Below are 144,179 nucleotides of genomic sequence, written 5' to 3'. Positions count from 1 at the left end.
CCGAAAACGAAATAAGGTTCGTTGTTCCGAAGGTTCGTTAATCCGAAAACGAAATAAGGTTCGTTAATAATTTTGTTTTCGGACTAACGAACCTTCGGAATTACGAACCTTATTTCGTTTTCGCACTAACGAACCTTCGGAATTACGAACCTCACTTCGTTTTCGGACTAACGAACCTTCGGAATTACGTACCTCATTTCGTTTTCGGACTAACGAACCGTCGGAATTACGAACCTTCGGAAATACGAACCTTCGGAATAACGAACCCTCGGAATATCCGAACCTTCGGAATAACGAATCTTCGGAATATCCGAACCTTTGGAATAACGAAGCTTCGAAATTACGAATGTATGCGATCTTTTCGGTGTGTTTTACAAAAATTTTACAAAATAAATGTGCCGTAATATAAATTATTACGCCACATTGTGGTGGACATCTACTCCACCGACAATTGCTAATCCGATATATGTTCTATCGACAATGGTTCCGCTGAAAATTGCTCTGATGAGATTCGCTCAGCTGGCAACTGCTCCGATTGTATAGCTCCGCGACAAATGTTCCACCGACAATAAAACAGTTTGTAAGTAATAACTAAGGAGCAAAGATGTAAATTTCAACCAATCAGAGAGATTTTAGTAAAAAGATAAATAAAAGTCTTGCAGATGTTTAATCAATTTTTTTACATTTTGTTTCATATTACTCACATTGTATTATCCCTTGCATTGATTTGTATGGTTATTATTTTTATATATGTGTAATATGTTGAGTCGAAATGAAATAAAGGAAAGTTGCCTTTATTTTATTAGAACGAAAAGGAGCTTTATTAATAATCCTTATAACTATCTTTCGCAGAATAATTATATTTTCAGTGAGATTTTTGTAGAAACTACTCCATGACAGTATTCCATTATTGAAATACGGAAGTATTAGTGTAAAATAAAGTAAAATGTGTTGATTTTTGAAAAAAAAATGCGTCTTAGTTTATTCAATATACCAATATTTCGCGAATGAAGAAATCTTCAATTTCAATTTATCGTACATCATGAGCCCTTAGAATTCGGTTAAAGTGACTCTGTTGAGAGGCGTATCGTCCAAAAGGATATCAAATGGCAGATTTTGCGAAGTGTTCCTAAATGACTTAAAATTTGATTTAAGAATGTTCAATACAATTTGTTGACTTTAACCCACTGCACTACACGTCTCAGTTCAAGATTTGTAGCGTAACCGGGTTAGAATGAGAATAAAATTCGTCTGTAAATAAGATCTATCTAAACTATGGTTTAAATGGTCAAGTAATGTATCAGGACAAGCTACAAGGACAGTCAGTGGTCTGGTATGTTTAAGAAAAAAATCCAAGGTGTAACATAACAAACTGTATTACTCATTTTAATCCTAAAACAAAATGTCATGGTAAGTACCAAGTACTAGACTACAAAACAATCACATCTATTAAATACAAAGAGACAAAAACGTAAATAAAATCAGATCATTAACAATAATAAAGTAAATGTTACTTGAATAATAATGAACAAGGATTGTTACCATGAGATAAAAACAGAGTCAATTAGGAAAATCCTAGTCCATTATATGCAGACGAAAAAGAATCGAGTCCTGGTTACAAGGCTTGATAAGAGTCCAAAGTTTATCCCTCATCGAATGTAGAAATATTAGGGATCAGATTCCAGAAAATCAATTGTGGGACGCGGTGAGCCGGTGACAGTCTGGTGGCGTCCAGGACTGGGTCCCAATCTACCTTTTTTCTGTCTTAAAGTCAATATACTAAAGAAAATTCAGCTCGCGCTTCGCTCTCGCGGCGTTAATTTGTTGGTGAGATACGTGTCTCATCTGTATGTCATGAGTCATATAAATACATATATGAATATATATATGTGTGTGTGTGTGTGTGTGTGTAAGTTTATACATGTACAACAGCTTTTGGCAACTTTTTTAAATTTAAATATTGTAAAGAAATGAAGAGAACAATGGTAGGCGTAGCTTAAATCAAGGTTCCTCAGAGCTATCTACCCTTTGGAAAAATTGGTGATGCCGAATAAATGTCTCTGCCGGGAATCGAACCCGGGCCCCAAGCTTTGAACGCCGGTGCCTTAACCACTAGACCACAGAGACGGGTTAGTGGCTAGGCCGAAACCAATCCGATTGACCGTCAGATAGACAGATTTTCGACACTATACCAATTATAATTTCCTTTGTCGGGTGAAGGTGGGTTTAGAACAATGACAAGCCGCCATGCCTCAGCTGGATCAAAGCTATTGCTTCGATACAGTACATGTATGGCAGAAGAAATACAAATGTGTAAAGTTATACATGTACAACAGCTTTTGGCAACTCTTTTTTATTTAAATATTGTAAAGAAATGGATAAGGAGAACAATGGTAGGCGTAGCTTAAATTAAGGTTCCCCAGAGCTATCTACCCTTTGGAAAAATTGGTGATGCCGAAAAAATGTACACATATATGTGTCTGCGTGTGTGGGTGGATGGGTGAGGTTGTTGTACGATCGAGCGCCATTGGAACGTTCATTCATAATTTTGCGCCCCTTCCCCCAACTGAAAATGGATCGTTTGGTTGTCCCTGTTTGTAAGCACAAGCTGTGTCTCTCCGACGACTTTATAGTAAAGGCAGGTATCATCAACGTAACACATAGTTGGGGATATGTCCAAGATATCTGCACCAAAATTCAAAGCAGTTGAGTAATAAATTAAATTCTGCATGACCCACTAACCAATATAACCCGAACACTCTCTTGACTATGATAATGGTAAATATACGGTAGTAATTTGGCCTGATTAGGCACCAGAGAAGGGTCAGCCACTGGATACTGTGGCGGTGAACGGGAACTAGTTGTAACTCATCTGACCATGCTGACTCCGACGAGCAACCATCAACTCGGATGAGAGCATCTCCAAGATCTCTCGGTGACTTGTTTGACTTCGACAAGTCAGCGAGGCAACCAAGAGGACTGTTATAGTCCAGGATAGCCCCCATAGGATATTGACTAAATCCTGTTTTTTCATATGTAAAATAGTTTTTGATGGGGGTTTTGGTGTGCCAATTCGAGGGTGCTGATTACGAATCTGAATGATGCCACTCGTGTAACGTTGAGCATATTCCGCAAACTGGCAAACTCCAATACGGCCGCCAAATATGTAAAGTACCAATGAAAATCACAAAATTACCGGCACATTAGCTCTAAAAATGCATGAAATTGTGTGGCAGGAGTGAAATACTCTCTGAAAGAATAATTTTCGACAAAATATTTATTTTCTGAGTATTCAAAATGGCCGCCATAGGCCTCTGTATACTTTATTATGTACAAAATGAGCACTAAACTGCAAGAAATCGTTATACAGTGCGTATCCAAAAAAAGGTTACACATAGAAAAAATCCTGTAAATTATACATTTGTAATATCCTGAAGATTTTTCCACATTTAAACATTGTTACAGATCCATTTAAGCAAATGACGATATAACTGTCGAAAAATATTTCCGCTTGAGTGAGCACCACTTACTTTTGAAAAGTTAGTGAAAAATGATTTGCGCAAAACTTTGAAATAGTTATGCGAAAAAGGGAGACCTTAATCATGACGAAGATGTGGAATTAAGCTATTAAAATTGATTTGAAGTTATCTTTTACCTTTTTAAATATGTTTCCTTGCCCAAAATACTTTGAAGAGTGCATTGCGCCCAACCCCACTCCCCCACACACCGAGGCCATCATGACGATATTTGCTTTACACTGAGCTGTGATTTACATGAAATGGCTTAGGCTTAATTTTTATTTTGTTAATCATTGTCAAGCTTGGAAAAAGTGTGGAGAAACAATTATTAAATGAAAAACGAAATGTAAACCCACTTTAAATGATAAAATCTTAGTGAAAAAAAATGCTGGAAATGTCTGATATAAACATTTGTTCTGATTCAGTTATGTCCTCACATCCAGCTGGCACAAAAAAGGGTAAAGTTTGTGCTGACTAAGTGTCGAAATTTCAATTTGGGTGGCAAAATTGTAACAAAATGCTTGAATGCCTCCGTTTTATTTCAATTGACTAAAAGTGCAAGTGAAATGTATGAGAAATGTTTCGCAGGGTAAGTTTGATTTCGCCCTTTCCCCTTGACACAGCGTGAAAATGAGCATTTCTGCGAGCTTTACAAAATTGACAGTGCTCACTCAAGTGTAACATTCTGTCAAAACTTTTACTTTCATTGGATAGATAAGACCAAACCCAAGAATATACGTGAAAAAAATTACCTACGTGTTGTATATTTTTCAATTTCCAGGGCTTTTTCAAAGTGTAAACTTTTTTTTGATACGCACTGTATATGAACGAAGTACTGTATGCAAATCACCATCACTAACGAGATGTATAATTTATGTCATGTACTGGAAAATTGCTGTATTTTGATATTTTAATTAGCCACCACTGGCCAAAACAATATTATGTACAATGGCAAGGTGGGACAAAAAGATCACAAGAGTGAGCACTAAATGCTTTTTATTAATATAAAAGAGTGGAATACTGACTAATAATCGTTTACATTATTGTTAACGAAATATATTATTCAATGTGCCATGTATGTGATAAATGTTGTATTTTGAAATTAAGGCCCTATATTAATTACAATGCGAATTTAGAAATTAATTTCAACAAGAGTAAGAAACACAAGATCCATGTAATTGTGATCTACGAGTATTGTCTGAAAACATGTTTTCTAGCGAGACATATCATTTCTTTTGCCATGCATGAGATAAATGCTGCATTGTGAACTTCAAAATGGCCCATATATATAGGCCCTAACAGCATTATCTACAATGTAAATGGGGACATATAATTTTGTAAGAATTTGGATTTTCTTGACTATGACATCCATATAATCCTGTTGTAAGACTAAAATATTACTTCAAAACATATTTTTTATGAATTATAGCATAGCATTATTTTCTTCTGCCATGTACATGTAGGTGATAAATTTTGTATTTTGACATTCAAAATAGCCGCTGCAAGGCCTAACTAAATTGTGTATGCATATAGGAAACTAATTATCAAAAGAGTGAGAATCATAAAATGCATGTAACTGTGATATGCGTGTATAAATATTGTCTTAACATGATTTCTAACTACTGTACATACATGTACATCAATATTTGTCATAGATGTAATAAATGATGTACTTTGAAATCCAAAATTGCTGCCATAGGTCCTAAAAGTATTATGTACATTTTAACTTTGGACATATGATTTTGACAGAATTTGCCTTTTTATATTGCACATAATTGCGATGTAAGGGTGAAATAGTGTCTAAAAACCATGATATATATCATATCTTGTATAATTAAGTTGATAGATGATATATTTTGAAACTGGAAAGGGCACCATTCGCCCTTATCGTATAAATTTTAAATGGGGACAGAAAATTTTCACAAAAGGACAAATGGCGGCCTTTTTAAATGTTTGAATACAGTATTTATCATTACCATTTAGTCAAGCAAAGCCAAAATCTTTTGAAATCATTGTTCCCATTCACATGGTATTCACATAATACCGTAAGGGCCTCTAGTGGCCATTTTTTACTTTTACAATACAGTATTTGTCACCTATAACTGGCAGAATAGTTAACATATCATGTTAGAAATTATGCTTTTAGACAATATGTGACTAATGGATAACTATTACGTACATTTATGGTGCTCACACCTGTTAATATTGGTTTCCTAGTTCGTATAATACATAAGACAGTCAATGTTTTTGGCGGCCATTTTGAAAGTCAAACTACAGTATTTAATACAAACTTGAAAACTGAATGATATATTTCGTTAAAAATCATGGTTTTTTTTTAGACAGTATCCCATTAATTTTTCACATATATAATAGCATTTTAGTGCTCACTAATTTCTTTGGTCCTCTTTCTCATTGTATAAAAGTGTAAGGGTCTTTGGCAGTCATTTTGAATATCAAAATACAACATTTATTAAATACATGGCATATTAAAGATGTATGGACCGCTCTGAGAGGCATGGTTTTTCTAGAGGCTCAAGGAGACCGCAACGAGACTAAGCCCAGAGGGCATGGTCTGGCCGATGCGGTACCCGCGAGCCGAAAGAAACAACCGTGTCTCGAATATAAAAGCAGTCCCTATATATTTTATGAACCGAATTAAACGTTAGATCTAACTTTAGGGCCTAGTCTAGATCTCGGTCTAGATTTTAAACAAGTTAGGCCTTAAAAGCCTTAGGTCCCAGGCTGACGTTAGGCCCTAAAGCCCTAACTTAGCCCTGTCCATGAAGTTTCTTAGGTATTGGAATCGAATATCAAAGCAGTCTATACCGGTAGGCCCTAATAGGCCTAGGCTTAGATATTTTTAGGAACCAAATTAGGGTCTGAATAGGGTCTAGATCTAACGTTAACAGTCCTAAATTTCCATTAGAGTCTAGAGTTCTAGATCTAACGTTAGATCTTTAGACTATGTCAGATCTAAGATTAGACGGAACAGGCCTAACGTTAGACCTAGTTAGAACTAGATCTAGAGTCTACTCTTAACTTCTAGATCTAAGCTACTTTATATCTAACGACAATTACCTAAATTACCTAAGCATTACCTAACGTTGTCGTTTGTCATATCTAACGAGTAGACCAAACTTTATTCCATAGAAATTGCAGTGACCGTCTAATCTTTTTACACGACTCACCTTTTGCGAGCATGCATTTCAGCAAACAACTGCAACAGAACTTGATGATTGATACATTCGTTATAATCATAATAATAATAATATAGGATATTTATATTGCGCACATTTCCACCTTGTTAGGTGCTCAAGGCGCTCCTATATTACCCGGCTAAGCTAGGCGTTCATAGCGCACACAGCTTCTTAAGGAATTACTTCCTACCGGTACCCATTTACCTCACCTGGGTCGAGTGCAGCACATCGTGGATCAGTTTCTTGCTGAAGGAAATTACGCCATGGCTGGGATTCGAACCCACGACCCTCTGTTTCAAAGTCCGAAGACTAATCCACTGGGCCACAACGCTCCACATATGTCCTTAACAAATTAGTCTTCTTTTTAATAATGCCGTATATTTTTAACAGAATTAACAAGCAAAAGTCAAAAGTCGGCAGCGTTCCATCGATATGTCATATCTGTTTGGCACACTTGCGTAATAAGCGCGTAAATGCGCTAATTGTCACGCGCAGATATTTATGGTATCCGCAATCACCGCATAAAGCAACATTTTGCATGCAATCAAATTGTCATCTCAGACAAATTTTGCTATGCCCTAAGGGGCGGGTCTGGGGGCAACGGGCAGAATCTTGTTAACTATGCCCGTTGCCCTTGGTTACCACCTCAGTTTGTTGTTTTGCAGGCATGTACGTTTACATGACCTCAATGAGAGGAACGGATTATTCGACATTCTTAAAGAGATGTTTATGATAAATGATATACATGTATCTCGTGAGTATTGACGATTTGCATACCGTACTTCGTTCACATATAACGATTTCTTGCAGTTTAGTGCTCATTTTTGTGAAAATTAGTTTTCCCGATTCATTTTGTACATAATAAATTATACAGAGGCCTATTGCGGCCATTTTGAATACTCAGAAAATAAATATATTGTCGAAAATTATCATTTCAGAGAGTATTTCACTCCTGCCACACAATTTCATGCATTTTTATAGCCAATGTGCCGGCAATTTTGTGATTTTCGTGGGTTTGGCGGCCGTATTGGATTTTGCCAGTTTGCGGAATATGCTCAACGTTACACGAGTGGCATCATTCAGATTCGTTATCAGCACCCTCGAATTGACACACCAAAACCTCCATCAAAAACTATTATATATGAAAAAACAGGATTTATGGGGGCTATCCTGGACTACATGTATGACAGTCCTCTTGGTTGCTTCGCTGACTTGTCGAAGTCAAACAAGTCACCGAGGGATATTGGAGATGCTCTCATCCGAGTCGATGGTTGCTCGTCGGAGTCAGCATGGTCAGATGAGTTACAACATGGTTCCCGTTCACCGCCACAGTATCCAGTGGCTGACCCTTCTCTGGTGCCTAATCAGGCCAAATTACTTCCGTATATTGACCGTTATCATAGTCAAGAGAGTGTTCGGGTTACATTGGTTAGAGGGTCATGCAGAATTTCATTGATTACTCAACTGCTTTGAATATTTTTCGAAAAATATAAGAATTTATGCCAAAATTTTGATGTTTTCTGTCAAAAATGTGCATGTGCGTTGATATATTTCTGTTTTATCATTAGCATAAACAATTAATGCAAAATATCAGCATTCGACAGGAAAGGGGATATATCAACGAGAAAATTGATATGCTTCATGACAGTATTGATGTCTTGACTTTCTTAGATTAAGGGCAAATACATCCGAATGTATTACTTGATATTGCAATTACTGACACCAAAATCCAACATCTGTGTCTTTAGTCACACTTTTGATATCGACTACAACGCAATCACTGGCATGCCTTTAAAGAGATAACAATAGATTAAATCGGTCTTGCCTCGCCTTTGTTGGTGTGACTAACACGCATAAATACCAGTGTGCGTATAGCGATAGAAAGGTGTATAAATTGATATGTGGGCAAAGGGCTTTTTCTACATATCAAAGCCACTTTTATGTTAATGAAATCTCGTGGAAAAGTTAGAGGTGCTGCTTGCAATTACGTTCAAGAACATTAAAACATAGTCCCTTAATCATGTTTATAGCCTGTCAAATGTATTCCTCTTATCCGTAGATTAAAATATCGTGCTTTTGGAGCCCCCATTCTGACAAATTGGTGTTTTGCTACAAAGACAAACAACTTTTATCGTCTTTAAATCACTTGGAGGCAAAAGTGTGCTATCAGTTACATATAAAGAAGTGATGACACAGCAAATCCTACTCCCTCAGCGGTCTGCAGAAGTCACCAACCCCTTTTTGTATTTTGCCCATTTCTTGGAAAATTCGCCTTTTTTAGCCCCATTGAGGCAAAAGGCGTTTCCCCTTTGCAATAAACCACTTTTATCGTTTTGTAAGCAATTGGGGATGAAAAACTAGATTTTCCTCTATCAGCTAAATATAAAGAAGTGCTGGCACAGCAAAGCCTATCCCCTACGGGCTTTGTCAAACTCACTCACCCCTTTTTTTCATATTTTGCCAATTTATGGAAAATCTATAAATCCAGAGCCCTCATTGATACAAAAAGATGTTTCTGCTATAGTGTAAGCCACTTTTATTGTTTTAAAACCACTTAGAAACGAAAGAGTAGCCTTTCCACTATCTGCTTCGTTTAAAGAAGTAGTGGCATATCAAAGCATACAGCCTTCAGGGGGCTGCCGAAATCACCCCACCCCTTATGATTTTTTGCCAATTTCTTGGAGAATCGTGATTTTGAAGACCCAAAGAGGCAAAAGGCGGTTTCCCCTTTGCAGTAGACCATTTTTATCGTTTTAAATCACTCAGAGATTGCAAAGTTTGATTTTCCTCTATCAGCTGCATACAAAGAAGTGCTGGCACCCCAGACCCTACCTCTAAAGGTTTTGCCAAAGTCACCCACCCTTTTTCCATATTTTGCCTATATCTTTGGGAAAATCTAACAATTCAGAGCCCTCATTGATGCAAAAAATGCTACATAATAAAAAGTGCTGGCTCAGCAAAGCCTGACCCTCAGCGGTTCCCGAAGTCTGCCCACCCTTTTGGTCTACTTCCCTCTTTATTAATTTATAATTTATGGAGAAAATCTGCAAACTTTGAGCCCCTATTGAGGCAAAACGTTGTTTCTGCTCTATAGTAAACCTCTTTTATTGTTTCTTAACCACTTGGATATAAAAAAGTAGATTTTCCTCTTATCAGCTACAAATGAAGAAGTGGCTCTAAATTGACAGATTTCCCCATAAATTGGCAAAATACGAAAAAGGGGTGAGTGACTTTTATTCCGGGGGCTGGGAGAGGTTATTCAGCTGATCGGGTACAAAAGGTTTGATGGTCCCAAGATGTTGGCATGATATCAGTGGTCAAGAAAATGTGTTGCTGCCGGGTCATATCCTGTACGGAAGGCACAGAGGACCCCATTTTTGTCGGCAATCTTGATTTTTTTTCATGAAAATCAATCATTTTCATATTTTGCACAAAAAATTGAAAAATATTAAATAAATACTCATTTCACATTGATTTAGACAGTAGAAATCGATTGCAAGTGTTTTCAGGACAGTCCGGTTAATATTTTTTGCAAAATATAAGAATTAATGCCAAAATTTTCATGTTTTTATGCAAAAATTTGCATGTGCATTGATATCTTTCTTTTTTTTCATTAATATCAGCTATCAATGCAAAATATCAGCATTCAACACGAAAGAGAATATATTTACGAGAACATTGATATGCTTCATGACAGTATTAATGTCTTAACTTGCTTTAGATATAGGGAAAATACCTACAAATGCATTTCCCGATATTGCGATAAAATGGCACCAAAAAGCAACCTCCGTCACTAGTCACACTAGTGATACCGACTCAATGCGCTCGCTAGCTTGCCTTTCAAAAGAGTACAATAGACTCAATCGGTCTTGCCTCGCCTTGTCAGTGTGACTTGCACGCATTAATGCATGTAATGATCGTCGCGATAGAAAAGTGTATGTTACATATAATGGTATGAGGGCAAAAAGCGTTTTTTTTTTACATATTTAAGCAACTTTTATGTTCATGAAACCTCTTGGAAAAGATAGAGGAGGAATTGCTCTGCATGTCGCAAGCAATTACATTCGCACACCTTCAAAGATAGTCCCACAAGAACCTGTCGAAGGTACCCCACCCTTATCCGAAGCCTGACTACTAAAATATCTTGCCTTTTGGAGCCCTCACTGTTGCAAAATGATGCTTCGGTTAGGTAAAATAACAACTTTTATTTTCTTGAAATCACTTGGAGACGAAAGAGTAGGCTTTTCTCTATCAGCTACATTTAAATAAGTGAGGGTAGAACAAAGCATGCCCTCTCAGGGGGCTGCCCCAAGTCACCCATTCCCTTTTTCGTATTTTGCACATTTCTTGGAAAATTCGTCATTTTGGAGCCACATTGAAAAAAAAATTGTTTCTACCATGAAGTGAAACCATTTTAATTGCTTTAAACCACTTAAAGACAAAAGAGTAGACTTTTTCTATCTGTTACATATAAAGAATTACTGGAAAATGGAAACCACCCCCGCCAGTGGGATGCCGAAAACACTATCCCCTTTTTCCGTATTTTGCAAAAATATTGAAAAAATCTGCAAATTTGGAGCCCCCACTGAGGCTAAAGGGTGTTTCTGCTAAGAAGCAATCCATTTTCATTGTCTTAAGACCACATGGAAACGAAAGAGTTGCCTTTCTTCTATTAGTTACATAAACAGAGGTGCTGTTACAGCAAAGCCTACCCCCGCCAGGGGCTCCTGAAATTACCCACCCCTTTTCTGTATTTTACCTGTTTTATTAGAAAATCTTCGAATTTGGAGCCCATATTGAGGCAAAAAGATGTTTGTCCTATATTTCAAACCACTTTCATTGTCATTAACCACTTGGAGACAAAATAATAGCATTTATTCTATCAGTTGCATAAAAAGAGGTGCTGGCGCATAGAAGCCTACCCCCTTAGGGGCTCCTGAATTCACCTGCCCCCCTCCCGTATCCTGCCAATTTATGGGAAAAATATGCCAATTTGGAGAAACTGAAGAGGGTAGGCGTCGTTGTGCCAGCTTCTTTTTAAATGAAGCTGATATTGCAAAAAAAATCTTTTTAATTTCCAGGTGGTTTGAAAAAATAAAGTGACCTTTTTATTATATCAGAAACGCCCTTTGCCTCAATGGCGACTCCAAAATGACGAATTTTCTAATAATTAGACTAAATGGACAAACAGGATGGGGTGACTTGATATTCGGCATCCCTGAAGACGGTAGGCGTCGATGTGCCAGCACTTCTATATACATATAAAAACCCCACTCTTTCCTCCCCAAGCCCAGGGGAGTTGAAAAAGTTAAAAGTGGTTTTTATTTTATAGCATAAATACCTTTTTGCATCAATGGGGCTAAACCCCGCGAATTTTCCAATAAAGAGGGAAAATAGGCAAAAAGGTGGGGTGACTTCAGCAGCCCTTGAATTGAGTAGCTTCTGTGCGCCAGCACGTTTTTATGCATGTAGCTGTAGAAGAAAGCCTATTCTTTCATATTTAAGTTGCTTCAAAAAATAAATTTGGCTTTATAGCAGGAATGCTAATTTACCCGAACAAGGGGGTCAAACTGCGAATTATTCAATAAAGTGGGAAAATAGGCAAAAGGGTTGGGGGGATTCGGCAGCCTCTGTTGGGGGTAGGCTTTTGTGTGCGAGTACGTCTTCAAATGAAGCTGATGGAGAAAATCCTACCTTTTTGTCTCCTACAAGTTACAAAACAATAAAAGTGACTTTCTGCAAAGCGGAAACGCCGTTGGTCTAAATTGGGGCTCCAAAATGGCGAATTTTCCTAGAAAAATACGAAATAGGGGTTGGGTGACTTCAGCTGCACCCTGAGGGGGTAGGTTTCGATGTGACAGCACTCCATTTTAATGTAGCAGATAGAGAAAATACGACTTTTTTACATCCAAGTGGTTTTAAGACAATGAAAGTGTTTTGCTGTTTAGGAGAAACAATTTTGTGCTGGACTGTCCTGAAAACACTTGCAATCGACTTCTACTGTCTAAATCAGTGTGAAATGCGTATTTATTTAATATTTTTCAATTTTTTTCAAAAATATGAAAATAATTGATTTTCATGAAAAATTCAAAATGGCCGACAAAAATGGGATCCTCTGGGCCTTCCGTACAGGATACGACCCGGCAGCAACACATTTTCTTGACCACTGATATCATGCCAAAATCTTAGGACCATCAAACCTTTTGTACCCGATCAGCTGAATAAACTCTCCCAGCCCCCGGACTATTTGGTAGTATAATAGTCATGATAGTAGTATAATAGGATGTGGCAGGTCTAATAGCTACGTTTCCTTTTTCTTTTGAACTCTGAGATCGAGCAGGTATTTGGTGTACAACGGTATGTGACGAGCATATGATAGTTTCCGTGCCTAGACCCTTTCATGTTAAACAATTAATACAGTCCAGTCATAATCGAATTTATGCATTTAATGTTAATAGTAACATTGTTCTTCTAGTATAATTCTTTGATTACTGATATTTATAAAATGGCTATAGTTTGAGGAGGCCAATGTTTATAGTAGTATCGAGTCTGGAATTGATATAATTTGCAATAGGGTCTGAGTACAAATTATACACTGGCGTCGTCTGCTACGTAAACTAAATGAGCGAATATGACCAAAACTAACCATTATGTTTATGCAACTTAGAACACTTTCCCTTATTCGGATTTTCTGGGACTTTTAGTATGGTCTTCTTTGGACCTAAAAGAAATTTTCTGCATTGGAATAAATTCTGTTGCAATTTGTTCCAAATGAAAAGTTAAAATAAGTGGACTACACGGACATGAGGTTTACTTTAATCGGTTCTCTTGTGAAAGACAGCTAAGTATTATGTCTTAAAAACTAGCGTGATCGAAATCTGTTCTAGATTACATTTTGAATCTTACATATTAAATTTTCTCACTGCAAGAATGTTGGCATTTCTTCTTTCAAAACCATGTCACGCACGCAGGACTTCCCCAAAATATTTTTTTTTGCTGTTTCTGGAATGGTGGTTGTCAATTACGATCCGATGTCGGGTGCTCTTTACTTCTTTCGAGATCAGATCATGCACGAATAGTTAAGTCCTCACTTATCGTTTTCCCTTTTCGGTATTGAAAAGTTAATAATGGTATTACTCGTGCATGTACACATATGTATGTTGATCCATGGGGCGTGAACAGAAAAATGGAAAAGGGGAAGGGAGAGGGAAAAAAAACAAAAGAGGAAAAGTATGGTGAATAAATTAAAGAACGGAAAACTTGGAAAATACACAATCCCCTCAAGGACATATTGTTTTATCTCGCTCTTTGCACGCGCAATGCTTGTTCAATTGAATACATATACACAACAAAAAGGCAAGTCCTCCCTTGAACAAACATCCATTATTTCGGAACCACTGGGGCGATTCCATGCAAGAAAAATTAGCCATTTTCACAACATTTTTCAATCTACTGTCAAAACGAACGAAGAACTCAAATTTGCTTTGTGGTAATATTAAAGTACTACTGGGTAGACTTGCAAAACACTGACAACCAACAAAGATATGTTGTCCATATAGACAAGACCTATTCTGGAAAAAGATGCCTATATAAACTTTAAGAAGCATTTTGGGGTAAAAGCTGGGAACCGGACTATTTCACACAATTCAAATATGCTGAATCTGATAAGATCGGTTCCAAGCTAATTTCTTATGTTTTGACCACCTAATTTGCATAAACAAAATGGCTGCCAAATTTACAATTCAGAATGTTATTTTGACAATGTTCTTTAATTATATTTGCTTTCACAGACATAAGTACTGCAAAATCCTGCATATAGCCCAGTCATTTTAGCCCAAATTTTGACCAAACTTTGAACAAATTGCAACAGATTTTTTTATCACAATGCATTTCTGTGAGGTCCCTAGTACAACATACTAAAAGTCCCAAACTTTGCGAATAGGGGAAAGGCATCTAATTTGCATAAATCCAAGATGGCTGCCAAAATTAATTTATATGCCTTATCCTTAAAATTTTTTGTACAGATAAAGGAAAAATCTTGAAATAAATACGCAATTCACTATGATTAAGATATCATAAATCGAATGCAATCGTTTCCGGGACTGTCCGGTTCATATTTTTCGAAAAATGTGAGAAATTACGCCAAAATTTCCGTTTTTTCGGTCAAAAATTTGCATGTGCGTTGAAATCTTTCTGTTTTATCATCAGCATCAACAACTAATGTAAAATATCAGCATTCGACAAGAAAGGGGATATATCAACGAAAAAATTGATATGCTTCATAACAGTATTAATGTCTTAACTTGCTTAGAATAAGGGCAAATACATCCGAATGTATTATGCGATATTGCGATAAAGTGACACCAAAAACAAACCTCCGTGTCCCAGTCGTTCTTTTATATCGACTGCAACGCGATCGCTTGGATGCCTTTGAAAATAGTACAATATATTAAATCGGTCCTGCCTCGCCTTTGTTGGTGTGACTAACACGCGTAATGACGTATAGCGATACAAACGTGTTACTTAAATTGATATGTGGGCAAAGGGTTTTTTCTTCATATGAAAGTAACTTTTATGTTAATGAAATCTATAAGAAAAAGTTAGAGGATGCATTTCTCTACATGCTGCATGCAATTACGTTCAAGAACATCACAGCATAGTCCCGCAATAGCTTGTAAAAGTTACCCCCCTCATCCGTAGCTCAACTATTAAAAATATCGTGCTTTTTTGGTGCCCCCAATGTGACAAAGTGGTGTTTTGCTACAACGAAAAAAAAATTATTGTCTAGAAATCACTTGGAGGCAAAAGAGCAGGCTTTTCTCTATGCGTTGCATATAAAGAAGTGACGACAAAGCAAATCCTACCCTTTCAGGGGTCTTCCGAAGTCACCAACCCCTTTTTGTATTTTGCTCATTTCTTTGAAAATTCGCACAATTTTTAGCCCCATTTAGGCAATAGGCGTTTCCCCTTTGCAGTAAACCGATTTAATTGTTTTGTAAGCACTTGGGGATGAAACAATAGATTTGCTTCTATCAGCTAAATTTAAAGAAGTGCTAGCACAGAAAAGTCTATCCCCTTCGAGGTTCGCTAAAGTCAATCACCCCTTTTCCATATTTATGGAAAAAGCTATAAATCCGGAGCCCTCATTGAGGCAAAAACATGTTTCTGCTACAGTGTGTACCACTTTTATTCATATTTGCTTTAAAACCACTTGGAAACAAAAGAGTAGCCTTTCTTCTATGTGCTACGTATAGAGAAGTCCTGGCACATCAAAGCCTACATCCTTTAGGGAGCTGCTGAAATCCCCCACCCCTTTTGCGTATTTTGTCCCTTGTAAAATTTTGGTAAAAGGCGTTTCCCCTTCGCAGTAGACCACTTTGGAACCACTTGGAGATAACAAAATTAGATTTTCCTCCATCGGCTACATACAAAGAAGTGCTGGCACAGCAAACCCTACCTCTGAGGGGTTTGCCGAATCACCCATCCTTTTTGCCTATTTTCCCCTCCTTATTTTATTTATAATTTATGGGGAAAATCTGCCAATTTGGAACCTCTATTGAGGCAAACGTTGTTTCTGCTCTATAGCAAACCTCTTTCAGTGTTTCGTTTCCACTTGAAGATAAAAAAGTAGATTTTCCTCTATCAACTACAAGAAAGAAGTGCTGGCTCAGCAAAGCCTACCTCCCTTAGGGGTTCCCGAAGCCTCTCCACCCTTTTTGCTTATTTTTGCTCTGTCTAAAAACAAAATCGCAGATTTTGACCATCTCCTTATTCAGACCAAAGGCATTTCTGCTATATGGTTAAGTCGCTTTTATTATTTGAAACTTAAAGATGAGTAGGTTTATAATCTATCAGCGCATCGACCCTTCCCTCTTCAGGGACTCCAAATTGACAGATTTTCCCACGAATTGGCAAAGTACGGCGCATCGACCCCTTCCCTCTTCAGGGGCTCCAAATTGACAGATTTTTCCCACAAATTGGCAAAATACGGAAAAAAGTGTGACTTCGGTATATAGTTAAATAGTAGTACAATATGATGTGGCAGGTCTAATAGCTACATCTTGTTTTTCTCATGAACTCTAAGATCGAGCAAGCAGAAAATGTCATTATTTTGATGTACAATGTCACATGACTAGCATATGATAGTTTCCGTGCCTAGACCCTTTTCTGTTAAAAAATTAATACAGTCCAAAAATAATCGAATTTATGTATTTAATGTTAATAATAACAATGTTCTTGTGGTATAACTCTTTGCTTACTGATATTTATGATATAGCGATATTTTGAGGAAGTCAATGTTTATAGTATATCGAGGCCGGAATTGATATGATTTGTAATCGGGTCTGAGTACATACTATACACTAGCGTCGTCTGCTACGTAAACTTAATGAGCGAATATGACCAAAATTAACCATTATGTTTATGCAAATTAGAACACTTTCCCCTATTCGGATTTTCTGGGACTTTTAGTATGGTCTTCTATGGACCTCAAAGAAATGTTCTGCATTGGTATAAATTCTGTTGCAATTTGTTCCAAGTGAAAAGTTAAAATGACTGGACTAATTCATACGTGTACCTTTCTGGAAAATTTGTTATTTTTGCTTGCGGCTAATCGATTATGCAAATTTATGCATATTCATTCATTCATTATGCTATAATTTGTCAATTTCAGCTCAAATGTTTATATTTTTGGTACAAATAGCATTTGCATCATTACAAATAATTGTACGGCCCTTAGAAGATTATATCACAGTGAATAATAATGTATTTTATTGTTTTTGAATTTCTTATGTATTTCTTTTTATCTTGTACCTTTTGATGTACATGTTTGTTATGGGATCTGTCAAGGTATTGATTATCACTGGCAGAAAATAATCAGCTTCAATTATTTAATCATGTAATCACTTTTTTTTACATTTGTTATTCGTATATATATATCCATTTGCATAAGCAGATGCACCCACTCCCACACCCACATCTGCATACAAATGTATATTCCTGCAGGGAGTGCCTTCCCATTTAAAAGTACACTGGTGGAGATCCAACGAATTTCAGGAACCTATCTGTATTCAAGCGAGTGTCACTATTAATTGCTTGAATTTTTATTATAAATGGTATGATATCAATTATTCATATTTACAATTTTGGATGATGAATTATCAAATTCGAATCATGAGAGTACTGTAATTCTCAACTCACAATAGTCAATCAGTTGCATAGTAATATCCTTTGGAGTAGTTATATCCCCCGACCAACAGAATCTGATCACACATACATGGATATATATATATTAAATGTGTTTTTCTTTAGCAAAATGAAGTGAAAAAGTCTGCTGAAATGAGATGTCCTGTGTGTTTCCCCATTATGCTTGTCAAATATTCCTAAATTTGAAAACAAATTCTCAGAACTGAACCCGCTTATAAACCGATTTTTCATTTTACCTCTCAATTAGACCGTTTTCCCTGTTTTAAAAGCCAGGCTGTAATGTTCTATTAAAAGTTCCACAACGAATAAGTCACTGCATATCCTTTTAATAACAAATTTTGATCATAGGACTTCATTAAGAGATTACATCTGCATCTCCATAATGTATCTTTTCCAATGCAGTACTGCACCTGTCCTATCAAGGTTTGCCGCTTCATCCAACTTGGAGGCATCCAGTCCCCCCCCCCCCCCCTGCTTGATATACACCTTTACCTTCGTGGTGTTGAATGATCAATGTCAGCTCGATTTGGTGTTCCATTGGATATTATAAAAGTCATCTCTAATTGTTGAAATCAAACTAATTTAGTACAAGTATTCTGCGGAGGCAGTTCGTATTGAAGTCATCATGTTTTTGTTCTTGAGATATGTCCAATTATCATGTCACAGATCGGAGAAAACCTGAACTTTTGTCTTGAGAGAATCTGCTGTCTGACCAGATCTTGTTTCAGGTGTTAAAATGCTCGGAGTGCACCTTTTTAATACAAGGTGAATCTTGTAATGCCCCTTTGGCCATTTATCATACTTCTAATATTCACACATCTTCATATCTTCATAAGATTTCTAATTGATAACGAAGATATCTTTCAGAGGATGGAGGGTTCCTGACACGTTTGGCGTTCCTGTAGGTGATTATTGATCCACTTGATCGGTATTAAACCGAACAGCATCCAAGAGCTTACCCAGCTCTGATAGGCATGCGAGTCTGATATATCACCATCAAAGTCTAGGTCGAGAATTTTCGATGTTGGATGAACATGATGAAGGTCAACTTCCTGGAGCTTAACGATGAAAAACGAAGTATCTTGTTATGTCATCTCCATATATGCGTATTAGGACTACAACTCTAGTCTTAATAGGTGAGGAAGCTATATATCTCCAGTATGCAAGGCTAGAACTCTTGGCGTAGTCTTTGATAGAACAATGTGCATGAAGAAATGCACATCAGATGTCTGCCAATCTGCATATTACCAGCTCCACAGAATTGCTGAGAATAGACATTGTTTTACATGAGTTGATTAACCTCTAGACTGGACTTCTGCAACTGTCTACATGCTGGTTTACCTCCATCAGGCATCCCTAGAATTTTTTTAACTATAGGACGCAGTATGAAAATCTGTTCTGCATTTGGCAGTGACTTGGCTCGAAACCTCCCCGTTATGCCCATGTTTTTACTATGGAGCTAATCTGTGTTTAGCCCTATGTTTTAAATTTGCTCTTCTGTATTCAGTATCGTTCGTCAAGGAATCGTCCGAGGCAAGGATTGGATAGAAGTTTTGGTTTTCAGTTTGATGGTTGACTTGGGGAAAATGTATCGTTGCCAAATAAATAAATATATCGGTAATGACCAAACAATTAATAAGTGATCCAGTAATCATGGTAATACAGACCCTTTGCATTTATTACAAATTGTTCTTTGGTTATCTGCCATGATTGCAATTCTGATGGAGTTCAACAAAAGGATATAATTTTGCTACTTTGCTACAAGGATGTTAACAATGTATTGATACTTATTTCAGATTGATAGACTACACTGCCTAGGTCATACATTTATTTGATCATTAGATCTGTTATAAAACATTATAATATTTCTATTTCAAGAAATTTAATTTCAGCATGATTACAGGTTTTTCAAATTCTTAACTTTTCTTTTCGTACGGGTTCATTGAATTCGGTAAGAAAGATGATTATAGGATTGGCATCAATGTGTTTTTATATTGGATCTACTATACCTTGCAAGTCTATTACCTTCTATATACAAGTGTGGGTGTGGGACCGTGGATGTTTGAGCATGTGTGTGTATTTGTTCCTGAATACAATTAACCGTTGTGGCAAAAGAAGTTTATCAAATGATTCAATCATTGAAGCTTAATATTTGTCTGCCATTGATATTAGTTTTTTAAAGATCTCATATCAAACGCATCCAAAGCAAATGGTAGAAAATACAGGAACATAGAGAAATATCAAAGAACGATAAAATACATAGAAAAAATGACCTAAATATTATTTAAGGGCCAAACACTTATCATAATGATACAAATGCTATTTGTACCCAAAGGTGTTTAAGGTGTAATTATCAAATTATAGCATAATATTGCAAAATATGCATAAATTTGCATAATTAATTAGCCGCAAACAGAAATAACAAATTTTCCCAAATGGTACATGTTATGTATGTAGGATTTTGCATTATCCATGTCGGTGAAAGCGAGTATTATAAAATAATATTGGAGAAATAAGATTATAAATGGTCAATTTGGCAGCCATTTTGTTTATGCAAATTAGGTGGTCAAGACATGAAAAATTGGCTTGGGAACCGGTCTCATCAGATTCAGCACATTCAAATTAGGTGAAATAGACCGGTTCGCAACTATTACCCCAAAATGCTCATTGAATTCGAATTCTCCCCATATTCGTCTTGTCTAATAGGTGAATTAGAGCATAAAATGTTGCGTGTCGTACGGAATTTCTGCATCCCGTACGACACACAACATTTTCACCTATGATTTACCCATAATCATTTTTTTTAGTTGGCTATTAGTTTTTCACATGACTACCCACTATAGGTTTATCATTGACAAAAAACAATATTTAATTGCTCAAGCATTCGGCTAGGAAACTAGAAATTGATGTCAAAATGTTCCGTACGACACGTATGGAATTGCCCACTGGGGGTTTTGAATATATTTTCACATGAGCGTGTAGGTTATTTGATAAGGCAAAGCTACTCTTTGACGTATTTTATGTCATGCTTTAGAGCGCACCGTCGGAAGGCAAAATGGTTACTTTTTTAAAAGTCACAAGCCCAATATCATGACTTTGATCGCATTTTGTTGGAACGAATTCAATATTCTCATCATGAAAAATCGACAGAAGGCTTGTGAAAGCCGCTTTCTAAAAGACGATACAACCTTTTTGGAGAAAATTTCACGTTGAATAAAGACAAGTCAAAATCTGCTAAAATTGGCTAATCGTACACATTTCTATTGATATAATGATCGAATATGATGACATTTATCGTGGGGAAGAGTAACTTTAATAATGTTCATCATTTCATGGTTCAATGAACATTTTATGAAAACAAAAAATACGATTTTTAAATATCAGAGGCAAAGTATCGTTTCATTTTGGGAACTGAAATTATCTTACCAACGTTTTTTTCGTTATATTCATGACCAATTAACATGCTTCAATGATTCAAAGACGTTAAATTAAACATTCACGCTTGAATGAACATGTGGAATGTGAATAGCTCTTTTTTACGTTATTGGAAAAAATGCAAATGCTAACTATAGATATCAGTTACAAACCTTCTTGCATATTTCATTTTGATTTATTTTTATGAAAATCCCGATGTCTAATGTTTCAGTGAGCACATAATATAAAATTATGCAAATAAGACGAAAAATCAAGGCCCTGGCCCCCTTTTTGTGCCGTATCAAATGATTATTTTGGTGTGCGCAACTTTTGGATAGTGTCACTCTGAAGCCATGTGCGAAGTTTCATGACAAAAACTGATGGCAGAAGTAGCAAAAACCGTCCGTGAAACAAATCCTTTTTTTTTCACTTTTGTTAAAATTTTGATTTCCGCTCCCATGTATACATTGTGTACACTATGGGTGCATATGTCTAAGAATAAGTAGCCTTTTTAATATTCAAAATGGAACATTTTTTTCAAAACTGTCTTTAGCATTATCATTTGGCAGTAAGTTGATTAACCTATGGGAAGAATTCTGTGCAAAAATGAAATCGATATTTTATTTATGGATGAGTGAGCACGCATCAATGTGGGGGGGGGGTGGCATTTTCAATGTCACAGACTCATATCGATGTGTTATGAAGCGAATAGTGGGGGGCAATTTCAGTTTCAATTGTGACTTAATTGCAGTTGTTTTTATCATCCATCATCTTTATCACCACACACTTTCCGAACCTTTTTACACTTCCATGGTTGAGCACTTGAATACATAAGAATGAATGCTCTTTATATTGCATAATGCATTCTTTTTCCTAACAAAGTTCTAAGGATCCGGGGGGGGGGGGGCGTTTCATCAATATTTTCGTCCGACAAGTTGTCAGATCTGACAACTTTCCTGGATTCTGATCGGTTGAGAAGCACTGTTACTATAGTAACTGTCGGATAAAACAGGACTTGTCGGATAAAACGTCTGACAAGTCCTTTCATGAAACGCTCCCCAGTTGAATTTATGGACTAGTGTGTGGTGAATCCACCATTTGAAAATGGGGAAGGGGTATAGCAGTTGAGGGAGGGGAGCCACTAACATTTTTCAATTTTAACGTGCTTTTTTAAAGTTATACTACCATAAACCCCATATATGATATTACATGATAATGCGTCACACAAAAAAAATGTGGAACACACGTTAACTTATCAAAAAAAATATGTGGAGTGTCTAAATGATGGATAATAAATAAAGCATTAGCACCATGAAATTCACAAAAAAACGTCCTTCGCCAAACTTTGTATTTACACAATCTGAAAAACGACTCTTGTGACTTTCAAAAATAGTCATATTTAATTCAATCTTTGATTACTCATGCATGACTCAACCCATCACTTTAATTTTTTTCCAAGAGTTGCGTAATGAATGTAAATAAACACCTACAAAATATTACGCGTCAAAATTATTCTGTTAAACGGTTACAGCATTTTGATTTAGGGGGACTTATTTTCTTTTGTTGTGTAAATGTTGTATGGAAGTATCGCGCTTTTAAAGTCCATATTAAATAAATATTTCAGCTGGAGTATCGAACTTATTACTTTAAGTCACTATTTTTTCTCGTTTACTGCAATTAATTAAAACGTTTCGACATAGATACTTTTTCGATATCATATCACGAACAAACGCCAACTCTGAGGCATTGACAATTTTTTCCAGTGCTCATTTATCATTTTCTGATGATCGTCGATTACGATCTGACGCCCCGACGTGTTGTGTGAAGACGTCGGTCACGCACGAGGTCGGCTCATGCCAAATTTTACTTTTTTTTTCTTTTTTCTAACACTTATATATATATATAAGTATTTGCCCATGAACAGACGTGTTTTTCACGACTGTTACAGAAATGGATTTTGAAAAGTCGTCAATCCACTCTTCTTCTACAGGCAGTATCATTTCAATGTGTATCTTAGTTTATGTCAAGTATGTGCAACTTTAATTGTGCGAGTATAAAGTGTATTATCAATCTTGTTTTTTTCAACGAGACAAATATGTACTATTTGGGCATGGTGCCAGAATCAACTCACATTCGGGCTATTTTTCTGGTTTTCCCTATTATCATGTAAACTATGATATTTAGTTATACTTATTATGCTGTAATTGTTTTTTTTGGGGGGGTGATAATCCTCAAGTTCAGTTCATTTGAACTGAAATCAGAAAAATGAACTTTAATTGTGCGAGTACAAAGTGTATTATTAATCTTATTTTTTCAACGAGACAAAAATGTTCTATTTGGGCATGGTGCCAAATGCGACTCACATTCGGGCTATTTTTCTGGTTTTCCCCTATTATCATGTAAACTGTGATATTTAGTTATACTTATTATGCTGTAATGTGTTTTTTTTTTTGGGGGGGGGTAATAATTCTTAAGTTCAGTTCATTTGAAATAAGGTCAGAAAAATGAAACACAGGATATGTGATTAAAATCGGTCAAGGTAGAGCAAAGTTGTGATATTTCAAAGTCTTGTATTGTTTCGGTTAAACAGTTCTTTAATGTATATGCATATCTTAATGAATATGCAATGTTGAAGCTGCCGATGTCATGTCCCTATTTATTATTTTGTAATTCATTCTATGAAATTATATCTTTCAAAATTTTGTCCACCAAGAATAAAAAAAATGGATTGACAACCGATTTAATGCATGAGGTATTATTGCTGCAACTTATTTCGTTACGAGGGAGACATGCCATACAAACCTGTTGTTTGAAAATATGAAATAATTGTGATTTAACGTAATGGAGTGTATAGGATTCTTTCTGTATCTTTGTTAGCAAATGCATTTCTCCATACGTACCCATCCCCCACCCTTCAGCGTGAACTATACTCCTACAATCTCATCTCCGTATGATTAGTGTAAGAGCTTTCTAGATAACATATCAAAATAGTCTTTGTTAAGTTTTAACGGGACCGGGACTCAGGATGGAAAGAAGAAAAGCATACCAACAATATAAAACAAAACATTAAGCAGACTTGATTTTTTTAATCAAATTTGACAAGTTATTAACATAAGTCCGCACATTTCCAACTACATTTCATATCAATAGAGAAAGCAATAAATATGACGAACCTAAAATAAAACACAATTATGAACATTATCGATTATTTGCATTTGCGAATTCCCATTATGTCAAAACGTGCAATCAATTGGGATCATCAATTCTTTGATAATAAATCAGTTATTTAATGCAAAACTGGCTGTGCTCATCGTTTTTTTTTTTTTTTTTGGGGGGGGGTCTTTTGTTATTGTTAACAATCCGGGACAGTCTTGCTCCTCGTCCGCCCACCCCTCTCCTTTGATCACATCCGCCTTCCAAATCATGACAGGATGTTCTTAGAAATGGAGGGGGGGGGGTCATTAATTTGTTGATGGGTCAACAGCATTGAATACGGATATTCTTTTCATTACAGTTAAAACCTTCAAAAAGAAAAATGGAATTGAGGGGAGAGAGAATTAAGAGAAATAAAAGAAAGGGATTATGAAATATGGAGAAGGAAAAGAAAAGGAAGAATAGAAAGGGAAGAAGGGAAATGAAGAGGGATAAAGAAAGGATGGGTAGAAATGAGAGAGAAAATGGGGAACGGGAGAAATGAAGGATAGGAGGGACAAATTATACAATTTCTCATCCAATAGATCCGAAGAATCATCAAGAAAGGAAGAAAATTATTGAAACCTTGGTGGTCTGTGTATGACTAAAATCTCGAAATTAGTAGTGCCATTAGATGCCATATATGTAACTGATATAGATTCAAAAGATGTTCAGACATTTGGTGAATTAATGACACCAGAGAGATTATCTCTGTATAAGAGCCAAACACCTCCTCCACGCCCGGGGACTCTCGGCTGATGCTGAAAGGACAAGTCCACCCAACAACAACTTGATTTGAATAAAAAGAGAAAAATTCAACAAGCATATCACTGAAAAATTCATCAAATCAGATGTAAAGTATGAAAGGTATGACATTTTAAAGTTTCGCTTTATTTCACAAAACAGTTAAATGCACATCTCGGTCAATATGCAAATAAGGGAACTAATGACATCACTCACTCACTATTTCTTTTGTATTTTATCATCTCGTCATTGTCATGTGAAATGAAGTTTCATTCCTCCCTGAACACGTGAAATTCCATTATTTTAACATTTCGTGGTTCAGGCAAGGAGGTCCTAATCGTCAAATTCGTAAAAATTGAAATATTGTATAATTCAAACAATAAAAAACAAAAGAAGTAGTGAGTGAGTGACATCATCGACTATCTCAATCGGATGTAACTGGATCGTTCATATAACTATTTTGTTAAAAATAAGCAAAACTTTGAAATGTCATAACTTTCTTATTTTACATCCGATTTTGATGAGATTTTCAGCATTGTGCTTGTCTGTTTTTTCTCTATTGATTCAAATCAACATTTTTCTAAATTGACTTGACCTTTAAAGGCGCCCATATTTTTGACCCGGAAACTGGACATTCTAATCACTTTTTGTAAGAACAGCATGGTACATGTATCTCACCAAACAGTCGATGAGAGCTGACAATTTTTGATTTAATACAGACCTGAAAACTGGGCATTCTTGTTTTAGTAAAAATTGAACTGGATACTATCTCACTAAATAGCCTATGCGAGAGGGCGCTGTTTGTACAATGTCTTCCGAGATGTAATTTTGGTGTCCCTTGCTTTGAAGCAAAATTTCACCGTGTTGATTTGTGATGGAATCTCCTGGATTTACATAATGTTCTCTTTAAATGATATACACTATCCTTATATAACAATGGATCCTTCAAAGAGTACACATCAGCTGAAAAACACCCCAAACAAATCGTCCCCGCTCTCCAAGAAGCCGAAAATTGTTGACTCTAGTCCCACCGCTCCCCAAAGCCGTATGGAAACGAACGCAGACGCTGTTCCCAAAGGTCAGTACAGAAATGATTCGGCTACGCATTTGGCTTCGTGTAACACTAGCACCAGGCGTTCTCTTGATTTAGAATCCACAGATGGTCCTCCTACTTGGTTTGTCACATTTTTTAATGACTTTGAATCAAGATTTGACTCGCGCATTGAAGCTTTGTTGGATAAAAAAAATTGAGTGACATTTCTTTAAAGGTGTCTGATCATGATGAAAGAGTCAAGAGCATTGAGTTTGATATGGGGTCCCTGAAGGATTCTGTCAAGCAGTTAGAGAAGGAGAAGGAGGTGCTCATTGCCAAATTGGATGACCTAGAGAATAGGGGAAGGAGAAAGAACATTGTTCTGTTTGGGATTCCTGAACATCCAAACCAAGATCATGAAGATTGTTTGAAAACTGTCACCGATTTCTTACAACATGCCGATGTCTCGGAGGATGATTGTTCGCAGATAGAAAGGTGTCACCGTACCCCCACGTTGCTTTTTCTTCCTTCACAACCAAAGAACGGGTGAGGAAAGCGTGTGTGAAGAAGCTGAAGGAGTCCAATTCCAAATATCGGGATCGAAAGGTCTTCGTTGCTGAGGATCTATCAAAGAGAGTCCTTCAATTACGCCAGAAGAAGCAGGAGAAGTTCAAGCATCTACGATCAGAAGGAAAAAAGCCTTTTTTCGCATACCCAGACAAAATTCGGTACAGAGACCCAACCACTGGGAAAGTCTTTTCAGCAGATTGATCCTATTGTATTACAGAATGTCTTTTTAAAATGAAAACATCTACTCATGGATCTCATGAACACTCTACTCTTCCACGTAGTTCTACATGCTTAAAGGTTGAACTAAATATACATGCGTTATGTTTTTAAGTGATATTTATGGACTCTGAAATTGTTTAATCTTATATGATATTTAATATTTTTTTACCTTTTAACAAGTAGAGTGAGGACAGCAGTTGTTATGGCTCGTCTTTTTTGTTTATGACTTTGACTACAGGCTGTTTAACTGACTTATTTTCCATACTGATTATCTCTCATCTACATGTACGCAGGAGTGAATTTTATTGTTGTACTGATATATTTTTAGAAGTTTACCTGTAGGGGAAGGCGGGGTAAGTTGTGACAGTTTTTGCTTTTTGCATGTTAGAATTGATATGATTAATAATCTTGTCGAAATAAGTACCTTGCTTTGAAATTTCATTCTGAAATATTTTCCACCTATATATAACTTTCTACCCCAACACTGAAAATCACCGTGACCTTTGAAAAAACCGATGTCACATGGCTCAACTTGCCCCATATATGGGGTAAGTTTGAGCCACCTTCTGGGGTAAGTTGAGCCACAAAAACTATGTACAAAATGTATGGGGGAGAACCAGCATGTCAATTTTTTGTTTAAAGTCTTTTCACTTGCTAATTCTCTATAAATACTAACATCCTGTAAAAGGAAAAGAGCAGTCATGTATATTTGCTCCTTTCAGCCTGCATTTCAATCTATTTTTATGGTTTGTTTGTTTTTTAAGATACATTACCATAGGAATTACCATGGCTCAACTTGCCCCATGCTGTTTGGCTCAACTTACCCCAGTCCGAACTTAGTGCGATAATTTTGTATCCACAAATTTATTATGCATCCATCATAAAAGACTATGACAAGAATGAAGATCCATACCTGGACTAATAATATTGTTATCATGTCTTTATTATATTCAAAGACGTGTGTGTTTATAAAGCACTTATCTATTTCACACTCTTTTTTACTTTTTTGGCTGAAATTCATATTTTTCCCTCTAAAAAAATACTTTCTGTTTCAAAGTTGGAAACAATGTGGTGGGGTTAGGGGTTATGCTATGGGTCATCAATACATGACACCACCACTATGTCTGACTCATTCATTATTGGCCTGGGGCTGGTGGCTCAACTTGCCCCTATGCTCAACTTACCCCGCCTTCCCCTACAGATACTTCTTTATCCCATGTGTAGATACTACGTGTATCAGTGAAGCTTAATGCTATTTTTTTAATCTCCCTGCCATAGTGACATTTTTATTACATTATTTATAAGGTAATGTCTTTTTTTTATATCTTTTGAAAATAATGTGCACATGTTTTAATGTGCACTTTGATAGATTTTTTTCAAGTTACTACACCTTGGTTTTTACTCTCCTTTGTGATGGGGAACTGGGGAGTTTTCTTTTTTTGTTTGTTTACAGTGTGTTCCCAAGAGATGCTTTTTCCCCATTAAGCTACTCTAGGCATTTGTGAGCATTTTTTTTATATTGACTTTGTTATTCTGATTTACTTGTAAACCATACATGTACGAGTGTTTTAATTTCTGTATTGGGCTACTGACTTTTGCCGATAATATATTGTGTGTTTCTTATTATGCCCCTTTGTAGATCATGATTTGTTTTTTTTTTGTGGTTACACGGTGTATTTTGCTCAAGGCTGTTACATATTTCTCGTTGTATGCACCTTTAATTTGGACCAGGGCTGAGATTGATTTGAAGTCACTGGCCACTATTCTTGGTGCCATCATTTGCACCCTCCCATCGATTTTACGTAATTAGTTGTTGTTGTCCCCCTTACCTATTTGTAATATGTTTAAATTCAAAGCAGTCAATTACTCACTTTGTTTGTATACAAGCTCTTATTTGCTAGATATGGTATCGTGTGATTTTACATCATGTACTTGTTTTCTAGCTGAGCTCCTTTATTCCATGTAATACTGCTTTGTTCTGATTCATCATGATAAGGTCATTGTTTTTGTTCTGTTCTTTATTTCAATTATATTTTGATATTTATGTAATCATTTTATCGATCAATAAAAACTTAATGAAAAAATTTATAGCCTATGCGAACACGAAGCACGACCTCAAAACAGGATTATTTGAAGCACTTGTAGAACCGGATACTAAACAATTTTTTGATGCGAGTGCGAAGCGCGAGCTGAAATTGATTAAAATTTCGACCTGCAAACTGGACATTCTAAGCACTTTTCGTTACCCTGAACTGGATTATGAGTATCAACCAAAACATTTGTGCGAGCGTGAGCTGAAATTTTGAGTTACACTTCGTAATTCCGAAGGTTCGTAATTCTGAAACACGTAAATTGCCTATACCTCGATGTTCGTTAATCCGAAAACGTAAAAGGGTTCGTGAATCCGAACATTTGTGGCGTTATTCCGAAGGTTCGTTATTCTGAAGGTTCGATAATCCGAAAACGAAAAAAGGCTCGATGTTCTGAAGGTTCTTTAGTCCGAAAACGAAATAAGGTTCGTTGTTCCGAAGGTTCGTTAGTCCGAAAACGAAATAAAGTTCGTTAATCATTACGTTTTCGGACTAACGAACCTTCGGAATTACGAACCTCACTTTGTTTTCAGACTAACGAACCTTCAGAAAAACGAACCTTCGTAATAACGAATCTTCGGAATAATGAAGCTTCGGAATAACGAAGCTTCGGAATTACGAATGTATGCGGAAATTTTGATATTCCAACATTTAAGCTGCACATCCCAAGCACCTTTGTAACCATGAATTGGATAGTATCTCCAAAAAAAAAAATGATGCGAGGGCGAAGCGCGAGATAAAAAAAAATATTTTCCGACATGAAAACTATTCAATTTGAGCTCATTTGTAATGAAAGTACAATATGATCTTCATTAAACAAAAAGCGCGAGTGCAAAGCGAAAGCTTATATTGGTTAGGCTTATAGTTTAGACCTAAAAGAGGGAATGTCCATGAACTTTTAAAATAAAAAGATGGGCATTTCCCTTATTAAAATATGCGAGCGTGAAGCGCTTGCTGATACTTTTACATATTTTGATCTGGCACGTTTTGAAATAAATAAAGTTCAAGTTGTGTATGTCAATGACCAATTAATTCAAGCTGATTATTATTTTCTTTCACTGGCTCTGAAGCGACCATGTGAAGAACTGTCGAACATTTTCTTTAACAAATTTGCCAATTCTCCACTCATTTTCTTCTTCTTTCATTTCTCTTCTCCTGTTCTTCGTATTTTCGTTTTCTCTCTCCCTCTTCCCCTCTTTTTTATTATAGTATATCTTTATTAGGGGGACCAAGAAAATGCCAGGATCTGTACAGTATTTTGTTATTAATTGATATGATTACCCGGGCACTGATTTGCACAGTCTCCAAACAACAACCGATATGCCATTACAATTATGAATAGGAATACATAAAGGGAGGAATTTTTACGGTTACACCCTTCTTTGTGTGTAGAAGAAAGGAGATAGATCGTAAAAATAGAATCATGAGTTTGGCGTGCCAAAAAAAATCTTATTGTTTACAGACATCTATGAGCGGCGAACGCGGCGCTCATAGTCTGTAAACAATAGGATTTTTAAAATATCCTTATAAGTGTCATTTTTTATTGAACAGAATATTACTGCCCATATCTCGTTCTAGCAAATGTCCATTCTGCCTTCTGACTCCATAGCATGACAAGTGCTTCCTTTCAGCTCTGACATTCGTAAAATGATCTCCAGGGGCCTGTTGCATAAAAGAAAAAATCTGGTAGTTCTTTTGCCAGATTTTTTATTTTTTTACTGTAGATTTCAATGTTATAATTTTGTTTGCCATAGTTTTTTTTATGGCAAAGGTTTTATGTAAAGGGCCCCAGTGCGCTTGAGGCGTACCAACACTCACAGAGCACGCGAAGAGCGAAGTTTTTCGACGTCTCTTCAAATTCAAATAAAAACGAGGCGTATTTCTCGCGCCTCTAGTATCTGATCAATTGACTTGCTGTTACTTAGAAAGTTGTTTCGAACGAAAATAAGACCAATAAAAAAGATTTTGGAAAATTAAATAACTTATTTTCCTGCGCGAAGCGCTAAAAGTAGTATGCTTTATCACATTTCGAGAAATGACAAAGTTTAATGTAAGTGCACTGGAACCAAAAATGTTTTTTGCCTTTAATACTCATAGCCAACTTCTGATTCTGTACGGATGTGATGACGTAGATAAAAGCATCGAAATATACATCATTGAAATCATTTCATTGTCCTGTCTGACAATCAATCAATCTTTATTAATTGGAGAACCACAAAAGACAATTTCGCGCAGTCATAATTGCGCCCATTACCCACGCACTGATTGACACCATTCCCGAATTAAAAGATCTGCAAATATGATAATTCTATCAATGGAAGGAATTTTTACTGTTACACCCTTCTTTGTGTGTCGACAAAAAGGGGGAAAGATCGTTGAGAAATATCAAGTTGACAGACCTGGCTCTTAATTAATGTGTGCACAAACAACCACTTCTTTCTTTGTTTGTATTAAACGGTCGTCTACCCAGGGCCCTGGGATCTTTTTTTTTTGACTGGGGTTACTGATGTTAATCCGAAAAGCCAAAAAAAGAAGTTTTCACGTCAAACTAGAGATCAAATAGTTCTCGAAAAATTTGATTAAAAAAAAGGTTTTACTACAAAATGGAGGTGAATTGGTCCCGAGAAATTTGGGGGAAAAAAGGTTTTTCTGCATAATGAAGGTCAAATCGGTCCCGATAAATTTAAAAAGCTTGAAAGGGGGTCACTAAAAATGAAGGTCATTTTTATTATATATATATATATATTTTTTTTCATTTTTTTACATATCTTTCAGAATACTTGTTGGGGAGTCAAGATGAGTAGATTGGCGCTGATTAGAGGTTGGGAGACATGTGCCCTCTATGTTAGCTTTTGGGAAAGGGCACTTCCAAACAACAAGGTCCAATCTGGAATAGCTATAACCGAACTTCTTCTTCTTCAGCTGTTTTGAATACACATTCTGTTTTGTAACAGTGGTGAATTTCAGTCCATTCCAAGTTTGCTGCATTGATGCACTGTCTCAAGCATGTTAAGGGTCTGAGCAGGGGCAATTCCTTGATCTGACCAGGCTCATCAAATCACAAACATGAGCATGTTCAGAAGGGACACAATATCCATCATGGAAGATTTTATTATGATTGATAGGGGGAATCGATGTACCGACCTGAAAGAAAACTTGACTATAATAAGTTCCCTGCAGTACTTATAAATGGTCGGGTCGAACGAATATCTTTTGCCTTTTTGTTATAATTAGGCTCATGGCACCTGTACCGGACATTATTTTGGATAGGTCCTTCTTATATGTTGCGTCCAAGCTGTGGAATCAGCTTCCTCAGCCACTTAGTTGCATTAAAGTACGTCTATGAGTACATCTTATGACATCATTTTTTAAAATAATATTTGTTTGTATATATGTAAAGTACACTTTGTTGTCATCACTCACTGGTCTGAGTTTCTTCCCATAGGGACTGGTGCCTTTATTAGCAACACAGCAAAAAATGTGGTGTTAACCGGTGTACATAGAGGACCACACAAGTTATTTTACACCGGTGTTAAATTGGTGGTGTTAGTTTTACACCTACCGGTGTTATTACAACACCTTTGGTTGTTACATTTACACTCTTTGGTGTTATGTTCAATCTCTAGGGTGTAATTTTAACACCTCAGGCTGTGGTCCTATATTAAGACCAATTGGTGTCAGTTTTAACACCACAGTTTTTTAGAGCTCCCGTGAGTACTGAACGGATCCGCAAGCACGATAGTAGACTTGTTATTGTTAAGAGGTTGAACGCTGCATTTTTTAGTACAAATGTCCCACTTGGCACAAATGTTCCTTGAGTCAAAAGAAAAAGATTCATCCAAAGAGACACGCTGTATCTATGCAAATAAGCAAGCAATTTGCATAAATTTGCATATTATGTCGATATGTAAAAACAAGTAATTCAGACTATATATTTCACCAGAACTGCCCTAAAATTGGAAATAAAGACTTATACATGTATAGGGTAAGACAGGGAAGAAAATTGTCATAAAATAAATGGGATATCCTTGTTTATTATTACCTAATTTACATAAATTATGCAAATTATAATTTAAAAAGAGTATTTTTTCAAGAATCCTGAACTGTTTTATAAATAACAGCAACTAATACAAAATGTCAACATTCTACATGAAAGAGAATATATGAGCGAAAACATCAATATGCTTCATGACAGCATTAGTGTCTTAATTTGCTTAGAAAGAGGGCAAATATGTCAAAATGTATGGCGTGATATTGCACTAAAACGAGACCAAAACAACCTCTATGTCACAGTCACACTCACGAATCGGACAATAAAGCGATCAATGGTATGTCATTCGAGATAACACAATCTCAACATAATAGCTTCCATCGGCTTCTCGTATCGCTTTTGTTGGTGTGTCTGCCACACCGTAATCTATATGATACATACGGGCAAAATGCATTTCGGTATCGGTAAAACACTATTAATTTTGTTTTATTTGTTTCTAATTTGTTTCTCTTGGAAAATTTACAGGAGACATTGCTTTGCAGGTTACTGCTTTAATGAAGAATTGGCACATGAATCATGACGAATGTACCCCACCTCAATCCATATATTAACTTTGTTAAAATATATATCTTTTGGAGACCCCAAAGTGGCAAAACTGCATCTCCCCGGCATTCCCGCTACCTTCATGACCTTACAAAACCAGTTTGACTTGTATTATTAACTTGGAAAACTCAGATGTATGGGATATCAGACAACATGATTCCTGAAAAAAAGTTTTTTTTTTAATTTTTGTTTATTTATGCCCACGGGAGCACTCCGAATTTACCCCATCCCCTCTCCGTATTTCGACTTTAAATTAAAAAATATTATGTTTTAAAGCCATCGGCAAGGCAAATTGTGGGTTTTTTTTGGTATAATAAAGCAACTTTTATATCTATATTTTTTCATTTACATTCATTATTATTGATATTATTATAATTATTATTAATATTATTATTATTATTACTATTATTATTATTATTACTATTATTATTATTGTTCTGCCGTTTGTAATAGTGCTCTAGCACAGTAAAGCCTATAACCCAACAGGAGCATGCCTAGGATGCCCTTTCCCTTTTTGGTTTTGTGTATTAAAAAATAGTGTATTGTCTTTAGAACTCTTAAAAGATTACTTTTGTTTGTATTGATACCTTGGAATAGATTGAGAAGAAAATACTCTTCAACTGACATGTAGAGGAGCTGTGGTAAATTGGAGAACAGCCACACGGCCCTTTATTGATTACACTCTATGTTGAATTCAAATATTTTGAGATCCCAATCGGAAGAAAGATACATTTCTACTACACACAGTAAAGCCTCTTTGCGTTCTCCTCTTGAAAAAAAAACAAAAAACATAGAAGGCACTGTTTTATATCTCATAAAATAAGTTCGTGTACGTGACGTTGGCCTGTCGAAGTTGCCAAAACCGTTTATTTTGTTTTGACAATATATATTTAGAATATCGTCTATAAAATGAAGCCCTCATCTGGAAAAGGGCACTTATTAAAGGCAGAATCTACATTATTTAGAGGAGGCCTTGGCACTGGGAAGAGGGGGCTGAAACTTGTTTGATTTCTTTGGACCAAAATTTTACATTGAAGCTTTTTTTTTTTTCAAATTTACATCAATAAATTTTACAGGCAAATAAACAAAAAGGATTGCACTACAAAATAATTTTTTTGGGGGTAACGTCTCTTTTTTTTCACATCTACCGGAATTCCAGGGGGTGCTATCTATCGAGAATAATACACGCAGCACCCCCCCCCCCCTTCAGGAAAATCTTGCGGGTGCTTCAGCCCCCGCTTTCAAGTACCAGGGCCTCCTCTATATAATGTATAGATGCTGCCTTTAATAAGTGCCCTTTTCCAGATGAGGGCTTCATTTAGACGATATTGTAAATATATCTTGTCAAAACAAAATAAAGTGTTAGGCAACTTCGACAGTCCACCGTCATGTACACGAACTTATTTTATGCGATATAAAACAATGCCTTCTATGTTTTTTTTTTCAAGAGTAGAAAGTAAAGAGGCTTTACTGTGTGTAGTAGAAATGTATCTTTCTGCCGAATGGGCTCTGAAAATATTTAAATTTAACATAGAGTGGAAGCAATAACGGGGTTTGAGTATTATAGAGCTTACGTGTGGCTTCTTTTTTCAATGTACTACAGCTCTTCTACATGTCAATTGTAGAGTATTTTCTCCTCAATCTATTCCAAGATATCAATACAAACAAAAGTAATCTTTTAAGAGTTCTAAAGACAATAAACTATTTTTGAATACATAAAACCAAAAGGGAAAAGGGTATCCTAGGCATGCTCCTGTTGGGTTATAGCCTTTAGTGTGCTAGAGCATTATTACAAACTGCAGAACAATAATAATAATAATAATAACATTAATGATAAAATTGATATAGATAAATATGAAATATAGATATAAAGTTGCTTTATTATACCAAAAACGCAATTTGCCTTGCCGGTGGCTTTTAAACACGATATTGTTTTTAGTTAGTGTCGAAATACAGAAGGGGGATGGAGTAAATTCGGAGGGCTCCCGTGGACGTAGGCTTGAACAAAAAAAAACTATCTTCAGGAAACATGTTAAATGATGTCTCATACATCTGTCTTTTCCAAGTCGATAATACAAGTCAAACTGCATTGTAAAGTAGCGGGAATGCCGAGGGGAATGCAGTTTTGCCACTTCGGGGTCTCCAAAAGACATATATTTCAACAAAGTTAAAATATGGATTGAGGTGGGGTACATTCGTCATGATTCATGTGCCAGAGCTTCATTTAAGCAGTAACCTGCAAAGCAATGTCTCCTGTAAATTTTCCAAGAGAAACAAATTAGAAACAAATAAAAAAAAATAATAGTGTTTTACCGATGCCGAAATGCATTTTGCCCGTATGTATCATAGATTACGGTGTAGCAGACACACCAACAAAAGCGATACGAGAAGCCGATGGAAGCTATTGTGTTGAGATTGTGTTATCTCGAATGACATACCATTGATCGCTTTATTGTCCGATTCGTGAGTGTGACTGTGACATAGAGGTTGTTTTGGTCTCGTTTTAGTGCAATATCACGCCATACATTTTGACATATTTGCCCTCTTTCTAAGCAAATTAAGACACTAATGCTGTCATGAAGCATATTGATGTTTTCGCTAATATATTCTCTTTCAAGTAGAATGTTGACATTTTGTATTAAGTGCTGTTGTTTATAAAACAGTTCAGGATTCTTGAAAAAATACTCTTCAAATTATAATTTGCATTATTTATGTAAATTAGGTAATAATAAACAAGGATATCCCAATTATTTTATGACAATTTTCTTCCCTGTCTTACCCTATACATGTATAAGTCTTTATTTCCAATTTTAGGGCAGTTCTGAAAATGTATGCAAATTACTTGCTTATTTGCATAGATACAGCGTGTCTCTCTGAATGAATCTTTTTCTTTTGACTCAAGGAACATTTGTGCCAAGTGGGACATTTGTACTCAAAAATGCAGCGTTCACCCCTTTTTTTGCAGTTAACAAGTCTACTACGAGGGCATTACGCCCCACCAGGTCGTCGCTGGGAATTCAAGTGGGTGACGATGCAAGACTGTACTTGTTTGTGATTTAAAATGTCCTTTTTGACTTCATTTACGTCTATATTTTGTAGTTGTTATATGTAAATCATGTATAAAGTATATATTTGGATTTATTTATATCCAAAGGAAACGTTGCTGCGCTAGCGCCATGAGAGTCTCTGGACGGCGTGTGCGCTCAATAAGACACCATTATTATTATTTATTATTATTATTATTATTATCATTATTAGTATAAGTATTGTTATTATTATTTTTATTATTACTTTCTTTTTTATTCATTATTATTATCATTATTATTATTATAGCTGTATTTATAAAGCGCCTTTTGCCTGATGATACAATGCGCTGCTATTATTACTCCGGCTTTAGCTCGAGCTACCATCCCCGGCGCTCAGTGCATGCAAAGAATTAATCCTGCCGGGTACCCATTCACCTCACCTGGGTCGAGTGCAGCACAATGCGGATAAATTTCTTGCTGAGGGAAAACACGCCATGGTTAGGATTCAAACCCATGACCCTCTGTTTGATAGGCGAGAGTCAGAACCACTAGACCACGACATATTGTATATACATTTTTACACACGATTTACATTTTCCCCATAAAAGAGATAGTTTGAACATGTTTTGTATGATTATATCATAAACCTGATCAATAGAAAAAAGAATATTGAAAATTGATACATTAATTATATCCAAATCTTTAGTGGGCGTGTCACCGTTGTGGCCGCTTTTCATAAAGATCTACAATCAAACGCAACTAAAAAAATCAATTGTAATTTGATTTTCAATCAATGATGAAATGCACGTTTTATAGGGATTTGCGATTATTATCATTATTTTTTTTAAATGCGTTCCAACGCAACTCTTTGTGCAACAGTCCCATATGGCTTGACATTTGGCCAGCTATTCTGACGTATAGGCTTCGGGATGGCAAGCATGACTGTTTCCCTCAATACTTCTAGAATTGCCTTTTGTCAATAGTTTGTTACGTCCAGTAACGTCGGTACGCTTTGGGAAGAACTTCCCATGGGGCAGAGCACATAATTGTTATTAACCGTTATCCACGTGGCTTTGTATATATATTTTTATGTTTTTATTATACCGAATGAAATACTACTAACAATGAATTAGACAAATGGTTTGGGGTATATTCAGTTTACATTGAATAATAGGCCAAACTACTGACTTAACAAGTAGGGCAGACCCACCCACTTGCACGACAATGAAACACATTGTCCTTTATAATTTCTAACCTCCCTGATAATTATCGAGGAAGCAATCGTTACGTCATCACTGGAAAAAAAATATTGGGTAAAATTTCTACCACTACGATTATGTGTCCAACCAATTTGGGGCCGTATTTTACGAAGTGCGGGAAGCATGTTTAAGAACAGATTATAAAACCGTCCTAGAATTATGATGTCTGCCGGGGGGGGGGGGTATTAAGTGCATGGGAGGTAACGAGGAAAACATGTTTCCTGGATTTTTGTCTGTGATTTTGGTGTGTGCTTGTTCGAGCTAGCCCAGGTCACATGTTACGGATGGTGACGTTAAAGGTCGGTCCAAGACGTAAATCTGATTGATCTGTAAAAAAAAACGCGATCATACACACACACCCTAACACACACACACACTACGCATCCCTCGCCAAAGGTGGAAGAACATAATATATACCCCATTACGAGCATGTATCAATTGTTATCAAGATGAATATTTTGCGTTGAGTAATATAGATTTTCGATGATTTAGTGTAACTTTTTTAACTGTAAAAATCAAAGGGATATTTCTTACAGGCCATTCAAGCTATTCGAAAAGTGTACGTGTGTGTGGATGTGTGTTTATGAGAGGATGCGGGTGTGTGTGTGTGTGTTTGTAATTGTGTACGCTCACTTGTTTGATATTAGAACGACGAGTATCGATTTAACCGATATACGATATACTTGTGACCAGTCTTTCCAAAACAAGCAATAACAAGTTTCTCTGTTAACAGCCAAAAGAGAAATTTGGTCTCCAAAAAGAAGAAAATTAATGTGAAAATAAAATTCAATTGGTTAATTCTTCTTCTTCAAACTTCCAAAATTTGATGTTGTAAACGGAATAAGAGACTAGATACAAGACTTTCTTTAACGTCATTTTTTTTCTTGGAATTTTCACCGAGATTGCAGAGTAATAGTGTGCACAACCCATGCTTTAATAAGCCCCAGAGCTCTCATTGAATTTCTCGCATACATTCGTAATTCTGACGCCTCGTTATTCCGAAGGTTCGAGTATTCCGAAGGTTCGTAATTCCGAAGGTTCGTAATTTCGAAGGTTCGTTAATCCGAACACGAAATAAAGTTCATTATTTCGAAGGTTCGTTAGTCCGACAACGAAATAAGGTTGGTAATTCCGAAGGTTCGTTAGTCCGAAAACGAAATGAGGTTCGTAATTCCGAAGGTTCGTTAGTCCGAAAACGAAATGAGGTTCGTTTATCCGAAAATGAAATAATGTTCGTTTGAAGTACTTATTTTATTCATGTATTTCATGAAGTTCTCAAAAGTAATATTCATTTTCAGGTCTGATCGTAAAAACTTATCAGCTGGCGCTGCGTGCTCGCATTTTCATTAGTCTGTATAAGCCTACGTCTATATTAATTTTAACAAACTACTTAAACCCCTCTTTATGACAGTTCATCAAAAACTTTCGATAAAATTTAGCTACCTTCTCGCATTCCCATTATTCAATCAGGGATTCAATTGCAATTACAGATACAATTATCTTGCTTATAAGAATAAAGCTAATAAGTCACTATTCGGGCTAACCCTTCAAAGAAACAAAAAAATCAGCATTGAGCAGCGGATCGGGTAAATGTGTATAAAATCCCCCCCCCCCCCTTATTGGCGAAACCTCGATGCACATATGCATAAACATATAAATTTAATATAAAATAGGTGTGCCCCCCTCATTCCGAAAAGCTGGCTACGATGGCTGCAGATTTTTTTTTTGGCCCCGCCCCAGCCAAAAAGGGGTCATTATCACCCCTATTATGGTCCAAACAATCACCCCCCCCCTCCTACCCGCGCGCGCAGAGCGATTGTGTTTAATTGGGTTTATAAGTGGTAAACATTTAAAGGACAAGCCCACCCCAACAAAAAATTGATTTGAATAAAAAGAGAAAAATCGAACAAGCATAACACTGAAAATTTCATGAAAATCAGATGTAAAGTAAGAAAGTTGTGACATTTTAAAGTTTCGGTTAATTTCACGAAACAGTTATATGCAAATCCTGGTCGATATGCAAATGAGAAGACTGATGACATCATTTACTCACTATTTCGTTTGTATTTTATTATATGCAATATGAAATATTCTAATTTTCTCCTCATTTTCCTGTGAAACAAAGTTTTATTTCTCCATGAACATGGTGAATTACCATTGCTTATCATTCTATGTTTCATTCCGGTTGGTCCTTTTGTCAATTCTGCAGAAATTGAAATCAGTGAGTAAGGGACATCATCGATTCTCTCGTTTGCATGTGACTAAATTGTGCATATAACTATTTTGTGAAAAATAAGCGAAACTTCAAAATGTCATAACTTTATTTTACATACGATTTCGATGAAATTTGCAGCATAATACGTGTCTGATTTTTCTCTATTGATACAAATCAACATTTTTGTCTGAGATGGACTTGACCTTTAATCAAGAATGGATCTTCTAGTAGACAAAATAATTTTGAACCAATAATTTCGAAATGCATAACGCACCCCTATCGATATTTGATTTGATAACTCCTGTCTGCTCTTATACTGGTTTTCGTAAATAGGTTAATAGTAGTTTTCTCGATGAATGCATTTCTGTTTTATTTGTTTGATGTTCTGTAGTCTGTGTTTAATTTGCACTTATCGTAAACATGTCCAGTTTGGTCCTTGTGTCTTTGTATCATGTACATTTATTTACGTTTTAACCGAATAAATAAAATGAATAATAAAAAAAATGCAGGTCTAGCGATGAGAGAAATACATGAACTGGCCTGTAAGCCTGTGATCATCCCTTTGAGGGAATTCTGCGTACGTAAACGCCCCTTCCCACAGGGGCCGTGAAAGCGGATGGGGCAGGGGGCAATATCACCCCCCCCCAAAAAAAAGTGAATAAATAAATAAATGAAATAAAAACAGAATAATAGATAAAATAAATAAATAAATAATAATAAAATAATAATGAAAACTTGTTGAATATTGTTATCATTAATTGTTTAGTAAGGTAATCACCGTTTACGGTTATTAAAATGCTTAGAATGTCCCGTTTTCAGACTGGAATATCTTTTTAGCTCGCGCTTCGCACTCGCATTATTCGATGTATCCTATTCATGAGTCACTAAACGCAGTCATTAATACCTTCCTTTTCTGGTCAGTATAAATCAGCTCGCATTTCGCGCTCGTATTAATTATTCAAAAGCTGCTCAGAATGTTTTAATTTAATTCTTATTAAAATGTTCAAAAGTTTGAGCTTGCGATTCACGCTCGCAACACCTTTCGAGGATCCCCTATTGACAGTTGACCAAAAAACGAGTTATACAACATCAGCTTTGAAAATTGTTCCAAGCTGCTCGCTCGTTACACTCTCTTGCAAAAAATAAAATAAAGCCTATATATATATATATATATATATATATATATATATATATATATATATCTTACCATAATCAGAAATCACTTCAAAAAGGCTTTGCTCTATCTAATTACTCTACTTTACTTTTTGCCTCCCCATCCTCATAAAAATTGAACAGCAACGGTGTTTCTCCCCCCCCACGCTTACCATTCCAGTTTTCCCGGCTTCGCCACCGATTATTTCATTTTTCGGATTAAACAACATTCGAAATAACGAACCTTATTTTGTTTTCGGATTATCGAACCTTCGGAATAACGAATCTCCGGAATAACGCCACAAATGTTCGGATTAACGAACCTTTTTTCGTTTTCGGTAGAAAGAATCTTCGGAATTACGAAGTGTAGCCGAATTTCGTCTGCATTCAACCTTGTAGTACATATGTGGGTTACTGTAGAACTGTTGAAAAAAGTCACTTTGGAGTTTAAAGACCATGATGTCATTTTCAAGCTAAATGAAAATAATCAAATTAATGTTGGGTGACTTATTGTTCGTTTTGGTTTGCAAATTACATTTAGAAGCACCCCTGTTCGTTTTCTGAAATACCTGCATACCTGTGTCTAATATTTTATCACATCAATTTTCTCCTTCTGATAATCATGCCCTTTCCTTAACGAAAATTCATGTGATATTTTCATTTCGAATGTTCTTGAATCTTGCAGATCTCTACATCGTGCGGGGTGCAAACTCCAGGTAAGCCAGTATTTTATTTCTTCTCTGTTAAAAAAATAATCATATTGCGTTCGATTGACCTCGGAGTTATTGGCAGTCGCGAACCAATTGGTTTGTGGAAAATGGTCTCAGCCATAAATTGGAATCAAAATTAAGTGCGTCAAAACTCTGCAATTCGTATTTTGTTATGAAATCAGTGGACAGTAAAGATCTTATCACACAATCAAATGATTTTGTTTGAAAACTGACTATCAGCAGGTTTACAACTGGGTGGGGAATGTGCAGGCGCTTTCCGTAATATTTGAAAATATAATGGTACAGCATTCAGAATGCATTAATTGTGCACCTCGTAAAATGAGCGATCATAACTTCTTTTTTTATTTTTTTTTTTTTGGGGGGGTGGGGGGCTTGTCCATCTTTCCAGGCAAATTCGTAACCTGTTAAAGTCCGAGTCTGGTTCCGCACCTGCTCATTTGATTTTGAAGCAATATCAGTACTGCCGAATGATTGATTTGTGACAAAAATCATTGCCGCCGATTTATTTTGTCAATTTTCCGGGCTACAGAAATGTTTACAGATATTGTAGCCTAGAGTGTGCAACTCCCTGGCCCCGTTGCATAAAAGTTACTATCGTGGTATCTATGTTATCAAATTGTAACTACTATGGTATACAACGCTAGTCAGCCAATCAAATCAAGGATTTCATTGAGGTTATACCATATAGTAAATTTTATGTGGCCCTGATTATCATTATCCTTGGTGCTGTCATTAAAATTTCTTCTTTATTAGTTAAAGTATTTGTTTGGGTTGCTTTCATAGGCGGCGGAAGCGGGGTGGACGGGGGGGACGTGCCCCCTCCTAAATTATAGGTGGGGGACGGTCCCCCCCAAAAAAAAATTGCTTGATAACTTTTTTTTTTTTTTTTTTTTGCTCGTCAAAAATTTTGTTTAACAATTCATAAAAACCTTTTTTGGGGGCGCTTGTCCTATTTTTTAACTGTGTCCATCCCAAAATTTCAGGTGGACACCCCCTAAATTTTTTGTCTTCAGCCGCCAATGGTTACTTTGGATCAATTTTGACATTTTACATATAATTTTAACGCTAGTTCAATGTGCGGTGTTAATTTAAGCACTATTTCAAGCACTGTGTAAGAAAATTGTGAAGTGGATATATGGATCGCACTTAATCATGCGAGCGCGAAGATCGAGCTGATAATCTTTTATTATTATCATTTTGACATAGAACCGGGGAACTCTAAAAATATTTTGTCATCATATGAAAATAACTATCTTCCTATTCCTCTTCTTAAAGAGAAATTCCAGTAGTTGCAGTTAACACTGATTTCATGAGAAAGTCTGTAAAACAAGGCTCAATTGCCAGTATATCATCGAGGATCTAGATCTGGTACAGTTACATTAATTGGACTTTGTGAAATCTTGAAATCTACGCTGAAAAATGTTCACACCGAAAATCACTAACACAGATAAGCGCACGTGGGACAATGTATTATTATTGCTTAGGGCGTCGGGCCCGACGCCCTACCCGAATCCCTAGATTATTTGCTGATTTCTCAGCAATTACACAATTTCTTCCAGAATCCTTTGGCACATGCGTTTTATTTATACAAACAGACACTTTAGTGGTCATTTCATTGGATTCTGTACGAACTCATTTTGATATCGTTACCACCCTTATAAAAAAAATTGAATGGTATACCATTGACTACCATTTATCATACACCATTGATATACCATTGGAATACCATTCGCACAGCACCCACCATACACCAATGGTATACCATTCAAGCCTCAATGGTATACCATTCAAACTAATTTAAATAATTGGGACGTTACTATTACCATATTCATGAGCACCATTTACCATTCATATACCATTGATCAAACACCATTCACCATTGATCTACCATATGGCCACTATAGACAGGTTTACCATTGACCACCATTCACCATTCAGCCACCATTCACTGGCCTACCATTTACCATTCAGCCACCATTCACTGGACACCATTGGCCTACCAATTGCCTTTCACCATACACCATTCGCCTACCACTGACCATACACCATTCATGTACCATCCACCATCCGCGCACCATTCATCGTACACCATTCGCGTACTATTCACTGTACACCATTCACCGTACACCATTCGCGTACCATTCAACGTACACCATTCGTGTACCATTCGACACTCACCATTCAACCACCATACACCGTTCACCATTGATTGACCATTCACTTTACACCATTCTACCATACACCATTGACCTACCATTTACAGTACACCATTGGCCTACCATACACCATTGAACTACTATTCACCGTACACCGTAGGCTTACCATACACCATACACCATTGGCTTACCATACACTGTACACCATTGACCTACCATTTACCATACAATACTGTCATACCATACACTCTATACTATTAGTCAACCATTCAAATAACACCATTGGTCATACACTATAGTGACCACAAGCGTACATTCAATGGTAGACTAATGGTAGACAGAACAAAGATGTGCAATGTATAGTAAGCCAATAAAGTACAGTGAATGGTAGACCAATGGTGTACAGCATATCTCTGGGGTTAATGGTAGGCTTGATAATGGAATAAGTATACACAAGAAAAATAAATGAAAGCAGTTATTTCAAGAACGTCATTAAATTGTTTTTACTATAAGAAGTTTAAGTACAGCATAAATGGCACAGAGTATTCACAAGTATAGACTTTATAATTAAAGCACATAAGTTATTAATATATATGACTTAGTCTTAGCTACTCGTTGATATCTCTGTCAATCTTGTTATGAAAAAAATAAACATGTATCAAGACAGATCGAGTTTGATTGAAAAACACAACAAATGAAGACTAACATTTCCAAGAATAAACCTGTTCTCTCTTATTGCTTTTTACATGGATTGAGTACTTGGCAAAACCACTGTTCTGCGTACAAACCTGATACTTGATGTTAAATCTGTGTGTAATTGCTTTCAACAATATTAATAAACATTTTTTTACTGATAAGTTCAAGTACAAAAGAGTATTGACAGGTATGGCAAAAAAGCACCATATTATGAATACATGTGACTGCGCGACACGACAAGAGATCAATGATTACACTCCACATAGGTATTATGTTAATCTTCCTATAAACAAATTTACATGCAAGACAGAATTTGGACAACAAACTAATGAACACCAAATTTTGAAGATTAAACTCAAAATGTGCGATAGCCTTCACATGGCCAAATGAATAAAGGGTACCACACCTAGAAGAAATGAAATATCCCCAAAAGGGGGGAAAATAGTACCCCCGTCCCCCAAATTGTTCCCTTTTTTCTTTTCACCTAAAAAGATATATCAATGGCGTGTTTCTACAAAGAATTGTTAAAAAGTATTACCCGCCTAAGTATCCAGAATCCTGGATAAGTTTCCTGTAGAAACAAACGCGATGCAGTTAATTGATAAATTGCATCGCGCAAAATACGGTTTCTCATAACCATCTTTGAGAGGTGGTTATTGCCATGTAAATCTGTTTAACTTTTCTGTAAACATGGGGCAAAATAGCATTCATGTCTGGCTTAAGTGCTTGAACCCAGAAGTGCGATCTCACAGTATACATATATTCTGGCCTGTTTAATCTCGCCAGCTGATCGCGAAACATGTATACCTGCTACAATGAGTGAGATCTACCATGAATTTTGAAAATTTTCCTGACGAGATGCAATTTTTGACATACCAAAATGCAATGTTGATGTTATAGGTTGAATTTTCCGATTTCTGCCGTATTTGCGAAGCGAAATGCAAGTTAATCAGATTATTTGGTCTGTAGAAACAGCTTGGTTTAAGAGCGATAAGGTTATTCGAGTCTGGAAAAGATAAACTGTTTTTAATGATTTACTGTAGAAACATGCCAAAAGTTTATCATAAATACAATAAAGATACATTAAGAAATAAATAATATATCACACATAGAAAGAAAATATAATGAAAATAGGGAAAGAAAATTATTCAATTTGGAACACTAAAAAACATAAAAAAATAGAGACCTCTTTTTGCAAAATATATAGAAAATAATATATACAAGATACCCACTTATTTCTTTTCTGTCTATTTTTGCTGTGCTGAATCAGATGAATAACTCAAGTATGTGTGAGAAATAATATGATTATTGTCTTACACAGAATCAGTAGTCAATTGTAATTTTTTACAACCTAGCTTGGACAAAATTTGAATTCATATAATACAAAAAATATATAAATTGTGATTTTGTATATTCATGAGGACTTGAAGAGAACAGTTTTACAAAAAAATAACAACTTTAATTCGTCATAACTTCGTTAATCCTCAACAAATTTTGATGAAATTTTAAGTGCTTTTTGTTTGTCTGATGTACACTTTGAATTGTATCACATAACTTTCAGTCTCGAGTACCTCTAGCCCTTCAATCGAATGGGTTGGACGACTGGTTACATTTTACACATAAAATAGTTATAAGGAGAATGAAGGGGACCATAGAAAGAAAGCATGAGAAAAGGGGAGATTTTGGTAGGGAGAGAATGAATCAGAAAAGCATCATGCTGAAAATTTCATTAACATCTAATAATAACAAAGTTATTGAATTTGAAATTTTAACAATATTTTGGTAAAAAAATAACCTAATGTACACATGATCGTCAGGAATATTTGCTAGGCTTATTGTATAAAATGAAATCATAATTATTTAATATTTTCATACATGTGTGTATGATATGTCCCAAGTATCATATCATTATTTCCAGCAATGAATATCTTCACATTAAAGGTCAAGTCCACCACAGAAAAGGTTGTTTTGAATCAACAGAGAAAAATCAGGCAAGCATCATGCAAAATATTTCATCAAAATCGGATGCAAAGTAAGAAAGTTATGACATTTTGAAATTTCGCTTATATTTCACAAAATAGTTATATGCACAATTTACCCACATGCATATGAGAGAATCGATGATGTCCCTAACTTTTTGGTTTGTTTTTCATTGTTTGAATTCTACAATATTTCAAATTTTACAGATTTGACAATAAGGACCAACTGGACTGAACCAAATAATGTTAAGCAATGGTAACTCCACATGTTCAGTGAGAAATAAAACTTTATTTCATAGGTCAATGGGGAGAAAATTATATTTCATATTCAAAAAAACAAAAGAGAGTGAATGAGTGATATCATCAGTTCCCTCATTTGCATACCGACCAGGATATGCATATAACTATTAAGTGAAATTGAGTGAAACTTAAAAATGTCATACCTTTCTTATTTTTCATCCGATTTTTATGTTTGATTTTTCTCTTTTTAATCAAATCAACATTTTGTTAGGGTGGACATGTCTTTGAAATAAATTTTCACTCCATTTTTTATAGTTCTCGGAGGACAAAGTGTAAATAAGCACGACTTCTTGTAATAAAATACAAAAGAACAAGTGGGGATATGACATCAGCTTGGGTACGTCATGGTCTAGTGGTTCTGACTCTCACCTTACAAACAGAGGGTCATGAATTTGAGTCCTAGCCATGGTGTGTTTTCCTTCAGCCCGAAATTTATCCACACTGTGCTGCACTAGACCCAGGTGAAGTGAATGGGTACCCGGCAGGATTAATTCCTTGAAGCTGTAATAAGAAATATTGGATGAAAACAATGCAAAGGACAGTATATTAGCTAAGGGTTCAAAACATCAATGCTTGTCGTGTGTGTAAGCTTTCTTTAGAAGTTCATATATTTTTTTAAATATCGAGCAATTTGCAGTATACACTACCATTCAATTGAATGGTGCCAATTAACAAATACCAACAAAACATTTTGTAAAATATGATAAATAAATTTTTGTTTAACCATAGATGGGATGAAAATGGTAGCCAACCTATTATCTAATGGGAGGCCCCAATGATGACAAATACCACAACAAATGAATACCTGAGGACAAAGCGTCCACCCCTCCCCCTCAGCCAACATACTGATTTTTTTTTCAGCTATGCCACTGCAGGAATACAATCTGTTTTATCTCATGAAGCTTTGCAATATTTCCTACTGAAGAAAATTCTTACACACATACCTTTCATAACTCCATTTTTTCTTGTACACGGCATGTTTTCTGTGTTCAACACCCGTCGTGTCATTCCCAGATAAGGCTGGACCATTAACCTTATCATCCAGTGTATCCGTCGTCCAAACTTTGAAAATGAAATAAAATCAATTTGAGTGTTGTAAAATCTGCATGTATGTGCAGATACAAACAAAAATAGAATACTAATATAGTAATAGAAAAAGAATGATCTTAGAACTTTAATTTTAGAGATATTTTTCATGGATCTCTGATTACCAGCCCAGAATTCAAGAAAACAATAAGGAAATGTGATATTGTTCAGCTTAGTTCAGACAAGGCTGTATTATAACTGTGCATGATTTATACTAGTAATAGCTATGTCATCTGAAATCAAATTTCCAGAGCAGCAATTTTCAAAAGGAGGGTAATCGATGACATAAATTCCATTTCCCTGGTATTGACAATCGCAGAAGCGGATCCAAGTGGGCACGTTTGACCTGGGGTCCGTTGTATATTTAGAGTTGCAATAAATCACAACTCTAAATATCATGCGCAACTTGATTTTCAACCAATCAACAACGCGCATTTGGGACTTGCGATTGATTTTTTTACCTGCGTTTAAACGCAACTCTTTCTGCAATGGACCCCTGTGCCCCCACCTTGAGAGCAAGATAAGAATGTGGCTTTCTTACACAAGTGTTCCCCCCCCCCCTTCGAAAGTTACAGCAAATATTTATATCGAAAATATTGTCTCATACAAGAGGATCTCTTTTTTGGTTTGCTTGTTATTCAAAGTTTCCTTGGGAAAATCTGCCCCACTACCCCCTTTGAGAAATCATGGATCCGTTCATGGACAATCATATGTCAGTGGATGAATTCCAGACATTGTTTTAGGCAAGTTTTGATCAGTAAATAAATAAAAACAGATAAAATGTGATCACAGGACAAACTTAAAAAAAAGGATAAAATTTACTTTAAAAATTGATATGCCTAGCCCCATGAAAAAATCTAATAATACCCTCCCGCATTAATGCTTCACAAGTTTCACACCAGCCAACTTCGAGCAAAACTCCCCACCAGAAATTCTCTACACACATTTTGAGGTCAATACACAATATGCCCACCACTTTTCAAAATATTGCGGATTGCTTGGACTTGCCGTCATGTTGATATGGACCGAAGTTATGCGACCAAAAGATTCGCATGTGGCATGTTGGCTGTTTGTTCGCCACATGTAAGCATGATTTGTTCGCTAACTTCAGTCCCAATAAACATTACAGCGAATCCAAGCAATCCGCGAAGTGATGTCTACGGATTAGATCAACTCATCGAGATCGAAGACTAAATACAGCCGTTCCAGATATTTTGAAAAGCGGTGGTATTAACATCGAAATGTGACTGAGAGACCTGTCATGACATTTGGGAACAAATTTTGGTGACGAGGTATGCTGGTAATCAGCTGGTGCAAAACTGCATTAGCGCCATTTTTCTCTGCATAATTATTGCAGCCTCTGTAGAAAAATTGAATAGGAATCGTATGTCACTCTGTCTAGTCACAGTTCCACACACAAAGTGCACATTTCACCATACGTGCCATGAGTGGTAGAGTGTAACTTTATACTAATTATAGGGGCTGCGTAGCCTTTATCATTTTTTAAACTTTTTTAAGTTTAGGACCCCTTCCATGTTTCACCTCCATTTTATCTCATTTACCAACATCCATCAACAACAACAAATTTATAGGCCTAATTCCAAAACATTATTTGTCGCGGCAAGTTTTCAATTTCAGTGAATTAACGTTGTGCAGTATAGGCCCTACGTGTTTCACAATTAACGTTTTGACAGTCTTGACTACTCTTGACATTAGATTAACAAATCATTCATTCATGAATTCAACGTATTCAGAGACGGTTATTGTAAAACATTGACAATAAACATCAGGCAATATGAGCGAATTACTAATCTATTCAATGCTCCCCGAGCTAAACTCAGCCAACACAAAGCATAAGCACTCCCTATCGTCATAGCCACGTCCCGGCCGCGTAGAGCAGCGGCCAGCGCCAACGGGGCAATGGCGGTGGCAGTAGTGGTCGTGGCAGTACACCGACATCTAACATTTTGAGACAATTTGAGAAATAAATCAAAGAAAATTGTTATAGAACTTACTGTTTAGACTTCTACAAATGACTTTGAAGTCGCTGTCCGAATCTGAGCCATGTTCCTTTAGTTTTTGATGAATTATCGACGGACTTATCAACAGCAAAACGGCGGTCCCGGTAGATGGAGTTTTCTTTTTCAAATATTGTAATTGGCGGTTAGACGCACGTACGTGCGCGCGCGTGCAATAGAGCTAGCTAGCGCTAGCAAGCAGCCAATTAAGCGGCCCGGCCCTGCTTGCCAACGCATATGGGGGGGGGGGGGGGAGGGGTGGATTAAAACCAAATCAGGGGTGTCTTCTTTTTCCTCTCGATTGCTTCTGGGTTGGAAACCATGATGGCGTGAGTGCCACTGTTTTCCTTGGATCTTGGAATCTATGAAAAAAGTTTTCGATCCCTTCACTTTTTTTTCCTGTTCTCTCTCTTATTTTCTTTTTTATTTTCGTTGTCTTTTTTTCTGTTAATCTTTCTTTTCTTCTTTGCCTTTTTTCTTTTCTTGTTTTTTCCCCTTTATATATATATTTTTTACTCACTCCTCTTAGTTTTAATTTGCTTTTGTAATGATTGAAATTGAGATTTCATTCAGTAGATTTCTTTTCTGTTACATTGTACTATACCCTGTATGGCGGCAGGGAATTTTGATAAGGGTGAGGGAGCAAGACCATGTGGATAAATCATTTCAATCAAGTAATGCCGGCCTATAGAATAGCTCTCCTCTTTATAAACGCCGTCCACAAGTGGGAAAGAATATTTAGGGTCTAAAAATAGAATTTTGAAAATATCATTTGTAAAAAAAGGGTGAAATAATTCATGATTGGAAGCAGCTATAATAGCGTACAAATGGGTTCAGCCTGGGGCTTTTGACGTTGCAGACAGACCAAATCAGGGTTTGCGGATGGGAATTTGATAGAGGTTGGGGGACCAAGACAACCAACAGTGAATTCATTTTGAGCAAAATATGGGGCATTGCAAGAAACTTGCAATCGAAGCAATCGAACGCAAATCAATTTCAGACTCCAAAATCATGAGTCATACTTTTCATTGCAAACTTGCAACTGATCCATAAAAAAATCCAAATTGATATGTTCTAGATAAACTTAATGTATCATCACCTGTAAATTTGCATCTGATCAAATTTTGGGATTGATTGCAAATATCTTCTTGAAACACTCAATATATAGTTCTTTTTACAAAAAGCGGCCATAAACAAGCAAAATGATTATAAAAATAGAATAAAACTTATTAATTAAAAATTAAAACCCTTTTTATCAAAAAAGATTTCATTGACCGATTGATTTTATTTTTGCACCCATTGCATCAGATTTAAATTTAGACGGTAATATGTACAATTGTAAAATATAACAAATTTATAATATTGTATCATAACCACTGGATCAATAATATTTAAACACATATAGACCTTTTACTTAATAAGGACAAAGACAATTTAAAAGAATGAAAGAGACCATGTTTACAATCATGAGCGATTACACTTGATTTGGGGAAGCTGCTCGCATAAAAGTCACAGGTCAAATATTTAATTAACTCTAAATACCTTTTAATCTTTGATATATTTTCTTTAAATCTTCGGAATTATGTTAATGGGTAATGCAATTGGGCATATCATTCAGCATTAACATAAATGGCATTCATTAGGCAAACACCACTAAGCCACTATAGCTTTACAATTATCCAACATGATTATATATACCACTAGGCACATACTACTAAGACACCATATTGATACCAATCATACCATTATAGAGGCACATACTACTGAGACACCATTGAATACCACTGAGACACCATTGTATACCACTGAGACACCATTGGGTATATAATGGTATACCATGCAGTCATACCATTAGAGGCACATACTACTCAGACACCATTTGACACCACTGAGACACCATTGGGTATAAGGTATACAATTCATCATACCAGTCATACCATCATAGAGACACATACTACTGAGACACTATTGAATACCACTGAGATACCATTGTATACCACTGAGACACCATTGGATGTATGGTATACTATTCATCATACCAATCATACCATTACAAGCACATACCACTGAGACACAATTGAATACCACTGAGACACCATTGTATACCACAGAGACACCATTGGGTATATTATGGTATACCATGCAGTCATACCATTAGAGACACATACTACTGAGACACCATTGAATACCATTCATTATACCAGTCATACCATTAGAGGCATATACTACTGAGACACTATTGAATACCAGTGAGACACCATTGTATACCACTGAGACACCATTGGTGTATGGTATACCATTGATCATACCAATCATACTATTACAGGCACATACTACTGAGCACCATTGAATACCACTGAGACACCATTGTATACCACTGAGACACCATTGGATGTATGGTATACTATTCATCATACCAATCATACCATTACAAGCACATACCACTGAGACACCATTGAATACCACTGAGACACCACTGGGTAAATGGTATACCATTCATCATACCAATCATATCATTAGTCACATACCACTGAAACACCATTCGGTATATGGTATACCATTTACCATTAAATAAACTACCAATTACCATTAAGAACTTACCATTGAAACACCACTTAAATACCATTCGCGTACCATTTACCATTCAGATCACCATTCAACTACCATTCGGCACCATTCAAATACCATTGGCGATTTTTATAAGGGCAAATCTAGCATTTACCTTTAAGCGCGAGACGAGACTTGTCGATATTTCATTTTGAAAAAAAGACAATTTAATTGTTGCGAATTCATGAAAAGTTATTATCTTATTTATTGCTTTTAATAAGTCTAATTAGAGCGCAAAATTTGTTGATATTAAGGCCTGAAAAATTAAATTTTTAAGCCCATTTCGATTATGAATGGGATGCATGGGTTGAAATATTTTAAACAACTAATGCGAGCGCAAAGCCCGAGTCGAATATTTTTATTAACTGTCACGGAAATGGATTTTTAAGTAGTTTGTTCTTGAATTATTATCCATAACTCAACAATCAATATGTGCGCGCGCAGCGCTATTTGGTAAGTTTCGATGATTAGACCTGAAACGCAATTTTTTTAGAACTTTATGGAATACACGAATACAATAGGTACTTGACAAATCAATAATGCGAGCGCGAAACGCATGCTGAAAATATTTGATATTCCTACCTGGTAAAGGGTTAGTCATCATCATTTTTGCAAATTTAGAACTAAACACAGGTCGTTCGAAGCAATGTAATCATGAAGAGGGTAGGCATAGAAGTAAGCAATTGATGCGACCGCGAAGCGCGAGCTGAAATTTGGACATTCAAAATACTTGTAATTATGATATGCGGAACGGCGTAACGGAAAATATGCGAAGCTTTGGAGCGGATTTCTTTCTTCATTTTTCTCGATAAGAAGAAAATGCTATGCTTTGGAGCTGCTTTATTTGTTCTTTTTCTCAATAAGACAAAAATGCTATGCCTTGGAACGGGAATTTGAGTGTAAAAATGGGGGTCCCCTCCACGGCACATACCCACTAAGCATTATATACCGAGTGCCCTCCCCCACCCCGGATTCGTACCTGCTTTATTTACTTTTATTCTTTACTTTCTTTCATTCTTTCTTTCTTCATTCCTTTCGTTCGTTTTTTTTCTTTCTTTTTATATAGCCAACATGAAAGGGTTTATTTTTCCCCAAGTCTTCCCCCATCTTATTTTATTCACTCGTCTTCCTCCTCTTCCTTTTCCTCTTTCTTTTCCCTCCTTATTCCTTAGTCTTCCCCTTTTTTTCTTTTTTTTTTGCTCCACCGATAGGGGGGATGGGCCCTTCGCCCCCCCCCCCCCCGATTCGCCAAAATAAACGACTGAAACAACTTTTCAAGGTTCTCGCATGTTTGCTCGCCGCGATTCTCTTATTCCACATCCCTTGAAAGTCGGTTTTTTAATCCCAACTACTGTGACGAAATAGGCCTAAAGAGGGCGCTTGCAAGAAATAGTGGCAGAGCTAGAGCCAGACCCAGAGCCCGGGTAGTCTGCAGGCACAGACCCTCATTGGAACTTTGATCAACAAGTTTGCCTCCACGTAAAGACTAGCACATACAAAACTTGCTGTTCCAATACAGGGTTTGCATAATCTTCCAAAAATCATTTCTCACGCTCCAAATCTGGCCCCACCTCCTTCTTTCAGAGTCACTTTCCATTGGCTAGTAAACATTGTCAATCAGCCTCCCAGGGGAACTGCTACCAGTGGCCAGTGAGAAGATAATTGATAACTCAGATAAGATTTAGCCAGTAGTTAATCCAACATAAACAATGTCCCATGCCCAGAAAACCCTCCAGGGATCTTGTGGTCTACAGTAAATGTATCCAAATGCAGAAATGAAACTGTCATTATAGGGCCTACTGTATAGTCACATATCCCTGCTAGAACAAAATCTTCCAGTCCTAAGCAGGGAAGTACACGTAAGCTATAGAAATCTCCATTTCTTGTAATTGGCCCATTATAGTTCGTTCCATTATCAATATTCTTCAAACTAAGATTACATTTCCTGCAAACAGTTTCTTTATATCTTTTTGTTGTGTCATTTTTTCACTTTATATAGGTTGGAATTTCCTTCAGGTATTTTATTAGCCCTATAATAGATTATTAATATAATTAATGATCAAGGACAAGTTCACCCAACAAAAATGTTGATTTGAATAAAATGAGGAAAATCCAAAAACACTGAAAATGTCCTCAAAATCCAATGTTAAATAAAAAAGTTTAATCACATTTTAAAGTTTCGGTTAATTTCACATACAGTTTTCCACAACCTGGTCCGATTTGCAAATGAGGAGACTATCCATTTTTTGCATTTGATTATGTGAAATATTCTAATTTTCTCCTCATGTCAAATGAAACAACAACAAATTCCTCCCTGAACATGTTGAATTATTTTTTTTTACTGTGGTTCAGTTAACTGGGTCCTCATTGTAAACTTTGTAAAAATGAATTATTGCACAATTCAAACAATAACAAGCAAATGAAATAGTGAGTTAGTAGGGTTGTAAACTCGTTTGCATGTCACATCACTGTTTTGTGAAAAATTAGCGAAACTTTAAATTATCATACATTCCTTATTTTACGTCCGATTTTGATGAAATTTTCAGCCTAGCTAGTTTGATTTTCGTCTATTTATTCAAATAAAAAATTATTGGGTGGACTTGACCTTTAATATTTCATATAATTTGCATGAAGTCCATTTCTCTTTGGCTTTCTATGTCTCATTTTCTTCCCTATTCTCCACATTTATTTGATTCTATCTCATTACTCCTTAATACTCTTTTTTTATTTCTTCTAGTTAAATATTTTTCCAATCTATCATTACAGCCAGGGCTGTTGGCAACAGAAAACTGTGTGCATGTTATAAATAGTAAAATTAAATTCAAATACTAAAAGAAAAAACAGTAAATACTTTATATTCACAACTTATAATGGCATGTAAAATGAGAAAGACAATGATGTCCCTCATTTTATACTTTTCTTTCTTCTTCTTTCATAAAAATAATAGTTTTAACGATATTTCAATTTTTACAGAATTGACATAAAAGACCAACTTGACTGAACATATTAAATGTTAGTACCATGGCAATGCCACATGTTTAGAAGAGAAAACTTTGCTTCGCGTGACGATGAGGAGAAATTTGAAACATCAATATTCAATATACCCTAAACACGTTTGGCTAGTCTAAAAAAAAATTGAAAAAACATACCCTCAATAGACTATACGTTAGACCCCGCGATTGACCATTGACCAGTCTTTCAAAACCACTTTTTTTAATTGGTATTTATGATACCCTAAACAAGTGCATGTACTTAAACGTCCGCAAAACTAAAAAAATGCACCCCTTTGACCTATTTTCTTTTTTTTTGGTTACGCATGTGTACACCAATATATTTCACTGCACCCCCCATACCCCCCCGCCACCTTGGCACTACGCGCTCGCGATGCATGCCCAATAATTATCATGCTTTGTATAAAGTAGACTATAGGTCAAATCTACAATTGCTGTATTTCCCTGTAACGATAATTATGTGGATCCAGAGAGCCGGAGCGGCTCCGCACCCCCCCCCCCTTCTGCCGAAAGTAGGGGGAAAGGGTAAATAAAAAGGGAAGGACAGAGAAAAATACGAAGAAAGAAATGAAGAGGTAAAAGTGTGAAGATGATTAAAGGAGGGGAATAATTGGAAACAGAAAAATTGTCAGATCATTAAAAGACAAGTCCACCCCAACAAGAACTTGATTTGAATAAAAAGAGAAAAATCCAACAAGCATAATGCTGAAAACGTCATCAAAATCAAATGTAAGATAAAAAAGTTATGACATTTTAAAGTTTCGCTTCATTTCACAAAACAGTTATATGCACATCCTTTTCGGTATGCAAATTGGCAGAATGATGACGTCACTCAATCACTATTTCTTTTGTATTTTATTATATGAAATATAAAATGTTCTAATTTTCTCCTCCTTGTCAAGTGAAACAATTTTTTTATTTCTCCCTGAACATGTGGAATTACCATTATTTAAACAGTTTATGGTTTAATAAGTTAAGTTGGTCCTTAATGTCAAATCTATTAAAATTGATATATTGTATTATTCAAGCAATAAAATTATTTATTTCGAGTGAATTAGGGAGCGAGAGAGCCTTCAGTACACAAGGCATGAGTAGGCTCCGCATTCAGACCCTTATTTCGAGTGAAGGGTTTGCCCAGCAGACTAGAGCCCGGGAGGCCAGAGATAGGGCCAGAGGAGGTATAACTCGGAGAATGTCTGACTGACTGTGTGTGGACTCTGTTGTACATTTGTATTTTCAGTGGTCAGTGTAGATCAATTGAATGTGGCAGTAGTCAGTTGAGGACAGTTCAGTGTCAGAGTGCATTGGATTCAGTTTCAGTTCAGAAATTACTAGAGTTACACGTCTGGCTCTAAGGGTACAATCACTTCAGTACAATTTGTAAGTTGCAGACCTCAGTTATTTCAGAGAGGATATGTAAGGTATGAATTATTGAGTCGAATTCTATATCTTTGTGTTTAAATGTCTATTGATATGTACTTGTTATTGATGATGCTGTAGTATCATGTAGACCCTAGTGTAAAATTTCGTAAACTGTATATGTATTTGAAAAATTAACAGAGACCAGGCGAGCGAGCAATGAGTGAGAGTAGTAAACCGTGGTCATCGTCGTGATCGTGTAAGGCAAAATGCCATATGCTTTGGTGAGAAACGTATCATGTGTGTCAGTTATGCTCTCAATCTGTTTACCACTCAGGAGCGCGAGCCAGAGAGGAGCGAGAGCGAGGGAACCCCCCTCCCCCTGAAACGCTAGCTACACTTCTGAAAATTTGCTCGCTCCTATTACTAGATATTTACTGAAATTTAGTAGTTTTTATCACTACAAATAGCCATCAAAAAAGAAAAAAAAGGAAATATGCTTCTAACTGTCATCGCCAAAAGAGATCAATGCTTAGTGCTTTGTACAAGGTATATATATATATATATGTATATATATATATATGTATGTATATATATATATATATATATAATTTACATATATAAGCATCTTGGTTTCCCACGTATTGGCAATAATAATATCAAGACATCAGAAATGCGAAACAAATTCACGAGTAATGCAGTTTTTGCAATGCCAACAATTAAGTTCTTTAATCGCTAGAGGGTATTCATTTGTCTCGCAATCTACTATGGTCAACAAGGAAATTCGTGATCACACTCGCAAAAAGTGTACCTTTTTATGTCTCAAACTATAACTTGTATCACCAGTTACTTAAATACTATGTAAACAGATCTATGTAGTTATGTACTCAAATACAAGATACAAATTGAAACGAGTTGTCATTTTACTTGAAACATTATCCTCCTTTTTTCATCGAGAGTGAATAAAAGAACTAAATTGTTGGCATTGCAAAAACTGCATTACTCGTTACTTTGTTTTGCATTTCTGATGTCGTGTATATATATATATATATATATACATATATATATAGGCGTAAATAATTCAAGCATTAACGCTAGACGTAGCTTCAAAGTATCTCTTTTATTGCGAGATTTCGGCCAGTGGGGCCTTCATCAGGTCTATAATGCATTGAAACAATCAAAACAGAACAAAACCAAACAAATAAAATCGTAATAACAACAAAGTGTTACAAAGGGTACAGAACAGAAGGATTACACTAAGATAACAAAAAATAACAAAAGTAACAACAGAGGGGGTAATGGCTTAAACGAAATGGTGTAATATCATAATAGTATCCCTAAATTAGACCTCAAAATAGCCAATCTGGAATAAAATTATTGGAAATGGTTTTTCAACTGATTTGAGTAGGTATGGGTGTCAACATTTACCAAAAAAAAGTTAGGAGGAATACGGGTTGGGGAAAGTGTTTTTTTCAAGGTCAAAGGTCAATGACCTTTTCATATATACCGTATAATGATATCTCTGAGATGGAAAGGCGCAGGTTGGTGATAATGGTGTCAAAATGCACAAATTTTTACCAGAATATCAAATAAAATAAAATTAAGTATCTAGCATGCACATTCACCTATGAAATTCAAGGTCAAAGCCTTTCAAAGGTCAATGACCTTTTTTTACATTATATACCATACTGCATAATGGTATCTCTGAGATGATAAGGTACAGGCTAGTGATCATGGTGTCAAAATGTACAGATTCTTACATAGAATGAATGTGAGTACCTAGAATGGACATTCACCAATAAAATTCAAGGTCAAAGCTTTCAATAGGTCAATGACCTTTTTACCTATATATATCATACTGTATAATGGTATCTCTGAGATGAAAAGGCACAGGTTGGTGATCATGGTGTCAAAATGCACAGATTCTGCTCAGAAGATCAAATACAATAAAATTAAGGACATAGAATGCATATTCACCCATAAAATTTAAGGCCAAAGGTCAATGACCTTTTATACATTATATACCATATTATATACTGGTATCTCGAACATAAAACGGCGGAGGTTGGTGTTCTTGGTGTCAGAATACACATATTCTTACAGGAAGATCAAATAAAATGAAATTAAGTATCGACAATGCACATTCACCCTTAAAATTCAAAGACAAAGGTCAATGTCCTTTTTGACATTCGATAATGATAATGGTATCTCTGAGATAAAACACCGCAGGTTAGTGATCTTGGTGCCAAAATGCAAAGATTTGTACAAGAATCTTCTGAAAATGGGTAGGATAGGTCTAACTCTCATGTCACAGCTAGCATCATCTGAGAGCATTTCCAAACAGCAGAGGGATGATGATGAAGTGAAGGCCATCATTAGAGCTGCATGTATATCAACTTCAACAAAGATGAATTCCCGTATTATTATTAATTACCTCTCATTGCGAGCTGCCAGAATCTCTTGAGATGCTAATGTTGCAGGACAAAACTTCATATTTGCTCTCTGCCGTACGTCACCCATGATGCTATTTCTACTAGGTGTCAGTTTGTACAAGGATCATTATTTGGTCCAAAATAACTGAGTGTTATCATGCACAAATTAGGCATATGATATGATAATGAAATTCAAAAGGAGATAATAGCTTAAAAGTACACATCCATTGACCTAACAAAACTCCTACAGCACCACGTCCAGTTCTTGAGAATCAAGCTATGCAACATATCAGCAATAATATAGACCCTGGTCTGATATCCCTTGACAGAACGTTATTAGGCTTTCATTGAATGGGCCAGATCAAAGTCCTGAAAATGTCAGAAGGTTTTCAAAAGTTTAATTACTCTTTGCTGAAGTTGAGACACTATGACAAAAGCTGCAGCTCTAATGATTGCCTTATTTTAATTCTTCATCATTGCCCCTGGCTATATGAAAATGTTCTTAGATGATGCATGCCATTAGGGTTAGGCCTATCCTTTCCATTTACAGATTAAGTTATAGTTTATAGTATTGATTGTAGCAATTGAGGTTAGTGACCTATTGCTACAGAAAAATTAGTACCTGGATTTAGATTTATAAAATGCACATGTAAATGCTGCTACTTTAGACAACTTCACCATTTTAGTTTATATCATACATGATTTTTTTTTACACTTTTGGCAATGCATGACTACAATATATATTAAAAAGTGCTATTTGATATCGATTTCACCTCGAACTTGTATTTTGACGTCATCATTGGTCAAGGAATCAACTATAAAATTTGTATTCATTTTCCATGCAGGTCAGTCTTTTCCCCATCAGAATCACTATTTACAATGAAGTTATCAAGTTATCGACCTATTTACTTAAATTCCCTGACGTTATTGATCTAGTTGATTGACTTCTAACCCTTAAATATATTTTCCATGGCCGCCATTATTTATCCTTATTTCAGAGTGAAATTATTAAACATCCAAGTTTTCATTACAAATAGGTATCTTTCTTTCTATAATTCACAAATAAAATGTGAGTATAATAACTATGAATTACTATCTTTTTTTTGGGGGGGGGGATCATGCATGGATGTATAAATATTTATTAACTTTTGACCTTTGACTCTGGATATCAAAGATGAAGGTTGATTTTTTATGATTATTTTGTGCCTTTTCATCTTCTTGCAAAAATTGTTTTTTGACACCAAATCACCAACCTGCGACTTTTCATCTCAGAGATACCATTATACCGTATATAATGTAAAAAGGTCATTGACCTTTGAAAGGCTTTGTTCTTGAATTTCATTGGTAAATGAGCATTGTAGGTACCTTATTTGATTTTATTTGATATTCTTGTAAGAATCTGAATTTTTGACAACAAGATCACCAACCTGCGCCTTTTCATCTCAGAGATACCATTGTGCCGTATATGGTATATAATGTAAAAGGGGCACTGACCTTTGAAAGGCTTTGGCCTTGAATTTCATTGGTGAATAAGCATTGTGGGTACTTGATTTGATCTTCGTGTAAATATCTGTGCATTTTGACACCAAGATCACCAACATGTGCCTTTTCATCTCAGATATACCATTATACCGTATATGGTATATATTTTTAAAAAGGTCGATGACCTTTGAAAGGCTTTGACCTTGAATGATTTTGGTTAATGTGCATTCTGGGGATTTAATTTTATTTCATTACATCTTCCTGTAAGAACCTCTGCATTTTGACACCAAGATCACCAACCTGTGATCTTTCATCTCAGAGATACCTCTATACCGTATATGGTATATAGTGTAAAAAAAGGTCATTGGCCTTTGAAAGGCTTTGACCTTGAATTTCATCGGTGAATGAGCATTGTAGGTACTTGATTTGATTTTATTTGATCTTCTTGTAAGAATCTGTGCATTTTGACACCATGATCACCAACTTGTTGTATTTTATCTAGGAGATACCATGATACAGTATATTTAAAAAGGTCATTGACCTTTGACCTTGAAAAAAAGCACTTTCCCCAACCTGTATTCTTCCTAACTTTTTTTTGGTAAATGTTGACACCCATACCTACTCAAATCAGTCAAAAAACCATTTCCAATAATTTTATTCCAGATGGTTACTAATTATGGGATACTATAGAAACGATTGGGAAACTTAAGTGTGTGGAAAGCCAAGGTATTTACCGACATTGAAATTAACTTTGGTTTCTGTATATCTGGAGGAGTAGTAAGTCTTGTGTAGATAATACTGTGAAAAAAGGAGGATAATGTTTCAAGTAAAATGACAATTCGTTTCAACATTGTATCTTGTATTTGAGTACATAACTATATAGATCTGTTTACATAGTATTTAACTAACTGGTGATTCAAGTTATAGTTTGAGACATAAAAAGGTACATTGCCATGCGCAGGGAAATATATACGTATAAGTTATATTGATGTTTGAGCGGTAAGCAACATAAAAAACATAATAAACAGAATAAACATACAGCCATACAAGGAGCAAATAAATCGTAATAATCAATCAAATAATCAGATATAATCAAGTGATCAAGATACTTAACATACCAAACTGTATAGGGGTAAAGAGACGTAACTATAAAACTATATGGAGTGGCCTGTGGGGGCGGGTGAGACTGTAATTTAAACAATGAAATAGGTCGAAAAGGTATGTAAAGGGTTCAATAATTACCAAACATATTATGCATATATATATAAATATGTATATATTACACAAGATTAGATATATTCAATACAAAAGTGGTTACCTATAATTCCAGTGTCAGGGAGAGTGTGTCGACTAGGTGTGCAGGTATGAGGTAAAGTGAGGTGAAGTGAATATGTGTGTGTGTGTGGATGCGTGTGTGTGTGTGTAGATGCGTGTGTGTCCGTGTGTGGGGGTATGCAATGGGTCAGTGGTTCTAATTGTCAACATTGATTCCGTTTGGGGCGAGGATGCGTAGAGTGGTGATCCAGTATGATTCTCGGTGTAAGATGATTGAACGGTATTCATTGTTTATCTGTTCTATTGCAATGATTGAAACATCGTTTATAGAATGATCAGGGAGGTTAAAGTGGAGGACATAGGAGATGATTTTAGTGTTGTGATTGGTGGTGCGGTTGTAGTTGCGAATTTCTGATCTGGTGTTACTGAATCTGGTGTATAGTGTGTTTTCTGTTTTCATGTACAAAAGCCTACATCTAGGCGGATGCTGCAGTTATTGTCTTTGCTGTTATGCTGAACGTAACTTCTTCTTCTTTCCTTGGTTCGCAACCAGTCAGGATTGACTATTTTTTGCCACAGCTTTTGTTCATTTTCAGTAGCTTACTATATATTTTTTCATTCCCTTTTTCCTTCTCTCTCTAATTCTTTTTTTTCTTTTTTTCTTCCTTTTCTTTTCTGTTATTTTCTTTTTCTTCTTTTTTCTTTTCTTTTCCATGTTATTTTCTTTTCTTTTTGTCTTCTCTTTTCTTTTTTTTCTTTTGTTTTTTTTCTTTCTTTTCTTTTTTTTCTTCTGTTTTCTTTGCTTTTCTGATATTTCTTTTTTTTTCTCTTTTTTTAGTTCTTTTCTCTTTTTTCCTTTTTATTTCTTTTTTGTTTCCCTTCCTTTTAAAAAAAAATAATTTATTTTTCTTTTGTATGCGTTCTGATTCTTGCAGCACGTTTGATTTTCTTCTGCTTTTCTTAGTACTACGTTTGATTTTCTGCTGATCGAACGTAACGCAGCCTCAATGCGTAGTCTTTGCCAGATCAGACGTATCTCTTGAGTTCAACATAACAGCAAAGACAATAACTGCAGCCTCCGCCTAGATTATAGGCTAGCATCGTCGAGAAAAATGTACATGACTTGGTGGCGCACATTTCTTCCATCTTTTTACTCATTTTCTATCCATACAGAAAATTGTAATCTAGAAGCGGTACCCAATTCAAATCAGACAATGAATGTTACCATCGAACACCATGCCACTGCCGTTGTAGCTTGTGACTCGGGCTACACTTCTGACTCGGGCATTACTACAGAACTCACTTGTGATAATGGGACCATCTCCCCTTCACCTCCAACATGTTCTGGTAAGATCCTGCCATTCTTGAATCAATTAAAGGGATGGTCCGGGCTGAAAATATTTATTTCTAAAAAATATTCTTTAAAAAATTCACAAAGTGAAATTCACAAAGCAAAATGCTGAAAATTTCATCAAAATCGGATAACAAAAACAAAGTTATTAAATTTTAAAATTTATCAATATTTTGTGAAAACAATAAATATGCACATCATCATGAATATTCATTAGGTGGGCTGATGATGTCACATCCCCACTGTCCTTTTTCTCATATTATTACATGAAATCATAAATGTTTCATTTTTTTCATACATGTGTAAATGGTGTGTCTCCATTATGATGAAATAAGTTGCGGCAATAGCTAATTAATGTACTTTAATCAGTTGTCAATCTAATTGATTTAGTTCTTGGTAGAAACATTTCGAATAAACCTAATTACATATAATAAAATACGAAAGAACAAGTGGGGATATGACATCATCAGCCCATTATATTCATAAAGACATGCCTAGAACTGTTTCACCAGAATAATGCAAATCTTTAAAATTCAATAACTTTGTTATTTGTCATCCGATTTTGATAAAATTTTCAGCATTTTGCTCTGTGAATTTTACTCTCTATATATTGAGATATAAATATTTCTAGCCTGGACCATCCCTTTAAGCTAGAATGTGGAGGGAATGATGTACATGCATACACATAAAGGCCACCGCACACCTTACGACTGTTCGCGGTCCGATTTTGGAATAATCGCATTTTGCTCATTTTCTGAAAATGTGAATGGAACATACCATTTTATGTGAGGCTAGAATTAATTGAAAGAATACTAATATAACCATTTTGAAAGATTGCAAGCATTTATTTTGGAGTAAAGGCCAAATTAGTTTGAAATCGTACGACTGCTATGACGTCATTACGACTAGATAACAAATTTGCTTTTATTCTAAGAAGGGTGATAGCATAGTCACAAATTTGAACATAGCTATTTGTACGATGATTTCGAACATTAAACAGTATTCCAAGTCTCAATATTAGCATCAAATTCTACTACGTTTTATTCTAAAATTGAGACGCAGACCAATCGTAAAGTGTGTGGTCGCCTTAAAGGGGAAGTTCACCCTGACAAAAAGTTTATTGTAAAAATAGCAGAAAAAATAATGAAAAATATTGCCGAAGGTTTGACAATAATTCATCAAATGATTAAAAAGTTATTAGAATTCTAATGATTTGATTTGTAACGTCATATGCGAGCAGCATTCCTACATAGTGAATGGTAAAAAATGAATGAAATGTCATTTTCTCAGAAAATTGAAAATGGTTTTCACTGTACCTTTTGTATATCAATAAACAAATCATTTCACACACGATCATGAATAGAAAACAAAATTAAGTCATCAGGAACCATACAGAATTTGAAATTCATACATTTTATATTACATAACAAATGGGGCAGCTGCTCGTTTATGACGTCACAAATCCAAAATTTTGAACTCTAACAACTTTCTTACTCTTTAACGGATTTTCCTCAAACCTTCACCAATACTTTTTACTATTTTTTCTGCTATTTTTACAACAAAGTTTTCTTTAGGGTGAACTTCCCCTTTAATACAAACAATACACAGAGTATTGTTTTTTTAGAATTCCAGTTTAAATTAAGATTAAACCTTGGTATAATTTTCAAAATGCCACCCCAAATTTCTGATGTATTTCTTAATCTAACAGTAATCTCCCTGAATGAATCAGAATCTGTGTCATTTTATATCTTGTATATTTTATAGCTATCTGTACCGTGGACAGCGATTGCTTGAATGGAGGAACATGTAACACCAGTGCATCAACCTGCAACTGTACATCAGATTTTACAGGCTTAAATTGCGAGACCGGTAAGTTATCATCATTCCTTCTGGTTTGATAGCATTTATTAAATTATTTTTCGCACATTCTAATTACAAATTACTACTTAATTGATTATTTAGATGGAATATTTCAGGTTCCTCCAAACTGCAACATGTATAGAGTATTGTTACGATACTGCAACAAATAACAATAATACAATTTGAGTGTTATATTTGAATTTCCTTTTTATTTTATTACAGGAAATTGATTATACATTAACAATCATAAATAAACATTAATAAATAAATATTGATCTTACGTCTCTTGAGATTGCGATAATAATCCAAAGTAAAATCCAAATAAAAGTCCAAGTTGGCTGGAGAAGATAGGTTCACAATGATGGCGATGATGAAACCGATGTTGAAGCACGATGAATAACAAGAGTCACTGTAATGAGTTGAAATGTCCGTGTAGACGATGTTGATGATTAACAGTCAATTTCAGCAATCCATGGGTTGAAAAGCGTTCATTAAAACAGGTTGATGATCTCGATAAAAACTGAAAATTCCTCTCTCAAAATAATTGCAAACAGTTCATTGATGACGGGTAAATAATTCCACAGAAGATAAATATTCCAGGTGGAAATAAAGTCTGCTCTGACATAAATTCTGGCGTGAAACTCTAAGTTCTGGTCTGATGTGATCTGATGTGATGAAGTGATCTGGTATGATATGATGATCCTTAAAAAAACTGCCGCCTTATATATACACATTTCAACTATTCTAGAACCTTCTAGTATTCACTATTCTATAGGCTTCTAGTATTCACTATTGTGGAAGGTTCTAGTATTGTCTACATTTTGTCATTAAGAACATTCTGCCCATTTCTAGAGCTGTCTACATCTGAAACACTCTTGAATGACCTCATTGAAATAAACAATGTCAACAGAAAAGATAAGCCTATTGTCCATTTACATTACCAATACAAGTTTATTGTAAAGCAATCTATTCAAAAATCCTTGGCCTTTAACTAGGCAGAGGTCTGCTTAACAAAAGCTTTTACAAAGACATTCTGGAATGTTCTTTATCTATGCTATGAATATCTTTAAAGAGACGATAAATAAATGAATGTAATTGCTCTTACAATTCTTTTTATATATAACAGTATTAAAATAAGACGTCATCGATTTACTTTTTGTGCATTTCAGCATTTTCATGATCAGTATTATCTAACTACCGTCCTATATCTGTTCTGTCTTGTTTTTCAAAGGTTTTGGAAAAGATTGTTTATAAACGCACTGTCAAGTTCCGAGAAAAATGTAATATTTTGGGTAGCTTTCAGTACGGCTTCCGAAAAAAATATCAACAAGTATGGTTCTTACCGTAAACAAGATTTTAGACGCGTTTGAACGTAATTCTTTTCTTGTTGGTGTTTTTGTTGATTTTTCAAAGGCCTATGACACTATAAGTCATGAGATCATGTTAGCTAAATTAAAGCACTACGGGATTCGAAGAATAGCATATAGTTGGTTTAGAAGCTACCTCTCCAATCAATTTCCATGTACTAAATATAATACCTGCTTGTCAGAACCTAAGAAAACAGTGTGTGGAGTTCCGCAAGGGTCCTAGTTAGGGCCTTTGTTATTTATATTGTACATAAATTATATTGCAAATGTGTCAAATATCCCATCATTCAAACTATATGCTGATGATACAAATATACTGTTTAGTGGAAAAGATATAACTTCCCTGCAAGGACAGGTAATGATCATCTCTCTAACCTGTGCATGTCGTTCCAGGCAAATAGACTATCTGTCAACCCCCGTAAGTGTAACTTCATTGTTTGCAGTAATTGTGACAAGCAATATGACACTGATTGTTTTAGATTACAAATTAATAGCATTGAGATACCTAAAGTTGAAAAAACAAAATTTCTTGGTGTAACCATTGATTCAAAATTAATTTGGAAATTTCACGCAAAATATAGAGAAGAAAATATCAAAGAATATTGGTATTATATCCAGATTAAGTTACTTTTTACCAGCTTATATATTGCGAATGTTGTATTCCACACTCATATTGCCATATTTTTCTTACTGTAACTTAGTTTGGGGTAGTAATTTTCCGTCTAACCAAAAGAAACTTGTTACAAAACAAAATAAACTGGTTAGAATCATAGCTGGAGCAAGTCCAAGAGCTAAAGTTGGTACATTATACTCTAAGTTTAAACTGCCTACTTTAGAAGAAATTACAGCCTACCAACAATGTATCTTTATTTATCAGTGTATCAATCGGCTTATGCCTGCTAATTTTTCTGAATTGTTTGATACAAATCACAATTTATATAAATACAATACACACTTCTCTTCTTTAATTCATTTGCCAAGACACAGGACTTGTTCTTATCAACATAATATTCGTTTTGTAGGTCAAAAGAGTGGAACAATAATACCTACAGACATCAGAAATGCATCAACTTTTAATAACTTTAAGACAAAACTTTTAAAAAAAAATTACGTCTGGTCCCTAAATTTTTGTGATTTGCCTTTTATATTTAGTTGTGGGATGATTGGTTTGACAATTTATTTTCTGTTTCAGATGACATACTAGTATTTCATATAAAGTTGCCATGCCCCCCCCCCCTTCCCCCTTGTTTTGTATTGTACTCTGTTTAGATAAGTTACTTTCATGTACTATGTATGTTTATTGTTTTTGTCAAGGTGCACTCATCACAAGCTGTGCTTGCTGAGTTGCTACCTCCATTGTTTTGTTCAAATTTATAAAATGTATTGTTGCTTTTATTATTGGAAATAAATGTACTTCGTTCATTCATTTTACCGTAAGTGGATGATAGATAGTCCAATACTATTTTACTTACGAAATGACCGAAAACGGATATTTTAAGGACTATATTATTCATAGAATCCATTAAGAGTATACATATCTCACCATAGTCATCCAATGCAAGTGCCAAGCGCTTGCTGATTTTTTTTTAAACTACATCTAAACACATGAAGCACCTTTTGCAGTCATTGTAATCATGATTATCATACGCATCTCACTGATGAAATGTTGCGAGCGCGAAGCGCGAGCTAAAAATTATATGGCTTGTTTGTAGGAATTCACTAAGAACATACATATTTCACTAACCAAATGATGCAAGCGCAAGTGCGAGCTGAAAATTTTTGAAATTCAGATGAGAAACAGGGATATTGTAAGGACTGATTTTGGGAATTCATGACTATCTCACCAATGCACTAATTCAAACGTAAGCACGGACAGGAAATGTGTTATATTAAGATTAAAATGGGGCAATCACTTTAAGTAGTCATGAAAAAGAAGCATATGTCACAGTTACAAAAAACAATAATAACTTGAAGTGCGAGGAAATATATTCGGTGTATATTCACTTGAAAACGGGAGGTTTTAGTGCAACAGGATTATATATCTCGTTAAACAGACAATGCGAGCACCAGGAACAATGAAGACATCGATCCTGAGCAAATTATGTTTCATACAGCCATGAAAAAATATTTCTTATGTAATACAACATAACATAATTATAATCATAATATAGCATTATAATAATGAACAATAATTTCTTCTTTCCCACTACGTTTCTCTTCCCTTTTTTTGGCTAGCCGATGGGGGGGCACGTGTGTTAAGGCCCTAAACCGGAAATTGCACCTAAACCGCAAATCGCCGCCTAAGCTTGTAGAAAAAAAGTTTAGTCTTGTTTACTCAATAGCAATGCACTCTTTGCACTCTTACATTTTCATCTTCTTCTCCAGAACGGCTGGTCCAATCTTGACCAAACTTAGTAGGAATCATCCCTATGCGTAGGGGATGCAAAGTTGTTCAAGGGATACCTGTAGCCCCCATGGGGGCCCTGGGGGAGGGCCCCCAAGGGAGAAAACACTGTAAATTTCAAAAATCTTCTCCAGATCCAGAAGTAGAACAGTCAAGTTGTTTGGTGTGTAGACACCTTAATAGGCGAAGAATAAAGTTGTTCATGCCAGTTCCTGGGGTGCCCCCTTGGGGCCCTGTTGGGGCTTAAAAGTCGGGGGTGGGGCACTTCAGGGAAAAAACATATGTTTTTCTTCTGTTTCAAAATGGATGGTCAGATATCATTCAAACCTGGTAGGAATTATGCTTAGGTGTAGGGGACACAAAGTTGTTCAAGGGATACCTGTAGCCCCCATGGGGGCCCAGGGGGAGGGCCCCCAAGGAGGAAACCCTGCAAATTTCAGAAATCTTCTTCTTCAGATCCAGAAGTAGAACAGTCAAGTTGTTTGGTGTGTAGACACCTTAATAGGTGAAGAACAAAAGTTGTTCATGCCAGTTCCAGGGGTGGCCCCCTTGGGGCCCTGTGGGGGCTTAAAATTTGGGGGTGGGGCACTTTAAGGAAAATCCTATTTTTTTTTCTTTTTCAAAATAGATGGTCAAATTTTATCCCATATTGATACTGGAATTGTGCTCATGAATAGGGGATGCACACAAGGGCGCCGGAAGCGGGGGGGGGGGGGGCAGGGGGGCACTTGCCCCCCCCCAAAGAAAATTTTTGGGGGGCAAAACGAGATTTTGCCCCACCCCCCCCCCCCCCAAATGTGCCCCCCTAAAAGTAGAAAAATTATATTATTTAAGGACAAAAGTAAACGATGAAGGCACTTTTCTGCCTAAGAATTGTCATTTCCATTGTCAAAAATGAAAAAATTTCGCCCCTGACGGGGCAATTACACATCATAGTAAGCCTTGCGTCTTTTGACGAATATGTCCCTCTGTGAAACATACCTTTGATAAGCCCCTTTTCCATCTTATTACAGTGTGATAACGTTTAACCTTTTAATGAATACATTTCAGACTAAAACCGAATGAAAGTGGTTCACCAATGCTGTGTCGGCTAACAAACGCGCGGTCGCACAGAAACGCTCGGACCGGGGTGGTGTTTCATCAATATTTTCGTCCGACAAGTTGTCAGATCTGACAACTTTCCTGTATTCTGATAGGTTGAGAAGCATTTTTACCATAGCAACTGTCGGATAAAACGTCCGACAAGTCCTTTTATGAAATGCTCCCCGGACCCGATATCACCAACGCGCGTGAACGCTAGCATGGCTAGTTACTCGAGCAACATATGGAATATGAAAATAGCTGTAAAACCGAAAAGTTTAAAGAGTTATAGAGGCTTGAGTAGTTGCTTATTGGATAAATGAGAAGATGCTAGCTTGAGTCGGCGAATGGAGTGCAGAGCAGGAGTACTCATCTATCAACTAATCAAGCCTCTTCAAGTCTTCAACCTTTTCTGGTTTACTGTCTTTATCAGGACTACGCTCATTTGAACAAAAAATTACTCGACTATCAACTGTCCACTTCCTCCTATCAATTTCACTTCTTCCTCTATCCACTTTTTCGAAAACTCCACATGGTGTACCGTCAACCACATCCGCTATTGGAATGTAATTGTTTTCTTCTAAATAATGTTACATAATGTACATTATGAACTGCCGTAGTTTGTTAATTCATGATTATTTACAAATTAATATTTCCTGGAATTTGATATTCATCATTTCCTAGTTATGGTCACATTTCCCCCTGAAAATATGTAAAGAAAAAGAAGATTTTGAAGGGGTCATCCAAAAGTGCTTCCCAGCCATCCAAAACATGCCAAAGGAAACACATAAATCGAGCAATGTTTTAAATTTCAGAAAGGTTTAAAACAATGATCAAGCAGGTCATAATTCTTTTTCCTCCAGTTACAAAATATGAAACGTTTTGCCTATGCATGGATAATCAGGGACTGACTATCTCCAATGCTGAGGTCAGAAATGATTTGCATAAAATGGGGATTTAAGTGCTTATCGACGTCTGCCACGTCAGAACAGTATGACATTTTGAATTTGAAAAGACATCCATTAGAATGTATGTTGTTTCTGTTGTTACGCTAAGTTATGCTTAATACACTCCTTGAAACTTATGATAATTGTGCTCTCTCGCGTCTTCCGTGTATGTAACTGTACATAAATAAGTATTTCTGAAAGGATAATGCATGAAAAATGTAATTTCTGGTATTTTGAGTCAATATAAGCGTATTACGTAATTTAATTGATCAGACGCAAAAACCACATTTTGCGCGTAGATTTTATAGGTTCTCATAAACTCTGAGTATAGTCTTTCGTAGTGAATTCTATGTTTAATTCTCAAGAAATTTATTTTTGAATTCTCTTAGAAACGCAACTTTTATACTCCATTTTTACACAATGTCCTTACGGGGTCCAACCTCCTCTCCCGCTCGATCGATTCGGTATCTCACGCTGTCAAATATATTGTGCCCTCTTCGGGATTTTGCCCCCCAAAACTGAAAGTGTTCCGGCGCGCCTGGGTGCACAGATAATATTCACATTGTAAATATGGCCCTCGCGGGGACCCTGGGGGGAGGGGTGGGAGAGCCCAAAGGGGCAAGACTCTGTAAATGTCTAACTTCTAATCCAGAAGTATAGGAGTAAGTTTATTGTGTCCAAATACCTTCATAAGTGAAGAATGGAAATTATTCCTGAAAATACCTGGGATGGCCCCCTCTGGGGTAAGGGGGTGGGGTGCTCCAACGGTAAATATAATTTGTTTTGTTCTTTGAAATGCATGTTCCAGTTTTATCCCAACTTTGTAGATATGATTCTTATATGTTTGCAATGCAAATATACATGTGCTTGTAAGCTGAGGAATAAAAATTGCTCATGGCACTTCAGAGGGTCTTGCCATTGGGCCCTGTGGACCCAAGTTCAATTTAGGTCCAGTAGGATTTCATAGTTCTAATTGATGCCATGCTCCTAGTTGCACCAAGGGAGCTTGCATCAGCTGAATATCCGTCAGCTCAGGTGAGGGTTAAGCCCCCTGGGGCTCTTGTTAATAATTTCAGGGTGAGAAAATCACTTGTCAGTATTGATGTTTGGATATTTATATTACAGTGGGTTTTGAAGAGTTTTAAAGCTACACGTTCGTCCTTTAAGCATTCGTGATTAAATCTTTTAACATGAATTCATTGTTCTTCTATCTTTGTTTTTCCTTTTCTTTTTAGTTGTGTGGAACATGTAATTCACGTAATGCCTATTATAATATGTCACCGAAGTTTGTTGTTTTCATGTTATAGTTGTCTGATACTTTGTCAAAATGATGGTGTGTGGGTGTGTACCTGTTTGTGTTTATGTATGTGTGATTGAATGTATGTGTTATAGGATGAGAATAGAGAGAAAGGGGTGGACAGGGAAATTGATATAAAAGAACAAGAACGCATCAATACCTATTCTTTTGCTACTTGCTTTTATTTCTCTGAACCTGAATACCATCAGCAAACTGTTCACATAAACGTAATTATAATGACAATATCACCACAGAATTTTTTTTTGGGGGTAATCTCCCGCTAAAAAGAAGTGAAATATGACAACTGGGACTATAGTCGTGACTTTCATCATGGAATATAGCTTTGAAGTACGAATCACTTATACAGTCAATCACTTCGGATGACATGCCCTTATCGCTTTCAAAGGACAGTCACTCAATTATGAAAATATTGTTCTCTCAAGGTAGGCCACCGATTGCTGTCATTTCAACAGAATGCTAAATTTAACATGTTTTTCTTGAATTGTGATAAAGGAACTTTGGTTTTCAAATTATTTAATTGCAATAATTTTTGGCTGTTGGAATCAGGGCTGCACAGAAGTTTAAAAAATGCACATGAATATAATAGTAAACCATGTTTTTGTATCTTGTTCAATACCAAAATCTCTTCAAAGAAATTAACTTTATATTGTTGGTTAATTGTAACTAAATAAACTATAAATTACTACTACTTCTACTACTACTACTACTACTACTACTACTACTACTACTACTACTACTACTACTACTAGAACTATACTACTACTGCTACTACTACTCTTGCTGCCAATAATGATAATTATTGTGACTATAATGATAATGATTATACCAATGATAACGAAGGACCTTGGATGAGTGGTTTCACTCCCCTGGTAACATTTAGTATTAAAGTTTGAAAAATTTTGAAAATAAGCTACTATTACTACTACTACTACCACTACTACTCCTACTACTACTACTACTACTACTACTACTACTACTACTCATACTCCTACTCCTACTACTACTACTAAAACTACTACTCTTACTGCTACTACTACTTCTACTACTGCTACTCCTACTACTACTACTATTTCGTACTGATTATGACTATAATGATATGGGTACATAGCTTCATTACCCTCGTAACATTTTGTATTAAAGTTTTAAAAAGATTATAATAAATATTAAAAAATTATTTATAGCGATTCTTTCTGTATTTTCCCCATTCATTTCTTCCCTTTTCCTTTTCCTTTGCTTAAACCTACAGGCGTTAGATTATACTAGGGGAGAATTAGGGATACACAAAAAAAACACAAAAAACACACAAAAAAACGGCACTATGTACAGCCCAAGTTGCCCAACTCCCGCCATAACCAAAAGTCCAAAACCAACAAACAAGAAGAACAATAATGATAGCCTTTTAGGGCCCCATGGGAGACCAACTTTATGTTGAATGAGCACCCTGGTAAAATATTTAAATAAATAAACAAATAAATAAATAAATACGTGTATCAACAACAACATTTCTCATAAAAATGAGATCAGCGCCCTAGTTCTAATTCCTCACTCTTCAACCTCTATCCTTCTGCGATTTATGTTTGCCGCCCTCTGTGTTCACGCCTCTTACGCGCGCACGGTCCTTGTTAATATTCTACATGCTTAGGCGGCAATTTGCGGTTTAGGTGCAATTTGCGGTTTAGGGCCTTAACAGACGTGCCCCCCCCCCCCCGTAGTTACGCCACTTTTCATGATTTCGGAAGGGCGTGACGAAGGACCCCGATACACTGATTTCAATATCAATTGGTTTATGGTAGCCTGGTCAATAAATAGGCCTACTTGAAAGGCAATACTAATCTTAGTGTCAATTGATCTGGTTCACGATATTGATTTCAAAGACCCAATTCAGTATTTCCACGGCCAGATCTTGGGCATTATGGAACAATTACCTCCAACTTTGGGTTGTGGTTGTTTTTCACAAGATGCTCCAAAAAGATGTAAAAAAAACTGTCGAAAGAAATAGATTAAAAGAAGCTTTGTGGCCTCATGATTTCGGTATATTTGTAGAGGTACAGAGTACATTAGGCATTGCACCAATCATCTCCCAAAACCTCATACCTTTTTCATGTACAAAAGCCTACATCGTCGTAGCCTATAATCTAGGCGGAAACTGCACTTATTGTCTTTGCTGTTATGCTGAACGTAACGCAGCCTCAATGCGTAGTCTTTGCCAGATCAGACGTATCTCTTGAGTTCAACATAACAGCAAAGACAATAACTGCAGCCTCCGCCTAGATTATAGGCTAGCATCGTCGAGAAAAATGTACATGACTTGGTGGCGCACATTTCTTCCATCTTTTTACTCATTTTCTATCCATACAGAAAATTGTAATCTAGAAGCGGTACCCAATTCAAATCAGACAATGAATGTTACCGTCGAACACGATGCCACTGCCGTTGTAGCTTGTGACTCGGGCTACACTTCTGACTCGGGCATTACTACAGAACTCACTTGTGATAATGGGACCATCTCCCCTTCACCTCCAACATGTTCTGGTAAGATCCTGCCATTCTTGAATCAATTAAGCTAAAATGTGGGGGAAATGATGTACATGCATACACGTAACACACACAGTCAAATAATTACACACACCGGGGGCCGTTTCATAAAGCTGTTCGTAAGTTAACATGACTTTATACGACTGGTGATCCCTTCTTGTGGTAAATGATATTCACCATTATATGATTATTGGTGATTATATAGCGCATGAGTTTCACCAGTCCCTCTTAACTTACAAACAGCTTTATGAAACACCCATCCGGTAGGTGCTTCATAAAGCTGTTTGTAATAATAATAATAATAATAGTCATTTTAATATATAGCGCCATCTATCTAGAAATATTCTATTCCGAGGCGCAATGAATAGTCATTTTAATATATAGCGCCATCTATCTAGAAATATTCTATTCCGAGGCGCAATGTTTTTTAATTATTATTATTACCCCGGCTTTAGCTCGAGCTGCCTTTCAGCGCTCAGTGCATTCAGGGAATTAATCCTGCCGGGTACCGATTCACCTCACCTGGGTTGAGAGTAGCACAATGTGGATAAATTCCTTGCTGAAGGAAATTACGCCATGACTGGGATTCAAACTCACGACCCTCTGTTTCAAAGTCAGAAGACTAATCCACTGGGCCACAACGCTCCACATAGGGGCGGGCGACCTCATGACTTAACGAATTAACTACTTTTATTTAGGAATCAGAATATATACAATTTTATACCTCCCATTATAAGTTCCGCCTGTTTAACCCACCAAATGTGTCTAAATAGAGGGAAACGTGATTTGCTAACATAAATGTTTGTTTGATTCGGTTTAATTCCCCATCTAAAATACAGAAATGATAACAAAATATATATTTCATGATAAAAACGATTATTTATAACAAAACTCCTAGACCCTTTCACTTTAAACAATGAATACAGTCCAAACAGAATTGAATTTATGCATTTAATGTTAATAGTAACAATGTTCGTGTATGATAAATCTTTACTTACTGATATTTATTTGTAGCTATAATTTGAGTAGGCCAATATTTATAGTAGTATCGAATCGGGAATCGATTTGATTTACAATCGGGTCTGAGTACATAGTATACACCTGCATCGTCTGCTACGTAGGCTATACTAAATGAGCGAATATGACCAAAATTAACCATTATGTTTATGCATATTAGAACACTTTCCCCTATTCGGATTTTGGAGGAACTGTTTGTATTTCTTCTATGGACCTTAAAGAAACGTTCTGCATTTGAATAAATTCTGTTGCAATTCGTTCCAAGTGAAAAGTTAAAATAACTGGACTATACAGTGCGTCCCAGAAAAAACGAAACTAAGAATTAGCGATGATTTATCATAACTTAATCACAAATGAAATAGACAAATGACCTACCGATGTAAAGCTTAGAATCTCCTGATATTATCATCTGATATTACTTAGATTATTTCTCCTTCACGAATGAGTGAGCAAAATAATTTGAACATGGGATACCAAAAAGTCATTTGGCGGGTTGTATCTGGCTTTCAAAAGGAAAACCAAACAGAGTAGATATTAAACTTTTAGAAAGTTCAATATCTACTCTTTAATTTGATACCTCAATTACAGAAAATGGTCAAGAAATAACAAAGTTCTGGTTATTTGAAATAAGGCTTGAATTTCAATAATTTCATAAAATGAAGAAGTTGTACAGGCTAGCGTTCAAACTCACTCGACACTCCGTTTTGTTTACAATCAGCCATGCATTAAGTCTTTTTAAACCATGCGATAGCTTCTGTGGGAAACCGGTGAAAACAGTTTATTTAATAAAATTATGGAAATTCAAGCCTTTTTTTCAAATAACCAGAACTTTGTTATTTCTTGACCATTTTCCGTAATTGAGGTATCAAATTAAAGCGCAGATATTGAACTTTAAAGACATGTGATTTTTTTTAAATTCAAATACCCCCCGCCAAATGAGTTTTTGGTATCCTTTCTTCAAATTGTTTTTGCTCACTCATGCGTGAATAAGGAATAATCTAAGTAATATCAAATGAAAGAGGAGACTCTAAGCTTTATATTGGTAGGTCATTTGTCTATTTGTGATTAGATTATGATAAATCATCGCTAAATCTCAGTTTCTTTTTTTTTTCTGGGATGCACGGTATATCTTGTATATTTTATAGCTATCTGTACTACGGACATCGATTGCTTGAATGGAGGTACCTGTAATACCAATACATCAACTTGCAACTGTACATCAGACTTCACAGGCTTAAACTGCGAAACCAGTAAGTTATCATTATTCCTTAAGGTATGATGGCATTAACATATTTGTTGCACATTTAAATACAAATTATTAATCAATTTCTTATTCAAATGGAATATTTAAGATTTCACCAGACTTCAACAAACATGTATAGAGCACCAAAATAAGATTTCATCAATTTACTTTTCGTGCATTTATTTTTAGCATTTTCATGATTTCGGTATAGGGCAGGAAGAGACCCCCCATACACCAATTTCAATATTAATTGGTTTATGGTATAATTATTATCATTATTGTTTCATATTATTTATTACTATCATTATTGTTATTATCATTATTATTTATCGTCATCACCCCCACCCCATAATCTTCCCATTGTTGTCCAGTACCTATGACAACTAAAGATAATGTAATAATGATTAAGATGATGATGATGATGATGATAATAGTAATGATAGTAATGATAAAGTATAATAACATAATAAATATAATAAAGAATAATAATAATGAAGAATAATAACATTAATAATAATGATAATAAAGATTAGTAACATTTATTGATAACAAATAATTATAATATTAATGATAATAAAGAATTTAATAAAGACAATATAACAAATATAATAACAATAATGATAATGATAATAAAGATTAATGATATTAATGATAGTAAAGGATGAAGAGGCGCGATATATAGCTCTGTCGGTAGAGCAAGGGTTTTGGAGTCCAATGACTAGGGTCCTATTCTCACTTGGTGAGCTAGACAAGTGCCCTTTGGTAAGGCATTTAAATACTCATTACAAGGTATACTTGTTATCAAATTGTAATTACTATGGTATACAACGCTAGTCAGCCAATCAAATCAAGGATTTCATTGAGGTTATACCATATAGTAAATTTTATGAGGCCCTGATTATCATTATCCTTGGTGCTGTCATTAAAATTTCTTCTTTATTAGTTAAAGTACTTGTTTGGGTTACTTTGGATCAATTTTGACATTTTACATATAACTTTAACGCTAGTTCAAGGTGCGGTGTTAATTTAAGCACTATTTCAAGCACTGTGTAAGAAAATTGTGAAGTGGATATGGATCGCACTTAATCAATCATGCGAGCGCGAAGATCGAGCTGATAATCTTTTATTATTATCATTTTGATATAGAACTGGGGCATTCTAAAAATATTTTGTCATCATATGAAAATAACTATCTTCCTATTCCTCTTCTTAAGCGCGAGACGAGACTTGTCGATATTTCATTTTGAAAAAAAAGACAATTTAATTGTTAAGAATTCATGAAAAGGTATTATCTTATTTATTGCTTTTAATAAGTCTAATTAGAGCGCAAAATTTGTTGATATTAAGGCCTGAAAATTAAAATTTTAAGCCCATTTCGATTATGAATGGGATGCATGGGTTAAAATATTTTAAACAACTAATGCGAGCGCAAAGCCCGAGCCGAATGTTTTTATTAACTGTCACGGAAATGGATTTTTAAGTAGTTTGTTCTTGAATTATTATCCATAACTCAACAATCAAAATGTGCGCGAGCAGCGCTATCTGGTAAGTTTCGATAATTAGACCTGAAACGCATTTTTTTAGAACTTTATGGAATACACGAATACAATAGGTAATTGACAAATCAATAATGCGAGCGCAAACTACATGCTGAAAATATTTGATATTCCTAGCTACCTGGAAGAGGGTTAGTCATCATTATTTTCGCAAGTTTAGAACTAAACACAGGTCGTTCGAAGCAATGTAATCATGAAGAGGGTGGGCAAGGAAGTAAGCGGTTGATGCGACCGCGAAGCGCGAGCTGAAATTTGTACATTCAAAATACTTGCAATTATGACATGCGGAACGGCGAAACGGAAAATATGCGAAGCTGTGGAGCGGATTTCTTCTTCATTTTTCTCGATAAGAAGAAAATGCTATGCTTTGGAGCTGCTTTATTTGTTTTTTTCTCAATAAGACAAAAATGCTATGCCTTGGAACGGGAATTTGAGTGTAAAAAATGGGTCTCCTCCGCGTCACATTCCCACTAAGAATTATATACCAAGTGCCCTCCCCCCACCCCCGGATTCGTACCTGCTTTATTTACTTTTATTATTTACTTTCTTTCTTTTTTCTTTCTTTCTTTCTGTCTTTCTTTCTTTCTTTCTTCATTCCTTTCTTTACTTTCTTTCTTTCTTTTTATATAGCCAACATGAAAGGGTTTATTTTTCCCCAAGTCTTCCCCCATCTTATTTTATTCACTCGTCTTCCTCCTCTTCCTTTTCTTCTTTCTTTTCCCTCCTTATTCCTTAGTCTTCCCCTTTTTTCTTCTTCTTTTTTTTTGCTCCACCGATAAGGGGATGGGCCCTTCCCCCCCCCCCCCGATTCGCCAAAATAAACGACTGAAACAACTTTTCAAGGTTCTTGCATGTTTGCTCGCCGCGATTCTCTTATTCCACATCCCTTGAAAGTCGTTTTTTTTAATCCCAACTACTGTGACGAAATAGGCCTAAAGAGGGCGCTTGCAAGAAATAGTGGCAGAGCTAGAGCCAGACCCAGAGCCCGGGAGGCCAGAGATAGGGCCAGAGGAGGTATAACTCGGAGAATGTCTGACTGACTGTGTACAGTTGTATTTTCAGTGGTCGGTGTAGATCACTCATTCAATGAACAAGGTTTTGATATGACCTTGTTCTCAGTTATATCTCCATGTGTGGCAAAATAAGGGTGGCAATGTTTGGCTTATTTTCCCTTTTCCTTTGGGGCAAATGCTTGATTTTTTTACACTGATAGTTTTCATTACACCTATTATTCATACAACTTGGCTCTTATTTAAATTTGATTCTTTAAATCATTTTTTTCTTAATTAAAAATAGAGATCAAAAAATGAAAATTTTCTTGCCATATTACTTTCCACCAATAGAGGGCGTACACAAAATATGCCCAAAATTCAAGTTTTTGAGCGCTCTTTTGAATACAAAAATTATTCCCAAGTTACTATTTAATGAAAAATAAATTGCAACTGTATGCAAATTAGTAATTTTGGTCACAAATGTGATATTTTAATGATTTTTTAAAGTGTCTGCTCTGTACAACATTGGCATACCATAGTCCTACCTGTAGATTCCCCACAGGAAGTGTGTGTGTGTTTGAGTTTTGTCAGACGTGTATCAATCAGATATGATTATTTACGTCTGGGACCGACCTTTAACGTCACCATCCGAAAGACGTGACCAGGGCTCGAACCTCGAACCTCTGCATCAATTTGTAACTTCCCCACAGCTTGGATTACAGGCGCACGCCACAACGCCCAGTTGTGTTCACTGCTACCACCCACAGGAAGGGTGGTAGCAGTGAACAAGTGGTGTAGATCAGTTGCATGTGGCAGTAGTCAGTTGAGGACAGTTCAGTGTCAGAGTGCATTGGATTCAGTTTCAGTTCAAAAATTATTAGAGTTACACGTCTGGCTCGAAGGTTACAATCTCTTCAGTACAATTTGTAAGTTGCAGACCTCAGTTATTTCAGAGAGGATATGTAAGGTATGAATTATTGAGTCGAATTCTATATCTTTGTGTTTATTGTTAATATGTCTATTGAGATGTACTTGTAATTGATGATGCTGTAGTATGTAGACCCTAGTGTAAAATTTTTTAAACTGTATATGTATTTGAAATATTAACAGAGACCAGGCGAGCGAGCAATGAGTGAGAGTAGTAAACCGTGGTCATCGTCATGATCGTGTAAGGCAAAATGTCATATATATACTTTGGTGAGAAACGTATCATGTGTGTGAGTTATGCTCTCAATCTGTTGACCACTCAGGAGCGCGAGCCAGAGAGGAGCGAGAGCGAGCCAGGGAACCCCCCTCCCCCTGAAACGCTAGCTACACCTCTGAAATTTGCTCGCTCCTATTACTAGATATTTACTGAAATTCAGTAGTTTTTACCACAATAGTCATCAAGAAAGGAAAAAAAAGAAGTACCGGTATGCTTCTAACTGTCAAAAGAGATCAATGCTTAGTGCTTTGTACAAGGTATATATATATATATATATATATATATATATATATATTTGAGATATGATATTTTGTAGGTGGTTTTCTACACTCATTAAGCAACTCCTAGGGAAAAATGAAATTGATCGGTTGAGTCATGCATGAGTAATTAAAGATTGAATTAAAAATGACAATTTTTGAAAGTCACAAGAGTCGTTTTTCAGATTGTGCAAATACAAAGTTTTGCAAAAAATGTTGTTAGGTGAATTTTATTGTGTTGCTGTTTTACTATCCATCATTTAGCCACTCAGCACGCAATTTCGATATGGTATGTTCATGGTTGAGTGAGCACAATAATATTGCAGGGGCGGCAGAAGCGGGGTGGGGGGGGGGCTGGGGGCCCCCACTTTTTTCCAAAAGCATGTACAAGAATATAAAAATGACCATACGATTGTGAATTTTGCATGGTCAGCCCCCCCCCCTTTCGCTAAGCCCCTCCCCACACTTTGAAAACCGTTCCGCGGCCTCTGTATTGTGACGTATCATCATAGGTTTTTTTTTGGTTGTATCCTCTACAACTTGTTAGGTCATATTAAAATTTGAAAATATTGGTGGCTCCCCCAATTATAGGCCCCTCCCCATTTTTAAATTCTGGATCCACCCCTGATTTGTCCATAATTAAACTGATGATGAGAAATTGTTAGGCAAAGAATACATTTATGCAGTATAAAGGTATTCATTCCCAAGTTTTCGTATGTGCTCGCTCAACCATGAAAATGCTAAAAGTTCGGAAAGTGTGTGGTGATAGAAATGATGGATGATAAAAACAACAAAAATTAAATAAACTGAATTTGCCCCCAATATTCACCTTATCACCCTTTAAAATGAGTCTATGATATTGAAAATACCCATTTTCCCACAATAAGGTAAAAAAGAGCTAATCACATTCCACATGTTCATTCAAGCATGAATGTTTAATTAAACACTTTTGAATCATTGATGCATGTGTATTGGTCATGAACATAACAGAAAAGTTGATAAAAGATTAGTTTCAGTTACCAAAATGAAACAATACTTGCCTATGATATTTGAAAATTGTATTTTTTTGTTTTCAATAAATGTTCATTGAACCGTGAAACAATGAATATTGTTAAAGAAACTCTTCCGAAAAATGACCGTCATCATATTCTATCATTTTTATTGATAAAAATGTGTAAAAATCTAATCATAGCAAATTTGGACTTGTGTTTATTCAACCGTGAAATTTAGCCAAAAAAGTTGGATCATCTTTTAGAAAGTACCTTTTACAAGCCTTCTGACTATATTTCATGATGAGAATGTGAAATCAGTTCCAATAAAATGGAATCAAAGTCATGATATTTGGCTTGTGACTTTTGAATAGTGACATTTTGCCTTCTGACGGTGCTCACTGAAGCATGACGTAAAATACGTCCTTAATATTTACTCAGATGGTAGCTTATAAAATTACCTACACGCTCATGTAAAAATATATCAAAAACTCGCATTGGTTCAGAAATTATTGATGTTTGTTCAAGGGGGGACTTACTTTTTTGTTGTATATATATAAATAAATATATATACATACATATATATATATATATATATATATATATATATATATATATATATATATATATATATTTATATATATATATATTATAAAGAATTGGATGAAGAGAACAATGGTAGGTGTAACTTAAATCAAGGTTCCTCAAAAAATGTCTCTGCCGGGAATCGAACCCGAGCCCCCAGCTTTGAACGCCGGTGCCTTAACCACTAGACCACAGACACGGGTTAGTGGCTAGGGTGAGCCTACCATTGTTCTCTTCATATCATTTTGCAAGCCAGATAGCTGTGTGAGAGTAGGGGATTGTGTTATTGAGAAAGGAAGTGATTTTTATGTGTTCTGGTAGATGTGAGTCTAATATTTCCCATTTGTTTTCACTTGCATAGTAGAGTGACATTTATATAGGTGCTGCTTTTTCCCTGGTGGAGGCGGCGGCGTCAACACCAAAACTTAATCGAAGGTTAAGATTCAACACAAAATCTTGATTGCAGGGTTAAGTTTTTGAAATGACAGCATAATTTAGAAAGTATATAGACCTAGTTCATGAAGCTTGTCCATAAGAGTAATGAAGTATCACTGAACATCATGTGCGAGTTTCAGGTCACATAACCAAGGTCAAAGGTCAATGATCTTTGGCCATATTTGGCATATTTGTTGAATTACCATCATAACTTTGAAAGTCTATGGATCTCATTCATAAAACTTGGACATAAGAGTAATCAAAGGAGGGGGGAGGGCTCTAATTGGTTAAATAATGCGTTTGTCATTTTTGTTGGTAATATTGTTACCGAGGTATCCTTTTTTCCCTTCTTATAGAAAACTGTCAGGTAGATGCAATTCCTAACTCAAATCAAACAACATCTGATTCATTGGACCATGATGCAAGTATCGTTATAGCCTGTGAAATGGGCTACTCTACCGGTATGGGTATTGTAACAGAGCTCATGTGTGATAACGGGAACCTTTCTGCACCTGTTCCAATCTGTTATGGTAAGATCCTATCAATCTTGGATGAATCTGCCAATTCAAAACAATTGATTTATTCAGACAATCTAGATTTTCAAACTGGTATTTTTTGATGTGCCATTTTGACTTACTGGGGTTTTGAAATTAAGAACTAGGTATTTTTTTATACTTTACTCATTTTAACAATTAATTTGTAAAAGATGCTTGCTATTTTTTGGCATTCTACTGTCATACATATTTCTAGTATGTTGGAATTTTTTTTCTTTACAAATATTACAAAGGAAAGTTTTTTGGGGGGCTCTAATTGATTAAATAATGAGTATGTCATTTTTGTTGGTAATATTGTTACTGAGATATTCTTTTTTGCCCTCTTATAGAAAACTGTCAGGTAGATGCAATTCCTTACTCAAATCAAACAACATCTGATTCATTGGACCATGATGCAAGTATCGTTATAGCCTGTGAAATGGGCTACTCTACCGGTATGGGTATTGTAACAGAGCTCATGTGTGATAACGGGAACCTTTCTGCACCTGTTCCAATCTGTTATGGTAAGATCCTATCAATCTTGGATGAATCTGCCAATTCAAAACAATTGATTTATTCAGACAATCTAGATTTTCAAACTGGCTTTTTTTTATGTGCCATTTTGACTTACTGGGGTTTTGAAAATAAGAGCTAGGTATTTTTTATACTTTACTCATTTTAACAATTAATTTGTAAAAGATGCTTGCTATTTTTTGGCATTCTACTGTCATTAATATTTCTAGTATGTTACAATTTTTTCTGTACAAATGTTACAAAGGCAAGTTTTTTGGGGGCTCTAATTGATTAGATAATGAGTATGTCATTTTTGTTGGTAATATTGATACTGAAATCTCTTTTTTTCCCCTCTTATAGAAAACTGTCAGGTAGATGCAATTCCTAACTCAAATCAAACAACATCTGATTCATTGGACCATGATGCAAGTATCGTTATAGCCTGTGACATGGGCTACTCTACCGGTATGGGTATTGTAACAGAGCTCATGTGTGATAACGGGAACCTTTCTGCACCTGTTCCAATCTGTTATGGTAAGATCCTATCAATCTTGGATGAATCTGCCAATTCAAAACAATTGATTTATTCAGACAATCTAGATTTTCAAACTGGTATTTTTTGATGTGCCATTTTGACTTACTGGGGTTTTGAAATTAAGAACTAGGTATTTTTTTATACTTTACTCATTTTAACAATTAATTTGTAAAAGATGCTTGCTATTTTTTGGCATTCTACTGTCATACATATTTCTAGTATGTTGGAATTTTTTTTCTTTACAAATATTACAAAGGAAAGTTTTTTGGGGGGCTCTAATTGATTAAATAATGAGTATGTCATTTTTGTTGGTAATATTGTTACTGAGATATTCTTTTTTGCCCTCTTATAGAAAACTGTCAGGTAGATGCAATTCCTTACTCAAATCAAACAACATCTGATTCATTGGACCATGATGCAAGTATCGTTATAGCCTGTGAAATGGGCTACTCTACCGGTATGGGTATTGTAACAGAGCTCATGTGTGATAACGGGAACCTTTCTGCACCTGTTCCAATCTGTTATGGTAAGATCCTATCAATCTTGGATGAATCTGCCAATTCAAAACAATTGATTTATTCAGACAATCTAGATTTTCAAACTGGCTTTTTTTTATGTGCCATTTTGACTTACTGGGGTTTTGAAAATAAGAGCTAGGTATTTTTTATACTTTACTCATTTTAACAATTAATTTTTCAAAGATGCTTGCTATTTTTTGGCATTCTACTGTCATTAATATTTCTAGTATGTTACAATTTTTTCTGTACAAATGTTACAAAGGCAAGTTTTTGGGGGGCTCTAATTGATTAGATAATGAGTATGTCATTTTTGTTGGTAATATTGATACTGAAATCTCTTTTTTTCCCCTCTTATAGAAAACTGTCAGGTAGATGCAATTCCTAACTCAAATCAAACAACATCTGATTCATTGGACCATGATGCAAGTATCGTTATAGCCTGTGACATGGGCTACTCTACCGGTATGGGTATTGTAACAGAGCTCATGTGTGATAACGGGAACCTTTCTGCACCTGTTCCAATCTGTTATGGTAAGATCCTATCAATCTTGGATGAATCTGCCAATTCAAAACAATTGATTTATTCAGACAATCTAGATTTTCAAACTGGCTTTTTTTATGTGCCATTTTGACTTACTGGGGTTTTGAAATTAAGAACTAGGTATTTTTTTATACTTTACTCATTTTAACAATGAATTTGTAAAAGATGCTTGCTATTTTTTGGCATTCTACTGTCATAAATATTTCTAATATGTTACAATTTTTTTCTGTACAAATGTGACAAAGGCAAGTTTTTGGGGGGCTCTAATTGATTAAATAATGAGTATGTCATTTTTGTTGGTAATATTGATACTGAAATCTCTTTTTTTCCCCTCTTATAGAAAACTGTCAGGTAGATGCAATTCCTAACTCAAATCAAACGACATCTGATTCATTGGACCATGATGCAAGTATCGTTATAGCCTGTGACATGGGCTACTCTACCGGTATGGGTATTGTAACAGAGCTCATGTGTGATAACGGGAACCTTTCTGCACCTGTTCCAATCTGTTATGGTAAGATCCTATCAATCTTGGATGAATCTGCCAATTCAAAACAATTGATTTATTCAGACAATCTAGATTTTCAAACTGGCTTTTTTTGATGTGCCATTTTGACTTACTGGGGTTTTGAAATTAAGAACTAGGTATTTTTTTATACTTTACTCATTTTAACAATTAATTTGTAAAAGATGCTTGCTATTTTTTGGCATTCTACTGTCATACATATTTGTAGTATGTTGGAATTTTTTTTCTTTACAAATATTACAAAGGAAAGTTTTTTGGGGGCTCTAATTGATTAAATAATGAGTATGTCATTTTTGTTGGTAATATTGATACTGAAATCTCTTTTTTTCCCCTCTTATAGAAAACTGTCAGGTAGATGCAATTCCTAACTCAAATCAAACAACATCTGATTCATTGGACCATGATGCAAGTATCGTTATAGCCTGTGACGTGGGCTACTCTACCGGTATGGGTATTGTAACAGAGCTCATGTGTGATAACGGGAACCTTTCTGCACCTGTTCCAATCTGTTATGGTAAGATCCTATCAATCTTGGATGAATCTGCCAATTCAAAACAATTGATTTATTCAGACAATCTAGATTTTCAAACTGGCTTTTTTTGATGTGCCATTTTGACTTACTGGGGTTTTGAAATTAAGAACTAGGTATTTTTTTATACTTTACTCATTTTAACAATTAATTTGTAAAAGATGCTTGCTATTTTTTGGCATTCTACTGTCATAAATATTTCTAGTATGTTACAATTTTTTTCTGTACAAATGTTACAAAGGCAAGTTTTTTGAGGGGCTCTAATTGATTAGATAATGAGTATGTCATTTTTGTTGGTAATATTGATACTGAAATCTCTTTTTTTCCCCTCTTATAGAAAACTGTCAGGTAGATGCAATTCCTAACTCAAATCAAACAACATCTGATTCATTGGACCATGATGCAAGTATCGTTATAGCCTGTGACATGGGCTACTCTACCGGTATGGGTATTGTAACAGAGCTCATGTGTGATAACGGGAACCTTTCTGCACCTGCTCCAATCTGTTATGGTAAGATCCTATCAATCTTGGATGAATCTGCCAATTCAAAACAATTGATTTATTCAGACAATCTAGATTTTCAAACTGTTTTTTTTTATGTGCCATTTTGACTTACTGGGGTTTTGAAATTAAGAACTAGGTATTTTTTTATACTTTACTCATTTTAACAATTAATTTGTAAAAGATGCTTGCTATTTTTTGGCATTCTACTGTCATACATATTTCTAGTATGTTGGAATTTTTTTTCTTTACAAATATTACAAAGGAAAGTTTTTTGGGGGGCTCTAATTGATTAAATAATTAGTATGTCATTTTTGTTGGTAATATTGATACTGAAATCTCTTTTTTTCCCCTCTTATAGAAAACTGTCAGGTAGATGCAATTCCTAACTCAAATCAAACGACATCTGATTCATTGGACCATGATGCAAGTATCGTTATAGCCTGTGACATGGGCTACTCTACCGGTATGGGTATTGTAACAGAGCTCATGTGTGATAACGGGAACCTTTCTGCACCTGTTCCAATCTGTTATGGTAAGATCCTATCAATCTTGGATGAATCTGCCAATTCAAAACAATTGATTTATTCAGACAATCTAGATTTTCAAACTGGCTTTTTTTATGTGCCATTTTGACTTACTGGGGTTTTGAAATTAAGAACTAGGTATTTTTTTATACTTTACTCATTTTAACAATTAATTTGTAAAAGATGCCTACTATTTTTTGGCATTCTACTGTCATAAATATTTCTAGTATGTTACAATTTTTTTCTGTACAAATGTTACAAAGGCAATTTTTTGTGGGGGCTCTAATTGATTAAATAGTGAGTATGTCATTTTTGTTGGTAATATTGATACTGAAATCTCTTTTTTCCCCTCTTATAGAAAACTGTCAGGTAGATGCAATTCCTAACTCAAATCAAACAACATCTGATTCATTGGACCATGATGCAAGTATCGTTATAGCCTGTGACATGGGCTACTCTACCGGTATGGGTATTGTAACAGAGCTCATGTGTGATAACGGGAACCTTTCTGCACCTGTTCCAATCTGTTATGGTAAGATCCTATCAATCTTGGATGAATCTGCCAATTCAAAACAATTGATTTATTCAGACAATCTAGATTTTCAAACTGGCTTTTTTTGATGTGCCATTTTGACTTACTGGGGTTTTGAAATTAAGAACTAGGTATTTTTTTATACTTTACTCATTTTAACAATTAATTTGTAAAAGATGCTTGCTATTTTTTGGCATTCTACTGTCATACATATTTCTAGTATGTTGGAATTTTTTTTCTTTACAAATATTACAAAGGAAAGGTTTTGGGGGGCTCTAATTGATTAAATAATGAGTATGTCATTTTTGTTGGTAATATTGTTACTGAGATATTCTTTTTTGCCCTCTTATAGAAAACTGTCAGGTAGATGCAATTCTTTACTCAAATCAATCAACATCTGATTCATTGGACCATGATGCAAGTATCGTTATAGCCTGTGACATGGGCTACTCTACCGGTATGGGTATTGTAACAGAGCTCATGTGTGATAACGGGAACCTTTCTGCACCTGTTCCAATCTGTTATGGTAAGATCCTATCAATCTTGGATGAATCTGCCAATTCAAAACAATTGATTTATTCAGACAATCTAGATTTTCAAACTGGCTTTTTTTTTGATGTGCCATTTTGACTTACTGGGGTTTTGAAAATAAGAACTAGGTATTTTTTATACTTTACTCATTTTAACAATTAATTTGTAAAAGATGCTTGCTATTTTTTGGCATTCTACTGTCATTAATATTTCTAGTATGTTACAATTTTTTCTGTACAAATGTTACAAAGGCAAGTTTTTGGGGGGCTCTAATTGATTAAATAATGAGTATGTCATTTTTGTTGGTAATATTGATACTGAAATCTCTTTTTTTCCCCTCTTATAGAAAACTGTCAGGTAGATGCAATTCCTAACTCAAATCAAACAACATCTGATTCATTGGACCATGATGCAAGTATCGTTATAGCCTGTGACGTGGGCTACTCTACCGGTATGGGTATTGTAACAGAGCTCATGTGTGATAACGGGAACCTTTCTGCACCTGTTCCAATCTGTTATGGTAAGATCCTATCAATCTTGGATGAATCTGCCAATTCAAAACAATTGATTTATTCAGACAATCTAGATTTTCAAACTGGCTTTTTTTGATGTGCCATTTTGACTTACTGGGGTTTTGAAATTAAGAACTAGGTATTTTTTTATACTTTACTCATTTTAACAATTAATTTGTAAAAGATGCTTGCTATTTTTTGGCATTCTACTGTCATACATATTTCTAGTATGTTGGAATTTTTTTTCTTTACAAATATTACAAAGGAAAGTTTTTGGGGGGCTCTAATTGATTAAATAATTAGTATGTCATTTTTGTTGGTAATATTGATACTGAAATCTCTTTTTTTCCCCTCTTATAGAAAACTGTCAGGTAGATGCAATTCCTAACTCAAATCAAACGACATCTGATTCATTGGACCATGATGCAAGTATCGTTATAGCCTGTGACATGGGCTACTCTACCGGTATGGGTATTGTAACAGAGCTCATGTGTGATAACGGGAACCTTTCTGCACCTGTTCCAATCTGTTATGGTAAGATCCTATCAATCTTGGATGAATCTGCCAATTCAAAACAATTGATTTATTCAGACAATCTAGATTTTCAAACTGGCTTTTTTTATGTGCCATTTTGACTTACTGGGGTTTTGAAATTAAGAACTAGGTATTTTTTTATACTTTACTCATTTTAACAATTAATTTGTAAAAGATGCCTACTATTTTTTGGCATTCTACTGTCATAAATATTTCTAGTATGTTACAATTTTTTTCTGTACAAATGTTACAAAGGCAATTTTTTGTGGGGGCTCTAATTGATTAAATAGTGAGTATGTCATTTTTGTTGGTAATATTGATACTGAAATCTCTTTTTTCCCCTCTTATAGAAAACTGTCAGGTAGATGCAATTCCTAACTCAAATCAAACAACATCTGATTCATTGGACCATGATGCAAGTATCGTTATAGCCTGTGACATGGGCTACTCTACCGGTATGGGTATTGTAACAGAGCTCATGTGTGATAACGGGAACCTTTCTGCACCTGTTCCAATCTGTTATGGTAAGATCCTATCAATCTTGGATGAATCTGCCAATTCAAAACAATTGATTTATTCAGACAATCTAGATTTTCAAACTGGCTTTTTTTGATGTGCCATTTTGACTTACTGGGGTTTTGAAATTAAGAACTAGGTATTTTTTTATACTTTACTCATTTTAACAATTAATTTTTCAAAGATGCTTGCTATTTTTTGGCATTCTACTGTCATACATATTTCTAGTATGTTGGAATTTTTTTTCTTTACAAATATTACAAAGGAAAGTTTTTTGGGGGGCTCTAATTGATTAAATAATGAGTATGTCATTTTTGTTGGTAATATTGTTACTGAGATATTCTTTTTTGCCCTCTTATAGAAAACTGTCAGGTAGATGCAATTCCTTACTCAAATCAATCAACATCTGATTCATTGGACCATGATGCAAGTATCGTTATAGCCTGTGACATGGGCTACTCTACCGGTATGGGTATTGTAACAGAGCTCATGTGTGATAACGGGAACCTTTCTGCACCTGTTCCAATCTGTTATGGTAAGATCCTATCAATCTTGGATGAATCTGCCAATTCAAAACAATTGATTTATTCAGACAATCTAGATTTTCAAACTGGCTTTTTTTGATGTGCCATTTTGACTTACTGGGGTTTTGAAATTAAGAACTAGGTATTTTTTATACTTTACTCATTTTAACAATTAATTTGTAAAAGATGCTTGCTATTTTTTGGCATTCTACTGTCATAAATATTTCTAGTATGTTACAATTTTTTCTGTACAAATGTTACAAAGGCAAGTTTTTTTGGGGGCTCTAATTGATTAAATAATGAGTATGTCATTTTTGTTGGTAATATTGATACTGAAATCTCTTTTTTTCCCCTCTTATAGAAAACTGTCAGGTAGATGCAATTCCTAACTCAAATCAAACGACATCTGATTCATTGGACCATGATGCAAGTATCGTTATAGCCTGTGACATGGGCTACTCTACCGGTATGGGTATTGTAACAGAGCTCATGTGTGATAACGGGAACCTTTCTGCACCTGTTCCAATCTGTTATGGTAAGATCCTATCAATCTTGGATGAATCTGCCAATTCAAAACAATTGATTTATTCAGACAATCTAGATTTTCAAACTGGCTTTTTTTGATGTGCCATTTTGACTTACTGGGGTTTTGAAATTAAGAACTAGGTATTTTTTTTATACTTTACTCATTTTAACAATTAATTTGTAAAAGATGCTTGCTATTTTTTGGCATTCTACTGTCATACATATTTCTAGTATGTTGGAATTTTTTTTCTTTACAAATATTACAAAGGAAAGTTTTTGGGGGGCTCTAATTGATTAAATAATGAGTATGTCATTTTTGTTGGTAATATTGATACTGAAATCTCTTTTTTTCCCCTCTTATAGAAAACTGTCAGGTAGATGCAATTCCTAACTCAAATCAAACAACATCTGATTCATTGGACCATGATGCAAGTATCGTTATAGCCTGTGACATGGGCTACTCTACCGGTATGGGTATTGTAACAGAGCTCATGTGTGATAACGGGAACCTTTCTGCACCTGTTCCAATCTGTTATGGTAAGATCCTATCAATCTTGGATGAATCTGCCAATTCAAAACAATTGATTTATTCAGACAATCTAGATTTTCAAACTGGCTTTTTTTGATGTGCCATTTTGACTTACTGGGGTTTTGAAATTAAGAACTAGGTATTTTTTTATACTTTACTCATTTTAACAATTAATTTTAAAAGATGCTTGCTATTTTTTGGCATTCTACTGTCATACATATTTCTAGTATGTTGGAATTTTTTTCTTTACAAATATTACAAAGGAAAGTTTTTTGGGGGGCTCTAATTGATTAAATAATGAGTATGTCATTTTTGTTGGTAATATTGATACTGAGATATTCTTTTTTGCCCTCTTATAGAAAACTGTCAGGTAGATGCAATTCCTTACTCAAATCAAACAACATCTGATTCATTGGACCATGATGCAAGTATCGTTATAGCCTGTGACATGGGCTACTCTACCGGTATGGGTATTGTAACAGAGCTCATGTGTGATAACGGGAACCTTTCTGCACCTGTTCCAATCTGTTATGGTAAGATCCTATCAATCTTGGATGAATCTGCCAATTCAAAACAATTGATTTATTCAGACAATCTAGATTTTCAAACTGGCTTTTTTTGATGTGCCATTTTGACTTACTGGGGTTTTGAAATTAAGAACTAGGTATTTTTTTATACTTTACTCATTTTAACAATTAATTTGTAAAAGATGCTTGCTATTTTTTGGCATTCTACTGTCATACATATTTCTAGTATGTTGGAATTTTTTTCTTTACAAATATTACAAAGGAAAGTTTTTTGGGGGCTCTAATTGATTAAATAATGAGTATGTCATTTTTGTTGGTAATATTGATACTGAATATTCTTTTTTGCCCTCTTATAGAAAACTGTCAGGTAGATGCAATTCCTTACTCAAATCAATCAACATCTGATTCATTGGACCATGATGCAAGTATCGTTATAGCCTGTGACATGGGCTACTCTACCGGTATGGGTATTGTAACAGAGCTCATGTGTGATAACGGGAACCTTTCTGCACCTGTTCCAATCTGTTATGGTAAGATCCTATCAATCTTGGATGAATCTGCCAATTCAAAACAATTGATTTATTCAGACAATCTAGATTTTCAAACTGGCTTTTTTTGATGTGCCATTTTGACTTACTGGGGTTTTGAAATTAAGAACTAGGTATTTTTTTATACTTTACTCATTTTAACAATTAATTTGTAAAAGATGCCTACTATTTTTTGGCATTCTACTGTCATAAATATTTCTAGTATGTTACAATTTTTTTCTGTACAAATGTTACAAAGGCAAGTTTTTTTGGGGGCTCTAATTGATTAAATAATGAGTATGTCATTTTTGTTGGTAATATTGATACTGAAATCTCTTTTTTTCCCCTCTTATAGAAAACTGTCAGGTAGATGCAATTCCTAACTCAAATCAAACAACATCTGATTCATTGGACCATGATGCAAGTATCGTTATAGCCTGTGACATGGGCTACTCTACCGGTATGGGTATTGTAACAGAGCTCATGTGTGATAACGGGAACCTTTCTGCACCTGTTCCAATCTGTTATGGTAAGATCCTATCAATCTTGGATGAATCTGCCAATTCAAAACAATTGATTTATTCAGACAATCTAGATTTTCAAACTGGCTTTTTTTGATGTGCCATTTTGACTTACTGGGGTTTTGAAATTAAGAACTAGGTATTTTTTTATACTTTACTCATTTTAACAATTAATTTGTAAAAGATGCTTGCTATTTTTTGGCATTCTACTGTCATAAATATTTCTAGTATGTTACAATTTTTTTCTGTACAAATGTTACAAAGGCAAGTTTTTTGGGGGCTCTAATTGATTAAATAATGAGTATGTCATTTTTGTTGGTAATATTGTTACTGAATATTCTTTTTTGCCCTCTTATAGAAAACTGTCAGGTAGATGCAATTCCTAACTCAAATCAATCAACATCTGATTCATTGGACCATGATGCAAGTATCGTTATAGCCTGTGACATGGGCTACTCTACCGGTATGGGTATTGTAACAGAGCTCATGTGTGATAACGGGAACCTTTCTGCACCTGTTCCAATCTGTTATGGTAAGATCCTATCAATCTTGGATGAATCTGCCAATTCAAAACAATTGATTTATTCAGACAATCTAGATTTTCAAACTGGCTTTTTTTGATGTGCCATTTTGACTTACTGGGGTTTTGAAATTAAGAACTAGGTATTTTTTTATACTTTACTCATTTTAACAATTAATTTGTAAAAGATGCTTGCTATTTTTTGGCATTCTACTGTCATAAATATTTCTAGTATGTTACAATTTTTTTCTGTACAAATGTTACAAAGGCAAGTTTTTGGGGGCTCTAATTGATTAAATAATGAGTATGTCATTTTTGTTGGTAATATTGATACTGAAATCTCTTTTTTCCCCTCTTATAGAAAACTGTCAGGTAGATGCAATTCCTAACTCAAATCAAACAACATCTGATTCATTGGACCATGATGCAAGTATCGTTATAGCCTGTGACATGGGCTACTCTACCGGTATGGGTATTGTAACAGAGCTCATGTGTGATAACGGGAACCTTTCTGCACCTGTTCCAATCTGTTATGGTAAGATCCTATCAATCTTGGATGAATCTGCCAATTCAAAACAATTGATTTATTCAGACAATCTAGATTTTCAAACTGGCTTTTTTTGATGTGCCATTTTGACTTACTGGGGTTTTGAAATTAAGAACTAGGTATTTTTTTATACTTTACTCATTTTAACAATTAATTTGTAAAAGATGCTTATTTTTTGGCATTCTACTGTCATAAATATTTCTAGTATGTTACAATTTTTTTCTGTACAAATGTTACAAAGGCAATTTTTTGTGGGGGCTCTAATTGATTAAATAATGAGTATGTCATTTTTGTTGGTAATATTGATACTGAAATCTCTTTTTTTCCCCTCTTATAGAAAACTGTCAGGTAGATGCAATTCCTAACTCAAATCAAACAACATCTGATTCATTGGACCATGATGCAAGTATCGTTATAGCCTGTGACATGGGCTACTCTACCGGTATGGGTATTGTAACAGAGCTCATGTGTGATAACGGGAACCTTTCTGCACCTGTTCCAATCTGTTATGGTAAGATCCTATCAATCTTGGATGAATCTGCCAATTCAAAACAATTGATTTATTCAGACAATCTAGATTTTCAAACTGGCTTTTTTTGATGTGCCATTTTGACTTACTGGGGTTTTGAAATTAAGAACTAGGTATTTTTTTATACTTTACTCATTTTAACAATTAATTTGTAAAAGATGCTTGCTATTTTTTGGCATTCTACTGTCATAAATATTTCTAGTATGTTACAATTTTTTTCTGTACAAATGTTACAAAGGCAAGTTTTTGTGGGGGCTCTAATTGATTAAATAATGAGTATGTCATTTTTGTTGGTAATATTGATACTGAAATCTCTTTTTTTCCCCTCTTATAGAAAACTGTCAGGTAGATGCAATTCCTAACTCAAATCAAACAACATCTGATTCATTGGACCATGATGCAAGTATCGTTATAGCCTGTGACATGGGCTACTCTACCGGTATGGGTATTGTAACAGAGCTCATGTGTGATAACGGGAACCTTTCTGCACCTGTTCCAATCTGTTATGGTAAGATCCTATCAATCTTGGATGAATCTGCCAATTCAAAACAATTGATTTATTCAGACAATCTAGATTTTCAAACTGGCTTTTTTTGATGTGCCATTTTGACTTACTGGGGTTTTGAAATTAAGAACTAGGTATTTTTTTATACTTTACTCATTTTAACAATTAATTTGTAAAAGATGCTTGCTATTTTTTGGCATTCTACTGTCATACATATTTCTAGTATGTTGGAATTTTTTTTCTTTACAAATATTACAAAGGAAAGTTTTTGTGGGGGCTCTAATTGATTAAATAATGAGTATGTCATTTTTGTTGGTAATATTGATACTGAATATTCTTTTTTTCCCCTCTTATAGAAAACTGTCAGGTAGATGCAATTCCTTACTCAAATCAAACAACATCTGATTCATTGGACCATGATGCAAGTATCGTTATAGCCTGTGACATGGGCTACTCTACCGGTATGGGTATTGTAACAGAGCTCATGTGTGATAACGGGAACCTTTCTGCACCTGTTCCAATCTGTTATGGTAAGATCCTATCAATCTTGGATGAATCTGCCAATTCAAAACAATTGATTTATTCAGACAATCTAGATTTTCAAACTGGCTTTTTTTGATGTGCCATTTTGACTTACTGGGGTTTTGAAATTAAGAACTAGGTATTTTTTTATACTTTACTCATTTTAACAATTAATTTGTAAAAGATGCTTGCTATTTTTTGGCATTCTACTGTCATAAATATTTCTAGTATGTTACAATTTTTTTCTGTACAAATGTTACAAAGGCAAGTTTTTGTGGGGGCTCTAATTGATTAAATAATGAGTATGTCATTTTTGTTGGTAATATTGATACTGAAATCTCTTTTTTTCCCTCTTATAGAAAACTGTCAGGTAGATGCAATTCCTAACTCAAATCAAACAACATCTGATTCATTGGACCATGATGCAAGTATCGTTATAGCCTGTGACATGGGCTACTCTACCGGTATGGGTATTGTAACAGAGCTCATGTGTGATAACGGGAACCTTTCTGCACCTGTTCCAATCTGTTATGGTAAGATCCTATCAATCTTGGATGAATCTGCCAATTCAAAACAATTGATTTATTCAGACAATCTAGATTTTCAAACTGGCTTTTTTTGATGTGCCATTTTGACTTACTGGGGTTTTGAAATTAAGAACTAGGTATTTTTTTATACTTTACTCATTTTAACAATTAATTTGTAAAAGATGCTTGCTATTTTTTGGCATTCTACTGTCATAAATATTTCTAGTATGTTACAATTTTTTTCTGTACAAATGTTACAAAGGCAAGTTTTTTGGGGGGCTCTAATTGATTAAATAATGAGTATGTCATTTTTGTTGGTAATATTGATACTGAAATCTCTTTTTTTCCCCTCTTATAGAAAACTGTCAGGTAGATGCAATTCCTAACTCAAATCAAACAACATCTGATTCATTGGACCATGATGCAAGTATCGTTATAGCCTGTGACATGGGCTACTCTACCGGTATGGGTATTGTAACAGAGCTCATGTGTGATAACGGGAACCTTTCTGCACCTGTTCCAATCTGTTATGGTAAGATCCTATCAATCTTGGATGAATCTGCCAATTCAAAACAATTGATTTATTCAGACAATCTAGATTTTCAAACTGGCTTTTTTTGATGTGCCATTTTGACTTACTGGGGTTTTGAAATTAAGAACTAGGTATTTTTTTATACTTTACTCATTTTAACAATTAATTTGTAAAAGATGCTTGCTATTTTTTGGCATTCTACTGTCATACATATTTCTAGTATGTTGGAATTTTTTTTCTTTACAAATATTACAAAGGAAAGTTTTTGTGGGGGCTCTAATTGATTAAATAATGAGTATGTCATTTTTGTTGGTAATATTGATACTGAAATCTCTTTTTTTCCCCTCTTATAGAAAACTGTCAGGTAGATGCAATTCCTAACTCAAATCAAACAACATCTGATTCATTGGACCATGATGCAAGTATCGTTATAGCCTGTGACATGGGCTACTCTACCGGTATGGGTATTGTAACAGAGCTCATGTGTGATAACGGGAACCTTTCTGCACCTGTTCCAATCTGTTATGGTAAGATCCTATCAATCTTGGATGAATCTGCCAATTCAAAACAATTGATTTATTCAGACAATCTAGATTTTCAAACTGGCTTTTTTTGATGTGCCATTTTGACTTACTGGGGTTTTGAAATTAAGAACTAGGTATTTTTTTATACTTTACTCATTTTAACAATTAATTTGTAAAAGATGCTTGCTATTTTTTGGCATTCTACTGTCATAAATATTTCTAGTATGTTACAATTTTTTTCTGTACAAATGTTACAAAGGCAAGTTTTTTTGGGGGCTCTAATTGATTAAATAATGAGTATGTCATTTTTGTTGGTAATATTGTTACTGAAATTCTTTTTTGCCCTCTTATAGAAAACTGTCAGGTAGATGCAATTCCTTACTCAAATCAATCAACATCTGATTCATTGGACCATGATGCAAGTATCGTTATAGCCTGTGACATGGGCTACTCTACCGGTATGGGTATTGTAACAGAGCTCATGTGTGATAACGGGAACCTTTCTGCACCTGTTCCAATCTGTTATGGTAAGATCCTATCAATCTTGGATGAATCTGCCAATTCAAAACAATTGATTTATTCAGACAATCTAGATTTTCAAACTGGCTTTTTTTGATGTGCCATTTTGACTTACTGGGGTTTTGAAATTAAGAACTAGGTATTTTTTTATACTTTACTCATTTTAACAATTAATTTGTAAAAGATGCTTGCTATTTTTTGGCATTCTACTGTCATAAATATTTCTAGTATGTTACAATTTTTTTCTGTACAAATGTTACAAAGGCAAGTTTTTGTGGGGGCTCTAATTGATTAAATAATGAGTATGTCATTTTTGTTGGTAATATTGATACTGAAATCTCTTTTTTCCCCTCTTATAGAAAACTGTCAGGTAGATGCAATTCCTAACTCAAATCAAACAACATCTGATTCATTGGACCATGATGCAAGTATCGTTATAGCCTGTGACATGGGCTACTCTACCGGTATGGGTATTGTAACAGAGCTCATGTGTGATAACGGGAACCTTTCTGCACCTGTTCCAATCTGTTATGGTAAGATCCTATCAATCTTGGATGAATCTGCCAATTCAAAACAATTGATTTATTCAGACAATCTAGATTTTCAAACTGGCTTTTTTTGATGTGCCATTTTGACTTACTGGGGTTTTGAAATTAAGAACTAGGTATTTTTTTATACTTTACTCATTTTAACAATTAATTTGTAAAAGATGCCTACTATTTTTTGGCATTCTACTGTCATAAATATTTCTAGTATGTTACAATTTTTTTCTGTACAAATGTTACAAAGGCAATTTTTTGTGGGGGCTCTAATTGATTAAATAATGAGTATGTCATTTTTGTTGGTAATATTGATACTGAAATCTCTTTTTTTCCCCTCTTATAGAAAACTGTCAGGTAGATGCAATTCCTAACTCAAATCAAACAACATCTGATTCATTGGACCATGATGCAAGTATCGTTATAGCCTGTGACATGGGCTACTCTACCGGTATGGGTATTGTAACAGAGCTCATGTGTGATAACGGGAACCTTTCTGCACCTGTTCCAATCTGTTATGGTAAGATCCTATCAATCTTGGATGAATCTGCCAATTCAAAACAATTGATTTATTCAGACAATCTAGATTTTCAAACTGGCTTTTTTTGATGTGCCATTTTGACTTACTGGGGTTTTGAAATTAAGAACTAGGTATTTTTTTATACTTTACTCATTTTAACAATTAATTTGTAAAAGATGCTTGCTATTTTTTGGCATTCTACTGTCATACATATTTCTAGTATGTTGGAATTTTTTTTCTTTACAAATATTACAAAGGAAAGTTTTTTGGGGGGCTCTAATTGATTAAATAATGAGTATGTCATTTTTGTTGGTAATATTGTTACTGAATATTCTTTTTTGCCCTCTTATAGAAAACTGTCAGGTAGATGCAATTCCTTACTCAAATCAATCAACATCTGATTCATTGGACCATGATGCAAGTATCGTTATAGCCTGTGACATGGGCTACTCTACCGGTATGGGTATTGTAACAGAGCTCATGTGTGATAACGGGAACCTTTCTGCACCTGTTCCAATCTGTTATGGTAAGATCCTATCAATCTTGGATGAATCTGCCAATTCAAAACAATTGATTTATTCAGACAATCTAGATTTTCAAACTGGCTTTTTTTGATGTGCCATTTTGACTTACTGGGGTTTTGAAATTAAGAACTAGGTATTTTTTTATACTTTACTCATTTTAACAATTAATTTGTAAAAGATGCTTGCTATTTTTTGGCATTCTACTGTCATAAATATTTCTAGTATGTTACAATTTTTTTCTGTACAAATGTTACAAAGGCAATTTTTTGTGGGGGCTCTAATTGATTAAATAGTGAGTATGTCATTTTTGTTGGTAATATTGATACTGAAATCTCTTTTTTTCCCCTCTTATAGAAAACTGTCAGGTAGATGCAATTCCTAACTCAAATCAAACAACATCTGATTCATTGGACCATGATGCAAGTATCGTTATAGCCTGTGACATGGGCTACTCTACCGGTATGGGTATTGTAACAGAGCTCATGTGTGATAACGGGAACCTTTCTGCACCTGTTCCAATCTGTTATGGTAAGATCCTATCAATCTTGGATGAATCTGCCAATTCAAAACAATTGATTTATTCAGACAATCTAGATTTTCAAACTGGCTTTTTTTGATGTGCCATTTTGACTTACTGGGGTTTTGAAATTAAGAACTAGGTATTTTTTTATACTTTACTCATTTTAACAATTAATTTGTAAAAGATGCTTGCTATTTTTTGGCATTCTACTGTCATACATATTTCTAGTATGTTGGAATTTTTTTCTTTACAAATATTACAAAGGCAAGTTTTTTGGGGGGCTCTAATTGATTAAATAATGAGTATGTCATTTTTGTTGGTAATATTGTTACTGAGATCTTTTTTTTCCCTCTTATAGAAAACTGTCAGGTAGATGCAATTCCTTACTCAAATCAAACAACATCTGATTCATTGGACCATGATGCAAGTATCGTTATAGCCTGTGACATGGGCTACTCTACCGGTATGGGTATTGTAACAGAGCTCATGTGTGATAACGGGAACCTTTCTGCACCTGTTCCAATCTGTTATGGTAAGATCCTATCAATCTTGGATGAATCTGCCAATTCAAAACAATTGATTTATTCAGACAATCTAGATTTTCAAACTGGCTTTTTTTGATGTGCCATTTTGACTTACTGGGGTTTTGAAATTAAGAACTAGGTATTTTTTTATACTTTACTCATTTTAACAATTAATTTGTAAAAGATGCTTGCTATTTTTTGGCATTCTACTGTCATAAATATTTCTAGTATGTTACAATTTTTTTCTGTACAAATGTTACAAAGGCAAGTTTTTGTGGGGCTCTAATTGATTAAATAATGAGTATGTCATTTTTGTTGGTAATATTGATACTGAAATCTCTTTTTTTCCCCTCTTATAGAAAACTGTCAGGTAGATGCAATTCCTTACTCAAATCAAACAACATCTGATTCATTGGACCATGATGCAAGTATCGTTATAGCCTGTGACATGGGCTACTCTACCGGTATGGGTATTGTAACAGAGCTCATGTGTGATAACGGGAACCTTTCTGCACCTGTTCCAATCTGTTATGGTAAGATCCTATCAATCTTGGATGAATCTGCCAATTCAAAACAATTGATTTATTCAGACAATCTAGATTTTCAAACTGGCTTTTTTTGATGTGCCATTTTGACTTACTGGGGTTTTGAAATTAAGAACTAGGTATTTTTTATACTTTACTCATTTTAACAATTAATTTGTAAAAGATGCTTGCTATTTTTTGGCATTCTACTGTCATAAATATTTCTAGTATGTTACAATTTTTTCTGTACAAATGTTACAAAGGCAAGTTTTTGGGGGGCTCTAATTGATTAAATAATGAGTATGTCATTTTTGTTGGTAATATTGATACTGAAATCTCTTTTTTTCCCCTCTTATAGAAAACTGTCAGGTAGATGCAATTTACTCAAATCAAACAACATCTGATTCATTGGACCATGATGCAAGTATCGTTATAGCCTGTGACATGGGCTACTCTACCGGTATGGGTATTGTAACAGAGCTCATGTGTGATAACGGGAACCTTTCTGCACCTGTTCCAATCTGTTATGGTAAGATCCTATCAATCTTGGATGAATCTGCCAATTCAAAACAATTGATTTATTCAGACAATCTAGATTTTCAAACTGGCTTTTTTTGATGTGCCATTTTGACTTACTGGGGTTTTGAAATTAAGAACTAGGTATTTTTTTATACTTTACTCATTTTAACAATTAATTTGTAAAAGATGCTTGCTATTTTTTGGCATTCTACTGTCATACATATTTCTAGTATGTTGGAATTTTTTTTCTTTACAAATATTACAAAGGAAAGTTTTTTGGGGGGCTCTAATTGATTAAATAATGAGTATGTCATTTTTGTTGGTAATATTGTTACTGAGATATTCTTTTTTGCCCTCTTATAGAAAACTGTCAGGTAGATGCAATTCCTTACTCAAATCAATCAACATCTGATTCATTGGACCATGATGCAAGTATCGTTATAGCCTGTGACATGGGCTACTCTACCGGTATGGGTATTGTAACAGAGCTCATGTGTGATAACGGGAACCTTTCTGCACCTGTTCCAATCTGTTATGGTAAGATCCTATCAATCTTGGATGAATCTGCCAATTCAAAACAATTGATTTATTCAGACAATCTAGATTTTCAAACTGGCTTTTTTTGATGTGCCATTTTGACTTACTGGGGTTTTGAAATTAAGAACTAGGTATTTTTTTATACTTTACTCATTTTAACAATTAATTTGTAAAAGATGCTTGCTATTTTTTGGCATTCTACTGTCATAAATATTTCTAGTATGTTACAATTTTTTTCTGTACAAATGTTACAAAGGCAAGTTTTTGTGGGGGCTCTAATTGATTAAATAATGAGTATGTCATTTTTGTTGGTAATATTGATACTGAAATCTCTTTTTTTCCCCTCTTATAGAAAACTGTCAGGTAGATGCAATTCCTAACTCAAATCAAACAACATCTGATTCATTGGACCATGATGCAAGTATCGTTATAGCCTGTGACATGGGCTACTCTACCGGTATGGGTATTGTAACAGAGCTCATGTGTGATAACGGGAACCTTTCTGCACCTGTTCCAATCTGTTATGGTAAGATCCTATCAATCTTGGATGAATCTGCCAATTCAAAACAATTGATTTATTCAGACAATCTAGATTTTCAAACTGGCTTTTTTTGATGTGCCATTTTGACTTACTGGGGTTTTGAAATTAAGAACTAGGTATTTTTTTATACTTTACTCATTTTAACAATTAATTTGTAAAAGATGCCTGCTATTTTTTGGCATTCTACTGTCATAAATATTTCTAGTATGTTACAATTTTTTTCTGTACAAATGTTACAAAGGCAAGTTTTTGTGGGGGCTCTAATTGATTAAATAATGAGTATGTCATTTTTGTTGGTAATATTGATACTGAAATCTCTTTTTTTCCCCTCTTATAGAAAACTGTCAGGTAGATGCAATTCCTAACTCAAATCAAACAACATCTGATTCATTGGACCATGATGCAAGTATCGTTATAGCCTGTGACATGGGCTACTCTACCGGTATGGGTATTGTAACAGAGCTCATGTGTGATAACGGGAACCTTTCTGCACCTGTTCCAATCTGTTATGGTAAGATCCTATCAATCTTGGATGAATCTGCCAATTCAAAACAATTGATTTATTCAGACAATCTAGATTTTCAAACTGGCTTTTTTTGATGTGCCATTTTGACTTACTGGGGTTTTGAAATTAAGAACTAGGTATTTTTTTATACTTTACTCATTTTAACAATTAATTTGTAAAAGATGCTTGCTATTTTTTGGCATTCTACTGTCATACATATTTCTAGTATGTTGGAATTTTTTTTCTTTACAAATATTACAAAGGAAAGTTTTTTGGGGGGCTCTAATTGATTAAATAATGAGTATGTCATTTTTGTTGGTAATATTGTTACTGAGATATTCTTTTTTGCCCTCTTATAGAAAACTGTCAGGTAGATGCAATTCCTTACTCAAATCAATCAACATCTGATTCATTGGACCATGATGCAAGTATCGTTATAGCCTGTGACATGGGCTACTCTACCGGTATGGGTATTGTAACAGAGCTCATGTGTGATAACGGGAACCTTTCTGCACCTGTTCCAATCTGTTATGGTAAGATCCTATCAATCTTGGATGAATCTGCCAATTCAAAACAATTGATTTATTCAGACAATCTAGATTTTCAAACTGGCTTTTTTTGATGTGCCATTTTGACTTACTGGGGTTTTGAAATTAAGAACTAGGTATTTTTTTATACTTTACTCATTTTAACAATTAATTTGTAAAAGATGCTTGCTATTTTTTGGCATTCTACTGTCATAAATATTTCTAGTATGTTACAATTTTTTTCTGTACAAATGTTACAAAGGCAATTTTTTGTGGGGGCTCTAATTGATTAAATAATGAGTATGTCATTTTTGTTGGTAATATTGATACTGAAATCTCTTTTTTTCCCCTCTTATAGAAAACTGTCAGGTAGATGCAATTCCTAACTCAAATCAAACAACATCTGATTCATTGGACCATGATGCAAGTATCGTTATAGCCTGTGACATGGGCTACTCTACCGGTATGGGTATTGTAACAGAGCTCATGTGTGATAACGGGAACCTTTCTGCACCTGTTCCAATCTGTTATGGTAAGATCCTATCAATCTTGGATGAATCTGCCAATTCAAAACAATTGATTTATTCAGACAATCTAGATTTTCAAACTGGCTTTTTTTGATGTGCCATTTTGACTTACTGGGGTTTTGAAATTAAGAACTAGGTATTTTTTTATACTTTACTCATTTTAACAATTAATTTGTAAAAGATGCTTGCTATTTTTTGGCATTCTACTGTCATACATATTTCTAGTATGTTGGAATTTTTTTCTTTACAAATATTACAAAGGAAAGTTTTTTGGGGGGCTCTAATTGATTAAATAATGAGTATGTCATTTTTGTTGGTAATATTGTTACTGAGATATTCTTTTTTCCCCTCTTATAGAAAACTGTCAGGTAGATGCAATTCCTTACTCAAATCAATCAACATCTGATTCATTGGACCATGATGCAAGTATCGTTATAGCCTGTGACATGGGCTACTCTACCGGTATGGGTATTGTAACAGAGCTCATGTGTGATAACGGGAACCTTTCTGCACCTGTTCCAATCTGTTATGGTAAGATCCTATCAATCTTGGATGAATCTGCCAATTCAAAACAATTGATTTATTCAGACAATCTAGATTTTCAAACTGGCTTTTTTTGATGTGCCATTTTGACTTACTGGGGTTTTGAAATTAAGAACTAGGTATTTTTTTATACTTTACTCATTTTAACAATTAATTTGTAAAAGATGCTTGCTATTTTTTGGCATTCTACTGTCATAAATATTTCTAGTATGTTACAATTTTTTTCTGTACAAATGTTACAAAGGCAAGTTTTTTGGGGGCTCTAATTGATTAAATAATGAGTATGTCATTTTTGTTGGTAATATTGATACTGAAATCTCTTTTTTTCCCTCTTATAGAAAACTGTCAGGTAGATGCAATTCCTAACTCAAATCAAACAACATCTGATTCATTGGACCATGATGCAAGTATCGTTATAGCCTGTGACATGGGCTACTCTACCGGTATGGGTATTGTAACAGAGCTCATGTGTGATAACGGGAACCTTTCTGCACCTGTTCCAATCTGTTATGGTAAGATCCTATCAATCTTGGATGAATCTGCCAATTCAAAACAATTGATTTATTCAGACAATCTAGATTTTCAAACTGGCTTTTTTTGATGTGCCATTTTGACTTACTGGGGTTTTGAAATTAAGAACTAGGTATTTTTTTATACTTTACTCATTTTAACAATTAATTTGTAAAAGATGCTTGCTATTTTTTGGCATTCTACTGTCATACATATTTCTAGTATGTTGGAATTTTTTTCTTACAAATATTACAAAGGAAAGTTTTTTGGGGGCTCTAATTGATTAAATAATGAGTATGTCATTTTTGTTGGTAATATTGATACTGAAATTCTTTTTTCCCCTCTTATAGAAAACTGTCAGGTAGATGCAATTCCTTACTCAAATCAAACAACATCTGATTCATTGGACCATGATGCAAGTATCGTTATAGCCTGTGACATGGGCTACTCTACCGGTATGGGTATTGTAACAGAGCTCATGTGTGATAACGGGAACCTTTCTGCACCTGTTCCAATCTGTTATGGTAAGATCCTATCAATCTTGGATGAATCTGCCAATTCCAATTGATTTATTCAGACAATCTAGATTTTCAAACAATTGATTTATTCAGACAATCTAGATTTTCAAACTGGCTTTTTTTGATGTGCCATTTTGACTTACTGGGGTTTTGAAATTAAGAACTAGGTATTTTTTTATACTTTACTCATTTTAACAATTAATTTGTAAAAGATGCCTACTATTTTTTGGCATTCTACTGTCATAAATATTTCTAGTATGTTACAATTTTTTTCTGTACAAATGTTACAAAGGCAATTTTTTGTGGGGGCTCTAATTGATTAAATAATGAGTATGTCATTTTTGTTGGTAATATTGATACTGAAATCTCTTTTTTTCCCTCTTATAGAAAACTGTCAGGTAGATGCAATTCCTAACTCAAATCAAACAACATCTGATTCATTGGACCATGATGCAAGTATCGTTATAGCCTGTGACATGGGCTACTCTACCGGTATGGGTATTGTAACAGAGCTCATGTGTGATAACGGGAACCTTTCTGCACCTGTTCCAATCTGTTATGGTAAGATCCTATCAATCTTGGATGAATCTGCCAATTCAAAACAATTGATTTATTCAGACAATCTAGATTTTCAAACTGGCTTTTTTTGATGTGCCATTTTGACTTACTGGGGTTTTGAAATTAAGAACTAGGTATTTTTTTATACTTTACTCATTTTAACAATTAATTTGTAAAAGATGCTTGCTATTTTTTGGCATTCTACTGTCATAAATATTTCTAGTATGTTGGAATTTTTTTCTGTACAAATGTTACAAAGGAAAGTTTTTTGGGGGGCTCTAATTGATTAAATAATGAGTATGTCATTTTTGTTGGTAATATTGATACTGAAATCTCTTTTTTTCCCCTCTTATAGAAAACTGTCAGGTAGATGCAATTCCTTACTCAAATCAAACAACATCTGATTCATTGGACCATGATGCAAGTATCGTTATAGCCTGTGACATGGGCTACTCTACCGGTATGGGTATTGTAACAGAGCTCATGTGTGATAACGGGAACCTTTCTGCACCTGTTCCAATCTGTTATGGTAAGATCCTATCAATCTTGGATGAATCTGCCAATTCAAAACAATTGATTTATTCAGACAATCTAGATTTTCAAACTGGCTTTTTTTGATGTGCCATTTTGACTTACTGGGGTTTTGAAATTAAGAACTAGGTATTTTTTTATACTTTACTCATTTTAACAATTAATTTGTAAAAGATGCTTGCTATTTTTTGGCATTCTACTGTCATAAATATTTCTAGTATGTTACAATTTTTTTTCTGTACAAATGTTACAAAGGCAAGTTTTTGTGGGGGCTCTAATTGATTAAATAATGAGTATGTCATTTTTGTTGGTAATATTGATACTGAAATCTCTTTTTTTCCCTCTTATAGAAAACTGTCAGGTAGATGCAATTCCTAACTCAAATCAAACAACATCTGATTCATTGGACCATGATGCAAGTATCGTTATAGCCTGTGACATGGGCTACTCTACCGGTATGGGTATTGTAACAGAGCTCATGTGTGATAACGGGAACCTTTCTGCACCTGTTCCAATCTGTTATGGTAAGATCCTATCAATCTTGGATGAATCTGCCAATTCAAAACAATTGATTTATTCAGACAATCTAGATTTTCAAACTGGCTTTTTTTGATGTGCCATTTTGACTTACTGGGGTTTTGAAATTAAGAACTAGGTATTTTTTTATACTTTACTCATTTTAACAATTAATTTGTAAAAGATGCTTGCTATTTTTTGGCATTCTACTGTCATAAATATTTCTAGTATGTTACAATTTTTTTCTGTACAAATGTTACAAAGGCAAGTTTTTTGGGGGGCTCTAATTGATTAAATAATGAGTATGTCATTTTTGTTGGTAATATTGATACTGAAATCTCTTTTTTCCCCTCTTATAGAAAACTGTCAGGTAGATGCAATTCCTAACTCAAATCAAACAACATCTGATTCATTGGACCATGATGCAAGTATCGTTATAGCCTGTGACATGGGCTACTCTACCGGTATGGGTATTGTAACAGAGCTCATGTGTGATAACGGGAACCTTTCTGCACCTGTTCCAATCTGTTATGGTAAGATCCTATCAATCTTGGATGAATCTGCCAATTCAAAACAATTGATTTATTCAGACAATCTAGATTTTCAAACTGGCTTTTTTTGATGTGCCATTTTGACTTACTGGGGTTTTGAAATTAAGAACTAGGTATTTTTTTATACTTTACTCATTTTAACAATTAATTTGTAAAAGATGCTTGCTATTTTTTGGCATTCTACTGTCATAAATATTTCTAGTATGTTACAATTTTTTTCTGTACAAATGTTACAAAGGCAAGTTTTTGGGGGGCTCTAATTGATTAAATAATGAGTATGTCATTTTTGTTGGTAATATTGATACTGAAATCTCTTTTTTTCCCCTCTTATAGAAAACTGTCAGGTAGATGCAATTCCTTACTCAAATCAAACAACATCTGATTCATTGGACCATGATGCAAGTATCGTTATAGCCTGTGACATGGGCTACTCTACCGGTATGGGTATTGTAACAGAGCTCATGTGTGATAACGGGAACCTTTCTGCACCTGTTCCAATCTGTTATGGTAAGATCCTATCAATCTTGGATGAATCTGCCAATTCAAAACAATTGATTTATTCAGACAATCTAGATTTTCAAACTGGCTTTTTTTGATGTGCCATTTTGACTTACTGGGGTTTTGAAATTAAGAACTAGGTATTTTTTTATACTTTACTCATTTTAACAATTAATTTGTAAAAGATGCTTGCTATTTTTTGGCATTCTACTGTCATAAATATTTCTAGTATGTTAATTTTTTTCTGTACAAATGTTACAAAGGCAAGTTTTTTGGGGGCTCTAATTGATTAAATAATGAGTATGTCATTTTTGTTGGTAATATTGATACTGAAATCTCTTTTTTTCCCCTCTTATAGAAAACTGTCAGGTAGATGCAATTCCTAACTCAAATCAAACAACATCTGATTCATTGGACCATGATGCAAGTATCGTTATAGCCTGTGACATGGGCTACTCTACCGGTATGGGTATTGTAACAGAGCTCATGTGTGATAACGGGAACCTTTCTGCACCTGTTCCAATCTGTTATGGTAAGATCCTATCAATCTTGGATGAATCTGCCAATTCAAAACAATTGATTTATTCAGACAATCTAGATTTTCAAACTGGCTTTTTTTGATGTGCCATTTTGACTTACTGGGGTTTTGAAATTAAGAACTAGGTATTTTTTTATACTTTACTCATTTTAACAATTAATTTGTAAAAGATGCTTGCTATTTTTTGGCATTCTACTGTCATACATATTTCTAGTATGTTGGAATTTTTTTCTTTACAAATATTACAAAGGAAAGTTTTTTTGGGGGCTCTAATTGATTAAATAATGAGTATGTCATTTTTGTTGGTAATATTGTTACTGAATATTCTTTTTTCCCTCTTATAGAAAACTGTCAGGTAGATGCAATTCCTAACTCAAATCAATCAACATCTGATTCATTGGACCATGATGCAAGTATCGTTATAGCCTGTGACATGGGCTACTCTACCGGTATGGGTATTGTAACAGAGCTCATGTGTGATAACGGGAACCTTTCTGCACCTGTTCCAATCTGTTATGGTAAGATCCTATCAATCTTGGATGAATCTGCCAATTCAAAACAATTGATTTATTCAGACAATCTAGATTTTCAAACTGGCTTTTTTTGATGTGCCATTTTGACTTACTGGGGTTTTGAAATTAAGAACTAGGTATTTTTTTATACTTTACTCATTTTAACAATTAATTTGTAAAAGATGCTTGCTATTTTTTGGCATTCTACTGTCATAAATATTTCTAGTATGTTACAATTTTTTTCTGTACAAATGTTACAAAGGCAAGTTTTTGTGGGGGCTCTAATTGATTAAATAATGAGTATGTCATTTTTGTTGGTAATATTGATACTGAAATCTCTTTTTTTCCCCTCTTATAGAAAACTGTCAGGTAGATGCAATTCCTAACTCAAATCAAACAACATCTGATTCATTGGACCATGATGCAAGTATCGTTATAGCCTGTGACATGGGCTACTCTACCGGTATGGGTATTGTAACAGAGCTCATGTGTGATAACGGGAACCTTTCTGCACCTGTTCCAATCTGTTATGGTAAGATCCTATCAATCTTGGATGAATCTGCCAATTCAAAACAATTGATTTATTCAGACAATCTAGATTTTCAAACTGGCTTTTTTTGATGTGCCATTTTGACTTACTGGGGTTTTGAAATTAAGAACTAGGTATTTTTTTATACTTTACTCATTTTAACAATTAATTTGTAAAAGATGCTTGCTATTTTTTGGCATTCTACTGTCATAAATATTTCTAGTATGTTACAATTTTTTTCTGTACAAATGTTACAAAGGCAAGTTTTTTGGGGGCTCTAATTGATTAAATAATGAGTATGTCATTTTTGTTGGTAATATTGATACTGAAATCTCTTTTTTTCCCCTCTTATAGAAAACTGTCAGGTAGATGCAATTCCTAACTCAAATCAAACAACATCTGATTCATTGGACCATGATGCAAGTATCGTTATAGCCTGTGACATGGGCTACTCTACCGGTATGGGTATTGTAACAGAGCTCATGTGTGATAACGGGAACCTTTCTGCACCTGTTCCAATCTGTTATGGTAAGATCCTATCAATCTTGGATGAATCTGCCAATTCAAAACAATTGATTTATTCAGACAATCTAGATTTTCAAACTGGCTTTTTTTGATGTGCCATTTTGACTTACTGGGGTTTTGAAATTAAGAACTAGGTATTTTTTTATACTTTACTCATTTTAACAATTAATTTGTAAAAGATGCTTGCTATTTTTTGGCATTCTACTGTCATACATATTTCTAGTATGTTGGAATTTTTTTCTTTACAAATATTACAAAGGAAAGTTTTTTGGGGGGCTCTAATTGATTAAATAATGAGTATGTCATTTTTGTTGGTAATATTGTTACTGAGATATTCTTTTTTGCCCTCTTATAGAAAACTGTCAGGTAGATGCAATTCCTTACTCAAATCAATCAACATCTGATTCATTGGACCATGATGCAAGTATCGTTATAGCCTGTGACATGGGCTACTCTACCGGTATGGGTATTGTAACAGAGCTCATGTGTGATAACGGGAACCTTTCTGCACCTGTTCCAATCTGTTATGGTAAGATCCTATCAATCTTGGATGAATCTGCCAATTCAAAACAATTGATTTATTCAGACAATCTAGATTTTCAAACTGGCTTTTTTTGATGTGCCATTTTGACTTACTGGGGTTTTGAAATTAAGAACTAGGTATTTTTTTATACTTTACTCATTTTAACAATTAATTTGTAAAAGATGCTTGCTATTTTTTGGCATTCTACTGTCATAAATATTTCTAGTATGTTACAATTTTTTTCTGTACAAATGTTACAAAGGCAAGTTTTTGTGGGGGCTCTAATTGATTAAATAATGAGTATGTCATTTTTGTTGGTAATATTGATACTGAAATCTCTTTTTTTCCCCTCTTATAGAAAACTGTCAGGTAGATGCAATTCCTAACTCAAATCAAACAACATCTGATTCATTGGACCATGATGCAAGTATCGTTATAGCCTGTGACATGGGCTACTCTACCGGTATGGGTATTGTAACAGAGCTCATGTGTGATAACGGGAACCTTTCTGCACCTGTTCCAATCTGTTATGGTAAGATCCTATCAATCTTGGATGAATCTGCCAATTCAAAACAATTGATTTATTCAGACAATCTAGATTTTCAAACTGGCTTTTTTTGATGTGCCATTTTGACTTACTGGGGTTTTGAAATTAAGAACTAGGTATTTTTTTATACTTTACTCATTTTAACAATTAATTTGTAAAAGATGCTTGCTATTTTTTGGCATTCTACTGTCATAAATATTTCTAGTATGTTACAATTTTTTTCTGTACAAATATTACAAAGGCAAGTTTTTTGGGGGCTCTAATTGATTAAATAATGAGTATGTCATTTTTGTTGGTAATATTGATACTGAATATCTCTTTTTTTCCCTCTTATAGAAAACTGTCAGGTAGATGCAATTCCTTACTCAAATCAAACAACATCTGATTCATTGGACCATGATGCAAGTATCGTTATAGCCTGTGACATGGGCTACTCTACCGGTATGGGTATTGTAACAGAGCTCATGTGTGATAACGGGAACCTTTCTGCACCTGTTCCAATCTGTTATGGTAAGATCCTATCAATCTTGGATGAATCTGCCAATTCAAAACAATTGATTTATTCAGACAATCTAGATTTTCAAACTGGCTTTTTTTGATGTGCCATTTTGACTTACTGGGGTTTTGAAATTAAGAACTAGGTATTTTTTTATACTTTACTCATTTTAACAATTAATTTGTAAAAGATGCTTGCTATTTTTTGGCATTCTACTGTCATAAATATTTCTAGTATGTTACAATTTTTTTTCTGTACAAATGTTACAAAGGCAAGTTTTTTTGGGGGCTCTAATTGATTAAATAATGAGTATGTCATTTTTGTTGGTAATATTGATACTGAAATCTCTTTTTTTCCCCTCTTATAGAAAACTGTCAGGTAGATGCAATTCCTAACTCAAATCAAACAACATCTGATTCATTGGACCATGATGCAAGTATCGTTATAGCCTGTGACATGGGCTACTCTACCGGTATGGGTATTGTAACAGAGCTCATGTGTGATAACGGGAACCTTTCTGCACCTGTTCCAATCTGTTATGGTAAGATCCTATCAATCTTGGATGAATCTGCCAATTCAAAACAATTGATTTATTCAGACAATCTAGATTTTCAAACTGGCTTTTTTTGATGTGCCATTTTGACTTACTGGGGTTTTGAAATTAAGAACTAGGTATTTTTTTATACTTTACTCATTTTAACAATTAATTTGTAAAAGATGCTTGCTATTTTTTGGCATTCTACTGTCATACATATTTCTAGTATGTTACAATTTTTTTCTTTACAAATGTTACAAAGGCAAGTTTTTGGGGGGCTCTAATTGATTAAATAATGAGTATGTCATTTTTGTTGGTAATATTGATACTGAAATCTCTTTTTTCCCCTCTTATAGAAAACTGTCAGGTAGATGCAATTCCTAACTCAAATCAAACAACATCTGATTCATTGGACCATGATGCAAGTATCGTTATAGCCTGTGACATGGGCTACTCTACCGGTATGGGTATTGTAACAGAGCTCATGTGTGATAACGGGAACCTTTCTGCACCTGTTCCAATCTGTTATGGTAAGATCCTATCAATCTTGGATGAATCTGCCAATTCAAAACAATTGATTTATTCAGACAATCTAGATTTTCAAACTGGCTTTTTTTGATGTGCCATTTTGACTTACTGGGGTTTTGAAATTAAGAACTAGGTATTTTTTTATACTTTACTCATTTTAACAATTAATTTGTAAAAGATGCTTGCTATTTTTTGGCATTCTACTGTCATACATATTTCTAGTATGTTGGAATTTTTTTTCTTTACAAATATTACAAAGGAAAGTTTTTTGGGGGCTCTAATTGATTAAATAATGAGTATGTCATTTTTGTTGGTAATATTGATACTGAAATTCTTTTTTCCCCTCTTATAGAAAACTGTCAGGTAGATGCAATTCCTTACTCAAATCAATCAACATCTGATTCATTGGACCATGATGCAAGTATCGTTATAGCCTGTGACATGGGCTACTCTACCGGTATGGGTATTGTAACAGAGCTCATGTGTGATAACGGGAACCTTTCTGCACCTGTTCCAATCTGTTATGGTAAGATCCTATCAATCTTGGATGAATCTGCCAATTCAAAACAATTGATTTATTCAGACAATCTAGATTTTCAAACTGGCTTTTTTTGATGTGCCATTTTGACTTACTGGGGTTTTGAAATTAAGAACTAGGTATTTTTTTATACTTTACTCATTTTAACAATTAATTTGTAAAAGATGCTTGCTATTTTTTGGCATTCTACTGTCATAAATATTTCTAGTATGTTACAATTTTTTTCTGTACAAATGTTACAAAGGCAAGTTTTTGTGGGGGCTCTAATTGATTAAATAATGAGTATGTCATTTTTGTTGGTAATATTGATACTGAAATCTCTTTTTTTCCCCTCTTATAGAAAACTGTCAGGTAGATGCAATTCCTAACTCAAATCAAACAACATCTGATTCATTGGACCATGATGCAAGTATCGTTATAGCCTGTGACATGGGCTACTCTACCGGTATGGGTATTGTAACAGAGCTCATGTGTGATAACGGGAACCTTTCTGCACCTGTTCCAATCTGTTATGGTAAGATCCTATCAATCTTGGATGAATCTGCCAATTCAAAACAATTGATTTATTCAGACAATCTAGATTTTCAAACTGGCTTTTTTTGATGTGCCATTTTGACTTACTGGGGTTTTGAAATTAAGAACTAGGTATTTTTTTATACTTTACTCATTTTAACAATTAATTTGTAAAAGATGCTTGCTATTTTTTGGCATTCTACTGTCATACATATTTCTAGTATGTTGGAATTTTTTTTCTTTACAAATATTACAAAGGAAAGTTTTTTTGGGGGCTCTAATTGATTAAATAATGAGTATGTCATTTTTGTTGGTAATATTGATACTGAAATCTCTTTTTTTCCCCTCTTATAGAAAACTGTCAGGTAGATGCAATTCCTAACTCAAATCAAACAACATCTGATTCATTGGACCATGATGCAAGTATCGTTATAGCCTGTGACATGGGCTACTCTACCGGTATGGGTATTGTAACAGAGCTCATGTGTGATAACGGGAACCTTTCTGCACCTGTTCCAATCTGTTATGGTAAGATCCTATCAATCTTGGATGAATCTGCCAATTCAAAACAATTGATTTATTCAGACAATCTAGATTTTCAAACTGGCTTTTTTTGATGTGCCATTTTGACTTACTGGGGTTTTGAAATTAAGAACTAGGTATTTTTTTATACTTTACTCATTTTAACAATTAATTTGTAAAAGATGCTTGCTATTTTTTGGCATTCTACTGTCATAAATATTTCTAGTATGTTACAATTTTTTTTCTGTACAAATGTTACAAAGGCAAGTTTTTTGGGGGCTCTAATTGATTAAATAATGAGTATGTCATTTTTGTTGGTAATATTGATACTGAAATCTCTTTTTTCCCTCTTATAGAAAACTGTCAGGTAGATGCAATTCCTTACTCAAATCAACAACATCTGATTCATTGGACCATGATGCAAGTATCGTTATAGCCTGTGACATGGGCTACTCTACCGGTATGGGTATTGTAACAGAGCTCATGTGTGATAACGGGAACCTTTCTGCACCTGTTCCAATCTGTTATGGTAAGATCCTATCAATCTTGGATGAATCTGCCAATTCAAAACAATTGATTTATTCAGACAATCTAGATTTTCAAACTGGCTTTTTTTGATGTGCCATTTTGACTTACTGGGGTTTTGAAATTAAGAACTAGGTATTTTTTTATACTTTACTCATTTTAACAATTAATTTGTAAAAGATGCTTGCTATTTTTTGGCATTCTACTGTCATAAATATTTCTAGTATGTTACAATTTTTTTCTGTACAAATGTTACAAAGGCAAGTTTTTGTGGGGGCTCTAATTGATTAAATAATGAGTATGTCATTTTTGTTGGTAATATTGATACTGAAATCTCTTTTTTTCCCCTCTTATAGAAAACTGTCAGGTAGATGCAATTCCTAACTCAAATCAAACAACATCTGATTCATTGGACCATGATGCAAGTATCGTTATAGCCTGTGACATGGGCTACTCTACCGGTATGGGTATTGTAACAGAGCTCATGTGTGATAACGGGAACCTTTCTGCACCTGTTCCAATCTGTTATGGTAAGATCCTATCAATCTTGGATGAATCTGCCAATTCAAAACAATTGATTTATTCAGACAATCTAGATTTTCAAACTGGCTTTTTTTGATGTGCCATTTTGACTTACTGGGGTTTTGAAATTAAGAACTAGGTATTTTTTTATACTTTACTCATTTTAACAATTAATTTGTAAAAGATGCTTGCTATTTTTTGGCATTCTACTGTCATAAATATTTCTAGTATGTTACAATTTTTTTCTGTACAAATATTACAAAGGCAAGTTTTTTGTGGGGGCTCTAATTGATTAAATAATGAGTATGTCATTTTTGTTGGTAATATTGATACTGAAATCTCTTTTTTTCCCCTCTTATAGAAAACTGTCAGGTAGATGCAATTCCTAACTCAAATCAAACAACATCTGATTCATTGGACCATGATGCAAGTATCGTTATAGCCTGTGACATGGGCTACTCTACCGGTATGGGTATTGTAACAGAGCTCATGTGTGATAACGGGAACCTTTCTGCACCTGTTCCAATCTGTTATGGTAAGATCCTATCAATCTTGGATGAATCTGCCAATTCAAAACAATTGATTTATTCAGACAATCTAGATTTTCAAACTGGCTTTTTTTGATGTGCCATTTTGACTTACTGGGGTTTTGAAATTAAGAACTAGGTATTTTTTTATACTTTACTCATTTTAACAATTAATTTGTAAAAGATGCTTGCTATTTTTTGGCATTCTACTGTCATACATATTTCTAGTATGTTGGAATTTTTTTTCTTTACAAATATTACAAAGGAAAGTTTTTTTGGGGGCTCTAATTGATTAAATAATGAGTATGTCATTTTTGTTGGTAATATTGATACTGAATATCTCTTTTTTTCCCCTCTTATAGAAAACTGTCAGGTAGATGCAATTCCTTACTCAAATCAATCAACATCTGATTCATTGGACCATGATGCAAGTATCGTTATAGCCTGTGACATGGGCTACTCTACCGGTATGGGTATTGTAACAGAGCTCATGTGTGATAACGGGAACCTTTCTGCACCTGTTCCAATCTGTTATGGTAAGATCCTATCAATCTTGGATGAATCTGCCAATTCAAAACAATTGATTTATTCAGACAATCTAGATTTTCAAACTGGCTTTTTTTGATGTGCCATTTTGACTTACTGGGGTTTTGAAATTAAGAACTAGGTATTTTTTTATACTTTACTCATTTTAACAATTAATTTGTAAAAGATGCTTGCTATTTTTTGGCATTCTACTGTCATAAATATTTCTAGTATGTTACAATTTTTTTCTGTACAAATGTTACAAAGGCAAGTTTTTGTGGGGGCTCTAATTGATTAAATAGTGAGTATGTCATTTTTGTTGGTAATATTGATACTGAAATCTCTTTTTTTCCCCTCTTATAGAAAACTGTCAGGTAGATGCAATTCCTAACTCAAATCAAACAACATCTGATTCATTGGACCATGATGCAAGTATCGTTATAGCCTGTGACATGGGCTACTCTACCGGTATGGGTATTGTAACAGAGCTCATGTGTGATAACGGGAACCTTTCTGCACCTGTTCCAATCTGTTATGGTAAGATCCTATCAATCTTGGATGAATCTGCCAATTCAAAACAATTGATTTATTCAGACAATCTAGATTTTCAAACTGGCTTTTTTTGATGTGCCATTTTGACTTACTGGGGTTTTGAAATTAAGAACTAGGTATTTTTTTATACTTTACTCATTTTAACAATTAATTTGTAAAAGATGCTTGCTATTTTTTGGCATTCTACTGTCATACATATTTCTAGTATGTTACAATTTTTTCTTTACAAATATTACAAAGGAAAGTTTTTTTGGGGGCTCTAATTGATTAAATAATGAGTATGTCATTTTTGTTGGTAATATTGATACTGAAATCTCTTTTTTCCCCTCTTATAGAAAACTGTCAGGTAGATGCAATTCCTAACTCAAATCAAACAACATCTGATTCATTGGACCATGATGCAAGTATCGTTATAGCCTGTGACATGGGCTACTCTACCGGTATGGGTATTGTAACAGAGCTCATGTGTGATAACGGGAACCTTTCTGCACCTGTTCCAATCTGTTATGGTAAGATCCTATCAATCTTGGATGAATCTGCCAATTCAAAACAATTGATTTATTCAGACAATCTAGATTTTCAAACTGGCTTTTTTTGATGTGCCATTTTGACTTACTGGGGTTTTGAAATTAAGAACTAGGTATTTTTTTATACTTTACTCATTTTAACAATTAATTTGTAAAAGATGCTTGCTATTTTTTGGCATTCTACTGTCATAAATATTTCTAGTATGTTACAATTTTTTTTCTGTACAAATGTTACAAAGGAAAGTTTTTTGGGGGGCTCTAATTGATTAAATAATGAGTATGTCATTTTTGTTGGTAATATTGATACTGAAATCTCTTTTTTTCCCCTCTTATAGAAAACTGTCAGGTAGATGCAATTCCTAACTCAAATCAAACAACATCTGATTCATTGGACCATGATGCAAGTATCGTTATAGCCTGTGACATGGGCTACTCTACCGGTATGGGTATTGTAACAGAGCTCATGTGTGATAACGGGAACCTTTCTGCACCTGTTCCAATCTGTTATGGTAAGATCCTATCAATCTTGGATGAATCTGCCAATTCAAAACAATTGATTTATTCAGACAATCTAGATTTTCAAACTGGCTTTTTTTGATGTGCCATTTTGACTTACTGGGGTTTTGAAATTAAGAACTAGGTATTTTTTTATACTTTACTCATTTTAACAATTAATTTGTAAAAGATGCTTGCTATTTTTTGGCATTCTACTGTCATAAATATTTCTAGTATGTTACAATTTTTTTCTGTACAAATGTTACAAAGGAAAGTTTTTTGGGGGGCTCTAATTGATTAAATAATGAGTATGTCATTTTTGTTGGTAATATTGATACTGAAATCTCTTTTTTTCCCCTCTTATAGAAAACTGTCAGGTAGATGCAATTCCTAACTCAAATCAAACAACATCTGATTCATTGGACCATGATGCAAGTATCGTTATAGCCTGTGACATGGGCTACTCTACCGGTATGGGTATTGTAACAGAGCTCATGTGTGATAACGGGAACCTTTCTGCACCTGTTCCAATCTGTTATGGTAAGATCCTATCAATCTTGGATGAATCTGCCAATTCAAAACAATTGATTTATTCAGACAATCTAGATTTTCAAACTGGCTTTTTTTGATGTGCCATTTTGACTTACTGGGGTTTTGAAATTAAGAACTAGGTATTTTTTTATACTTTACTCATTTTAACAATTAATTTGTAAAAGATGCTTGCTATTTTTTGGCATTCTACTGTCATACATATTTCTAGTATGTTACAATTTTTTTCTTTACAAATATTACAAAGGAAAGTTTTTTTGGGGGCTCTAATTGATTAAATAATGAGTATGTCATTTTTGTTGGTAATATTGATACTGAAATCTCTTTTTTTCCCTCTTATAGAAAACTGTCAGGTAGATGCAATTCCTTACTCAAATCAATCAACATCTGATTCATTGGACCATGATGCAAGTATCGTTATAGCCTGTGACATGGGCTACTCTACCGGTATGGGTATTGTAACAGAGCTCATGTGTGATAACGGGAACCTTTCTGCACCTGTTCCAATCTGTTATGGTAAGATCCTATCAATCTTGGATGAATCTGCCAATTCAAAACAATTGATTTATTCAGACAATCTAGATTTTCAAACTGGCTTTTTTTGATGTGCCATTTTGACTTACTGGGGTTTTGAAATTAAGAACTAGGTATTTTTTTATACTTTACTCATTTTAACAATTAATTTGTAAAAGATGCTTGCTATTTTTTGGCATTCTACTGTCATAAATATTTCTAGTATGTTACAATTTTTTTCTGTACAAATGTTACAAAGGCAAGTTTTTGGGGGGCTCTAATTGATTAAATAATGAGTATGTCATTTTTGTTGGTAATATTGATACTGAAATCTCTTTTTTTCCCCTCTTATAGAAAACTGTCAGGTAGATGCAATTCCTAACTCAAATCAAACAACATCTGATTCATTGGACCATGATGCAAGTATCGTTATAGCCTGTGACATGGGCTACTCTACCGGTATGGGTATTGTAACAGAGCTCATGTGTGATAACGGGAACCTTTCTGCACCTGTTCCAATCTGTTATGGTAAGATCCTATCAATCTTGGATGAATCTGCCAATTCAAAACAATTGATTTATTCAGACAATCTAGATTTTCAAACTGGCTTTTTTTGATGTGCCATTTTGACTTACTGGGGTTTTGAAATTAAGAACTAGGTATTTTTTTATACTTTACTCATTTTAACAATTAATTTGTAAAAGATGCTTGCTATTTTTTGGCATTCTACTGTCATAAATATTTCTAGTATGTTACAATTTTTTTCTGTACAAATGTTACAAAGGCAAGTTTTTGGGGGGCTCTAATTGATTAAATAATGAGTATGTCATTTTTGTTGGTAATATTGATACTGAAATCTCTTTTTTCCCCTCTTATAGAAAACTGTCAGGTAGATGCAATTCCTAACTCAAATCAAACAACATCTGATTCATTGGACCATGATGCAAGTATCGTTATAGCCTGTGACATGGGCTACTCTACCGGTATGGGTATTGTAACAGAGCTCATGTGTGATAACGGGAACCTTTCTGCACCTGTTCCAATCTGTTATGGTAAGATCCTATCAATCTTGGATGAATCTGCCAATTCAAAACAATTGATTTATTCAGACAATCTAGATTTTCAAACTGGCTTTTTTTGATGTGCCATTTTGACTTACTGGGGTTTTGAAATTAAGAACTAGGTATTTTTTTTATACTTTACTCATTTTAACAATTAATTTGTAAAAGATGCTTGCTATTTTTTGGCATTCTACTGTCATAATATTTCTAGTATGTTACATTTTTTTTCTTTACAAATATTACAAAGGCAAGTTTTTTGGGGGGGCTAATTGATTAAATAATGAGTATGTCATTTTTGTTGGTAATATTGATACTGAAATCTCTTTTTTTCCCTCTTATAGAAAACTGTCAGGTAGATGCAATTCCTAACTCAAATCAAACAACATCTGATTCATTGGACCATGATGCAAGTATCGTTATAGCCTGTGACATGGGCTACTCTACCGGTATGGGTATTGTAACAGAGCTCATGTGTGATAACGGGAACCTTTCTGCACCTGTTCCAATCTGTTATGGTAAGATCCTATCAATCTTGGATGAATCTGCCAATTCAAAACAATTGATTTATTCAGACAATCTAGATTTTCAAACTGGCTTTTTTTGATGTGCCATTTTGACTTACTGGGGTTTTGAAATTAAGAACTAGGTATTTTTTTATACTTTACTCATTTTAACAATTAATTTGTAAAAGATGCTTGCTATTTTTTGGCATTCTACTGTCATAAATATTTCTAGTATGTTACAATTTTTTTCTGTACAAATGTTACAAAGGCAAGTTTTTTGGGGGCTCTAATTGATTAAATAATGAGTATGTCATTTTTGTTGGTAATATTGATACTGAAATCTCTTTTTTTTTCCCCTCTTATAGAAAACTGTCAGGTAGATGCAATTCCTAACTCAAATCAACAACATCTGATTCATTGGACCATGATGCAAGTATCGTTATAGCCTGTGACATGGGCTACTCTACCGGTATGGGTATTGTAACAGAGCTCATGTGTGATAACGGGAACCTTTCTGCACCTGTTCCAATCTGTTATGGTAAGATCCTATCAATCTTGGATGAATCTGCCAATTCAAAACAATTGATTTATTCAGACAATCTAGATTTTCAAACTGGCTTTTTTTGATGTGCCATTTTGACTTACTGGGGTTTTGAAATTAAGAACTAGGTATTTTTTTATACTTTACTCATTTTAACAATTAATTTGTAAAAGATGCTTGCTATTTTTTGGCATTCTACTGTCATAAATATTTCTAGTATGTTACAATTTTTTTCTGTACAAATGTTACAAAGGCAAGTTTTTTGGGGGCTCTAATTGATTAAATAATGAGTATGTCATTTTTGTTGGTAATATTGATACTGAAATCTCTTTTTTTCCCCTCTTATAGAAAACTGTCAGGTAGATGCAATTCCTAACTCAAATCAAACAACATCTGATTCATTGGACCATGATGCAAGTATCGTTATAGCCTGTGACATGGGCTACTCTACCGGTATGGGTATTGTAACAGAGCTCATGTGTGATAACGGGAACCTTTCTGCACCTGTTCCAATCTGTTATGGTAAGATCCTATCAATCTTGGATGAATCTGCCAATTCAAAACAATTGATTTATTCAGACAATCTAGATTTTCAAACTGGCTTTTTTTGATGTGCCATTTTGACTTACTGGGGTTTTGAAATTAAGAACTAGGTATTTTTTTATACTTTACTCATTTTAACAATTAATTTGTAAAAGATGCTTGCTATTTTTTGGCATTCTACTGTCATACATATTTCTAGTATGTTGGAATTTTTTTTCTTTACAAATATTACAAAGGAAAGTTTTTTGGGGGCTCTAATTGATTAAATAATGAGTATGTCATTTTTGTTGGTAATATTGATACTGAAATCTCTTTTTTTCCCCTCTTATAGAAAACTGTCAGGTAGATGCAATTCCTAACTCAAATCAAACAACATCTGATTCATTGGACCATGATGCAAGTATCGTTATAGCCTGTGACATGGGCTACTCTACCGGTATGGGTATTGTAACAGAGCTCATGTGTGATAACGGGAACCTTTCTGCACCTGTTCCAATCTGTTATGGTAAGATCCTATCAATCTTGGATGAATCTGCCAATTCAAAACAATTGATTTATTCAGACAATCTAGATTTTCAAACTGGCTTTTTTGATGTGCCATTTTGACTTACTGGGGTTTTGAAATTAAGAACTAGGTATTTTTTTATACTTTACTCATTTTAACAATTAATTTGTAAAAGATGCTTGCTATTTTTTGGCATTCTACTGTCATACATATTTCTAGTATGTTACAATTTTTTTCTTTACAAATGTTACAAAGGAAGTTTTTTTGGGGGCTCTAATTGATTAAATAATGAGTATGTCATTTTTGTTGGTAATATTGATACTGAAATCTCTTTTTTTCCCTCTTATAGAAAACTGTCAGGTAGATGCAATTCCTTACTCAAATCAAACAACATCTGATTCATTGGACCATGATGCAAGTATCGTTATAGCCTGTGACATGGGCTACTCTACCGGTATGGGTATTGTAACAGAGCTCATGTGTGATAACGGGAACCTTTCTGCACCTGTTCCAATCTGTTATGGTAAGATCCTATCAATCTTGGATGAATCTGCCAATTCAAAACAATTGATTTATTCAGACAATCTAGATTTTCAAACTGGCTTTTTTTGATGTGCCATTTTGACTTACTGGGGTTTTGAAATTAAGAACTAGGTATTTTTTTATACTTTACTCATTTTAACAATTAATTTGTAAAAGATGCTTGCTATTTTTTTGCATTCTACTGTCATAAATATTTCTAGTATGTTACAATTTTTTTCTGTACAAATGTTACAAAGGCAAGTTTTTGTGGGGGCTCTAATTGATTAAATAATGAGTATGTCATTTTTGTTGGTAATATTGATACTGAAAATCTTTTTTCCCCTCTTATAGAAAACTGTCAGGTAGATGCAATTCCTAACTCAAATCAAACAACATCTGATTCATTGGACCATGATGCAAGTATCGTTATAGCCTGTGACATGGGCTACTCTACCGGTATGGGTATTGTAACAGAGCTCATGTGTGATAACGGGAACCTTTCTGCACCTGTTCCAATCTGTTATGGTAAGATCCTATCAATCTTGGATGAATCTGCCAATTCAAAACAATTGATTTATTCAGACAATCTAGATTTTCAAACTGGCTTTTTTTGATGTGCCATTTTGACTTACTGGGGTTTTGAAATTAAGAACTAGGTATTTTTTTATACTTTACTCATTTTAACAATTAATTTGTAAAAGATGCTTGCTATTTTTTGGCATTCTACTGTCATACATATTTCTAGTATGTTGGAATTTTTTTTCTTTACAAATATTACAAAGGAAAGTTTTTTGGGGGCTCTAATTGATTAAATAATGAGTATGTCATTTTTGTTGGTAATATTGATACTGAAATCTCTTTTTTCCCCTCTTATAGAAAACTGTCAGGTAGATGCAATTCCTAACTCAAATCAAACAACATCTGATTCATTGGACCATGATGCAAGTATCGTTATAGCCTGTGACATGGGCTACTCTACCGGTATGGGTATTGTAACAGAGCTCATGTGTGATAACGGGAACCTTTCTGCACCTGTTCCAATCTGTTATGGTAAGATCCTATCAATCTTGGATGAATCTGCCAATTCAAAACAATTGATTTATTCAGACAATCTAGATTTTCAAACTGGCTTTTTTTGATGTGCCATTTTGACTTACTGGGGTTTTGAAATTAAGAACTAGGTATTTTTTTATACTTTACTCATTTTAACAATTAATTTGTAAAAGATGCTTGCTATTTTTTGGCATTCTACTGTCATAAATATTTCTAGTATGTTACAATTTTTTCTGTACAAATGTTACAAAGGCAAGTTTTTTTGGGGGCTCTAATTGATTAAATAATGAGTATGTCATTTTTGTTGGTAATATTGATACTGAAATCTCTTTTTTTCCCCTCTTATAGAAAACTGTCAGGTAGATGCAATTCCTTACTCAAATCAAACAACATCTGATTCATTGGACCATGATGCAAGTATCGTTATAGCCTGTGACATGGGCTACTCTACCGGTATGGGTATTGTAACAGAGCTCATGTGTGATAACGGGAACCTTTCTGCACCTGTTCCAATCTGTTATGGTAAGATCCTATCAATCTTGGATGAATCTGCCAATTCAAAACAATTGATTTATTCAGACAATCTAGATTTTCAAACTGGCTTTTTTTGATGTGCCATTTTGACTTACTGGGGTTTTGAAATTAAGAACTAGGTATTTTTTTATACTTTACTCATTTTAACAATTAATTTGTAAAAGATGCTTGCTATTTTTTGGCATTCTACTGTCATAAATATTTCTAGTATGTTACAATTTTTTCTGTACAAATGTTACAAAGGCAAGTTTTTTGGGGGCTCTAATTGATTAAATAATGAGTATGTCATTTTTGTTGGTAATATTGATACTGAAATCTCTTTTTTTCCCTCTTATAGAAAACTGTCAGGTAGATGCAATTCCTTACTCAAATCAAACAACATCTGATTCATTGGACCATGATGCAAGTATCGTTATAGCCTGTGACATGGGCTACTCTACCGGTATGGGTATTGTAACAGAGCTCATGTGTGATAACGGGAACCTTTCTGCACCTGTTCCAATCTGTTATGGTAAGATCCTATCAATCTTGGATGAATCTGCCAATTCAAAACAATTGATTTATTCAGACAATCTAGATTTTCAAACTGGCTTTTTTTGATGTGCCATTTTGACTTACTGGGGTTTTGAAATTAAGAACTAGGTATTTTTTTATACTTTACTCATTTTAACAATTAATTTGTAAAAGATGCTTGCTATTTTTTGGCATTCTACTGTCATACATATTTCTAGTATGTTGGAATTTTTTTCTTTACAAATATTACAAAGGCAAGTTTTTTGGGGGCTCTAATTGATTAAATAATGAGTATGTCATTTTTGTTGGTAATATTGATACTGAAATCTCTTTTTTTCCCCTCTTATAGAAAACTGTCAGGTAGATGCAATTCCTAACTCAAATCAAACAACATCTGATTCATTGGACCATGATGCAAGTATCGTTATAGCCTGTGACATGGGCTACTCTACCGGTATGGGTATTGTAACAGAGCTCATGTGTGATAACGGGAACCTTTCTGCACCTGTTCCAATCTGTTATGGTAAGATCCTATCAATCTTGGATGAATCTGCCAATTCAAAACAATTGATTTATTCAGACAATCTAGATTTTCAAACTGGCTTTTTTTGATGTGCCATTTTGACTTACTGGGGTTTTGAAATTAAGAACTAGGTATTTTTTTATACTTTACTCATTTTAACAATTAATTTGTAAAAGATGCTTGCTATTTTTTGGCATTCTACTGTCATAAATATTTCTAGTATGTTACAATTTTTTCTGTACAAATGTTACAAAGGCAAGTTTTTTTGGGGGCTCTAATTGATTAAATAATGAGTATGTCATTTTTGTTGGTAATATTGATACTGAAATCTCTTTTTTTCCCCTCTTATAGAAAACTGTCAGGTAGATGCAATTCCTTACTCAAATCAAACAACATCTGATTCATTGGACCATGATGCAAGTATCGTTATAGCCTGTGACATGGGCTACTCTACCGGTATGGGTATTGTAACAGAGCTCATGTGTGATAACGGGAACCTTTCTGCACCTGTTCCAATCTGTTATGGTAAGATCCTATCAATCTTGGATGAATCTGCCAATTCAAAACAATTGATTTATTCAGACAATCTAGATTTTCAAACTGGCTTTTTTTGATGTGCCATTTTGACTTACTGGGGTTTTGAAATTAAGAACTAGGTATTTTTTTATACTTTACTCATTTTAACAATTAATTTGTAAAAGATGCTTGCTATTTTTTGGCATTCTACTGTCATAAATATTTCTAGTATGTTACAATTTTTTCTGTACAAATGTTACAAAGGCAAGTTTTTTTGGGGGCTCTAATTGATTAAATAATGAGTATGTCATTTTTGTTGGTAATATTGATACTGAAATCTCTTTTTTTCCCCTCTTATAGAAAACTGTCAGGTAGATGCAATTCCTTACTCAAATCAATCAACATCTGATTCATTGGACCATGATGCAAGTATCGTTATAGCCTGTGACATGGGCTACTCTACCGGTATGGGTATTGTAACAGAGCTCATGTGTGATAACGGGAACCTTTCTGCACCTGTTCCAATCTGTTATGGTAAGATCCTATCAATCTTGGATGAATCTGCCAATTCAAAACAATTGATTTATTCAGACAATCTAGATTTTCAAACTGGCTTTTTTTGATGTGCCATTTTGACTTACTGGGGTTTTGAAATTAAGAACTAGGTATTTTTTTATACTTTACTCATTTTAACAATTAATTTGTAAAAGATGCTTGCTATTTTTTGGCATTCTACTGTCATAAATATTTCTAGTATGTTACAATTTTTTTCTGTACAAATGTTACAAAGGCAAGTTTTTTGGGGGCTCTAATTGATTAAATAATGAGTATGTCATTTTTGTTGGTAATATTGATACTGAAATCTCTTTTTTTCCCTCTTATAGAAAACTGTCAGGTAGATGCAATTCCTTACTCAAATCAAACAACATCTGATTCATTGGACCATGATGCAAGTATCGTTATAGCCTGTGACATGGGCTACTCTACCGGTATGGGTATTGTAACAGAGCTCATGTGTGATAACGGGAACCTTTCTGCACCTGTTCCAATCTGTTATGGTAAGATCCTATCAATCTTGGATGAATCTGCCAATTCAAAACAATTGATTTATTCAGACAATCTAGATTTTCAAACTGGCTTTTTTTGATGTGCCATTTTGACTTACTGGGGTTTTGAAATTAAGAACTAGGTATTTTTTTATACTTTACTCATTTTAACAATTAATTTGTAAAAGATGCTTGCTATTTTTTGGCATTCTACTGTCATAAATATTTCTAGTATGTTACAATTTTTTTCTGTACAAATGTTACAAAGGCAAGTTTTTTGGGGGCTCTAATTGATTAATTAAATAGTATGTCATTTTTGTTGGTAATATTGATACTGAAATCTCTTTTTTTCCCCTCTTATAGAAAACTGTCAGGTAGATGCAATTCCTAACTCAAATCAAACAACATCTGATTCATTGGACCATGATGCAAGTATCGTTATAGCCTGTGACATGGGCTACTCTACCGGTATGGGTATTGTAACAGAGCTCATGTGTGATAACGGGAACCTTTCTGCACCTGTTCCAATCTGTTATGGTAAGATCCTATCAATCTTGGATGAATCTGCCAATTCAAAACAATTGATTTATTCAGACAATCTAGATTTTCAAACTGGCTTTTTTTGATGTGCCATTTTGACTTACTGGGGTTTTGAAATTAAGAACTAGGTATTTTTTTATACTTTACTCATTTTAACAATTAATTTGTAAAAGATGCTTGCTATTTTTTGGCATTCTACTGTCATACATATTTCTAGTATGTTGGAATTTTTTTCTTTACAAATATTACAAAGGAAAGTTTTTTTGGGGGCTCTAATTGATTAAATAATGAGTATGTCATTTTTGTTGGTAATATTGATACTGAAATCTCTTTTTTTCCCTCTTATAGAAAACTGTCAGGTAGATGCAATTCCTTACTCAAATCAATCAACATCTGATTCATTGGACCATGATGCAAGTATCGTTATAGCCTGTGACATGGGCTACTCTACCGGTATGGGTATTGTAACAGAGCTCATGTGTGATAACGGGAACCTTTCTGCACCTGTTCCAATCTGTTATGGTAAGATCCTATCAATCTTGGATGAATCTGCCAATTCAAAACAATTGATTTATTCAGACAATCTAGATTTTCAAACTGGCTTTTTTTGATGTGCCATTTTGACTTACTGGGGTTTTGAAATTAAGAACTAGGTATTTTTTTATACTTTACTCATTTTAACAATTAATTTGTAAAAGATGCTTGCTATTTTTTGGCATTCTACTGTCATAAATATTTCTAGTATGTTACAATTTTTTCTGTACAAATGTTACAAAGGCAAGTTTTTGTGGGGGCTCTAATTGATTAAATAGTGTATGTCATTTTTGTTGGTAATATTGATACTGAAATCTCTTTTTTTCCCCTCTTATAGAAAACTGTCAGGTAGATGCAATTCCTAACTCAAATCAAACGACATCTGATTCATTGGACCATGATGCAAGTATCGTTATAGCCTGTGACATGGGCTACTCTACCGGTATGGGTATTGTAACAGAGCTCATGTGTGATAACGGGAACCTTTCTGCACCTGTTCCAATCTGTTATGGTAAGATCCTATCAATCTTGGATGAATCTGCCAATTCAAAACAATTGATTTATTCAGACAATCTAGATTTTCAAACTGGCTTTTTTTGATGTGCCATTTTGACTTACTGGGGTTTTGAAATTAAGAACTAGGTATTTTTTTATACTTTACTCATTTTAACAATTAATTTGTAAAAGATGCTTGCTATTTTTTGGCATTCTACTGTCATACATATTTCTAGTATGTTGGAATTTTTTTTCTTTACAAATATTACAAAGGAAAGTTTTTTGGGGGGCTCTAATTGATTAAATAATGAGTATGTCATTTTTGTTGGTAATATTGATACTGAAATCTCTTTTTTTCCCCTCTTATAGAAAACTGTCAGGTAGATGCAATTCCTAACTCAAATCAAACAACATCTGATTCATTGGACCATGATGCAAGTATCGTTATAGCCTGTGACATGGGCTACTCTACCGGTATGGGTATTGTAACAGAGCTCATGTGTGATAACGGGAACCTTTCTGCACCTGTTCCAATCTGTTATGGTAAGATCCTATCAATCTTGGATGAATCTGCCAATTCAAAACAATTGATTTATTCAGACAATCTAGATTTTCAAACTGCTTTTTTTGATGTGCCATTTTGACTTACTGGGGTTTTGAAATTAAGAACTAGGTATTTTTTTATACTTTACTCATTTTAACAATTAATTTGTAAAAGATGCTTGCTATTTTTTGGCATTCTACTGTCATACATATTTCTAGTATGTTACAATTTTTTTCTGTACAAATATTACAAAGGCAAGTTTTTTTGGGGGCTCTAATTGATTAAATAATGAGTATGTCATTTTTGTTGGTAATATTGATACTGAAATCTCTTTTTTTCCCTCTTATAGAAAACTGTCAGGTAGATGCAATTCCTTACTCAAATCAATCAACATCTGATTCATTGGACCATGATGCAAGTATCGTTATAGCCTGTGACATGGGCTACTCTACCGGTATGGGTATTGTAACAGAGCTCATGTGTGATAACGGGAACCTTTCTGCACCTGTTCCAATCTGTTATGGTAAGATCCTATCAATCTTGGATGAATCTGCCAATTCAAAACAATTGATTTATTCAGACAATCTAGATTTTCAAACTGGCTTTTTTTGATGTGCCATTTTGACTTACTGGGGTTTTGAAATTAAGAACTAGGTATTTTTTTATACTTTACTCATTTTAACAATTAATTTGTAAAAGATGCTTGCTATTTTTTGGCATTCTACTGTCATAAATATTTCTAGTATGTTACAATTTTTTTCTGTACAAATGTTACAAAGGCAAGTTTTTGTGGGGCTCTAATTGATTAAATAATGAGTATGTCATTTTTGTTGGTAATATTGATACTGAAATCTCTTTTTTTCCCCTCTTATAGAAAACTGTCAGGTAGATGCAATTCCTAACTCAAATCAAACAACATCTGATTCATTGGACCATGATGCAAGTATCGTTATAGCCTGTGACATGGGCTACTCTACCGGTATGGGTATTGTAACAGAGCTCATGTGTGATAACGGGAACCTTTCTGCACCTGTTCCAATCTGTTATGGTAAGATCCTATCAATCTTGGATGAATCTGCCAATTCAAAACAATTGATTTATTCAGACAATCTAGATTTTCAAACTGGCTTTTTTTGATGTGCCATTTTGACTTACTGGGGTTTTGAAATTAAGAACTAGGTATTTTTTTATACTTTACTCATTTTAACAATTAATTTGTAAAAGATGCTTGCATTCTACTGTCATACATATTTCTAGTATGTTGGAATTTTTTTTCTTTACAAATATTACAAAGGAAAGTTTTTTGGGGGGCTCTAATTGATTAAATAATGAGTATGTCATTTTTGTTGGTAATATTGATACTGAAATCTCTTTTTTCCCCTCTTATAGAAAACTGTCAGGTAGATGCAATTCCTAACTCAAATCAAACAACATCTGATTCATTGGACCATGATGCAAGTATCGTTATAGCCTGTGACATGGGCTACTCTACCGGTATGGGTATTGTAACAGAGCTCATGTGTGATAACGGGAACCTTTCTGCACCTGTTCCAATCTGTTATGGTAAGATCCTATCAATCTTGGATGAATCTGCCAATTCAAAACAATTGATTTATTCAGACAATCTAGATTTTCAAACTGGCTTTTTTTATGTGCCATTTTGACTTACTGGGGTTTTGAAATTAAGAACTAGGTATTTTTTTATACTTTACTCATTTTAACAATTAATTTGTAAAAGATGCTTGCTATTTTTTGGCATTCTACTGTCATAAATATTTCTAGTATGTTACAATTTTTTTTCTTTACAAATATTACAAAGGAAAGTTTTTTGGGGGCTCTAATTGATTAAATAATGAGTATGTCATTTTTGTTGGTAATATTGTTACTGAGATATTCTCTTTTTTGCCCTCTTATAGAAAACTGTCAGGTAGATGCAATTCCTTACTCAAATCAATCAACATCTGATTCATTGGACCATGATGCAAGTATCGTTATAGCCTGTGACATGGGCTACTCTACCGGTATGGGTATTGTAACAGAGCTCATGTGTGATAACGGGAACCTTTCTGCACCTGTTCCAATCTGTTATGGTAAGATCCTATCAATCTTGGATGAATCTGCCAATTCAAAACAATTGATTTATTCAGACAATCTAGATTTTCAAACTGGCTTTTTTTGATGTGCCATTTTGACTTACTGGGGTTTTGAAATTAAGAACTAGGTATTTTTTTATACTTTACTCATTTTAACAATTAATTTGTAAAAGATGCTTGCTATTTTTTGGCATTCTACTGTCATAAATATTTCTAGTATGTTACAATTTTTTTCTGTACAAATGTTACAAAGGCAAGTTTTTGTGGGGGCTCTAATTGATTAAATAATGAGTATGTCATTTTTGTTGGTAATATTGATACTGAAATCTCTTTTTTTTCCCTCTTATAGAAAACTGTCAGGTAGATGCAATTCCTAACTCAAATCAAACAACATCTGATTCATTGGACCATGATGCAAGTATCGTTATAGCCTGTGACATGGGCTACTCTACCGGTATGGGTATTGTAACAGAGCTCATGTGTGATAACGGGAACCTTTCTGCACCTGTTCCAATCTGTTATGGTAAGATCCTATCAATCTTGGATGAATCTGCCAATTCAAAACAATTGATTTATTCAGACAATCTAGATTTTCAAACTGGCTTTTTTTGATGTGCCATTTTGACTTACTGGGGTTTTGAAATTAAGAACTAGGTATTTTTTTATACTTTACTCATTTTAACAATTAATTTGTAAAAGATGCTTGCTATTTTTTGGCATTCTACTGTCATACATATTTCTAGTATGTTACAATTTTTTTTCTTTACAAATATTACAAAGGAAAGTTTTTTGGGGGGCTCTAATTGATTAAATAATGAGTATGTCATTTTTGTTGGTAATATTGATACTGAAATCTCTTTTTTTCCCCTCTTATAGAAAACTGTCAGGTAGATGCAATTCCTAACTCAAATCAAACAACATCTGATTCATTGGACCATGATGCAAGTATCGTTATAGCCTGTGACATGGGCTACTCTACCGGTATGGGTATTGTAACAGAGCTCATGTGTGATAACGGGAACCTTTCTGCACCTGTTCCAATCTGTTATGGTAAGATCCTATCAATCTTGGATGAATCTGCCAATTCAAAACAATTGATTTATTCAGACAATCTAGATTTTCAAACTGGCTTTTTTTGATGTGCCATTTTGACTTACTGGGTTTTGAAATTAAGAACTAGGTATTTTTTTATACTTTACTCATTTTAACAATTAATTTGTAAAAGATGCTTGCTATTTTTTGGCATTCTACTGTCATAAATATTTCTAGTATGTTACATTTTTTTTCTTTACAAATATTACAAAGGAAAGTTTTTTGGGGGCTCTAATTGATTAAATAATGAGTATGTCATTTTTGTTGGTAATATTGATACTGAAATTTCTTTTTTTCCCCTCTTATAGAAAACTGTCAGGTAGATGCAATTCCTTACTCAAATCAAACAACATCTGATTCATTGGACCATGATGCAAGTATCGTTATAGCCTGTGACATGGGCTACTCTACCGGTATGGGTATTGTAACAGAGCTCATGTGTGATAACGGGAACCTTTCTGCACCTGTTCCAATCTGTTATGGTAAGATCCTATCAATCTTGGATGAATCTGCCAATTCAAAACAATTGATTTATTCAGACAATCTAGATTTTCAAACTGGCTTTTTTTGATGTGCCATTTTGACTTACTGGGGTTTTGAAATTAAGAACTAGGTATTTTTTTATACTTTACTCATTTTAACAATTAATTTGTAAAAGATGCTTGCTATTTTTTGGCATTCTACTGTCATACATATTTCTAGTATGTTGAATTTTTTTCTTACAAATATTACAAAGGAAAGTTTTTTTGGGGGCTCTAATTGATTAAATAATGAGTATGTCATTTTTGTTGGTAATATTGATACTGAAATCTCTTTTTTCCCCTCTTATAGAAAACTGTCAGGTAGATGCAATTCCTAACTCAAATCAAACACATCTGATTCATTGGACCATGATGCAAGTATCGTTATAGCCTGTGACATGGGCTACTCTACCGGTATGGGTATTGTAACAGAGCTCATGTGTGATAACGGGAACCTTTCTGCACCTGTTCCAATCTGTTATGGTAAGATCCTATCAATCTTGGATGAATCTGCCAATTCAAAACAATTGATTTATTCAGACAATCTAGATTTTCAAACTGGCTTTTTTTGATGTGCCATTTTGACTTACTGGGGTTTTGAAATTAAGAACTAGGTATTTTTTTATACTTTACTCATTTTAACAATTAATTTGTAAAAGATGCTTGCTATTTTTTGGCATTCTACTGTCATAAATATTTCTAGTATGTTACAATTTTTTTCTTTACAAATATTACAAAGGAAAGTTTTTTGGGGGCTCTAATTGATTAAATAATGAGTATGTCATTTTTGTTGGTAATATTGATACTGAAATCTCTTTTTTCCCCTCTTATAGAAAACTGTCAGGTAGATGCAATTCCTAACTCAAATCAAACGACATCTGATTCATTGGACCATGATGCAAGTATCGTTATAGCCTGTGACATGGGCTACTCTACCGGTATGGGTATTGTAACAGAGCTCATGTGTGATAACGGGAACCTTTCTGCACCTGTTCCAATCTGTTATGGTAAGATCCTATCAATCTTGGATGAATCTGCCAATTCAAAACAATTGATTTATTCAGACAATCTAGATTTTCAAACTGGCTTTTTTTGATGTGCCATTTTGACTTACTGGGGTTTTGAAATTAAGAACTAGGTATTTTTTTATACTTTACTCATTTTAACAATTAATTTGTAAAAGATGCTTGCTATTTTTTGGCATTCTACTGTCATACATATTTCTAGTATGTTGGAATTTTTTTTCTTTACAAATATTACAAAGGAAAGTTTTTTGGGGGGCTCTAATTGATTAAATAATGAGTATGTCATTTTTGTTGGTAATATTGTTACTGAGATATTCTTTTTTGCCCTCTTATAGAAAACTGTCAGGTAGATGCAATTCCTTACTCAAATCAATCAACATCTGATTCATTGGACCATGATGCAAGTATCGTTATAGCCTGTGACATGGGCTACTCTACCGGTATGGGTATTGTAACAGAGCTCATGTGTGATAACGGGAACCTTTCTGCACCTGTTCCAATCTGTTATGGTAAGATCCTATCAATCTTGGATGAATCTGCCAATTCAAAACAATTGATTTATTCAGACAATCTAGATTTTCAAACTGGCTTTTTTTGATGTGCCATTTTGACTTACTGGGGTTTTGAAATTAAGAACTAGGTATTTTTTTATACTTTACTCATTTTAACAATTAATTTGTAAAAGATGCTTGCTATTTTTTGCATTCTACTGTCATACATATTTCTAGTATGTTGGAATTTTTTTTCTTTACAAATATTACAAAGGAAAGTTTTTTGGGGGCTCTAATTGATTAAATAATGAGTATGTCATTTTTGTTGGTAATATTGTTACTGAGATAATCTTTTTTTGCCCTCTTATAGAAAACTGTCAGGTAGATGCAATTCCTTACTCAAATCAATCAACATCTGATTCATTGGACCATGATGCAAGTATCGTTATAGCCTGTGACATGGGCTACTCTACCGGTATGGGTATTGTAACAGAGCTCATGTGTGATAACGGGAACCTTTCTGCACCTGTTCCAATCTGTTATGGTAAGATCCTATCAATCTTGGATGAATCTGCCAATTCAAAACAATTGATTTATTCAGACAATCTAGATTTTCAAACTGGCTTTTTTTATGTGCCATTTTGACTTACTGGGGTTTTGAAATTAAGAACTAGGTATTTTTTTATACTTTACTCATTTTAACAATTAATTTGTAAAAGATGCTTGCTATTTTTTGGCATTCTACTGTCATAAATATTTCTAGTATGTTACAATTTTTTTCTGTACAAATGTTACAAAGGCAATTTTTTGGGGGGCTCTAATTGATTAAATAATGAGTATGTCATTTTTGTTGGTAATATTGATACTGAAATCTCTTTTTTTCCCCTCTTATAGAAAACTGTCAGGTAGATGCAATTCCTAACTCAAATCAAACGACATCTGATTCATTGGACCATGATGCAAGTATCGTTATAGCCTGTGACATGGGCTACTCTACCGGTATGGGTATTGTAACAGAGCTCATGTGTGATAACGGGAACCTTTCTGCACCTGTTCCAATCTGTTATGGTAAGATCCTATCAATCTTGGATGAATCTGCCAATTCAAAACAATTGATTTATTCAGACAATCTAGATTTTCAAACTGGCTTTTTTTGATGTGCCATTTTGACTTACTGGGGTTTTGAAATTAAGAACTAGGTATTTTTTTATACTTTACTCATTTTAACAATTAATTTGTAAAAGATGCTTGCTATTTTTTGGCATTCTACTGTCATACATATTTCTAGTATGTTGGAATTTTTTTTCTTTACAAATATTACAAAGGAAAGTTTTTTGGGGGGCTCTAATTGATTAAATAATGAGTATGTCATTTTTGTTGGTAATATTGTTACTGAGATATTCTTTTTTGCCCTCTTATAGAAAACTGTCAGGTAGATGCAATTCCTTACTCAAATCAATCAACATCTGATTCATTGGACCATGATGCAAGTATCGTTATAGCCTGTGACATGGGCTACTCTACCGGTATGGGTATTGTAACAGAGCTCATGTGTGATAACGGGAACCTTTCTGCACCTGTTCCAATCTGTTATGGTAAGATCCTATCAATCTTGGATGAATCTGCCAATTCAAAACAATTGATTTATTCAGACAATCTAGATTTTCAAACTGGCTTTTTTTGATGTGCCATTTTGACTTACTGGGGTTTTGAAATTAAGAACTAGGTATTTTTTTATACTTTACTCATTTTAACAATTAATTTGTAAAAGATGCTTGCTATTTTTTGGCATTCTACTGTCATAAATATTTCTAGTATGTTACAATTTTTTTCTGTACAAATGTTACAAAGGCAAGTTTTTTGGGGGGCTCTAATTGATTAAATAATGAGTATGTCATTTTTGTTGGTAATATTGATACTGAAATCTTTTTTTTTCCCCTCTTATAGAAAACTGTCAGGTAGATGCAATTCCTAACTCAAATCAAACAACATCTGATTCATTGGACCATGATGCAAGTATCGTTATAGCCTGTGACATGGGCTACTCTACCGGTATGGGTATTGTAACAGAGCTCATGTGTGATAACGGGAACCTTTCTGCACCTGTTCCAATCTGTTATGGTAAGATCCTATCAATCTTGGATGAATCTGCCAATTCAAAACAATTGATTTATTCAGACAATCTAGATTTTCAAACTGGCCTTTTTTGATGTGCCATTTTGACTTACTGGGGTTTTGAAATTAAGAACTAGGTATTTTTTTATACTTTACTCATTTTAACAATTAATTTGTAAAAGATGCTTGCTATTTTTTGGCATTCTACTGTCATACATATTTCTAGTATGTTGGAATTTTTTTCTTTACAAATATTACAAAGGAAAGTTTTTTGGGGGGCTCTAATTGATTAAATAATGAGTATGTCATTTTTGTTGGTAATATTGATACTGAAATCTCTTTTTTTTCCCCTCTTATAGAAAACTGTCAGGTAGATGCAATTCCTAACTCAAATCAAACACATCTGATTCATTGGACCATGATGCAAGTATCGTTATAGCCTGTGACATGGGCTACTCTACCGGTATGGGTATTGTAACAGAGCTCATGTGTGATAACGGGAACCTTTCTGCACCTGTTCCAATCTGTTATGGTAAGATCCTATCAATCTTGGATGAATCTGCCAATTCAAAACAATTGATTTATTCAGACAATCTAGATTTTCAAACTGGCTTTTTTTGATGTGCCATTTTGACTTACTGGGGTTTTGAAATTAAGAACTAGGTATTTTTTTATACTTTACTCATTTTAACAATTAATTTGTAAAAGATGCTTGCTATTTTTTGGCATTCTACTGTCATACATATTTCTAGTATGTTGGATTTTTTTTTTGACAAATATTACAAAGGAAAGTTTTTGGGGGGGCTCTAATTGATTAAATAATGAGTATGTCATTTTTGTTGGTAATATTGTTACTGAGATATTCTTTTTTGCCCTCTTATAGAAAACTGTCAGGTAGATGCAATTCCTTACTCAAATCAATCAACATCTGATTCATTGGACCATGATGCAAGTATCGTTATAGCCTGTGACATGGCCTACTCTACCGGTATGGGTATTGTAACAGAGCTCATGTGTGATAACGGGAACCTTTCTGCACCTGTTCCAATCTGTTATGGTAAGATCCTATCAATCTTGGATGAATCTGCCAATTCAAAACAATTGATTTATTCAGACAATCTAGATTTTCAAACTGGCTCTTTTTTATATGCCATTTTCACTTACTGGGGTTTTGAAATTAAGAACTAGGTATTTTTTTATACTTTACTCATTTTAAAAATTACTTTGTAAAAGATGTCTACTATTTTTTGGCATTCTACTGTCATAAATATTTCTAGTATGTTACAATTTTTTTCTTTACAAATGTTACAAAGGCAAGTTTTTTGGGGGGCTCTAATTGATTAAATAATGAGTATGTCATTTTTATTGGTAATATTGATACTGAAATCTCTTTTTTCCCCTCTTATAGAAAACTGTCAGGTAGATGCAATTCCTAACTCAAATCAAACGACATCTGATTCATTGGACCATGATGCAAGTATCGTTATAGCCTGTGACATGGGCTACTCTACCGGTATGGGTATTGTAACAGAGCTCATGTGTGATAACGGGAACCTTTCTGCACCTGTTCCAATCTGTTATGGTAAGATCCTATCAATCTTGGATGAATCTGCCAATTCAAAACAATTTATTTATTCAGACAATCTAGATTTTCAAACTGGCTTTTTTTATGTGCCATTTTGACTTACTGGGGTTTTGAAAATAAGAACTAGGTATTTTTTATACTTTACTCATTTTAAAATTAATTTGTAAAAGATGCTTGCTATTTTTTGGCATTCTACTGTCATTAATATTACTAGTATGTTACAATTTTTTTCTGTACAAATGTTACAAAGGCAAGTTTTGTGGGGGGCTCTAATTGATTAAATAATGAGTATGTCATTTTTGTTGGTAATTATTGATACTGAAATCTCTTTTTTTCCCCTCTTGTAGAAAACTGTCAGGTAGATGCAATTCCTAACTCAAATCAAACAACATCTGATTCATTGGACCATGATGCAAGTATCGTTATAGCCTGTGACATGGGCTACTCTACCGGTATGGGTATTGTAACAGAGCTCATGTGTGATAACGGGAACCTTTCTGCACCTGTTCCAATCTGTTATGGTAAGATCCTATCAATCTTGGATGAATCTGCCAATTCAAAACAATTGATTTATTCAGACAATCTAGATTTTCAAACTGGCTTTTTTTGATGTGCCATTTTGACTTACTGGGGTTTTGAAATTAAGAACTAGGTATTTTTTTATACTTTACTCATTTTAACAATTAATTTGTAAAAGATGCTTGCTATTTTTTGGCATTCTACTGTCATACATGTTTCTTGTATGTTGGAATTTTTTTTCTTTACAAATATTACAAAGGCAAGTTTTTTGGGGGGCTCTAATTGATTAAATAATGAGTATGTCATTTTTGTTGGTAATATTGATACTGAAATCTTTTTTTCCCCTCTTATAGAAAACTGTCAGGTAGATGCAATTCCTAACTCAAATCAAACGACATCTGATTCATTGGACCATGATGCAAGTATCGTTATAGCCTGTGACATGGGCTACTCTACCGGTATGGGTATTGTAACAGAGCTCATGTGTGATAACGGGAACCTTTCTGCACCTGTTCCAATCTGTTATGGTAAGATCCTATCAATCTTGGATGAATCTGCCAATTCAAAACAATTGATTTATTCAGACAATCTAGATTTTCAAACTGGCTTTTTTTGATGTGCCATTTTGACTTACTGGGGTTTTGAAATTAAGAACTAGGTATTTTTTTTATACTTTACTCATTTTATCAATTAATTTGTAAAAGATGCTTGCTATTTTTTGGCATTCTACTGTCATAAATATTTCTAGTATGTTACAATTTTTTTCTGTACAAATGTTACAAAGGCAAGTTTTTGGGGGGCTCTAATTGATTAAATAATGAGTATGTCATTTTTGTTGGTAATATTGATACTGAAATCTCTTTTTTTTCCCCTCTTATAGAAAACTGTCAGGTAGATGCAATTCCTAACTCAAATCAAACAACATCTGATTCATTGGACCATGATGCAAGTATCGTTATAGCCTGTGACATGGGCTACTCTACCGGTATGGGTATTGTAACAGAGCTCATGTGTGATAACGGGAACCTTTCTGCACCTGTTCCAATCTGTTATGGTAAGATCCTATCAATCTTGGATGAATCTGCCAATTCAAAACAATTGATTTATTCAGACAATCTAGATTTTCAAACTGGCCTTTTTTGATGTGCCATTTTGACTTACTGGGGTTTTGAAATTAAAAACTAGGTATTTTTTTATACTTTACTCATTTTAACAATTAATTTGTAAAAGATGCTTGCTATTTTTTGGCATTCTACTGTCATACATATTTCTAGTATGTTGGAATTTTTTTTCTTTACAAATATTACAAAGGAAAGTTTTTTGGGGGCTCTAATTGATTAAATAATGAGTATGTCATTTTTGTTGGTAATATTGATACTGAAATCTCTTTTTTTCCCCTCTTATAGAAAACTGTCAGGTAGATGCAATTCCTAACTCAAATCAAACGACATCTGATTCATTGGACCATGATGCAAGTATCGTTATAGCCTGTGACATGGGCTACTCTACCGGTATGGGTATTGTAACAGAGCTCATGTGTGATAACGGGAACCTTTCTGCACCTGTTCCAATCTGTTATGGTAAGATCCTATCAATCTTGGATGAATCTGCCAATTCAAAACAATTGATTTATTCAGACAATCTAGATTTTCAAACTGGCTTTTTTTGATGTGCCATTTTGACTTACTGGGGTTTTGAAATTAAGAACTAGGTATTTTTTTATACTTTACTCATTTGAACAATTAATTTGTAAAAGATGCTTGCTATTTTTTGGCATTCTACTGTCATACATATTTCTAGTATGTTGGAATTTTTTTTTGACAAATATTACAAAGGAAAGTTTTTTGGGGGGGCTCTAATTGATTAAATAATGAGTATGTCATTTTTGTTGGTAATATTGTTACTGAGATATTCTTTTTTGCCCTCTTATAGAAAACTGTCAGGTAGATGCAATTCCTTACTCAAATCAATCAACATCTGATTCATTGGACCATGATGCAAGTATCGTTATAGCCTGTGACATGGGCTACTCTACCGGTATGGGTATTGTAACAGAGCTCATGTGTGATAACGGGAACCTTTCTGCACCTGTTCCAATCTGTTATGGTAAGATCCTATCAATCTTGGATGAATCTGCCAATTCAAAACAATTGATTTATTCAGACAATCTAGATTTTCAAACTGGCTCTTTTTTATATGCCATTTTCACTTACTGGGGTTTTGAAATTAAGAACTAGGTATTTTTTTATACTTTACTCATTTTAAAAATTACTTTGTAAAAGATGTCTACTATTTTTTGGCATTCTACTGTCATAAATATTTCTAGTATGTTACAATTTTTTTCTTTACAAATGTTACAAAGGCAAGTTTTTTGGGGGGCTCTAATTGATTAAATAATGAGTATGTCATTTTTATTGGTAATATTGATACTGAAATCTCTTTTTTCCCCTCTTATAGAAAACTGTCAGGTAGATGCAATTCCTAACTCAAATCAAACGACATCTGATTCATTGGACCATGATGCAAGTATCGTTATAGCCTGTGACATGGGCTACTCTACCGGTATGGGTATTGTAACAGAGCTCATGTGTGATAACGGGAACCTTTCTGCACCTGTTCCAATCTGTTATGGTAAGATCCTATCAATCTTGGATGAATCTGCCAATTCAAAACAATTTATTTATTCAGACAATTTAGATTTTCAAACTGGCTTTTTTTATGTGCCATTTTGACTTACTGGGGTTTTGAAAATAAGAACTAGGTATTTTTTATACTTTACTCATTTTAACAATTAATTTGTAAAAGATGCTTGCTATTTTTTGGCATTCTACTGTCATTAATATTACTAGTATGTTACAATTTTTTCTGTACAAATGTTACAAAGGCAAGTTTTGTGGGGGCTCTAATTGATTAAATAATGAGTATGTCATTTTTGTTGGTAATTATTGATACTGAAATCTCTTTTTTTCCCCTCTTGTAGAAAACTGTCAGGTAGATGCAATTCCTAACTCAAATCAAACAACATCTGATTCATTGGACCATGATGCAAGTATCGTTATAGCCTGTGACATGGGCTACTCTACCGGTATGGGTATTGTAACAGAGCTCATGTGTGATAACGGGAACCTTTCTGCACCTGTTCCAATCTGTTATGGTAAGATCCTATCAATCTTGGATGAATCTGCCAATTCAAAACAATTGATTTATTCAGACAATCTAGATTTTCAAACTGGCTTTTTTTGATGTGCCATTTTGACTTACTGGGGTTTTGAAATTAAGAACTAGGTATTTTTTTATACTTTACTCATTTTAACAATTAATTTGTAAAAGATGCTTGCTATTTTTTGGCATTCTACTGTCATACATGTTTCTTGTATGTTGGAATTTTTTTTCTTTACAAATATTACAAAGGCAAGTTTTTTGGGGGGCTCTAATTGATTAAATAATGAGTATGTCATTTTTGTTGGTAATATTGATACTGAAATCTCTTTTTTGCCCTCTTATAGAAAACTGTCAGGTAGATGCAATTCCTAACTCAAATCAAACGACATCTGATTCATTGGACCATGATGCAAGTATCGTTATAGCCTGTGACATGGGCTACTCTACCGGTATGGGTATTGTAACAGAGCTCATGTGTGATAACGGGAACCTTTCTGCACCTGTTCCAATCTGTTATGGTAAGATCCTATCAATCTTGGATGAATCTGCCAATTCAAAACAATTTATTTATTCAGACAATCTAGATTTTCAAACTGGCTTTTTTTATGTGCCATTTTGACTTACTGGGGTTTTGAAAATAAGAACTAGGTATTTTTTATACTTTACTCATTTTAAAAATTAATTTGTAAAAGATGCTTGCTATTTTTTGGCATTCTACTGTCATTAATATTACTAGTATGTTACAATTTTTTCTGTACAAATGTTACAAAGGCAAGTTTTGTGGGGGCTCTAATTGATTAAATAATGAGTATGTCATTTTTGTTGGTAATTATTGATACTGAAATCTCTTTTTTTCCCCTCTTGTAGAAAACTGTCAGGTAGATGCAATTCCTAACTCAAATCAAACAACATCTGATTCATTGGACCATGATGCAAGTATCGTTATAGCCTGTGACATGGGCTACTCTACCGGTATGGGTATTGTAACAGAGCTCATGTGTGATAACGGGAACCTTTCTGCACCTGTTCCAATCTGTTATGGTAAGATCCTATCAATCTTGGATGAATCTGCCAATTCAAAACAATTGATTTATTCAGACAAT

The 144,179-nt window shown here is 34.5% G+C and overlaps 1 protein-coding gene across 1 annotated transcript; it reads left to right on the top strand.

Moving 5' to 3' along the window:
* Positions 1–26,580: 26,580 nt before the first annotated feature.
* Positions 26,581–85,648, top strand: LOC121422025 (multiple epidermal growth factor-like domains protein 10). Its single transcript, XM_041616827.1, has 7 exons — positions 26,581–26,806; positions 63,734–63,907; positions 65,676–65,780; positions 75,246–75,419; positions 77,585–77,689; positions 84,584–84,594; positions 85,634–85,648. The coding sequence occupies exons 1-7, from the start codon at positions 26,581–26,583 to the stop codon at positions 85,646–85,648; spliced, it is 810 nt and encodes a 269-aa protein (XP_041472761.1).
* Positions 85,649–144,179: the final 58,531 nt, after the last annotated feature.

The sequence above is a fragment of the Lytechinus variegatus genome, chromosome 9, assembly GCF_018143015.1.
Source record: "Lytechinus variegatus isolate NC3 chromosome 9, Lvar_3.0, whole genome shotgun sequence".
Taxonomy (NCBI): Eukaryota; Metazoa; Echinodermata; class Echinoidea; order Temnopleuroida; family Toxopneustidae; genus Lytechinus; species Lytechinus variegatus.
Note: the sequence above shows the minus strand (reverse complement) of the source record. Positions and strands in the feature narration are given on the sequence as shown.

What these genes read in the sequence shown, in the direction of transcription:
- LOC121422025 (XM_041616827.1), top strand. Translation starts at nt 26,581, where the DNA reads ATGGGGTCCCTGAAGGATTCTGTCAAGCAGTTAGAGAAGGAGAAGGAG. An exon ending in GCAGATAGAAAGGTGTCACC is followed by an intron (nt 26,807 to 63,733) that starts GTACCCCCACGT and finishes CTATCCATACAG; the next exon opens with AAAATTGTAATCTAGAAGCG. An exon ending in TTCACCTCCAACATGTTCTG is followed by an intron (nt 75,420 to 77,584) that starts GTAAGATCCTGC and finishes TATATTTTATAG; the next exon opens with CTATCTGTACTACGGACATC.